This window comes from Bubalus bubalis, chromosome X (assembly GCF_019923935.1).
Source record: "Bubalus bubalis isolate 160015118507 breed Murrah chromosome X, NDDB_SH_1, whole genome shotgun sequence".
Lineage (NCBI taxonomy): Eukaryota > Metazoa > Chordata > Mammalia > Artiodactyla > Bovidae > Bubalus > Bubalus bubalis.
Genome location: NC_059181.1, coordinates 142157126 through 142301304, shown reverse-complemented (window position 1 = coordinate 142301304; position 144179 = coordinate 142157126). Strand labels below are relative to the sequence as shown.

Here is a 144179-nt window from a genome sequence, read left to right as displayed (position 1 = left end):
GGGTTATCGTTACCGTCTTTCTAAATTCCATATATATGCTTTAGTATACTGTATTGGTGTTTTCTTTCTGGCTTACTTCACTCTGTATAATAGGCTCCAGTTTCATCCACCTCATTAGAACTGATTCAAATGTATTCTTTTTAATGGGTGAGTAATATTCCATTGTGTATATGTACCACTGCTTTCTTATCCATTTGTCTGCTAATGGACGTCTAGGTTGCTTCCATATCCTGGCTATTGTAAACAGTGCTGTGATGAACACTGGGGTACATGTGTCTCTTTCAATTCTGGTTTCGCCCAGCAGTGGGATTGCTGGGTCCTATGGCGGTTCTATTTCTATTTTAAGGAATCGCCACACTGTTCTCCATAATGGCTGTACTAGTTTGCATTCCCACCAACAGTGTAAGAGGGTTGTAAGGGTCTCCACAGCCTCTCCAGGATTTATTGCTTGTAGACTTTTTTTTTTTTTTTGCTTGTAGACTTTTGGATAGTAGCCATTCTGACTGTCATGAAATGGTACCTCATTGTGGTTTTGATTTGCATTTCTCTGATAATGAGTGATGTTGAGTATCTTTTCATGTGTTTGTTAGCCATCTGTATGTCTTCTTGGAGAAATGTCTGTTTAGTTCTTTGGCCCACTTTTTGATTGGGTCTTTTATTTTTTGGAATTGAGCTGCAGGAGGTGCTTGTATATTTTTGAGATTAAGTCTTTGTCCGTTGCTTCGTTTGCTATTCTTTTCTCCCATTCTGAAGGCTGTCTTTTCACCTTGCTTATAGTTTCCTTTGCTGTGCAGAAGCTTTTAATTTTAATTAGGTCCCATTTGTTTATTTTTTCTTTTATTTACAATATTCTGGGAGGTGGGTCATAGAGGATCCTGCTGTGGTTTATGTCAGAGAATGTTTTGCCTATGTTTTCCTCTAGAAGTTTTATAGTTCCTGGTCTTAACATTTAGATCTTTAATCCATTTTGAGTTTATTTCTGTGTATGGTGTTAGAAAGTGTTCTAGTTTCATTCTTTTACACGTGGTTGACCAGTTTTCCCAGCACCGCTTGTTAAAGAGATTGTCTTTTCTCCATTGTATTTTCTTGCCTCCTTTTTCAAAGATAAGGTGTCCACAGGTGCGTGGATTTATCTCTGGGCTTTCTATTTTGTTCCATTGATCTATATTTCTGTCTTTGTGCCAGTACCATACTGTCTTGATGACTGTGTCTTTGTAGTAGAGCCTGAAGTCAGGCAGGTTGATTCCTCCAGTTCCAATCTTCTTTCTCAAGATTGCTTTGGCTATTGAGGTTTTTTGTATTTCCATACAAATTGTGAAATTATTTGTTCTAGTTCTCTGAAAAATACCGCTGGTAGCTTGATAGGGATTGCATTGAATCTGTAGATTTCTTTGGGTAGCATACTCATTTTCATAATATTAATTCTTCCGGTCCATGAACATGGTATATTTCTCCATCTATTTGTGTCCTCTTTGATTTCTTTCACCAGTGTTTTATAGTTTTTTATATATAGGTCTTTTGTTTCTTTAGGTAGATATATTCCTAAGTATTTTATTCTTTTGGTTGCAATGGTGAATGCAATTGTTTCCTTAATTTCTCTTTCTGTTTTCTATTGTTAGTGTATAGGAATGCAAGGGATTTCTGTGTGTTAATTTTATATCCTGCAACTGTACTATATTCATATAATAGCTCTAGTAAATTTCTGGTGGAGTTTAGGGTTTTCTATGTAGAGGATCATGTCATCTGCAAATAGTGAGAGTTTTACTTCTTCTTTTCCAATCTGGATTCCTTTTATTTCTTTTTCTTCTCTGATTTCTGTGGTCAAAACTTCCAAAACTATGTTGAATAGTAGTGGTGATTGGGCACCCTTGTCTTGTTCCTGACTTTAGGGGAAATGCTTTCAATTTTTCACCATTGAGGATAATGTTTGCTGAGGGTTTGTCATATATAGCTTTTATTATGTTGAGGTATGTTCCTTTTATGCCTGCTTTCTGGAGGGTTTTTATCATAAATGGATGTTGAATTTTGTCAAAGGCTTTCTCTGCATCTATTGAGATAATCATATGGTTTTTATTTTTCAATTTGTTAATGTGGTGTATTACATTGATTTGCGGATATTGAAGAATACTTGCATCCCTGGGATAAAGCCCACTTGGTTGATGTATGATCTTTTTAATATGTTCTTGGATTCTGTTTGCTAGAATTTTGTTAAGGATTTTTGCATTTATGTTCATCAGTGATATTGGCCTGTAGTTTTCTTTTTTTGTGGCATCTTTGTCAGGTTTTGGTATTAGGGTGGCCTCATAGAATGAGCTTGGAAGTTTGCCTTCTTCTGCAATTTTCTGGAAGAGTTTGAGTAGGATAGGTGTTAGTTCTTCTCTAAATTTTTAGTAGAATTCAGCTGTGACAGACTGCTCTAAAGCAAGGATTACGAGAAACATTGGGTCTGGATGGTAAAGTACCTCTGGCCTTAATCAGGCATCTGTGCCGCATGGGCCATGGTTGTAGGCTCTGGGACAGCAGTTGTGAGTCGCCTTTTGTCAGAATTTCATGCCATTGTGCAGAGCAAGGGGAGATTGTCAACCGTGAGATGTCTTCGCTGTGTTTGGGTATATTTTTAGAACTTTCCAAGTTTCCTTTCGGCACTCTTCTGCTGAGCACACTCAGCACTTTAGTTGGAAAAATGAGGTCAGGTGGGTATTGTCAATGAGCCGTCCTTAGTATAGGCCTTTCTTATACATGCGCCGATGAGCCTAGATGTCCATGAGACTACCGAGTGAGGTGTAAGGACTGGAGGATGAAAATCTTGTTTTCCTCTTTCTGGAGAGGGCTACGACTCCAGGCTGTATCTGTTTCTCCCTTTGTGTGTCTGCTAGATAGCCTTTTGTGCTAGGCGGCCGCTTCACTTCCATATGGGTCTTCCTGTTGGTGGGGTCGTCATTGCCTCAAGGGGATCTTCTCTGCACTCTCAAGGAAGAAGGTGTTGTTAGTACCACAGTGGAGGGGCAGGTATGCCTTGTTTGTGGTATTGCGCTACAGGAGTGGGTGAGACGAAAGGGGAGCTCGTTTTGGGTAGGTAAAGGGTCCGGTGGCTTCCCCGTTTAAGGTTTTGCTTCCTCTTGATAAGGGTAATTTGGGCCCAGCAGGGGTATGAGGAAGAGGCTCTGAGATTATAAGGAAAAACAGACATTGGAGGGGACAAGGATCTTTGGTGTGAAACATATGGGAGACATTGTGGTTCAGGGCTCTTTCTCCTGTTTCCTGGCCCTGTTCCCTCACACTACGATCGGGTGGCCATATCTCTGATATATATATAGAAGATAGTAAAGTACATGGATAGGTGTGAAGTGAGTTAATTTGGACCTCTATTGAAGGTTAGCCATTAATACTGGGATTAGGTCTTCACTTTTCATTTTCCTAGTGAATTGTGGGCCTCTCTGCCAGGAGATGATTTTCCTACCACTGTTCTTTTCTGTGCACTGTTTAATGTTGTTTACAATGTTTTCTCCTCTTGCATAATAACATAACCTAAGGGAGTTCTGAGAAGGAACACCTCTTGCTTCTGTGGATGCTGTAATCCTCCTGAGATGCTAGCTTCCCTCACCTTTTCATGAACTTCTCCTGCAGCTTTACTGACTCTTGTGAACTGCTTTGATGGTCATTTCTTTCTCTGAGTGTCCAGAAGCTCTAGCAGTTTCTGATTTCACCTGCTTAAGTTGTTCTCTCCTTACCTAGCACCCTGCTTTGCAAGGATTTTCCTGCCAGGTCCTTAAAGGACCATTCCTGGGTTGTGAAATTGGCAAGAGGCTTATTGAGCTTTTTAAATGATTTTCACGCATATAAAGTGGCAGAGGAAGAACTGACATGTTTTCCAAAGTTAACCCTCTAAAGCAAAGGGAGGGGTGAAGGCCTGCTGTCAGTTTGTAATGGGGAAAATTAAACTTTTGTTTCTTGTGTAATTTTGTATTTGCCCTGCAGTACCCTAACATGAGAAACCAGGTCCCCACAGTGTGTGTCTGATTGCCGCACCCTGGGCCAAACTCAGGCCACAGGGAACATCCTTCAGTGGAACTTGTGCCAATGGTACCTCAAGCGAGAGGAATATGTAAGAACCATTGTTCACCCTCCAGTTTGCTGGTGTTTTACCAAAACCCGTGTCCTTGAGACGAGTTTTTTGCGGTCCTTTGCAGTAGGGTATATAAGCACAGGCCGTGTTTACAGATGGTTCTATTTGCTATGCTGATCTCACCGGTCTTGGCAAATGGAACATGTACTGTACCAGTCATGTCAGAGAGGAACAGATGACTATAAAATATTTTCAATTTGTAAAATGTTGTTTTTCAATAAAATATATATGATGGAAAAGCTCCCCTTGTAGCTCCCTCATCATCCTTTTTTGTGATGAATCCAGGCACCATCAATGAAGAGGTGGCTTCATGTGTGCATCACACCAGGTACCAAGTGGGACTCTGGGCTCAGTAATCTGGGCATTGATGAGAGGTGGTGGGTGGCACAGGGAGGGGCTCGGGGACAAAACTGAAGTTCTGCCCTTTTTAAGGTAAGAAGAAGGGTAGGTAATCTTACATCGTCCTAGGAGAAGTGATCCTTCTCACCTGTTCATGAGGATGACAGAAGCATACCTGGATATTGTGTTTGTGGGGGAGGTTTATCGCCTGTTCCTGCTAAGGGTGAGGATAAAAGGAGTGGCCCAGCATGGTTCTGGAGACCATCAGAAGTCATGGAAACAAAAACCTGGAAGCACACAATAAACTGCTGGTCCAATTTGAATTAGAATCCAGTCCTTTGAATATTAGGAATTATTCACTACATGTCACTCATTACCAGAATATGAATGAACAGAATTGAAAAGGTAGCTGGCGGGCTGAAGTCTTTGCCTCTGACTAGTCATTAAAGACAGAGAAGGCAATGACAACCCACTTCACTGTTCTTGCCTGGAGAATCCCAGGGATGGGGGAGCCTGGTGGGCTGCCATCTATGGGGTTGCACAGAGTCGGACACGACTGAAGTGACTTAGTAGCAGCAGCAGCAGCAGTCATTAAAGAAAAATCAGACTCTACACTCATTACCTAAAACTTCTAATAGTAAATTTATAAACCCTTTGTAGAGCTGAGAATGCCAACAACTTTTTCTGAAACAGTCATTCAAGTGGCAACATGGTGCAGGAATAATAATTCTAGGGAATTTTAAGATAACTCTCTAATCTGCCTACCAAATGTAGGCAGAGCATGGAGTATTCTTCAGGAGTTGGGCAGGCAGGCACATTAGGTGGGTCACAGGCGCACACCTGGCCCCAGATGGGAATGCCAGGTGGTGGGATTATTCCAGGCAGGTGAAAGGAAGTACCAGAAAGAGAGCTTAGACAGGCAGATCCCCCAGGACATCTGCAGTCCAGCCCCAAGTCAGGTCGTGAGGGCTCAGGCTAGAGCCTGACTCAGGGAGGAGTGTTGAGGCCTGGCTCCAGGACCTTGGATGGCTCTACTATGGACTGCCAATTGCTTCAGGCCCCCCTGAGCAGGTAATGGAACTCAAGGTGTGTCTACTAGTTTGATTCAAACACTCTGGGAGGCGGCAAGGTGTTCATTTCTCTCCTCTGGGTGGTCCAGACAGGTGTTGACCTTGTCCAACACGGAGTGGGTGGCTGCCATACTGCTCCTCGGGCGAGGCCATGGTCCTTGCCTTCTGCGTGCACATCCACAGGCACGCCTTCTTCCCCACGGCAGCCAGACATGACGGGCTCATGCTCTCATAAGGCTCATGTGGCTTTGGAGTGAGGGGGTGCAACTTGGGTGCATGGACGGCCTAAGGCAGGGAGGGAAGGCCAGGGAAGTCATTAAAACCTTGTGCTCACTGAAATCGTCCTCCTGAGAAAAATAAAGCCAGACTTTCACAGTCTGTCCTGATTGAAGATGTGCCCACTGGGTGGTGGGCTCAGGTCTCTCCCCAATTATTCAGAAAGTTCTTCAAGACTGCGGGTGTCAACAACTCACATCTTACCATCACGGTCTAGGGTCCCCAAAGCTGCAACGTGTGATCTCCTGCCCAAGGGGTTCCTCAGTATGTGGAGGTCAAACAAGGTTGTCTATACAGTCATTACAGCCGAAATTACTTTCTTTATCTCAGTATTATGACCTACTGGTGTTAAAGAATGACTTATGCATTAAGATGTGAGCTACCGGACTTAGCTATGCAAGTCCAAGTCAGCAGGCAGGAGAGAAACATGCTGAGATTTGGATGATGGAGCGGGTGGGACTACTTCTCATCTGTACTCCAAATACAGGATCTGAGGGTATCAATTACATAATTAATCAATGGACGTGTTTCCTGTTTTATAGGAGACTAAGGCATTTTGAACCTGGAGAAGACTTGAGAGGAGTGTGCATAATTTTTCCCATTTATTGAGGGCTTTCTATGGGCCAGGCATATGTGTCTCCATCACAAATATTGATATGCAGAAAAATGCGATGATGCAAAGGCATCTATGTGAAACACAGGATATTCTGGCACACAGAAGGAGGGTCTTAGTGCCCAGGCACATTCATGAAGCAATACATATAACTCCTGGACGTGGTGTGCACTTATAGAACTCTGTTATTTTGTTGGAGGTCAAGGATCTCGTAAATTGCTAAGGCTCACCTGCCTGTTACACACACACACACACACACACATTCAGAAAGCGGGGCATCCCTGCCTCCTTCTACTCTTCCTTTTCCTTGAATGTGGCATCACTTTGGAGATAAATGAACGGGTGACAGGAAGCTTACAGGCAAAAAGGATCAGTAGGGACCTTCCCATTTTGGGTTCCTTTTCTGCTTTTTGTTCTGATTCATTTCCCCACCCCAGGAATGCCAAGACGTGAAAGGCTTGAAGCACCTTTCTGCCAAGATTTTGGGACTGACTGGTGGACATCTGATGATATTTGGGATGGATCTCCAGGCACGGAGGTATTCTGGTGAGGCTTGGAGGAAGGGTGTAGTCAGACTGGAAAGGCTGTGAGTATCTTGGAAGCCCCTAGGGCACAATTCTCCTCCAGAGGCAAATGCAGGCTAGTCTGTACCTGGCTTCCAGCGCTGGTGTCCTCTCAGCCTTCCTCCCACCTCCCCATTGTTGTTTCTGTCTCTATATCCCTCTAGTGATCTTTGCATCTCACTGTATCCCAGGGACACAGGCTAGGAACACAAGCTACAGTTTCATCCTGGTGTCCAGCCACAGTGGCACAGACATGAAGGTCCAGTTCCTGCTATGTGTGGTCTGAGTTCTCTGCTGATTGTGACAAGTGATGTGGGTCTACTGGGGCAGCCATTACTCTTCCAGATGTGGATCTATTCTCGGTGACTGAACCAAGTCCCAGATGATGACGCACGAAAATTTGTATACCCTGGTAAAGCTCTATGTTGTGGCAGCATGGAGCACATCTCATGAGGGGAAGGACAAGGGTGGCAACTCTGACATTAAGGATTCCCAGTTCCACTGAACTTCACTGGTTAATGTCACTGTCCTAAGCCAGAATGCCATCACTACAAAAATGAGACACAAGTTTGGATTTACCAGGGACACCCTCACACTGACCAGTGATCAATGGGCCAAGTTCTTGATCAGGCAGTCCACAGAGAATAGTTCCAGAAGTCCAGTGAATATCTGGTATAATTTTCATTCAAATGATTTTTGTCTGCCCCCAAGTATTATTCAAACACATGCAAACCAAAGAACTTAAGACTCGCCTTTTCCCTATAAGATGTACAATGTTGGTTGGAAAATCTAATATTAAGAAAGGGGGGCAGGATAGAGATCTGGCTCACGGGCTCTTGGAGGGATCCACTAAGGGCTGCCAATCCTTGGGGTCTCCATGCATGGCTGCTGAAACGCAAAATGCATCTGACACTTGCATTCAAGCACTACTGCAGGTGGCCATGGAGGTGGTCATTCCTCTCCTCAAGGTGGTCCCGACAGGCTTGACCTGGTTTAACATGTGGTTAATGGTTGCCTTTATGGCTTCTCTGGTGATACCATGGTCCTTGCCTTCGATGTCTGCATCCACAGCCACGCCCTGTTCCACGGGGCAGCAGACATGTTGTGCTTGTGCATGTGAAAGGCTCAAGTGATGTTGGAGTAAGGTGACCATGGGTGCTCTGTCTCCCTCTTCTTCTGACCCTGCACTGACACCCAAATGGTAGATTTGAAAAGAAATCGGATCTCAATGGAGTTTACCACATCCAACTCATGTTTCTTTGCCTTGGGCCACTTATCTTTTTTCCCTTCATCATTTGCAAGTTATATCATTAACTCTCTTCTTCTCCCATGAGGCCAGAATATGTGTTCTTCCCTGAGAAGGCCATGTTCTTTCACATTCATGCTCCTCTGCACTCAGTTCAGTTCAGTCACTCAGTCGTGTCCGACTCTTTGCGACCCCATGAATCGCAGCACGCCAGGCCTCCCTGTCCATCACCAACTCCCGGAGTTTACCCAAACTCACGTCCATCGAGTCAGTGATGCCATCCAGCCATCTCATCCTCTGTTGTCCCCTGCTCCTCCTGCCCCCAATCCCTCCCAGCATCAGGGTCTTTTCCAATGAGTCAACTCTTCGCATGAGGTGGCCAAAGTATTGGAGTTTCAGCTTCAGCATCAGTCCTTCCAGTGAACACCCAGGACTGATCTCCTTTAGGATTGACTGGTTGGATCTCCTTGCAGTCCAAGGGACTCTCAAGAGTCTTCTCCAACACCACAGTTCAAAAGCATCAATTCTGATGAGGAAACCAGAATTGAAAGAGACACGTGTACCCCAATGTTCATCGCAGCACTGTTTATAATAGCCAGGACATGGAAGCAACCTAGATGTCCATCAGCAGATGAATGGATAAGAAAGCTGTGGTACATATACACAATGGAGTATTACTCAGCCATTAAAAAGAATACATTTGAATCAGTTCTAATGAGGTGGATGAAACTGGAGCCTATTATACAGAGTGAAGTAAGCCAGAAAGAAAAACACCAATACAGTATACTAACGCATATATATGGAATTTAGAAAGATGGTAACAATAACCCTGTATACGAGACCGCAAAAGAGACACTGATGTATAGAACAGTCTTTTGGACTCTGTGGGAGAGGGAGAGGGTGGGATGATTTGGGAGAATGGCATTGAAACATGTATAATATCATATATGAAACGAGTCGCCAGTCCAGGTTTGATGCACGATAATGGATGCTTGGGGCTGGTGCATTGGGACGACCCAGAGGGATGGTATGGGGAGGGAGGAGGGTTCAGGATGGGAAACACATGTATACCTGTGGCAGATTCATTTTGATATATGGCAAAACCAATACAATATTGTAAAGTTAAATAAAATAAAAAAAAACATTATTATTCCAATTCTAAAAAAAAACCAACAAAACAAACAAACAAACAAAAAAACAAAAGCATCAATTCTTTGGCACTCAGCTTTCTTCACAGTTCAACTCTCACATCCATCCATGACCACTGGAAAAACCATAGCCTTGACTAGACGGACCTTTGTTGGCAAAGTAATATCTCTGCTTTTGAATATGCTATCTAGGTTGCTCATGACTTTCCTTCCAAGGAGTAAGCGTCTTTTAATTTCATGGCTGCAGTCACCATCTGCAGATTTTGGAGCCCAAAAAAATAAAGTCTGACACTGTTTCCACTGTTTCCCCATCTATTTCCCATGAAGTGATGGGACCAGATGCCATGATCTTCGTTTTCTGAATGTTGAGCTTTAAGCCAACTTTTTCACTCTCCTCTTTCACTTTCAACAAGAGGCTTTTTAGTTCTTCAGTTTCTGCCATAAGGGTGGTGTCATCTGCATATCTGAGGTTATTGATATTTCTCCCGGCAATCTTGATTCCAGCTTGTGCTTCTTCCAGTCCTGCGTTTCTCATGATGTACTCTGCATAGAAGTTAAATAAGCAGGGTGACAATATACAGCCTTGACGGACTCCTTTTCCTATTTGGAACCAGTCTGTTGTTCCATGTCCAGTTCTAACTGTTGCTTCCTGACCTGCATATAGGTTTCTCAAGAGGCAGGTCAGGCGGTCTGGTATGCCCATCTCTTTCAGAATTTCCCACAGTTTATTGTGATCCACACAGTGATCCTCACCCATAGTTTGGAACTAATTTTCATATATTTGTTTTTGCTGTTTCTTCCAAGTTCTATTTGAGGACTATGAAGCCAATTCCAATAATAGCACCTGTCTGCCATATTCCAGGTTAATCATTCAGAGTTTTCAAAGAAACAGAACCAATAAGAAATATTTTATTTCTATATTTCTGTGTGTGTGTGTGTGTGTATATATATATATATATATATATATATATATATAGAGAGAGAGAGAGAGAGAGAGAGAGAGAGAGAAAGGGAGAAAGAGAAGTATTTCTACAATATATGTGTATATATACATATATGAAGAAGATTTACCTTGAGGAATTTAGTTCCCTCTTTATGGAGGCTTAGAAATTCCACAATCTCCTGTCTAAAGGTGTAACGCCAGGAAAGCCAGTGATATAATTCTGTCCCAGTGTGTAGGCATGTGAACCAGGGGGTCTGGGGCTGTGAATCTTAGTTGTAGAGAAGGAGTAAATGGGGAGAAATGTTCTATCTCAAGGAATGAGTTAGGAAAAAGGGGAAGAATTCTTCCTCTCTCTTCCTTTTGTTCCCTTTGGGCCCTCAACAGGATTGGACGATGCTCACCCACATTGGGAAAGGTCTTCTGTTTACTAAGTCACCAATTCAAATGCTCATCTCATCCAGAAACACCCTCACAGATCAAACCAGAAATAATGTTTAATATGGACGTTCCATGCCCAGTCAAGTTGGCACATAAAATTAGCCATCCCATTGGGTAAGGCAACATCATGGACTGCTGCATAACACTGTTCACACCATGAAGTCTCAAACACCCTCCATAATGATCTTTCCCATGGGAAGGACAGTGCTACCATCAGATCATCTTTCCTAGAAGCACTGTGCAGCTTACGACCATGCAATCCAGCTAAGGGACCCAGGGGTTATGTGGTCCACACACCCTGTAGTGTGTAGATAACGTAAACACTCAAGGAGGTCTAGCCAAGGGGAGTTGCGCCTTGTTTGTACAACTCACAAATGGAGGACAGGTGCCGAAATCTCTCAGCAGGAGGCATCCGGGGAACCAAGTGGGCTTCTAGTCTCACTCTGAATATCTGTGAAGTTCCACAACCTTTGCAGCAGAGATATGAAGTCCTCATATGTTTCTTCCTATAGCAACAGGAGAAATAACGCTTCTTGTGGTTGGGGTGGGAACATGAATTCAGGAACAGAGGTAGGGAAGGGATTTATGCCTGGGCCTTGTAGGGAGGGTAAGATAGAAAAGCAGGGAAGGATATGAAAATTGTGAGAAGTGTGGTACCAACCCTAGTAGGCATCTATGAGTTAGCTTGTTGTCAGTGTTCCCTGGTCTTCCCAAAATGTGTGCAACCTGAACTGACTTGCCAAATTTCCAAATGCAAACCTTGGTTCCTTCACACTGTGCCCAGCCCAGTACTGTCTGATCCCAGAGCTCATAAACAGTTCCCTGCAATTCTGTTCTGGTATATCTCCATGTCCATATCTAACATGAAGAACTCACGTTAGGCCTGGAAGGAGTAAAGCTTGGATGGCTTCCTGGATGGGGAGGTAATTGAACCATGCCTGGGTTAACTGAATGTGCATGCTTTCCAAAATCTAAGATGACAAGAAACAAAGCAAAAGATCTGTGCAAAGACCCAAGACGTAGAGCTAGGCATTGAGGGATGGACACAGATATAGACAGTGATAGGAATATGACCACAGATTTCATTATTTCAGCTGGGCCTTGGGAAAGGGACTATTTCCCACCAGTAGACCTACCTGAGACGACTGGCCAATCTCCCCGTCAATCATCGCAGGCCCACCAGTGACGACGTTCGGAGGCGGGGCCGTGGAAACGTTGTGGAAGATGCCATAGAGTGGGAGTAAGCACGATGATTAAGCTCCGGACTGTCTGGATAGTCCTGTGGGTCTTCCCTCCACCATTCTCCTCGGTTGGGATTTGACGTGGCGGCTTCCTTTCCCGAGATCCCAAAAGTGTACGTTTTACTTGCTTTATTCATATTTTGCTGTCTGGGGTGTGATTTGGAGAGTCGGGTAGATGGTGTGTCCTAATGGACATTTTGTCAGACGTGTCCGTCAGCTCCAGGTTGATGGCAGAGAACGTCTCTCGGGCACTTCAGGGTTTGGTGTTTGGCATTGTTGTAACAGCCTGCTGAAACTTGGAGACGAATTTGTTTGTTTAATTGTGGGTCTCGGAGACCCTCTTCCTATTCATGGTCTTAATGTTTTGTAGTGTTTGTGGCTTACTGTGAGGAAAGGATGAATGCGGTTGGCTGGGTGGTGTGGGGATACCAGTCAGGTGACCTTTGGTCGCCATGGAGCTGATTCTGCCTTGTATTTTGCCTTGCACGTTTGGGGTGGATATATCGTTGCCGGGTTGGTTCAAATGTTGATCTTGGCTATTTTTGCGACCTTTCTTAACTATTGAGGGTGTTTTTGTTATTTTCCATGTGAAACAAGAAAGTAAGCCTCTGAGGGAGAGTGTGCCGTGTTATGTCAGCTGACAGCCCTTGGCTGCCTTGGTGTTTTGTGTTTTACTTAACAACATGGCTCTAAGGTTAAGATCTCATTTATTGCATTATTCATTATATATTGACTCTTTAAATTTCTTCTAGGTCCTTTTTAAACATCTTGCATTTTCTCGATTCTTGTCTCCAGGCTATTTATCTGTAACTCCCTTTTGTTTTCAAGATTTTGGATCATTTTCACTATCATTATTTGGAATTCTTTTATCTGGTAGATTCCCTATCTCTTCCTCTTTTGTTTGGTTTGGTGGAAATTTATCCTGTTCCATTGCCTGCTGGGCATTTCTCTACCTTTTTGTCTTGTTTATATTGCTGTGTTTGGGGTGGCCTTTCTGTATTTTGGCAGTGGTGGTTCCTCTTTATTGTGGAGGTTCCTCACTGTGGGTGGGGTTGGACAGGTGGCTTGTCAAGGTTTTCTGGTTAGGGAAGCTTGTGTCGATGTTCTGGTGAGTGGAGCTGGATTTCTTCTTTCTGGAGTTCAATGAAGTGTCCAGTAATAAGTTTTGAGATGTCAGTGGGTTTGGTGTGACTTTGGTCAGCCTGTATATTGAGGCTCGGGGTTATGTTCCTGTGTTGCTGGAGAATTTGCGTGGTATGTCTTGCTCTGGAGTGAAGATTTTAATAAATCAGGAAAATTAAAAGCCTGTCTTAGTATCATGTTTGAAGTATTTTCAGAAAGCAGCTAAAGCCAATTTAAAAGTTCATGTCATTTCCCATACTGAATCTTCTACTTTGAGATAAGAGGAACAAGAGTTTATGTACATCTTGGTTAGAGGCAAGGCAAATTTTTGGCAATTTTTTTGTTCAAACATACTAATCAGCATTATTTCTTAATTCAGCTATACAGTTTTAAATGTTTTGAATGAAATTGAACCAAATATATTTGAAAATGTTTGATTTTTAGGATTAGCATGCATATTATTGTTTTAAACCCTGGTGTGTTTTAGACAAACCATATATTTGAGGCACAGTTCCTGCCCCCCAAATATATGAATTAAAAAAATTATATATAATCTTTATATATATCTTTTACTAACTGAAAAGCAAAAACTATACCCCAATTCATAAATTAATGCCTAGTATTATTTACTGAATATTTGTGAAACTGAGTTCCTTTCTTCACTAATTTGTTCATAACCATACAAATTAAGCTAGTGGCTTTAATTCTCAGTTCAGTTAAATTCTTCAAACACATATTGTCTCTCTACTATACACAAAGCTGCATATTTTATTAGGAACATTTCATCAGAAATACTTCAGCAACAGTATTTCAGAGTTATTTCCTCAGGGAAATACATAGCTTGCCAAGATTACAATTGCCACTTTACATACAATGATGTTTAGGTTGCTGGAGTTATTTACCTATCAGTCAAATGAAACTCTCCATTCTCCAACCTCTCCGTGATTCCCCATCCCACTTTCCAATTTCTAGTCAAAAGAATCTATTTTAAAATCGGAAGGAACATCATTTTTTTTCTAGATATTTGATATAACTATTTTGGGTCCACATTCTCAACTTCCTTTAAATCTATTTGTTTCACGTCCTTAATTAAAACCCTGATCAATTTTATCTACCACTGAGTTTTGCTCTTCTCTGACGTTTTAAAAATTGAAGTGTAGTTGATTTATGTGTTTCCACTATGGCTCAGTGGTAAAGAATCTGCCTGCAATGCAGGAGATGCAGGAGACATAGTTCAATCCCTTGGTCGAGAAGATCCCCTGGAGGAGGAAATGGGAACCCACTCCAGTATTCTTGCCTGAGAAATTCCATGGACAGAGGAGCCTGGCAAGCTATGGTCCATGGGGTCACAAAGAGTCAGACACAACTGAAGCGACTGAGCACGAACATAGTTGATTTACAATTTTGTGTTAATTCCTTGTGTGCAGCAAAGTGATTGAGCTAGATATAGGACTTCCCTGATAGCTCATTCGGTAAAGAATCTGCCTGCAATGCAGGAGACCCAGGTTCAATTCCTGGATTGGGAAGATCCCATGGAGAAGGGAATGGTAACCCACTCCGGTATTCTTGCCTGGAAAATCCCATGGACAGAGAAGCCTGGCGGGCTACAGTCCTTAGAGTTGCAAAGAGTCAGACATGACTGAAGGACTAACACTTTCACTATATATACATTCTTTGTTGGGCTTCCCTGGTGGCTCAGCATCTGCCTGCAATGCATTTGATCCATCAGTCAAGAAGATCCCCTGGAGGAGGGCAGGGCAACCCACTCCAGTATTCTTGCCTGGAGAATCACATGGACAGAGGAGCCTGGTGGGCTACAGTCTATAGGGTTGCAGAGTCAGACATGCCAAAAGCGACTGAGCACGCACATACATTCTTCGTTATAGTCTTTTTCATTATGGTTTATCACAGGATATTTAATATAAGTTTCTTCTTCTCTGACTTTTAATATCAGTCTTCTGTCATACATATGTTGATTTGTGATCATAAACATCCTCTTAGACTTACTTTTCCAGCTAGATGGTAATTTTGCAAGAAATGGGGACCAGGCCTGTTAATTCAATGCTTTTTTTTCTTTTACTGTTTGGGATGTAACACAAAAAGTAAATGGGTATTGACTGCTTGATAACCCTACAGTATAATCTGCAAATAAACTACTTCAAGCAAGTGATATACCTGTTAACTCTTTAAAAATCTGGAAAAGCTATAAAAAGTCATTTAAACCTGCAGTCAAGTCTCAGAAATCCTAGCAGAGGCTGAGAGTTGCCCTAAAACATTCAAAAGTTGAGCTTAAATAATATATGAAAAAAGTCAAAGTGTTGGTTGCTAGGTTGTGTCTGACTCTGTGACCCCATGAACTGTAGCTGGCCAGGCTCCTCTGTTCATGGAATTCTCCAGGCAAGAATACTGGAGTATGTTGCCATTCCCTTCTCCAGGGGATCCTCCTGACCCAGGCCAGGGATTGAACCCACGTCCTGCATTGGCAGACGGATTCTTTACCACTGAGCCATATAATTATGTACATATATATAAATTAAATTATATTTTAAAAGATAGATCCTTTCCTTATTTCTATGTTCACCAGCAGCACAAACGGAGATGAGAAAGCAATTACCTGCACCAAGTAGAGACAGGAATGCTATGCCAACAAGATGCTACTCCCTTAGAACTAGATGTTTTCAATTTAAGACTAGGTACTCCGTAGTTGTGTTCACCTATGTCCCTTCCCTACTGTCCCCATCACAAATTCAGAATGTCTAAGAATTTGTAACATTTGAGTGTAGAAGAAACTCATGCCCAGTCAAAAATGTCTCCAGGGAGCTTAACTTCAGTGTCTTTCCCCTCAAGGAAAAGGACCAAGTCCTGCCTAATATCAGCCCCAGGGAAAGACTTCAGAGCCAGGAAGAATTTACAAAATTCTTAAAATTGCCCTCTGTTTATACTTTAATTTTGAAGACTCAACAACACCTTTAAATTCTGCTCAATGCCTTACCTGGAGTGTTTCCATATTGAAAGCATTAAGCGGCATAGCCTCTGGCTGGAAAAATACAAAGTTTCCATTATCTCCATCACCAGAGAATAAGACCCCACCCTGCCTGGCAAACAAGCGATTAGCTTCTTCTTGGATTTCTGCAGCTAGTTAATGAACTTGCTCATATTCATGGCCTGTTGACAAAGGAGCTGATCCTGGGGACCCACAGATGCCCCAGGAGCAGTGGAAGCTGCCCTCAGATTGTTTCAGCACCCTGGATCCCACTATTTTCAAAAATCACTTCATGGTCTGTGAGAGAAGAACATTCAATACTAACAAGCATCTCAAAAGCCAGAAGCTGTCCAGTGCATCCAAACAATAGGGCCCTTAACAGGGCCTGAAACAAAATGTTAAGTCTCCCTTGGGGCAGGACCCCCTTACACTTCAGGACTTTACATTCCTTAGGATCCAATCAGCTTCCCCTTACAAGACTCTCGGCTTTATCCTTTTGTTACATGAATCCCCTCTTCATTCACACCTATTACTGGAAAATGGGTTCGTGTGCAGCATTGGACCAGGTGACTGGATAATGCTCTGTGTCAGGCCAAAGACTGGAAAATGATTCCTTTTGACTGTTTTCAAATTGTATACTTCCTTACTGCTATGGTCAAATAAGCTCTAATTTAGATGGCGCTTCTGGATAATGTTGCCTGTTGGTTTGTTGTTGAATATTCACGTATCTCTTTTCAACTCTAATTCTTTGTTTATTTGAACTAGTCTTAGCTACGGTTGGTGGTGAAAAGCAAAGGGCAGATGTCTGAGGGCATCGAGGCTGAGAGCTCTGCAGGGAGTCTCTAGACAGACCCCTGTGGAGGATGAGGGGGAAGGAGCTGGGGGGCAGGGTCATAGGTAAATGGGCATCAGCTTGCAAAGGAGTGAAAGCAGAATCAAGCCAGGGTCTGGTCCTGGATTGAGAAAGGTGTCACCCAGAGAGTTAGAATGTTGGAATAGAACACAGACGGAGGAGGTGATGAAGGGGGTGAGAGCAAAAAGACACTGCAACAACAACTAAGTGTACAGACTGGCTGAGAACAGGGCCAGATCAAGCTGGACTGTTAGTGGGTTGGTACGGTCTATGACAATGAGGTACGGGATATAGGATGTGTGCACTGTTTCCCTGGGAGTGATCACTACGCAGATACTGTCAACCTACCATTTTGGAAATGCACCTCCTTGAACCAAAAACAAGTCAATTAGAGAATGGGCAGGTTGCATGTGCCTCCGTCTATCCACACGTCTATCTATTTCCCTATTGCTGGACAAATAGAACATACTGCATATGAGTCAGCAGCACCTTGCACATGAAGGGCCCTTCAGTTCAGTTCAGTTCAGTCCAGTTCAGTCACTCAGTTGTGTCCGACTCTTTGTGACCCCATGGACTGCAGCACGCCAGGCCTCCCTGTCCATCACCAGCTCCCAGAGTTTACTCAAACTCATGCCCATTGAGTTGCCGATGCCATCCAACCATCTCATCCTCTGTTGTCCCCTTCTCCACCCGCCTTCAATCTTTCCCAGCATCGGGGTCTTTTCAAATGAGTCAGCTCTTCACATCAGGTGGCCAAAGTATTGGACTTTCAGCTTCTGCATCAGTCCTTCCAATGAACATTCAGGACTGATCACCTTTAGGATGGACTGGTTAGATCTCCTTGCAGTCCAAGGGACTCTCAAGAGTCTTCTCCAACACCACAGTTCAAAAGCATCAATTCTTTGGTGCTCAGCTTTCTTTATAGTCCAACTCTCACATCCATACATGACCACTGGAAAAACCATAGTCTTGACTAGACGGACCTTTGTTGGCAAAGTAATGTCTCTGCTTTTGAATATGCTATCTAGGTTGGTCATAACTTTTCTTCCAAGGAGTAAGTGTCTTTTAATTTCATGGCTTGCAGTCACCATCTGCAGTGATTTTGGAGCCCACAAAAATAAAGTCTATGACTGTTTCCACTGTTTACCCATCTATTTGCCATGAAGTGATGAAGGGCCCTTAGAGCATTCATTTCCAGACTCATCTCCTCTGCATCAGCTCAGAAAGGACCCTTGCCCCTTTGTTCGCTTCAAAATAGATTGATCTGCATCTGAGAGATGCATCTATCAGATGGGGCCAGATGATTCACCAGCTAATTCGTGAGCTAATAAGGCAGCTGCCGCCACTGCCGCTAAGTCACTTCAGTCGTGTCCGACTCTGTGTGACCCCATAGATGGCAGCCCACCAGGCTCCCCAGTCCCTGGGATTCTCCAGGCAAGAATACTGGAGTGGGTTGCCATTTCCTTCTCCAATATGAGAAAGGGAAAAGTGAAAGTGAAGTCGCTCAGTCGTGTCCGACTCTTAGCGACCCCATGGACTGCAGCCTACCAAGCTCCTCTGTCCATGGGATTTTCCAGGCAAGAGTACTGGAGTGGGGTGCCATTGAATTCTCCGATTAAGGCAGCTAGGACCACAGAAATACAAAGAGTATACAAATGAAGGTAACCTTTCTGCCGCAAAGGGTCCCTGCCAATTAAAACTTGTGAAAGTTGTCTTTGTCCCCCTGTGGAATAGCCTTATTGTTAAATAGGTGCCATTCCATTGTTTGAACTTTAAATTGAATATTGAAAATATTTACGTAATACCTCTTCAAACGAAATTGAAATTTTCAAAAATACATATATTTAAATTACATTCTCATTGTGTGAAATTAGAGGACATGAACAAAATGTTATTTTTGTTAGCAAGTGAACTCTTCACGTAGTAATTTCAAAGGGTCACTTAATCAGCAGAGAGATCTCTGGGTTTATCATATGTGCTTTTTACGCTGAAGAATTGATGCTTTTGAACTGTGGTGTTGGAGAAGACTCTTGAGAGTCCCTTGGACTGCAAGGAGATCCAACCAGTCCATTCTGAAGGAGATCAGCCCTGGGATTTCTTTGGAAGGATTGATGCTGAAGCTGAAACTCCACTACTTTGGCCACCTCATGCGAAGAGTTGACTCACTGGAAAAGACTCTGATGCTGGGAGGGATTGGGGGCAGGAGGAGAAGGGGACGACAGAGGATGAGATGGCTGGATGGCATCACCGACTCGATGGACATGAGTCTGAGTGAACTCCGGGAGTTGGTGATGGACAGGGAGGCCTGGCGTGCTGCCATTCATGGGGTCACAAAGAGTCAGACACGACTGAGCGACTGAACTGAACTGAACCCCAACATTGTATTGGCAACTGTGTGGAGAGTTTACATTGTGCTTTTTGAAAACAGGGACTAATAGGAATTGCTTTCCCTATAAATAATACATCAGAAAGAAAACATGGCCCTTTTCACTATCATTGTCAAGTACCTTATTCCAATCATTTTGAAACAATTGAACATTCATCATCTTTGTCTCTTTTTATGATTATAAAAGCACTGCATGTCTTTGTAGAAAATTGAGAAGTTTGAAGAACATGTTTAGCAAAACAATCTCATCAGGCAGAAGCAATCATGAGCCTATCTTGGTACATTTCCTTTCATTTATATTTCCTTTACATTATTGAAACCGCATTGGGCATAACAATTTTACATTCTGCTTTTAGAAATTAATATTACATTTCTTCTTCAAGCAATTGAATAACATTCCAAAACCTGATTTTAATAGCTGCATAATAACATATTATATGAAGGTATCATAGTTTATTTAAAAATACACCTATTATTAGTCTCTCCCATGGCTCAGAGGTTAAAGCGCCTCCGTGCAATGTGGGAGACCTGGGTTTGATCCCTGGATCGGGAAGATCCCCTGGAGAAGGAAATGGCAACTCGCTCCAGTATTCTTGCCTGGAGAATCCCATGGACGGAGGAGCCTGGTTGGCTACAGTCCACAGGGTCGCAGAGTCGGACATGACTGAGCGACTTCACTTCACTTCACTTCACATCTATTATTAGACACTTATGTTGTTTCTGCTTTTCCTTATTATAATGTGATGATTGCCATTTGCGTGAGATGATTGCTTTAGAATAATGTCAAAGAAATGATTTGCATGAAACTACTTCCTTAAAATAGAATCAAAGAAATGAAATTAATTGTAAGGTCAAGAAAAGACTTATGGCTCTTGGCACACATTGTCAAATTTACAATGAACTATACAATGAACTGAACTGAAAATGACTAAAAACTATTTTTCATGATTAAATTCTTCACTTAGATTTTTCTCTGGCCAGTTCTTCAGTAGAATAGAACTTGAATAACTTTAAAAGAAAGCATATTTGCTTACAGTTGAGCTTTGTTTTTCTTGTTTAGTCCTGAACTTCCTGCTATCAAAAAGTCAATAGCCTAATACATATGAGAGTATTGCTAGACTTCTGGATAGTCAGACCTTGGAGGCAACTCGGTGAGCATCTCATTTCAATCCCTTTTAAAATAGGGGATTTGATGAGCAAAGAGAGCATGGGACATGCCCCAAGTGACACAGGGAATCTTGACACAGCTGAGGCTAAACTGCAAGTCTCCCTAATCCCAATCCAGTGTCCTTTTCATTGTACTGTACTGTAAACCAGGGTTTTATTTTAATATTAAAAATCTCTACAATTTTAAACGTTGACCAACCAGTCCATTAGCATCTCTCTATTTCAATAACAAAAGCCAGAGATTTTTTTTTTAATCACAATTAATCAAAGATTTAACAGAGCAGGGGCTCTGAAATGGGATATATGTAACATGAGTGATCACTTTCTGTAACTCTTTGTTGATCCATACTGTGAACTTTTCTCTAAGTATGTTATACTGAACACATTTAAAAATCATATGTTATATAGAGGCACGAAATCTCCAACTCAGTAAGTCAGGTATGGGACCAAAAGTATTCTCTCATATGCAAGCAAGAAAACTGTCAGTACATTCACTGGAAGATAAAATATTACAAGGTTTATATTTTAATTAAGAAATAATTGCAGTCACCTGAAAATTGAAGGAAGAAGAAGAATTCCTTCTCCTTATACCAAGGAGAGAAAAGAAAGCCTTTCTCAGTGATCAATGCAAAGAAATAGAGGAAAACAACAGAATGGGAAAGACTAGAGATCTCTTCAAGAAAATTAGAGATACCAAGGGAGCATTAAATGCAAAGACGGGCTCAATAAAGGACAGAAATGGTATGCACCTAAGAGAAGTAGAAGATATTAAGAAGAGATGGCAAGAATACACAGAAGAACTGTACAAAAAAGATCTTCATGACCCAGATAATCACAATGATATGATCACTCACCTAGAGCCAGACATCCTGGAATGTGAAGTCAAGTGGGCCTTAGGAAACATCACTATGAACAAAGCTAGTGGAGGTGATGGAATTCCAGTTGAGCTATTTCAAATTCTGCAAGATGATGTTAAAGTGCCACACTCAATATACCAGCAAATTTGGAAAACTCAGCAGTGGCCACAGGACTGGAAAAGGTCAGTTTTCATTCCAATCCCAAAGAAAGGCAATGCCAAAGAACACTCATACTACCGCACAATTGCACTCACCTCACACGCTAGTAAAGTAATGCTCAAAATTCTCCAAGCCAGGCTTCAGCAATATGTGAACCATGAACTTCCAGATGTTCAAGCTGGGTTTAGAAAAGGCAGAGGAACCAGAGATCAAATTGCCAACATCCATTGGATCATCAAAAAAGCAAGAGAGTTCCAGAAAAACATCTACTTCTGCTTTGTTGATTATGCCAAAGCCTTTGACTGTGTGGATCGCAACAAACTGTGGAAAATTCTGAAAGAGATGGGAATCCCAGACCAACTGACCTGTCTTTTGAGAAATCTGTATGCAGGTCAGGAAGCAACAGTTAGAACTGGACATGGAACAACAGACTGGTTGCAAATAGGGAAATGAGTATGTCAAGACTGTATATTGTCACCCTGCTTATTTAACTTATATGCAAAGTACATCATGCAACATGCCAGGCTGACTAAAGCACAAGCTGGAATCAAGATTGCCGGGAGAAATATCAATAATCTCAGATATGTAGATGACACCACCCTTATGGCGGAAAGTGAAGAAGAACTAAAGAGCCTCCTGATGAAAGTGAAAGAAGAGAGTGAAAAAGTTGGCTTAAAGCTCAACATTCAGAAAGCTAAGATCATGGCATCTGGTACCATCACTTCATGGTCAGTAGATGGGGAAACAGTGGAAACTGTGGCTGACTTTACTTTTGGGGGCTCCAAAATCACTGCAGATGGTGACTGCAACCATGAAATTAATAGATGCTTACTCCTCTGAAGAAAAGTTATGACCAACCCAGACAGCATATTAAAAAGCAGAGACATTACTTTGCCAACTAAGGTCCATCTAGTCAAAGCTATGGTTTTTCCAGTAGTCACATATAGATGTGAGAGTTGGACTATAAGAAAGCTGAGCACCGAAGAATTGATGCTTTTGAACTGTGGTATTGGAGGAGACTCTTGAGAGTCCCTTGGACTGTAAGGAGATCCAACCAGTCCATCCTAAAGGAGATCAGTCCTGAATATTCATTGAAAGGACTGATGCTGAAGCTGAAACTCCAATGCCTTGGCCACCTGATGCGAAGAACTGACTCATTTGAAAGACCCTGATGCTGGGAAAGAGTGAAGGTGGGAGGAGAAGGGGACGACAGAAGATGAGATGGTTGGATGGCATCACGGACTTAATGGGCATGAGTCTGAGTAAACTCTGGGAGTTGGTGATGGACAGGGAGGCCTGGCATGCTGCAGTCCATGGGGTCACAAAGAGTCGGACACAAGTAAGCAACTGAACTGAACTGAAGAACTCACAATTAGAGGTAGTAAATTAAAAATTATAGATTGCACAAGAATGGAAACCAATACAGTTAATATTAAAGCTATGAAATTTATCCAAAGAAGTTTTCCGAGGTAAATAGATGCTTTATAATATTTTTAAAAATTTTATTGAAGTGTAGTTGATTTACAAAATTGTGTTTAATTTCTCCTGTATAGCAAAGTGACTCTGTTATCATTTAAAAAGTGAAAAGAAAATAAAAATTGTCTTTAAATTAAAAAAAAAATAGAGGCTTTCTCTGGTGGCATAGTTGCTAGGATTTGGGGCTTTCATTGCTATGACCTGGGTTCAGTCCCTGGATAGGGAACTGACATCCCTTAAGCTTCGTGGTGCAGTCAAAGAGAAAAAAGAAATAAAATTAAAAAAAATAAAATTAAGTGACTTCCTTGAGTGATTAAGACTCTGTGCTTCCAGTGCAGTGGGCGTCGGTTTGGTCCCTGGTCAGAGCACTAAGATACTGAGGGCCACAGCCAAAAAACTGAAAAACTAACTAACTAACTAAGAAAGAAAGTGAGGCAGTATGCTATATGTTGTAAACCTGGGCCCTAGAATCAGGTTCAGTTCAGTCGACTCTTTGTGACCCCATGAATCGCAGCACGCCAGGCCTCCCTGTCCATCACCAACTCCCAGAGTTCACTCAGACTTATATCCATCGAGTCGGTGATGCCATCCAGCCATCTCATCCTCTGTCGTCCCCTTCTCCTCCTGCCCCCAATCCCTCCCAGCATCAGAGTCTTTTCCAATGAGTCAACTCTTCGCATGAGGTGGCCAAAATACTGGAGTTTCAGCTTTAGCATCATTCCTACCAAAGAACACCCAGGGCTGATTTCCTTTAGAATGGACTGGTTGGACCGCAGTTCAAAAGCATCAATTTTTCAGTGCTCAGCTTTCTTCACAGTCCAACTCTCACATCCATACATGACCACAGGAAAAACCATAGCCTTGACTAGACAGACATTTGTTGGCAAAGTAATGTCTCTGCTTTTTAATATGCTATCTAGGTTGGTCATAACTTTCCTTCCAAGGAGTAAGCGTCTTTTAATTTCATGGCTGCAGTCACCATCTGCAGTGATTTTGGAGCCCCAAAAAATAAAGTCTGACACTGTTTCCACTGTTTCCCCATCTATTTCCCACGAAGTGATGGGACCAGGTGACATGATCTTCGTTTTCTGAATGTTGAGCTTTAAGCCAACCTTTTCACTCTCCTCTTTCACTTTCATCAAGAGGCTTTTGAGTTCCTCTTCACTTTCTGCCGTAAGGGTGGTGTCATCTGCATATCTGAGGTTATTGATATTTCTCCCGGCAATCTTGATTCCAGCTTGTGCTTCTTCCAGCCCAGCGTTTTCCATGATGTACTCTGCATAGAAGTTAAATAAGCAGGGTGACAGTATACAGCCTTGACGTACTCCTTTTCCTATTTGGAACCAGTCTGTGTTCCATGCCCAGTTCTAACTGTTGCTTCCTGCCCTGCATACAGGTTTCTCAAGAGGCAGGGCAGGTGGCCGCATCCAAATCCAGTGCTATCACATTCACAGTACTAGGAGTTGAGCAGGCTGTTTCACGTCTCAGAAATTTAATATTCTGCTCTGAAAAAAAATCAGGTTAGTGAATATTTTCTGTAAAGGACAAGACAGAAAATATTTTAGGCTTTGTGGCCTACATACAGTCTCAGTCTCAAACACTCCAATCTGCCACTGTTGCACAAAAAGTAGGATATGTATTAATGAGTGTAGCCGTGTTGCCCATGTTTCATTAAAACCTTATTTACAAAAACAGGCAACTAGAGGCCAGATTTTGTCCCATGTGGGCCATGATTTCATGACCTCTAAATCACAGTGTTTTGATGATAATTTAATTAAATATATAATAAAATATGTGAAGTACTCTACTGAGAAAATTAGAGTAGTGTAGAAAATACACAGGTATACGTGCTTATAGGGCTTCCCTGATAGCTCAGCTGGTAAATAATCTGCCTGCAATGCAGGAGACCCCGGTTTAACTCCTAGGTTGGGAAGATCCACTGGACAAGGGATAGGCTACCCACACCAGTATTCTTGGGCTTCCCTTGTGGCTCAGCTGGTAAACAATCCGCCTGCAATATGGGAGACCTGGATTTACTCCCTGGGTTGGGAAGATCCCCTGGAGAAGGAAAAGGCTACCCACTCCAATATTCTGGCCTGGAGAATTCCATGGACTGTATAGTCCATGGGGTCGCAAAGAGTCGGACACAACGGAGCAACTCTCACTTCACTTCACATATATATTTCACAGATATATATGTTCATATATATATATATTTTTTATGTGTGGGTGTATGTGTGTATATATATGTGTGTGTGCATGTGTGCTCAGTCACTAAGTTGTGTCCAACTCTTTGTGACCCCATGGACTGTAGCCAGTCTCCTCTGTCCACGGGATATTCTAGGCAAGAATACTGAAATGTGTTGCCATTTTCTCCTCCAGGGGATCGGGAGATTCATGGATCAAACTCACATCTCCTGCATCCCCTGTATCTCCTGCACTGGCAGGCAGATCCTTTACCACTGAGCCACCTGGGAAGCCCAAGTGTATATGTATATATGGTGGTGGTGATTTAGTTGCTAAGTCATGACTGACTCTTGTGACCCCCATGAACTGTAGCCTGCCAGGCTCCTTTGTCCATGGGAATTTCCAGACAAGAATACTGGAGTGGGTTGCCATTTCCTTCTCCCAGGGGATCTTCCTGACCCAAGGATCGAACCTATGTCTCCTGCATTGCAGGCAGGTTCTTTACTGCTGAGCCATATGTGTATATATCCTATATATATACAGATATAAACATATCAGTGTATTCCCACTCTAAATCCCATTTGGTCATGGAATATAATCTTCTATGTATGGTACTGGATTCAGCTTGCTATCATTTAGTTGATATTTATAGCATTAATATTCATAAAGAATATTGGTCTGTAGTTTTCTTATTATGCATTCGTCTGGTTTTGATATCAGGGTAATGCTGGCCTCATAAAATGTGTTGGAAAGTGTTCCCTCATCTTCTATTTTCTGGAAGTTTAAGAAGGATTGGTGTTAATTCTTCTTTAAATGTTTGGTACAGTTAAGCCCCATGAAGCCATATGAGCCTGGTTTATTCGCTGTGGTCAATTATTTGAGTTATGAAATTCAATCTATTAACTTTTTAAAGTCCAGTTAGATCTCTTATTTCTTTTTGAATCAGTTTTGATATTTTGTGTCTTTCTAGGAATCTTTCCGTCTCATCTTGGTTATCTAATTTGTTGGCATACAACAAGTCCTAGTACTCCTTTATAATTTTCTTTTTGACTGTCTGCATGCCATGTGAGATCTTAGTTCTCTGACCAGGGATCGAACCCAGGCCCCTGCATTGGGAGTGCAGAGTCTTAAGCACTGGGCCACCAGGGAAGTCATCCACTTTACTGTTGTTGCTGCTCAGTCACTAAATACTGTCTGATTCTTTGTGACATCATGGACTGCAGCACGCCAGGCTTCTCTGTCCTTCACCATCTCCCAGAGCTTGCTCAAACTCATGTCCATTGAGTCAGTGATGCCATCCAACCATCTCGTCCACTGTCATCCCCTTCTCCTCCTGCCTTCAGTCTTTCCCAGCATCAGGGTCTTTTCCAGTGAATAGGCTGTTCACATCAGGTGGCCAGAATATTGGAGCTTCAGCTCCAGCATCAGTCTTTTCAACAAATATTCAGGACTGATTTCCTTTAGGATTGACATTTTTTAATATCCTTGCAGTGCAAGAGACTCTCGAGTCTTCTCCAACACCACAGTTCAAAAGCATCAATTCTTCAGCACTCAGCCTTCTTTATGGTCTACATCTGACATCCATCATGACTACTGGAAAAACCATAGTTTTGACCATACAGACCTTAGTCGGCAAAGTAGTGCCTCTGCTTTGTAATACACTGTCTAGGTTTGTCATAGCTTTTCTTCCAAGGAACAAGCATCTTTTAATTTCATGGCTGCAGTCACCATCTGCAGTGATTTTGGAGCCCAAGGAAATAAAATCTGCCACAGTTTCCACTTTTCCCCCTTCCATTTGCCATGAAGTGATGGGACTGGGTGCCATGATCTTTGTTTTTTTGAATGTTGAGTTTCAAGCCAGCTTTTTTGCTCTCCTCTTTCACTTTCATCAAGAGCTCTTTAGCTCCTCTTCGCTTTCTGACAGAAGGCTGGTGTCATCTGCATATCTGAGGTGACTGATATTTCTCCCAGCAATCATGATTCCAGCTTGTGCTTTACCCAGCCTGTCATTTCACATGATATACTCTGCATATAAGTTAAATAAGCAGGGTGACAATATACAGCCTTGATGTTCTCCTTTCCCAGTTTTGAACCAGTCCATTGTTCCATGTCCAGTTCTAACTGTTGCTTCTTGACCCACATACAGGTTTCTCAGGAGACAGGTAATGTGGTCTGGTATTCCCATCTCTAAGAATTTTCCACAGTTTGTTGTGATCCACACAGTCAAAGACATAGTCAATGAAGCAGAAGTAGATATTTTTCTGGAATTCCCTTGCTTTCTCTGTGATTCAACGAATGTTGGCAATTTGATCTCTGGTTCCTCTGCCTTTTCTAAACACCCACTGTATAATGCTTTTTATTCCTATCATATCAGTAGTGATGTTCCATCTTTCATTCCTGATTATAGTAATATGAGTCTTCTCAGATTTTCCTTGGTCTACTTATCTAAAGGTTTGTCGATTTTATTGATCTTTTCAAAGAACTAGTGTCTTTGGTTTTTCCGCTCCCTTCACTTCTCTGAGCTCTAAATCTCTAAACATGAAGCTAGGTACGAAATGGTGACAGCCTGCTTCCCCTGGGGAGAAATCTTAGCCCGTGGTCCTGAACTGCAGCCCAGAGGATTTGAGCTTCCAACATGCCAAAGTGGGAGTTGGATAAGGGAGCTGGTCTTACTGAGATTTAGTAGATTTTTTTTTAAATAAGGGTTTCCCTATTTGCTGCATACTCTCTGAACTTTCAGAGACTTGAAATGGTTGTGTCCTTCAGAAACATTCACCTTTATGGTTGTTTCATTGCGAAGAAGGAACAGAGCTCTTCATGTTGCCATTTTATACATTTCTGCTCCAGCCTGGCATTCTTTTTGATACCCAAATGAATCTCTTCCATTTTAAATGAGCCCCCTTTCTTGTGCTGGGTCATCCCTGAACTTGTCCAGCTCTCTGTATTCTCTTTACCTCAGTGTGTTGTGGAGTCATGAGCCAGCAGAGTCCCTGGTTTGTTCCTGTCAGCGTGAATTTGGTGACAGTTTGGCTCTCTTTACTTGGGTCTTTACTAAGCTCTTTCCCTTCCATTCTTCTTGCTGCTGCCCAAGTAGCTTCTAAAGTGGAATCTTCCATGCTTCAGGAGGCAGGCCCCTGGGCATGATAAGCCAGTTGAGGAGGGAGTGATGTAAGGTCCAACTTCTTGCCAACTAAGGACACATAAAAGCAGTTCAGTTAACATCTATGTAGTCACCACTGTCTCAGAAAGCATAGGTATTTCTTCTCAGAAAAGTAGGAAAATTCAAAATATTACATTAAAACATTTTGAAAACATTTTACTAATGAAACACTTCACATTGTCCTGTGGTTCATGGATGGTCACACAGCAAGCACTGGACCATGTGAGGTCATTCTGGAAGTACTTAGCTAAAGAACACATCTAGCTGAACCCCCAACCCCCACCCTCCCCCCATCTTGCCGCAATAACTGCACCACAACTCTCCTAATGCCCCCTCCCCTGTGCTCTCTGACACATTCTTAGAATTAGACATTTATTGATGATGAGTTGGACTGCCTTTTAAGACAGTGACCATGTTAAAAGCAAGGATCCCATCTTCCTCATCTCTGTGTGCCCAGCCAGGAGCAGGTGCTGGGACTGGCAGAAAGTAGAGTCTCCACAAATGTTTGCTGAATGAGTGAATGGATAAGTGAAGGATAAGTCAATGAATTGTTGCCCATTGTCAGAATCATAAAATCAACTTCTTAGCTGGTATCGGGGCCATCCTGATCTGGCCGCTGCACCATGTCCTACTGATCTTATCACTGTAAACTCTCCTTCCCAACGTGGACTCCATTCCAGTCCAACCAGTCTGTTCTCTCATCTTCAGAAATGTCCTACATCATTTCATCTTGCCCACAGCTCCGCTTCTTGGATGGTCTTCCTCCTTTACTTACGACCACTCTTGAGCCTGCCAAGACCTTTTCACAGAAATGGATGTCTCCTCAGAACAGACCAGGCCTATTTCTATGGGTTTGGTATGTTTTGGGTCGCGTTCCTGTTTTGCCAGAGAATTAACCTGGTGTGTCTTGCACTGGAACTTGTTGGCTCTTGAGTGGGGCTTGGTTGCACTGTAGGTGTGGAGACTTTTGGGTGAGCTCTTGTTTATTAATGTTCCCTGGAGTCAGGAGTTCTCTGATGTTCTAAAGTTCTGGAGTTGGGCCTCCTGCCTCTGGGTTTTGGTCTTCCTCTTATAGTAGCCTCCAGACTTCTCTATCCATACAGCACAGAAGATAAAACCCCTAGGTTAATGGTGAAACAACTCTCCACAGCCAGGAATACCCAGAGATTCACAGAGTTATATAGAGAAGAGAAGAGGGAGGAGGGAGATAGAAGTGATCATGAGGAGAAAAGGGAGAGTCAGAAGTGGAGAGAGCAATCAAGCCAGTAATCATATCCCTAAGTGAAAATGGATACTGAAGATTAGATTCTTAAGGGTACAAAATGATAACAAATATCAAAAAGCAAAGGTTAAAAACCTAGAAGTTAGACTCTCAAAAACACAATATAAAAAATACAAAACACGATCAATCACAAAAAATGAAAAATACATATGGAATTGATTAAAAAAAATAGGTTTTTTTTTAAAAGAAAGGTAATAGAAGGCTATAAAAATGAAAGTTAAAAGTAATAACCAAATTTTTTTAAAAATCAAAAAATGATCATAGTAAAAATATATCTAGGCACTTCTCTGGACCTTTTGTAGGCAGTGTGGGGTCAGTTCAGTGTCAGTTCAGTTCAGTTCAGTCGCTCAGTCGTGTCTCTTTGCGACCCCATGAATCGCAGCATGCCAGGCCTCCCTCTCCATCACCAACTCCCGGAGTTCACTCAGACTCATGTCCATCGAGTCAGTGATGCCATCCAGCCATCTCATCCTCTGTTGTCCCCTTCTCCTGCCCCCAATCCCTCGCAGAATCAGAGTCTTTTCCAATGAGTCAACTCTTCACATGAGGTGGCCAAAGTACTGGAGTTTCAGCTTTAGCATCAGTCCTTCCAAAGAAATCCCAGGGCTGATCTCCTTCAGAATGGACTGGTTGGATCTCCTTGCAGTCCAAGGGACTCTCAAGAGTCTTCTCCAACACCACAGTTCAAAAGCATCAATTCTTTGGTGCTCAGCGTTCTTCACAGTCCAACTCTCACATCCATACATGACCACAGGAAAAACCATAGCCTTGACTAGACGAACCTTTGTTGGCAAAGTAATGTCTCTGCTTTTGAATACGCTATCTAGGTTGGTCATAACTTTCCTTCCAAGGAGTAAGCGTCTTTTAATTTCATGGCTGCAGTCACCATCTGCAGTGATTTTGGAGCCCCCCAAAACTAAAATCTGACCCTGTTTCCACTGTTTCCCCATCTATTTCCCATGAAGTGATGGTACCAGATGCCATGATCTTCGTTTTCTGAATGTTGAGCTTTAAGCCTACTTTTTCACTCTCCACTTTCACTTTCATCAAGAGGCTTTTTAGTTCCTCTTCACTTTCTGCCATAAGAGTGGTGTCATCTGCATATCTGAGGTTATTGATATTTCTCCCGGCAATCTTGATTCCAGCTTGTGCTTCTTCCAGTCAGCATTTTTCATGATGTACTCTGCATATAAGTTAAATAAGCAGGGTGACAATATACAGCCTTGACGTACTCCTTTTCCTATTTGGAACCAGTCAGATAACCCCTTATTCTGGCTTGTATATCTGGCATATGTATCTTATATATATTCTGGCTTATCTCTGGCTTGAGACCTTGTTTTCAAGGTCTATAGGTGCCTCTCAAGTGCACGGTCTCAACATTAACTGCAGGGTTTTAATCTGTTGCACTTGTCACTTCCATAGTAGTTCCCCCTTCTTTGTTTATTTTGACTTCCTCTGTTTTCAGTTCTCTTCCATGTCTAATTTCTGCCCTGATACAAGGGGGCGAAGGTGGCCACTTATTTAGGCTCACTTGTTTAGTTGTGTTGTGGGGAGGGAGGGACACCGCAAACAAACACCACTGGCCTGTGTGGGGAGTGCTTGCAGTGGATGGACCACACTGGGTTTGCCTCAGCCCAAGGCGGCGTGTACTTCCTGGGTCCACCCTGCTCAGGCTCCAGGGTGCTCTGCAAGGGCATTGTCCCAAGTGGGCCCTGCATTTTGTGCACTTCCCAGGTCTAGGCTGCTCAGGTTCTGGGGTGCTCTGCAGGGGCACAGACCCAGATGGGCTGTGAGTTTTGTGCCTTTCCCAGCTCTGAGTGACTCTGGTAACTGGGTGCTTGGTGAGCGCACTGTCCCAGGTGGGCCATGCATCTTATGCACCCCCCGGTCCTGGCCACTTGGTTTCCTAGGTGCACTGTGACAGCCTCAGGTGTCCTATGTATCTCCTCTGGGGAGCTGATCTCAGGCCGTGACACTCCTGGCAGATGTGAACTGTCCAGGATCCCAGGAAGACATGATTAGCAACTGGGAGCCTGCTCAGTTTGATAGAAGATGCAGTCTCTGGGGCCAAGACTGCAGCAGCCCCTTGCCTTCCGGCTCTGGCTGTCACACAGCTGGCTCTCTGGCACTGGGGAGGGAGGGCCCTAAATGGCAGCTGGCTTGCTCTCATTTGGTAGTCGCTCAATCCTTTGTTCTGTGAGCACACCAGGGGTCATCGTGTGGCATTAGAGCCTTTCACAGGAAAGGTTTCTTTCTTTTTTTTTCATCTCTCTAGCAATCCCACGGTTTAGGTTGCTATCTCACATTGGCTTCCTCAGATTGTCCTCAGGGCATTCAGGCCCGGGCCTTACCGTAAGGACCAATGATGCAGCCTGTGCCTCCCAGTCCAGCCCCCACCTGCTGCTGGTGGAAGAGTGTGTCTGTGCCACTTCTCCATCTCTGCTTGTAGTTGTGGTTAGGCGCATATTCTGTAGGGTATGCCCCCGTCCTGTTATGTTGCCCGCTGAGATCCCAAAACTCCCCACAGACACACCTATGAAAGGCTTTTCTACAATGTGGAAACTTCTCCTTCACGACTCCCTTTCCAGGACGGGTCTCTGTCCCTAAATCTTTTGTCTGTTTTCATCTTTTATATTTTGTCCTACCTCCTTTTGAATAGATTGGGCTGCTTTTCTGCGTGCCTGGTGTCCTCTGCAAGTGTTCAGAAATTGTTTTGTGGAAGTTGTTCAACATTCAGATGATCTTTTGATGAATTTGGGGGTGAGAAAGTGGTCTCCCTATCCTTTTCCTCCACCATCTTGGGACCACCCCCCTTCTCTTTCTCATCTTGCCCATATCAAAACTGTCTGTGCTGGATGGCTGCTCCTGTACCTGAAGGTCATGGACACACAACACCCACAAGGCTTTGTGATGTCCTTCAAGAATTCCACATGCAGATGGCGCTGCCCCACTAAGTTTTCCAGTTATATAAGTATCTACAGTCTCACATTGAGATTTACTCCCCCTACTTTCTTCCTGTACCCCAAGACCTCTCTTCTCTTTCTTATCTTGCTCTTCTGAAGACTGGGTGTGCAGGAGGAACTGTCCCTGTGCCTGAAGGCCTTGGCAACACAATACCCGCAGGCTTTTCTGATTTAGTTCAACAAATCCACTAGCAGATGGGGCTGCTCCACTACATTTCCTGAATTCTGCCTGGCTCTACAGCCTCACATTGACATTTACTCTCCCACTCCCTTCCTGTGCCCCGAGACCTGTCTTTTCTTTCTTCTCTTGCCCTTATCAAACGTGACTGTGCAGGCGTGACTCTCCCTGTCGCTGAAAGCCTTGTTGACACAACACCTCCATGGCTCTCAGATGTAGTTCAAGGCATACACCATCAGAAGGCACTGATTCACTAGCTCTTCGAGTTCTACTTGGCTCCACAGTCTCACAATGATATCTACTCCCACTCCCTTCCTGTGCCTCAAGACCTCTCTTCTCTTTCTTCTTTTGTCCATATCAAAATTGTGCGAGGGTGACTGTCTCTGTGTCTGAAGACCTTAGCAACACAATACTCCAAGGGACTTCTGATGTAATTCAAGGAATCCACCAGCAGATGGCTCTTCTCCACTAGCATAGAAATCGGAAGCACATAATCAGTTAATAGGTTCCTTTTTTTAATTTATGTATTTATTTGACTGTGATGGGTCATCCTTGCTTCAGTGGGCTTTTATCTAGCTGCAGCGATCCAGGGCTTCTCTTGGGTCAATTTTATGAGCTTCTCATTGCTGTGACTTGTTTCCTAGCACAGGCCCTGGTGATGGCTTCAATAGTTGTGGCGCCCTGGCTTAGTTCCCCCTTGGCATGCGGGGTCTTCCTGTACCAGAAATTGAACCTCTGTCCCCTGCACTGGCAGGTGGAATCTTAACCACTGGGACCCCAAGGGAAGACCTGGAAGGTGAAGTCTTGACTGGACCACTGTGGAAGTTCCCCCAGGTCATAGATTTAGATGCAGACATATGACGGGAGCTTGGTCCAAGAAACAAAGCATGAACAGGGTGCACCTGACCAAAAGCGTGAAGAAATGCCTGAGCTGAAAATCAAGCAATCTGGCTGCTAACCTTGAATCTCCCACCCCTAGTTCTGTGGCTTTTGTACATCATTGTGAGTCTTTTTAAACTCACTTAAAATACAGTTCACTTATGTTAACCTCTCGGTCCTCAAGCTACCAGGGAGTAGTGCTTCTCAAACTTTAATGTGCATGGAATCACCAGGCATATTATGAAAGTGCAAGTCCTGGTTCAATAGGCCTGTGATGGAGGCCTGAGTCAGAAATTCCCAGGTGATGCTAATGCTGCTGGTCCCTAGACCACACTTTGAGTAGCAAGCGAGCATATACTACAGAAGTGGCCTAAGGGCTCTCACTGCTGGTGTGGATGGAAGGTCAGAGGCAGAACTTTAGTCATCACGCCCTCGCAAGCTTCAGCCAGTGCCTTGCCTTTTGAGGTCCTGAGACTGTGGAGCTCGTCTGATCAGCTCTGAATCAAGCTGATCACTAACAAAGATTTATCCTGGAGGATAGACTGCTTCCACGTGGTCAATGTTCCTCTTGGTCAGTGTTCATTGATTGATGTAAAATGAGTGGCCAACACATCCCCAGGGCTTTCTGATGTAGTTCATGAGATCCACCAGCAGATGGTAGGTTATTGAGTTATACTAGGCTCTACGGCCTCACATTGACATCCGCTCCTCCCACTCCTATGCTGTGCCCCAAGACCTCACTTCTCTTTCTCCTCTTGCCCTTATCAAAACTGGCTCTTCTCAGGTGACTGTTCCTGTTGTTGAGGCCTTAGGAACACATCTCCCCTGGACCTTTCTGATGCAGTTCAAGGAATCCACCAGTAGAAGACGCTGCTCAAATATATTTTCGAGTTATACAAGATTCTATAAGCTCACGTTGACATCCACCACCACCCCCACTCCCTTCCTGCGCCCCAAAAGCTATCTTCTCTTTCTTCTCTTGACCTTATCAAAAAACGCTGTGCAGCAGTGACTGTGTCTGTGGTGAAGCCTTTGGCAACACAACACCCCAAGGGCTTTCTGATATAGTTCAAGGAATCAACCAGCAGATGGTGATGCTCCACTAACATAGATATCAGAACCACATAATCAGTTCACAGGTTCTTTATAATTTTTTATTTATATATTTACTTTGGCTGTGCTGGGTCTTTGGAGAAGGCAATGGCACCCCACTCCAGTACTCTTGCCTGGAGAAGCCCATGGATGGAGGAGCCTGGTGGGCTGCAGTCCATGGGGTCGCTAAGAGTTGGACATGACTGAGCGACTTCACTTTCACTTTTCACTTTCATGCATTGGAAAAGGAAATGGCAACCCACTCCAGTGTTCTTGCCTGGCGAATCCCAGGGATGGGGGAGCCTGCTGGGATGGACACGACTGAAGCGACTTAGCAGCAGCAGCAGCAGCAGCAGCTGGGTCTTTGTTGCTGTGGTGGGCCTTTCTCTAGTTGCGGTGAGCCAGGGGTAGTTTTTTTTGCAGCGTTCAGACTTCTCATTGCCCTGACTTCTCTTGTTTCAGAGCACAGGACCTAGGGCACCAGGGCTTCCACAGTTGTGGAGCCCAGCTTCGTTGCTCCATGCAAAGTGGAATCTTCCCGGACCAGGGATCGAAGCCACGTGTCATGCACTGGCAGGCTGATTCTCAACCAATGAACCACCTGGGGAGCCCCCGAGGCTGAAATCTTAACTACTGGACCTCCAGGGACGTCCCACAAGTCATGGATTTAGATGCAAGGACATGTGACAGGGGCTTTGTCCCAGAAACAAGGCATGAACTTGTCCTCTGGGATCAGAGGGAATCTGCCACAGGGTGCAACTGACCAGAATAGTGCAGAAAAGCCTAAGCCGAAAGTCAGGAAACCTGGCTGCTACCTTGGATCTCCCACCCACTAGTTGTGTAGCTTTGGGCACATCATTATGAATCTCCCTTAGTTTGTTTGTAAAACACAGTTCACTGACGTCAACCTCTTGGCCCTCAAGCTTCCAGGGAGTAGTGCTTCTCAGTACTGCAGTACTTTGCAGGTGGCATGTATTTTGGTTTTGTCTCATGATATCTAGTTAATTTTTGTATGTTATGTGAGTTTGTTTTTAAAGATGTGCTTTTCCAATGTTTCCAGTATTTTGCTGAAAATGTTATTTTTCTCTGTTGTACTGCATTTACATCTCAGTCAGAAGGCAACAGTCTTTCTGACTTACTTCACTCTGAAAGTTTCATCCACCTCGTCATTAGCCTCCAATTAAAATAAATTAAAAAAAAAGGCAATCGTCCATATAGTTTTGAGTATATTGTGAACTCTGTTCTGATCCATTGATCTGTAAATCTATCTTTATACCAAGATCACACTGAATTAGTTGATCTATATCATTTTGAAATGAAGTAGTATAAATCCTGCATCTTTGTTCTTTTTCAAAAATTTTGGCTCTCCTTAGCCTTTTGTATTTCTATGGAAAGGTGGAATCACTTTGTCAATTTATTTTAAAAGTCCTCCTGTTGCTTCATTGGGAATGCATTGAATCTATAGGTCAGTTTTCTAGAGCTCCCATCCAGCAATATTGAGTGTTCAAATCTGTGAGCATGATATATCAATTTGTTTGTAGTATGTAATTCCTTCTGTAATTTTCAGTGTACAGGTCTTCCAGAAGTTGTCAAATTTATCCCAAAGTACTGATATTTCTGCAAAGAAAACATATAAATGGCTACCAAACAAATGAACAGATGCTCCACATCATTCAAAGTTGAAAGTGTCGTCAGCTGCTCAGTCATGTCCAACTCTTGCAATTCCAGGGACTGTAGCCCACCAGGCTCCTCTGTCCATGAAATTCTCCAGGCAAGAATACTGGAGTGGGTAGCCATTGCTTTCTCCAGGGGATCTTCCCAACCTAGGGATCAAACCCTGGTCTCCTGCACTGCAGGCAGATTCTTTACTGTCTGAGCCACCAGGAAGTCCAATTTCACATCATTAGCCTTAGGGAAATGCAAATGAAAACTGCTTCACACATACTAGGATAACCGCAAATTAGAAGAGAAAAATAACAACTGTTGGAGAGTGTGGAATCATCATACACTACTAAGTGGGACTGTAAATGGTGCAGCCTCTATGTAAATCAGTTTGGTGAGTTCTTCTGTTAGTTAAACATAGAATTAACATGTTATCCAGCAATTCTCCTCCTAGTTGTGGACCCCCAAAATTGAAATCAGGTGTTCAAACAAAACTTGTACTTGAATGTCCATAGTAACCCTATTCACAATGGCAAAAAGGTAGAAGCAACACAAATGTCCACAAACATATGACTGGATAAATAAAATGTCATATATCCATAAAATGGAATATTATTCTCCCATTAAAAGGAACATACAATAATGTGAATGAATTACAGATAATGTGAATGAACTACAAAATATTACACTAAGAAGCTAGGTATAAAAGGTTACATGTCATATGATTCCATTTGTATGAAATACCCATAAAAAGTATATACCTAGAGACAGAAAGCATATTTGGATTTGCCAAGGAGCCAGGGTAGGGAGGTAATGAAGACTGACAATGCACATGGTGTTCTCATCTGTGGTGATGGAAATATTCTAGAATTAGATAATGGTGATGGTTACATATTGGGGATGTACTTCATGCTACTGAATTTGATACTTTAAAATGGTTAAAATGGCAACATTTGTTGTGTATTTTGCCGTAATAGAAGACCCATCTCATCATAAATTTAAGCATTTGTTCATACTTTCTCAATCTGTTCCACTGATCTACATGACTATCTTTGTACAAGATTCATACTGTTTTGATTACTGTGGCTTTATGACTTCTGGGAATAGGTATGATAAATCCTTCAACTCTTTTCCTTTTTCAAAATGTTTTGGCTATTTAAGGTGATATAAATGTATATTCCACATACATTGTAAGATCAGCTTGTCAATTTCTACAGGAAATTCAGCTGATTTTGATAGATATTGGGCTCAATCTACAGATAAACTTGGGGAAGGTTGCCATATCGAGTCTCCCAATCCCTGAACTATCTTTACTAAGTTTAAATTTTCTCAGCTATGTCTTATAATTTTTTAAGTGATTTTTAGTTTGCAGGTCTTCTTCATATTTTATGGGATCTATCCCTAATGTTTTATTCTTTTGAAGGCTATTGTGTATCCAGTTGCTTTCTTAATTTCATTTTTGGAATTCTTGGTGCTAGTATGTACACGTATAAGCGATATTTTGATGTTGATATTGTGTCCTGTTGGCCTTGCTAAATTTGTTTATGGGTCTAGTGGCTTTTTTGTGTCTGTGCTTTACTTGTTATTTTCTCCATACAGGATGATCTGTGAATAAATAAAGCTTTATTTCTTCCTTTCCAATTAGGATGGATTTGTCAGGGTAGGGGGCTTATTCCATTTGCTCAAGCTTCCACTACAATGATGAATAGAAATGGCAATAGTAGACACCATGCATTGTTCCCAATATTAGGAACATTCTTTCACCATTAAATATTATGCACACTGAGGTTTTTTATAGACTATTTGCCAGAAGAATGAGTTCCTAACAATTTCAATGTTCTTAAAAGATTTTAAAATCATGAATGGGTATTGAATTTCACCAAATCCATTTTTTAAATCTTTTGGAATGATTATGTATTACCCCGTTGTTCTGTTAATATGAAGTATAACATTCACTGGTTTCCTGCCATGACCCCACCCAATTATAGCCCTCAGGATGCTCCCCTCCCCCAGCTTCTGGCCACCAGAGTGGGGTGAGCTCACCAACAGACCCTCTCCTCCAAGGGGGCACCACCCCAGAAACAAGAGGCCTCTGTGTTTTTTTTTTTTTTTTTTATTGAACTCAAATAATTTTTTTTATTAACTTAGATAGACACAAGATTTGACAACACTGAAAACAAGAACATTTCTCTGACCAGGCTGTGCTGACTGGTGAAGAGTTCATCACACACAGAAAAGGGAAAGCTGTCTTATTCAAGTCGGTGATGGCGTAGAACCTCCACTGCCTGAAAAAGAGATTGTAAATAAATAAAGTGCATAGAGAGGAGAGCAGCAGAGGCCTAGTGAGATGAGGAAGAGGCGGGAGAGCAGCAGCAGCAAACTACTCAAGATCAAAACGGTAAGAAAAATAGTGGCAGGAGCACGTGCTGAGGACGTGTGCCCGCCCCTCCCACAGCCAATACCTTCGGGGGCAGACAGCCCCAGCCAGAGCCCCAAGGGGAGGGGGGGATTCTCTGCAGGTGATGATGGGTCTCTGAGCCCGGGTCCCCTGAATCTCCAACATACTTTCTCCACTTTGGGAAGCGGCCTCCCAGGGCCCAGGCAGCTCCAACAGAGCTGGGAGCCTGGGGAGGACAGGATGCCCGTCCCCCAGAGCACACCCACTAAACAGCTCAGCACCTTCTGCAACGCACAGCCACTCATGTGTGCATAAACACTCACACACACGCATTCACACATGCACACTGACATGTATATTCACACCCACACACACACTCTCACACCCGTACCTTCACACACACACATCAGTACACTCATGCATCTGCACTCATACCCATACACTCATCCACCCACACACACATGCCCACGCTCACACACTCGGGCCCTCATGCATCAAATGCAAATTCGCACACACATCCCCACACTCACACATGCACTGAACATGCGCACTCACACACACATTCACGCACATATTAAGTAAAGACCCTCCCTAGTGCCCTCCCCAGGTCCTCTCAGGCTGGCCCAGAACAGGCTGTGGCTGGGGATCCAGACACACAGAGCGTGAGACCCGAACTTGAAAAGGGCACATTTACGCATCAGCCCCAAGGAGGCCCCTGGTCCTCCGCTCCTCTCCTCCCCTGCAGCCCATGTCACAGTCTCTCAGAACTCCAGGGATGCAGTCCAAAGGCTGGCAGTCTCCCGGAAGTGGTCCTGGAGGGACACAGTTGGGGTGGAGGAGGGGCCACCAGGACCAGGGGTTTCCAGGCAACTAGGCACAAGGGAGGAAGCCACCAGCGCCCTTCCGTCTGTGGGAATCTGCGGGGGGCATGTGGTAGCCCGGGTGCAGCCTCAGGCCTCGGGGTGAGGCAGGCAGAGCTCTTCAGCCAGGACCTGGGTGGCTGAGAAGGGCACATGGTGTGAGGCTCAGCCCCTCTGCCCCAGGGGCAACCAGGCTGCTGTGGTTCTTAGTCCCAGGAACTGAGGACCAGGACCGCAAGCAATCAGTGAGGGGGCAGATGTGGATCTGGGATGGGGGTGAGGCTCCCCCGCTCAGTGCCGCTCCTGGTGCACCAGTCAGCAGCTCAGCCAGGACCGCTGCAGGCCCATCCAGAGCAGATGCTCCTGTGTGATCCTAGCAGGAGGGGCAGCCTGGAGACAGAGACATGGGGTCATGTGTGGGTCTCAGCTCCACCCCACCCACTTGTATCCCTTCCCTCCTATTACACTCGGCCCCAGGAGCCGGCCAACACCCCCACCCAAGCTGAGAGGCCGGTGCCACTCAACACCAAGGAACCCCTGGTTAAGCCTTGGGTGGGGCTTGGGTTGGGGTGGGGAGGTCTGACTGTGTGTGAGGACCTTGCTCCCCAGGGGGTTCTGGGATTCATCTCTCCTGTGACCATCTCAGCTCAGACTGTCCCCCAGTTCTTCCCTGTGACTTGCTCTCATCTTCCCGGCCACGGGCCTCTCTCTCTCTCTCTAGATGTCTTGGGAGCCTGTGCTCCCCTCCCCCATCCCACTGTGCCAGGTCTCCCAGAGACTGGGGGGCAGGTAGGCAGTGCAGACCCAGAGGCAGGTTCAGCTCCCCCACTTCTGATCTATGTGACAAGGGCAAATGTCTCCCTTCCCAGAGCCCAGCAGGTGGGGAGAACCTGCTCCACCAGAGTGTCTCTAGCTCCATCCTTCCTTCCCCATGCTAGTACTGGATCACCAGGCCACCCCTCCCCTAGGGCTCTCCACCTGGAAGCCCTGCCTCTCCTCGAGGGGTCAGGCCCTTCTCTCGGGTGCTCCCCAGGCAACTCTAGGGTCAGGGGTGCCCCAGGCAGGGATTTGATTCTCTTGACCACAGAAGGGGCAGTTCACCACCTCTAACACCAGTTTCTGCAAGAAAAACACGGGATTTGAGAGTTGCCTCTTCACCCAGAGATGTCCCCGTCTCCCCAGTTGTTGCCTAACCTACAAGGCTCTTCTCCATCTGCTCTCCCACCCCGGCCTGACAGCTGCCCTCCACTCAAGCAGACTCCCACTTTCCTAAATCCTTTGGGGGCACAGGGGCTGTTGGAGGCTGTCCAGGACTGGAGCAGCGCATTCTGTGGCCCCAGGAGGGCACTGGTAGGAGGTGGAGGGAGCGTGCTTGAGATGAGGCAGGGCTGGGAGGAACACGTCTTTCCCACTCTTCCCTGTCCCCTGATGCAAAGTTTTGGAGGGTGGAGAGGAGCAAGAGAGACAGCAGGAGCAGGCAGAGAGCAGTCCCAGAGACCCGCCAGGAGGAAGTCTTGTGAAGGGCTGAGAAAGCGACAGACCTGGGCTTGGGCCAAGAACACAACCATCCGTCCAGGCTGCCTCTCGAGGCGTGGAGGACAAGGGGGCCAGCATCCGCTCTCTTCTAGGGCTTTCCGGGCCTCTCCAGGGCCATTTCCCTCCATTCCCCCGTGTTCAGGTGACATTACCGGGGCCATGGGCCGAGGTGATGGGCTGACCCTCAGAGATGCCCAGGAAGCCGCCTCTCATCCCCAAGTTGTAAATATGACAAGGTTGTCCAGAGGGCCTGCGTGCACCCTGCCTTGCCTGCTCTTGGCTCGGCAGCTTTCCAGGCTGGCTTCCACGGGTCCCTTCCTCCCCCAAGCCGCCCAGGGGCTGGATATGTAGATGCCATGGCAACAGCCTCCCTCCAGCCCGCACGTCCAACCTCTGGCCTCCTACCTTAAGGTCAGGGTCAATCATTCATGTTTCTAATGAAGCATTTCTTCCTTCTGCTCCCTCCTTTGGCTAAAGTGAAACAACAGGTTGGCTGCACTCAGATAATTTTCTTGAGTTTGATGGAAAGGGCCCGTTTTGAGAGTTTTAGTGCAGTTCGTCACCAGCCACGAAGTGGCTGGCCAGAGCTGGGGCTTCGGGACTGCGAGGTCGTTTCCGTACCCTGAATGTATCACCATGATTTACATCGCCCACTGTTGTCTCAGCGTCTTTCATGGTGGCCTTTCTTAATACTTCGCATCCTGATGGTTGTATCTCTAATGTAGGAAGAGATACAGGTGGGTCATTTCCAGTGTCATTTTTGAGGTTTAACCCTGTTGGAATAAACAGAAGAATCAGCCATCTGTTTCCCAGAACAAGAAAACTGTAGGCATGGAAGAAAAATCAATGCTGACAGCTTTTTAAAAATACAGGAACAAGGGATTTTTGGTCCAATCTGGACAAAATGGCACAGACCCATTTTTCCCTGGTCTTCCTTTCTGGGCACAACTACAAATCCATTCAAGAATGCAAGATACAATGAACAGAGAATTCTGTAAAGTGGTAAGAGGAAGGCAAAATGGTTTGGGACTCTAGGACTAGAAGAGTAACACAGTAGGTATCTTACATCCCCACATCCAAAAATGTAGGCAACCCAGATCTCGTGTTTTCCAAATCTCAACTGAGCAACAGAAGGCTACCTGAATAGGCTCACTCCATCCGCAATTGGAAACGGGAAACCGTCTGACAACATCAGAACTCCAATCGGAGACATCAGATTTGTCATGCAGAACTAGCAAGATGGACCTAGCTAACCAGCCACTAGCAGCCGGCCCCAGGAAGCCTCTCCATCCCTACGGGTCAGAGATTCCCACTGAGAGACACTCTAGCCTAAGTAAAGATCTTCCTCATTCCTCACTCTCTGGCAGCATGAGCAGGAGCACATGGGAATCCCAGCAGTACCACATAAATCGAGGAGACCAAAATAATACCATAAAGGCTCTGAAAATTAAGCTGTCACTAGACACATATTCCACAAAGTAGAAAAGAACTTACATGCTAAACTAAAACAGAGTGACTGCCCATTAAAATATTTAAATAGGACTCAGACTCTCCTAACATAATAGACAAAATGATCAGGATACAAAAAAATAAATCACACAGCACACCTAGAACCGAAAAAAAAAAACCAAACAAAAAAACCACAACTTGAGTGAGAAAAGGCAATCTGGCAAAAATGGAATCAGATTGATAATCAAAACCAGAAAGACAACAGAAAAATTTTAAATATATGGGAACAAATGGAAATATACTTCTAAATAATCCATGATTCAAAGAGAAAGTCTCAAGGGAAATTTAAAAATACATACTTAAATGAAAATGAAATTATATAATATAATCAAAATATATGGAATGCAGCTATAGGAATGCTCAGAGGAAAATGTATAGCCCTAAAAGGCACACAACAGAAAAGAGGAAAGCTCTCAAATAAATAATCTAAGTTTCTACCTCAAGAAACTAGAAATAAGGGAAAATAAAAATTGAAGGAATAATAAAGATCACAGCAGAAATTAAACAAAAAACTTGCTCCTCAAAAAATTAATAGAACTGATAAACCTGTATTAACTTAGACAAAAATGAAAGAAGATGCAAACCATCCATATCAGGAAGGAACTGGGTCTATCACTACACATTCTGCAGCAATTAAAGAGATAATAAGGGAATACTATCACCAACTTATGTTCACAAATGTTAAAAGTTAGGGGAAAATGGGTAAATTTCTCAAAATCTACAAACTACCAGAATTCAACCAGTGTGAAATAGATAATCTGAACAGCACTCTGAAAATTAAAACGAATTCATAATTAAAAAGCTGCCAAAACAGACATCTCCAGATTCATATAGTGTTACTGGAGCGTTCTACAAAATATCTGTACAATTAACACCACTTTCATATCATCTCTTCCAGAAAAGAAGAACTATTACCCAAATCATTTCATAAGGCCAGTAATTACCCTGGTGAGAAAATCACACAAAGACAGTACTCAGAAGGAAAACTACAGACTAACATCTCCCATGAACTTCAACACGAAAATCCTCAACAAAATATTGGCAAGCTGAATGTAACAGTATGTAAGCATTATATACCGTGATCAAGTAGGATTTCCATATTTGAAATCAATCAACATAACCCACCATATATCAACCAGCTTTGAAAGATCATAATCCCATTAACTGACACAGAAAAGTATTTGACAAACCCTACATACATAAACGATAAAAAAAAAAAAAAAAAAAAAAAAACTCAAGAGGGACTTCCCTGGTGGACCAGTGGCTAAGACTCCACATTCCCAATACAAGGGGCCCAGGTTCAATTCCTGGTCAGGGAACTAGATACCGAAAGGACGTAACTAGGAATTTGTACGCCAGAACTAAGAGTTCACACACTTCAACTAAAAAGATCCCGAGGGCTGCAATGAAGACCCAGCACAGCCAAAAATAAATAAATAAAACCCTAGGAAAGTTAGGAATTATTATCAACCTGATAAAGTATCAATAAAAACCCTGCACTAACATCACAGGTAAAAGTGAAAGACGTAACGTTTCCATGATAAAATTCAGAAGAAGGCAAGGATGTTTGCTCTCACCATTCTTATTCAACATTGTACCAGAAGTTGGACCTACTGCAACAAGGCAACAAATAAAGAAAGAAATAAAAAGCACTGTAGATCATGTGACTATGTATAAGAACCCCAAGAAATTTACCAAAAAAAACCTTCATAGAACTCATAAGCAAGTTCAGTAGGGTCAAAGGATAAAAGAAGAAAACATAAAATTAGAGGCAGACCTATATAAAAACACTGAACATTTGTTTTAACAAAAATTTAAAATAATACCATTTACAGTTGTGCCAATGAAAATTAAATGCTCCTGCATATACTTGGCAAACATGTAGAGGATCTGCACACTGAAAATTATAAAAAGTAGATGAACAACTATACGCCAACAAAAACATAGATAAAATAAATTGTTTTCTCTATCAAAAAGTTGGTGATGGGACTTCCCTGGTGGTCCAGTGGTTAAGAATCCACCTTCCAACGCAGGGGACTCAGGTCTGATCCCTGGTTGGGGAACGAAAATCCCACATGCCCCAGGGCAATGAAGCTAGCACCCTGCAACTAGCGAGAGCCCTCGAGCTGTAACTAGGGAAGCCTGCACACCACAGTAAAGACCCAGTGTAGCCAAAATAGATAAGTAGATAGCATTTTTTAAATGATGAAGGAAATCAAAGAAAACTTGAAAAACATACTGTGTTCATTGTTTGGAAAAATCAACACAGTAAAGATATCATTCCTCCTCAAATTCACATATAGTTTAATGATATTTCTAGCAAAATTCCAAGAAAGTTTCTTATAGATAAGCGTATTCTAAACTTTACATGGAAAGGCACAGGCCCTAGCATAGCTTAAAATAAAATTTATCTTGACAAAAGAATAAAGTGGGAAGAAAGCCTCTATTTGATTCGGGCTTTCTATACTGTATAGCTACAGTAATCAAGACAGCGCAATATTGGCAGAGGGAGAGACACATAACTCGATGGAACAAAACAGATACACGAGTATGCCCAACTGATTTTGACCAAAGTGCAAAAGCAATTCAATGGAGGAAGGCCAGCCTTTTCAATAAACAAGGCTGAAGCAACTGGACCTACACAGGCAGAAAAACAAATGCGCTTCAATCTGAATTTCGTATCTTATATAGAATCTACTCAATATGAATCACAGACTTAAATGCAAACTTAAAAAACTTGTAGGAAAAACATAGAAAATTTTAGGGATCTATGGCTTGCCCTGATAGCAAAAATACAATCGGTAAAAAGAAAAGTGAAAAATTGGGCATCAAAATAAAAAACTTACTCTGTGGAAACCCATGGGAAGGGGATAAAAAGAAAAATATACAGACTTGGGGAAACTACTTGCAAACCATATACACAACAAAGCACTACAATCTATAAAAGAACTCTCAAAATTCAACAGTTAAAAAACAACCTAATGAAAACCATGGCAAAGGCCGTTTCACTGAAGATAATATAAAGATGGCAAATAAGCACATGAAAAACTACATCATCAGCTATTAGCGAAATGCAAGTCCAAGCCACAATGAGATAACATTACATACTTAACAGAAAGCCAAAAAAATTTTTTTAAATGGTAATACTATTAAACAATGGCAAGAATGTGGAGAAACGATCACATCCATTGCTGGCTAGGAAGGTCGAATGATGCAGCCCCTCTCAAAACCAGTTTAGCATTAAGCATCTAATTACCATATGAAACGGCAATTTCACTCTCTCTCTCTAAAACTTACCATCTCTACACAAAATTCTGTACAGGAATGTTCATGGCAGTTTTATTCACAATAGCCCAAGACTGAGGACAGCAAAAATACCTTTCAATGGTTTATCAATATTACGGAACACTTCTCAGCAGTAAAAATGAATGAACTACTGATACACACAGTAACTCAGATGAATTTCCAGGGAATTATTGTGAAGGAGAAAAGTTAATCTCCCAAAGCTGTATTTTTGAAATGACAAAATTTTTAAAAACTGTAAGCAGATCAGTGGTTGGCCCAGGTTGGTGACGAGGTAGGGTGTGGGAGGGAAGGGTGTGTTGTTATATTGATAAAAGGGCAACAGGAAGGATCCTTGTGGTAATGGATCTTGATTGGGGTGGTGAATATACAAACCTCCACATGTGATCAAACCTTATATAACTAAATACATACACACCCACAAATGAATACAAGGAAAAATGGAACTATGAAAAAGGTCAGTGGACTGTACCCATTTTATTATCCTGGTTGTGACATCATATACGTTTGCAAAAGTTATCACTGAGGGAAAATGGGTAAAGTGTATATGGGTTCTTTGTATTACATTTTAAATATGCATGTGAATCTACAAATAAGTCAATAAAGAGGTTAATTTTTAAAAATATATAGGAACAAAATCTTAAAATTGTTAAGCCTTTATAAAGGCTCCTATTAAGGAATTTTCTCCTCTTCCTATATGTACATTTACCTCTAAGAGACTCTCCAAGAATGTCCTCAAACTCTTAGGGACATTGGGTCTATGGTTCTTGCCCTTGTGCTAAACACATGACTTTAAGTTTAGGGTGCAATGATAATGCTCTGAGAATAAAACTTGGAGGTCATGGACTGCCATCTAAATTCCAGACTATTTTCAGAAAAAGTGAATAACTCTCTATACTTTTATTTACTCCAAACATTTAAATGGGCGGAATCTTAAACTCAGTATCTTCTTTATATTCTACTGTGGCTGTGGCTGGATGTGCCATGAGGAAGCTAGGAACTAACCCTAAGGACACATGGAAACGTCGTGGGACAGGAGTCCTGTGGTATTCCAGCAGACCTGGTTAGAGATGAGGCGGCGGAGACCAGGATGGTAAGAGCAGAAGAGGTTGAGACATGGTTGTATTCAGGACCTATTTTGAAGACAGAGTTAAGAGTACTTGCTCCCTGATTGGCTGGGGGGTAGGGTATAACAAAAGGACTGGAAAAAAGGATAACTGGAGGTTCGGGGCCTGAACAACTGGGTAAACTGTGCTTTCTACTGACATGGAAAAGATCTGGCAAGAGTGGGCTTGCAGGGTAGGGCAAGAGGATGATAGATCACGCAGTCTACTTAGGAGAAAGATGTGTATCTGTAAAAAGCTCTCCAGGTGATCTGGATCTGCCTTCCCTCTCCCTCACACCATCAAGCTGAGAACCAACCCACTGCTGGGACACTGGGACACTCTCACAGGTGTGCATTTTCCATGAACTGAGGATGTAACAGATTGCTCAATTGCTGTACAAAGGAAAGGAAGACTCTTTACCTAGAAAGGCGACATCCTCATAGATACCCTGCATTACATCAAGGTAGAGGGTCTTCTGATCAGGGGTCATTATTTTCCATTCTTCCTCCGAAAAATACAAGGCCACATCTTCAAATGTCAATGGACTCTAGAGAAGAGAGGAAGTTGTAGTTCAGTATACTCGCTACAACAGAAGCCGTCCTATCACTCATTTCTGAATTACATGGGAGGCCAGTTACCAAAAAAGTTAAGAGAAGATTCAAGGGAAAAGAAGTGAGATGACAGAAAAGGTGCCCAAGAGATCAGGACACAGCTTGGGAGGTGCCCAATCCCACAGCACCAATTCTAGTTGCCTAGGGAACACCCGGGGCTAATGTGCCTCAGAGCATCTGCTGTGTAAGGCAGGATCATGGGCTGCAGAGAAAAGCAGACAAGGCCACATTCAGGCTGCCTGAAAACGCTTGTAAAGTACAGCTCACCTGGGACTTAGGCAAGGTGTGCTCAGATGCCAACTTCCACCTTGGGGAAAAGGTTGGACTCTCTTTAGCAGGCACAGCTGTGGGGAAAGAGCCAGAAAAAAAGTATATTTTCTGTTTATGAATACCCCAAACCAACTTCTACAGTTTAAGACTCCTTCAGTAAAGACAGCTCAGCTTCACGTGTGTGTGTGCACACGCGAGCTCACACATGTGCACCCGAAGTGGCCTTCTCCTTATAAACTAGAACCAAAAAGCCACCACTCCATAGAACTGGTTCCCAGTTTTCATTAAATGAAAGGAAATCCACTGCTTTTCCTCTCATTAAAGAAAACGTTCACTGAGCTAGGCAAGCATTAGAGGTGTTTGAAAACTAAAACCTTGGTGGGAAACATGGGCGATTTATCCCTTTTTTCCTGGTGTACAATTCTCTTCCCACTCTGCCACTGACAGCCCATTTCTGATCCCAATTTCTCCTCTAACTTCTAACGGTGAGATGACCCCCCACCTTGTCCCTGCTCTACCTTCTTCTCCCCTCTCAAATTTCCATAGAGAAAGGTCCACATTGTGAATACCAGGGTTCTGTGGTTTGGATGCTTCTGTACCCCAGAATGGCCTTCACCTTCACTCACCACTGACCTACTACTGTACTCCCACTAGAAAGACATCCTAACTGAAAGCATGACTGGGCACCTGGAAAATTCCCACGGAATGCTCCCTGAACCAATTACTATCACAGCTCCCAGGAGAAGATAATTATGATGAAACTCCTCACCTCCTTCATCCACAGGCTGGCTTTCTTTCTGAGTATTCCAGCCCGGCTCCTGCAGTACCTGGTATATATTCGAACATTCTTCGTGGAACACACCCATTGGTTGGGGCTCTGCTGGCTTCCACTTAAAGCCTGGGGCCACTTCTGTTCCTCCCAAGAGCGCTGTGTCATTTCCCAGTTCATGGGCTGTGACCTACAAATAACCCCCATCCTCATTAGAAAAGAGCTTTTGGTTTTGGGGTGGTGATGGAAGAACAAACAAGAGTCGAGTCCAGGTTTGGGGAGTGTGTAAGGAAATTTTTAAAAATGAAGAGATATATTGCGCCATGATTCTCTCACAAGGAACTGTACACATGATCTGGGAAAATCAGATTAAAATGAGAGAAGCTATGACTGTTGCTTGCCTCCACAGCTCCTTGGACAGCCACAGCTCAGGCCACGAGCAGGGTAGGGGCAGGCTGCCTGTTCTCTCACTGCCTCCAATCTCTTGCTTTCTAGACTTGGATCCTTGATTTAGTGGACTTTTATTTTCTAGTTTCCTCTAAAGAATAAGAAAATGAATAAAAGAGGGTTTTCTGTCAGTTGGATTTTCCAATCCTCCCACGTCCAGGGAACAATTTCATGGAGAAAGGGGATGCAGCAGAGGAAAAAATGGGGGAAGAGCTGGATTCAACTTTCCGCCATACACTTCAGGTGTATAAGACACTTGTGCTCAAGGCGGGCTCTCAAGGAGAAGTACGCTGCCATCTCCCCAGGGCAGGCCTGGTTACCCACTCACCAGCAAGGCCAAGCCAAAGCATGAAGGCAGGCCACGGAGACGCTTTTCTCCTGGCCCTGAGATGTGTGTTCCCAGCCCAGAGAGCACCACCCCTCAGCATTCAGATTTTCTCCATTTTACTGTTAGCCTTTTTCTTCTTTCTGATCCTTGTTTGCCTTTTCTCTTTCCATTTCTTCTCTTTCTTTGCAGTCTCCCCAGAAAGGTTTGATTTACACTTTGGCTGCTACCCTCTCCTGCCTTTGACCTTTAAAACCCTGCATTCGGAGGTTTTTTTCCTCCCTTCCTAGCATTTTCTTGCCTTTTATTTCTTGGCTGCTAAGTCCTGTCTCCCTGGCCATGCTAGGCCAGGCCCACCACCTTCACTTCACCCTGGCCCTAAAGAGGGCAAAACGCATTTCTTTTTCTAAGGCCAGGAAAAGACTCTCAGGAACTCCCAAACCTGGAAGCTGTCACTGCAAGCCTGTGATTTCAGATTGCACTTAGTTATTCTAAAGGAACAACAGAAGAGGGACTTAATCCATCTCATTCTCCAATTATTGACCCCACTCTCACCCTCTTTCACAGTGTACATGTAAGGAATCTTTCTGCTCACCTCATTGCTTATTCCACCAGATTCTCTCTGAAAGCGGTCTACCAGGGCCACAGCCTCTTTGACGTTCTGTGGATGATACTTCTGCACCCAGTTCTGGATATGACTGGGCAGAACGTCCAGGAACTGCTCCAGCACCAGCAATTCCAAGATTTGCTCTTTTGAGTGGATCTCTGGCCTCAGCCACTGAGAGCATAATTCCTGCAGTTGGCTGACGGCCTCATACGGTCCAGGTGCGTCATGATAACAGAAGCTCCGGAAGTGCTGGCGAGCACTCTCAGGATTAAGACTGCCCATCTGTGGGCTGGATTTCTTACTCTTATTGGAACTCTCTTTCACAGACCTCTTAGTCCCCTGTAAAACCTCCACATGTGGGTACAAGCATGCAGGTGCCTTCACAGGGCTCATCATTATTTGCTCTGGGAACAGCTTTTCTCCTGCTTGTGACATCCTCCTGGGCCACCTGATAACTGAGGCCTTGTCAGGTTTGGTACAAAACCAATGAGTGGATCTTCTCCCCAAGGGCACTGAGAGAGGGGAGGAAAAAAAAGTACACATCAAGAAGAAAGCCACATAACGCACATTTACTACTTATAGTTATCAGTGAAGAACAGAAAGTTATCAGAAAAGGAGGAACAGACAGTAACCGTTCTGCCTCCTCTTTAATATTAACTGCCACTCGAGAAGGCCCAAGACTCAGGACATGTTTTGAACCTTTCCTCTGTTACCCAACTTTGAAACAAATATACAACTCTGGAAAGACAAATGTTAGTTCATCACTTTTTCTTTAAGGTTGAGGGATGAAAAAACTTCCATGCATTTGCTAAAAGGAGCTTTGAAGTTATCCAATACTTCATCTGTGCACTTCCTGTCCCACCTTTATAAACGGGGGTATTTAACTTTCTCTACATTTTAATAGATCATTCCAGTTTCTTATGCTCAGTGAGATGAGGGACAACTGCTCTGTCCTTCAACTTCTTATGCAGACTGATTCCTTTGCTTCATGGAACATATACATTCTCTTCTCCATCATATTAATACTTGAAGGGAAACTGAGACACCCAGATCAGAAAAAAATTAGAGAAAAAGTAACCTTCTTCCTATCACCAAGTTTCCCCTACTAATATATCAGATGGAATTAACACTGCTTCTTTGGCACCTCCTGGGAACACATATGAATGTTACGGTGCCCCTTTTTCAGAGAAGGCAATGGCACCCCACTCCAGTACTCTTGCCTGGAGAAGCCCATGGACGGAGGAGCCTGGCGGGCTGCCGTCCGTGGGGTCCCACCGAGTCGGACACGACTGAGGCGACTTAGCAGCAGCAGCCCCTTTCTACCTATGTATGAAAATTTCTGCTCACTTTACTAGAAAAACTGACAGCTGGCTTTGTTTCCAAGAGAGCCAAACGTCACACTCTTAAAACAAACAAACAAACAAACGGAGAAACAGGGACGATTGAGGTTCTTCGGAAACAAGAAAGGTCCTAGAAAAGGTAACCCTTGTCTTGACTTGACATTTCCTCAGGGTCAGAGAGATTTTTAAGCAAGGCTGACGATGGCCTTGAGTCTGATTTTCTCAGAGGTGACCCAAGAGAAACAACAACAAAGCTCTTGCAAGGAAGCCACAGGTGTTCAAAGAAATGGCTCGAGAGGTACACGGACACTTCCTGCATTTCTCTGTCAGCAGAAACTAGTCTTGGAGGCTGAAACGACCGCTTTCTCGGAGCTTCCCCGCTAGCTCAGTTTTAGTAAAGAATCCGCCTGCAACGCAACGCAACGCAACGCAGGAGGCCCCAGTTCGATTCCCAGGCCGCGAAGATCTGCTGGAGAAGGCATAGGCTCCCCACACGCCAGTATTCTCGGGACTTCCCCCTTGTGGCTCAGGTGGTAAAGAATCCGCCCACAATGTGGCAGACCTAGGTTCGACCCCGGGGTTGGGAAGATCCCCTGCAGGCGGGAAACGCTACCCACTCCAGGGTTCTGGCCTGGAGAATTTCCATGGACTGTATCCGCAAAGAGTTGGACACCACTGCGCGACTTTCAAATTCACCAGCAATATGCTCGTAAGCCAGCAGAAACGGGCAAGTTTCGCTGGGTGCACTGGTAGGCCTTTCGGCCCTATGGCCCACCTACACCTTCTGGGTCCAGAGTACCAAAAGCTCTCAACACACCAGCAGCCTCCGAGTCTACTTCCGCAGCAACCCTGGGTTTGGTTTCCACACGGTGTACCAAAGGTTGCTTCCGCAGGTTAGATATGACTGTAGGTGCCTGCCTGAGGACCGGCCTCCTCGAGAACAGGTATCGCCGGGTCTCAGACCCACCCGCCGCCGGGCCAAGCAGCCACAGCGGAAACGAAAAGGCCGCCCGCCCCGGCTAACTTCCGGCCTTCCCGCCACCCGCGCTGGCTCCTGAGGTATCTCTAAGGGTATGGCTCGTTATTTCTCGAGGCTCTCCTGACCACACCCCGAAGGAAAATCAGCTTCTCGATTACCTCCACCCAGCTCTGGCTTCCCTGGACGCCAATTCCCTCTTCCTGGGCTCGGCTATGAAGTCACCACACCTCGCGCCGTCGCGGGGAGGAAGGCAGGTCCGGGTTCCCGCGCACAAGGGGGCGGTGCCGGGAAGGCGCGAGGCCCCGGGCGCGCGCGGACCTTGGAAGTTCCGTCCCCGGCGCGACCCCTCTAGCGCCTCGAGACCGTACCCCGGCTCGCCATCTTGGGGTCTCGCGCTGTGGGCCCGGGCGCCCACCGGAAAAGAAAGGATGGCTTCCGGGGGCTGCGTTATAGCCACGCCCATCACCGCCCCCCCCCCCCCCAACCCGCGTAGTCGCGCCCGCGGGAGTCAGTAAGTGTCCCGCAGGTCTGCCCCATCCTGGGGTCGGCCCCGGATGCAGACAAAAAGCACAGTTCAGGTCACCGAGTCTCGGGCTCACAAGAGTCCTAGCGGCGCCGCGAAGGAGGCTGTCTCCTGCGAGCGTCCTCGATCTCGGACCCCGCCCCCCCCCACCCCCGACTTGCCGCGTGTCTTGCGTCCAGATTACTGCTGAATCGCCTTCCAACAGACGGTGGCCTTTTCTACCGGGAGGTTCGCCTGGCGAGGACCCCTATCTCCGAAAGTCATCACTAGGATTGTCCCGGGGACTCGAGTTAAGAGGCTTTTGGTCCTCCTCCCGGCCAGACCCCCTCGCTGGATCGGGAGCAGCGGTCCCTGCTATTTTTAACATCCTTTTCTGCTTTGCAGGCACGTGCTGCCCAACTATTATTGTTTATTCTTGCTGCTGCTGCTGCTGCCGCCGCCAAGTCGCTTCAGTCGTGTCCGACTCTGTGCGACCCCATGGACGGCAGCCCACCAGGCTCCCCCGGTCCCTGGGAGTCTCCAGGCAAGAACACCGGAGTGGGTTGCCATTTTCTTCTCCAACGCATGAAAGTGAAAAGGGAAAGTGAAGTCGCTCAGTCGTGTCCGACCCTCAGCGACCCCACGGACTGCAGCCTTCCAGGCTCCTCCGTCCATGGGATTTTCCAGGCAAGAGTACTGGAGTGGGGTGCCATTGCCTTCTCCGTTATTCTTGTGAGGTAGGTTTTAACCTCGTGGTGTCCCTTCCGTTTACATTTCTCTTTGACATCTAAAGAAATTCAGATACAGGACGCGGCGTCCACAGAGTCACGTGGATTACAGGCGGCAGATTTTAGACCAATTGTAGGTCTCCTGTTGTCATACCCCATGCTTTTGCTCCTGTATTCTGCGTCCCTGAAGGACAGGACTCTTGTTTCATCTTACACGTCCTGTAGTGCTTAGCATAGCTCTTTGGAGAAGGCATCTTTCTAAGAACCCGGATATCTCAGGGTGTCAGTGTCTCCCAATTCTCATCGTTTACCTAAGTATTGAGCCATTTGGCGGAGAAGGCAATGGCGCCCCACTCCAGCACTCTTGCCTGGAGAAGCCCATGGACGGAGGAGCCTGGCGGGCTGCCGTCCGTGGGGTCCCACCGAGTCGGACACGACTGAGGCGACTTAGCAGCAGCAGCCCCTTTCTACCTGTGTATGAAAATTTCTGCTCACTTTACTAGAAAAACTGACAGCTGGCTTTGTTTCCAAGAGAGCCAAACGTCACACTCTTAAAACAAACAAACAAACAAACGGAGAAACAGGGACGATTGAGGTTCTTCGGAAACAAGAAAGGTCCTAGAAAAGGTAACCCTTGTCTTGACTTGACATTTCCTCAGGGTCAGAGAGATTTTTAAGCAAGGCTGACGATGGCCTTGAGAGTCTGATTTTCTCAGAGGTGACCCAAGAGAAACAACAACAAAGCTCTTGCAAGGAAGCCACAGGTGTTCAAAGAAATGGCTCGAGAGGTACACGGACACTTCCTGCATTTCTCTGTCAGCAGAAACTAGTCTTGGAGGCTGAAACGACCGCTTTCTCGGAGCTTCCCCGCTAGCTCAGTTTTAGTAAAGAATCCGCCTGCAACGCAACGCAACGCAACGCAGGAGGCCCCAGTTCGATTCCCAGGCCGCGAAGATCTGCTGGAGAAGGCATAGGCTCCCCACACGCCAGTATTCTCGGGACTTCCCCCTTGTGGCTCAGGTGGTAAAGAATCCGCCCACAATGTGGCAGACCTAGGTTCGACCCCGGGGTTGGGAAGATCCCCTGCAGGCGGGAAACGCTACCCACTCCAGGGTTCTGGCCTGGAGAATTTCCATGGACTGTATCCGCAAAGAGTTGGACACCACTGCGCGACTTTCAAATTCACCAGCAATATGCTCGTAAGCCAGCAGAAACGGGCAAGTTTCGCTGGGTGCACTGGTAGGCCTTTCGGCCCTATGGCCCACCTACACCTTCTGGGTCCAGAGTACCAAAAGCTCTCAACACACCAGCAGCCTCCGAGTCTACTTCCGCAGCAACCCTGGGTTTGGTTTCCACACGGTGTACCAAAGGTTGCTTCCGCAGGTTAGATATGACTGTAGGTGCCTGCCTGAGGACCGGCCTCCTCGAGAACAGGTATCGCCGGGTCTCAGACCCACCCGCCGCCGGGCCAAGCAGCCACAGCGGAAACGAAAAGGCCGCCCGCCCCGGCTAACTTCCGGCCTTCCCGCCACCCGCGCTGGCTCCTGAGGTATCTCTAAGGGTATGGCTCGTTATTTCTCGAGGCTCTCCTGACCACACCCCGAAGGAAAATCAGCTTCTCGATTACCTCCACCCAGCTCTGGCTTCCCTGGACGCCAATTCCCTCTTCCTGGGCTCGGCTATGAAGTCACCACACCTCGCGCCGTCGCGGGGAGGAAGGCAGGTCCGGGTTCCCGCGCACAAGGGGGCGGTGCCGGGAAGGCGCGAGGCCCCGGGCGCGCGCGGACCTTGGAAGTTCCGTCCCCGGCGCGACCCCTCTAGCGCCTCGAGACCGTACCCCGGCTCGCCATCTTGGGGTCTCGCGCTGTGGGCCCGGGCGCCCACCGGAAAAGAAAGGATGGCTTCCGGGGGCTGCGTTATAGCCACGCCCATCACCGCCCCCCCCCCCCCAACCCGCGTAGTCGCGCCCGCGGGAGTCAGTAAGTGTCCCGCAGGTCTGCCCCATCCTGGGGTCGGCCCCGGATGCAGACAAAAAGCACAGTTCAGGTCACCGAGTCTCGGGCTCACAAGAGTCCTAGCGGCGCCGCGAAGGAGGCTGTCTCCTGCGAGCGTCCTCGATCTCGGACCCCGCCCCCCCCCCACCCCCGACTTGCCGCGTGTCTTGCGTCCAGATTACTGCTGAATCGCCTTCCAACAGACGGTGGCTTTTTCTACCGGGAGGTTCGCCTGGCGAGGACCCCTATCTCCGAAAGTCATCACTAGGATTGTCCCGGGGACTCGAGTTAAGAGGCTTTTGGTCCTCCTCCCGGCCAGACCCCCTCGCTGGATCGGGAGCAGCGGTCCCTGCTATTTTTAACATCCTTTTCTGCTTTGCAGGCACGTGCTGCCCAACTATTATTGTTTATTCTTGCTGCTGCTGCTGCTGCTGCCGCCAAGTCGCTTCAGTCGTGTCCGACTCTGTGCGACCCCATGGACGGCAGCCCACCAGGCTCCCCCGGTCCCTGGGAGTCTCCAGGCAAGAACACCGGAGTGGGTTGCCATTTTCTTCTCCAACGCATGAAAGTGAAAAGGGAAAGTGAAGTCGCTCAGTCGTGTCCGACCCTCAGCGACCCCACGGACTGCAGCCTTCCAGGCTCCTCCGTCCATGGGATTTTCCAGGCAAGAGTACTGGAGTGGGGTGCCATTGCCTTCTCCATTATTCTTGTGAGGTAGGTTTTAACCTCGTGGTGTCCCTTCCGTTTACATTGCTCTTTGACATCTAAAGAAATTCAGATACAGGACGCGGCGTCCACAGAGTCACGTGGATTACAGGCGGCAGATTTTAGACCAATTGTAGGTCTCCTGTTGTCATACCCCATGCTTTTGCTCCTGTATTCTGCGTCCCTGAAGGACAGGACTCTTGTTTCATCTTACACGTCCTGTAGTGCTTAGCATAGCTCTTTGGAGAAGGCATCTTTCTAAGAACCCGGATATCTCAGGGTGTCAGTGTCTCCCAATTCTCATCGTTTACCTAAGTATTGAGCCATTTGGCGGAGAAGGCAATGGCGCCCCACTCCAGCACTCTTGCCTGGAGAAGCCCATGGACGGAGGAGCCTGGCGGGCTGCCGTCCGTGGGGTCCCACCGAGTCGGACACGACTGAGGCGACTTAGCAGCAGCAGCCCCTTTCTACCTGTGTATGAAAATTTCTGCTCACTTTACTAGAAAAACTGACAGCTGGCTTTGTTTCCAAGAGAGCCAAACGTCACACTCTTAAAACAAACAAACAAACAAACGGAGAAACAGGGACGATTGAGGTTCTTCGGAAACAAGAAAGGTCCTAGAAAAGGTAACCCTTGTCTTGACTTGACATTTCCTCAGGGTCAGAGAGATTTTTAAGCAAGGCTGACGATGGCCTTGAGAGTCTGATTTTCTCAGAGGTGACCCAAGAGAAACAACAACAAAGCTCTTGCAAGGAAGCCACAGGTGTTCAAAGAAATGGCTCGAGAGGTACACGGACACTTCCTGCATTTCTCTGTCAGCAGAAACTAGTCTTGGAGGCTGAAACGACCGCTTTCTCGGAGCTTCCCCGCTAGCTCAGTTTTAGTAAAGAATCCGCCTGCAACGCAACGCAACGCAACGCAGGAGGCCCCAGTTCGATTCCCAGGCCGCGAAGATCTGCTGGAGAAAGGATGGGCTCCCCACACGCCAGTATTCTCGGGACTTCCCCCTTGTGGCTCAGGTGGTAAAGAATCCGCCCACAATGTGGCAGACCTAGGTTCGACCCCGGGGTTGGGAAGATCCCCTGCAGGCGGGAAACGCTACCCACTCCAGGGTTCTGGCCTGGAGAATTTCCATGGACTGTATCCGCAAAGAGTTGGACACCACTGCGCGACTTTCAAATTCACCAGCAATATGCTCGTAAGCCAGCAGAAACGGGCAAGTTTCGCTGGGTGCACTGGTAGGCCTTTCGGCCCTATGGCCCACCTACACCTTCTGGGTCCAGAGTACCAAAAGCTCTCAACACACCAGCAGCCTCCGAGTCTACTTCCGCAGCAACCCTGGGTTTGGTTTCCACACGGTGTACCAAAGGTTGCTTCCGCAGGTTAGATATGACTGTAGGTGCCTGCCTGAGGACCGGCCTCCTCGAGAACAGGTATCGCCGGGTCTCAGACCCACCCGCCGCCGGGCCAAGCAGCCACAGCGGAAACGAAAAGGCCGCCCGCCCCGGCTAACTTCCGGCCTTCCCGCCACCCGCGCTGGCTCCTGAGGTATCTCTAAGGGTATGGCTCGTTATTTCTCGAGGCTCTCCTGACCACACCCCGAAGGAAAATCAGCTTCTCGATTACCTCCACCCAGCTCTGGCTTCCCTGGACGCCAATTCCCTCTTCCTGGGCTCGGCTATGAAGTCACCACACCTCGCGCCAGCGCGGGGAGGAAGGCAGGTCCGGGTTCCCGCGCCCAGGTGGCGGTGCCGGGAAGGCGCGAGGCCCCGGGCGCGCGCGGACCTTGGAAGTTCCGTCCCCGGCGCGACCCCTCTAGCGCCTCGAGACCGTACCCCGGCTCGCCATTTTGGGGTCTCGCGCTGTGGGCCGGGCGCCCACCGGAAAAGAAAGGATGGCTTCCGGGGGCTGCGTTATAGCCACGCCCATCACCGCCCCCACCCTCCCCCCCCCACTCCGCGTATTCGCGCCCGCGGGAGTCAGTAAGTGTCCCGCAGGTCTGCCCCATCCTGGGGTCGGCCCCGGATGCAGACAAAAAGCACAGTTCAGGTCACCGAGTCTCGGGCTCACGAGAGTCCTAGCGGCGCCGCGAAGGAGGCTGTCTCCTGCGAGCGTCCTCGATCTCGGACCCCGCCCCCCCCCCCGACTTGCCGCGTGTCTTGCGTCCAGATTACTGCTGAATCGCCTTCCAACAGACGGTGGCCTTTTCTACCAGGAAGTTCGCCTGGCGAGGACCCCTATCTCCGAAAGTCATCACTAGGATTGTCCCGGGGACTCGAGTTAAGAGACCTTTGGTCTTCCTGGCCAGACCCCTCGCTGGATCAGGTGCAGTAGTCCCTGGTATTTTTAACATCCTTTTCTGGTTTGCAGGCACATACCTCGCAACTGTTGTTGTTTATTCTTGTTAGGTAGGTTTTAACCTCATGGTGTCCCTTCCATTTATATTTCTCTTTGACATATAAAGAAATTCAGATACAGGACGTGTCGTCCGCAGTCACGTGGATTACAGGCGGCAGATTTTAGACCAATGTAGGTCTCCTGTTGTCATACCCCATGCTTTTGCTAGTATATTATGCGTCCCTGAAGGACAGGACTCTTGTTTCATCTTACACGTCCTGTAGTGCTTAGCATAGTTCTTTGGAGAAGGCATCTTTCTAAGAACCCGGATATCTCAGATTGTCAGTGTCTCCAAATTTTCATTGTTTACCTAGTATTTAGCCCTTTGGGGGAGAAGGCAATCGCGCCCCACTCCAGTACTCTTGCCTGGAAAATCCCATGGATGGAGGAGCCTGGTAGGCTGCAGTCCATGGGGTCGCTAAGAGTCAGACAAGACTGAGCGACTTCACTTTCACTTTTCACTTTCATGCATTGGAGAATTAAATGGCAACCCAGTCCAGTATTCTTGCCTGGAGAATCCCAGGGACGTGAGAGACTGTTGGGCTGCCGTCTATGGGGTCGCACAGCCTCAGACATGACAGAAGCGATTTAGCAGCAGCAGAGCCATTTGGACAAAAGTTATCTATAAGAATCGAAGAGAAAAAACTATGTGTAGCTCAGTGGTACAGTGGAGATGAAACTGAGGTTAGTGTGAAAAATCATTGTGAGAAACTACTCTGGCAAGGATACCAGAGATCTGCACGCCAAGGAGGAAAATAAACAAGGAGCGCCTGTCCGCCTTTTAACATGCAAACTAAGATTACACTCAGAAGATAGGGTTAATCCTTATTTGCAGAGCAAAGCTGCCCAAAAGTGTGAGAGGACACAGAGCATTATCTGTGATTGTAAAACTAGTAAACATGTTTGCTTCACCAGGGAGTCGTTTTCAGAATGATTCTTTCAAAGCTGTGATCCTGAGGTCAGGCATTTTCAACCGAATGTTTTATGACAATGGAAGAAAAGTCAGAGCATTGTTGCTTCTGGATAATTCCAGGCTTACCTTTCAGCTGGGTCACTAACCTGTGAGGATGGTCAGATAAAGGCATTTTCTTTTTCCTCTTTTTTAAATAGTGAGATTTGTAAACCATGTGAATTTAATATTAATCTGCTCAAAGTTATTCCTTATAATTGTCTTCAATAGAAATTAGATTATACAGTTAGCCATTTAGAATGAATATGGAAATAAGTATAATGATCTCTTCAGTTTTCCATATAACCTACTATGGCTTATATGCTTCAAAGAAAAGAAAAAAAAATTTTTTAATGACTAGAGTCTCCAGGAATACAGGTTGTAATTCACTTAAATTTCATTACATATTATTAATATGATTAGTGGTTTAAGCATACATTGACCCATGTTTTCCGTTATAAAACTCTGCATAATGAAAGGTTTATAGTTTACTTATAATTTAAATCCATAACGCCCAGATCCCTTCCATACTTATGTTTTGGGTAATATGTTTGAAACACTAAGTAAAAAAGAGAAGGTATGCAAAATCTGTGTAAAAAGGATTTTCTTTCCTCTAAACACTTCAACTTTGAGTCACCCAAGGAATCAAGATGCGATCCTGAGCAGCAAACAACTTTATAGGTGGACGGAAGAATACTGGAGTGGGTTACCATGTCCTCTTCCAGGGGATCGTCTTGACCCAGGGATGGAACCCGTGTCTCTTACATCTCCTGCATTGGCAGACGGGTTCTTTACCACTAGTGAAAGCTTACCAGAAGGGGGGCTGAATTGGGGACTAGGTGAAGACCCCTGTTGGAATGCCTTTTTAGTGCCTAAGAGCAATTACATGGGCCTCCTCTTAGCTCCGGCGTCAAGGGAAACATTCCAAGTAGGAGCAACGTCAGTCTGGTGACATCATAAGATCTGTATGGGGGCTCTTACAGTGGCTGCAGTGGGGAGAGGGTACATCCTTATGAGACTTACCATTCACGTCAATTACCATCTTACCCAGGCAGAACTGCACGCTCACTGGTTCCGGTTTTGTTCCCTGTGACTTCTGCACTGATGTTCTGCAGAACCGTGCTGGTCACCCTAACTTTGCCTCACTCTACCAGGAACTGCCCAACACGCCCACGATATCTGAACATGTATTGTGGCTCTCATGTAGTAGGCAAAAGGATCACTTCACATAGGAAGGTGTCAGATTACCTACCACCTTTCTTACCTTAACCAGGGGAGAACTTCAGTTCCGGCCTGAAGACCCCTCCCCCTGCCACCCACCACCTCTCATCAAAGCCCAGATTACGGAGCCCAGAGTCCCACTCGGTACCTGGTGTGATGCACACCCAGAGCCATATCTTCATTGATCACGCTTGTAGTCATCACAAATAATAACATCTACAAGTGGGAGCTTTTTCAACATACATATCTTACTGAAAAACATAAGCATTTTACAAATGCTTCTGCCAGCTGGGTTAGTCTCCTCCAAAACACTTGGGAAAGGTATCTTTTCAAGCTACCATTTTTCTTTTTCTTTTGTGATACGTACCCAGGAGTGGAATTGCTGGATCATATGGTAGCTCTATTTTTTTGTTTGTTTGTTTCTGAGGAACATCCATACTGTTTTCCATAGTGGCTGCACCAATTACATTTCCACCAGTGGTGTCGGAAGATTCATATTTCTTCACATTTTTGTCAATACTTGTTATAGCTCATCTTTTTCATAATGGCCATTCTAACAAGTGTGACATGATATCACATTATCATTTTGCTTTGCATTTCCCTCATGGTTAAGAGCATAGTGCATCTTTTCTTTCTATTTATTTTTTAATTAAAAGATAATTGCTTTACAGAATTTTGTTGTTTTCTGTCAAACCTCAAAATGAATCAGCCATAGGTATATATATGTCCCCTACTTCTTGAACCTCCCTCCTATCTCCCTCCCCATCCCATCCCTCTACTCTAGGTTGTGGGTCTCAAACAGAGACCCTGTTTGATTTCCCTGAAACATACAGCAAATTCCCATTGCCTAGCTATTTTACATATGGTAATTTAAGTTTCCATGTTACTCTCTCCATACATTTCACCCTCTTCTCCCCTCTCCCTGTGTCCATTAGTCTGTTCTCTATGTCTGTTTCTCCACTGCTGTCCTGCAAATAAGTTCTTTGTTACCATCGTTCTAGATTTCAGGTATATGCATTCAGTTCAATCGCTCAGTCGTGTCCTATTGTTTCCCATCCCATGGACTGCAGCATGCCAGGCTTCCCTGTCCATCACCAGCTCCCGGAGTTTACTCAAATTCATGTCCATTGAGTCGGTGATGCCATCCAACCATCTCATCCTCTGTCGTCCCCTTCTCCTCCCACCTTCAATCTTTCCCAGCATCAGGGTGTTTTCCAATGAGTCAGTTCTTTGCATTGGGTGGCCAAAGTATTGGAGTTTCAGCATCAGCATCAGTCAATGAATATTCATGACTGACTTCCTTTAGGATTGACTGGTTAGATCTCCTTCCAGTCCAAGAGACTCTGAGGAGTCTCCTCCAACACCACAGTTCAAAAGCATCAATTCTTCAGTGCTCAGCTTTCTTTATAGTCCAACTCTCACATCCATACATGACTACTGGAAAAAACATAACTTTGACTAGATGGACCTTTGTTGGCAAAGAAATGTCTCTGCTTTTTAACATGCTGTCTAGGTTGGTCATAGCTTTTCTTCCATGGAGCAAGCGTCTTTTAATTTCATGGCTGCAATCACCATCTGCAGTGATTCTGGAGCCCAAGAAAATCAAGTCTGTCACTGTGTCCATTGTTTCCCCATCTATTTGCCATGAAGTGAGGGGACCAGATGCCATGGGCTTAGTTTCCTGAATGTTGAGTTTTAAGCCAGCTTTTTCTTCCTCCTCTTTCACTTTTACCAAGAGGCTCTTTAGTTCTTCCTCGCTCTCTGCCATAAAGGTGGTGTCATCTGTATATCTGAGGTTATTGAGATTTCTCCCGGCAATCTTGATTCCATCTTGTGCTTCATCCAGCCTGGCATTTCTCATCATGTACTCTGCATAGTAGTTAAATAAGCAGGGTGACAATATACAGCCTTGACATGCTCCTTTCCTGCTTTGGAACCAGTCTATTGTTCCATGTACAGTTCTAACTGTTGCTTCTTGACCTTGACCTTCTTGATATATGCATTAGTGTACGACATTTATCTTTCTCTTTCTACTTACTTCACTCTGATAGGCTCTAGTTTCATCCACCTCATTAGAACGGACTCAAATGCATTCCTTTTATGGCTGAGTAATATTCCATTGTGTATATGTACCACAACTTCTTTATCCATTCATCTGTCAATGGACATCTAGGTTGCTTCCATGTTCTAGCTATTGTAAATAGTGGTGCAGTGAACAGTGGAGTACATGTGTCTTTTTCAATTTTGGTTTCCTCAGGGTATATGCCTCTGAGTGGGATTGCTTGGTCATACGGTGGTTTTATTCCTGATTTTTTAAGTAATCTCCATACCATCTTCCATAGTGGCTGTATCAATTTTCATTCCCACCAACAGCACAGGAGGGTTCCTTTTCCTCCACATTTATTGTTTGTAGACTTTTTGATGAGGGCCATTCTGACTGGTGTGAGGTGATATCTCATTGTAGTTTTGACCTGCATTTCTGCAATACTAAGCGATGTTGAGCATCTTCTCATGTACTTGTTAGCCATCTGTATGTCTTTGGAGAAATGTCTGTTTAGGTCTTTTCCCCACTTTTTGATTGGGTTGTTTGTTTTTCTGGTATTGAGTTGTATGAGCTGCTTATATATTTTGCAAATTAATCCTCTGTCAGTTGTTTCACTTGCTATTATTTTCTCCCATTCTGAGGGTTGTCTTTTCACCTTGTTTATAGTTTCCTTTGCTGTGCAAAAGCTTTTAAGTTTAATCAGGTCCCACTTGTTTACTCTTGTTTTTATTTCTATTACTCTAGGAGGTGGATCATAGAGGATCTTGCTTTGATTTATGTCATCAAGTGTTCTGCCTATGTTTTCCTCTAAGAGTTTTATAGTTTCTGGTCTTACACGTAGGTCTTTAATCCTTTTTGAGTGTGTGGTGTTAGGAAGTGTTCTAATTTAATTCTGTACATGTAGCTGTCCAGTTTTCCCAGCACCACTTATTGAAGAGGCTATCTTTGCCCCATTGTATATTCTTACCTGCTTTGTCAAAAATAAGTTATGGATAGATGAATGAATTTATTTCTGGATCTTTTTCCATTGGTCTATATTTCTGGTTTTGTGCCAGTACCATGCTGTCTTGATGACTGTAGCTTTGTAGTATTATCTGAAGTCAGGGAGGGTGATTCCTCCAGCTCCATTCTTCTTTCTCAAGACTGCTTTGGCTATTCGGGGTCTTTTGTGTTTCCAAATTAATTGTGAAATTTTTTTCTAGTTCTGTGAAAAATGCCATTGGTAATTCGATAGGGATCACATTGAATCTGTATATTGCATCTGGTAGTATAGTTATTTTCACAATATTGATTCTTCCTACCCAGGAACATGGAATATCTCTCCACCTGTTTTTTTAATCTTTGATTTCTTTCATCAGTGTCTTATAATTTTCTGTATACAGGATACAGTTCTTTTGTCTCCTCGGGTAGGTTTATTCCTATATATTTTATTCTTTTTGTTGCAATGGTGAATAGGATTGATTCCTTAATTTCTTTTCCTGATTTTTCATTGTTCATGTATAAGGATGCAAGTGATTTCTGTGTATTGATTTTGTATCCTGCAACATTGCTAAATTCACTGATTAGCTCTAGAAATTTTCTGATAGTATCTTTAGGGTTTTCTATGTATAGTATCATGTCATCTGCAAACAGTGAGAGCTTTACTTCTTTCCAGTCTTGATTCCTTTTATTTGTTTTTCTTCTCTGATTGCTGTAGCTAGGACTTCCAAAACTATGTTGAATAATAGTGGTGAGAGCATCTTTTAATGTACCTGTTAGCCATCTGGGCTCCCCTGGTGGCTCAGAAGTAAAGAATCTGCCTCCGATGTGAGAGACCTGGATTTGATCCTTGGGTTGGGAAGATCTGCTGGAGAAGGGAATGGCAACCCACTCCAGTATTCTTGCCTGGAGAAGTCCATGGACAGAGAAGCCTGGCCAGCTACAGTCCAGCCAGCTACAGTCCATGGAGTCTGCAAAGAGTCAGACACAAGTGATCGAGTAACACTGGTCATCTGTATGTTTTTGGGGAAATTTCTATTCGGATCCTCTGCCCAGTTTTAATGGCACTATTCACTTTTCTGCTCTTGAGTTGTATGAGGTTTTTATATATTCTATTTCTTCCTTCAGATGATCTTCCCTACCCAGGGGCCAAACCTGGGTCTCCTGAGTTTCAGGCAGATTCTTTACCATCTGAGCCACCAGGGAAGTTCCCATATTTTTTTTGGATATTAGCCCCTTCTCAGATATATGACATGCAAGTATTTTCACCCATTTAATAGTTGCCTTTTCATTTCATTGATGGTTTCCTTTGCTGGGCAGAGGCCTTTTAGTTTAATATAGCCCTGCTTGCTTATTTTTTGCTTTTGTTCCTTTGATTTTGGTGTCAGAACCTCCTGACTTCTTCTGTGACCATGCATAGGAGCGTACCAATCACTCTAATTCTGCCTTACTTAGCAGGGTCAGGAGATTTCCTTAAACATTCTTATTGTCCTCAAATATGTATGTGTGGCTTTTGTGTTGTGGCCCAAAGGATAATTTCTCATAGGGATCTATTTATTTACCTACTCTCTTTCTTTCCTTAATGAATTGTTAAGCCTCAGAAATCACCAGTTATGCAGGGCAGCTTGAGAGACCTGGTATCTCACAGTGGGGCATTTAGTCATCTAGTATCAGGGAGGCAATGAAAAGATGAAGAGAGCATGCAGTTCCTCTAGTATATGCCAGGAAGACTCTCATCTATTGGGTTGACATAGGCTTCTTACAGCCACCTGATATGCCATACAGCACCATCACGCACCACACCACATGGCCTAGTACACTCACTTGCATCGGCTGGAGTCACCTGCAGAGGTTTCTTTTCCTATAAGGCTGTGTATTGTTCATGGACCTAGAAACTCAAAACATTATTCCTGCATCGGGGATGTCTGAATTATGTCACAAGCCAATAAAATGGAGGAATACAGATCCAAAAATTGCTTATTTAGTGTTATTCATAAGGCCTTCCAGTTCACCTTTGAAAGCAATTTCCTGTACGTACTCATATAGGGTTGATTTTGAATTAATTGCATGGTGGTAGGAAAGAGACAGAGAAGGCAATGGCACCCCACTCCAGTACTCTTGCCTGGAAAATCCCATGGACGGAGGAGCCTGGAAGGCTGCAGTCCATGGGGTCGCTGAGGGTCGGGCACAACTGAGCGACTTCACTTTCACTTTTCACTTTCCCGCTTTGGAGAAGGAAATGGCAACCCACTCCAGTGTTCTTGCCTGGAGAACCCAGGGACGGGGGAGCCTGGTGGGCTGCCGTCTGTGGGGTCGCACAGAGTTGGACACAACTGAAGTGACTTAGCAGCAGCAGCAAGAAAGAGAAGGGGGCAGAGATCGATTCTGATTGCGTATGGGTTGATACTTATTGCTCATAGATGATGAGAACATGCAGTATCTCTGTATTATTTTTCAACTTCCATGTGTTTTGATCATTGTCATGATGTTTGTGAAATGCAATCTGTTTGGCGAGAAGCTACAAGGTCAGGCCCTTGTGCACATGAAGTGCTCTTTTAGCTCATTAGTCTCTGGAGAGCAAGAAAACAAACCTCATAGTGCACAATGTGCATCAGCGAGACGGGGTCAGAGGTGCTCTGGAGATGCAGTTTCATCCTAAACTTTGGGATTTGTTGAAAGATATTGAGAGAAGAATGGAATGGCTATATTTATGAACCACATTATCTAGGAGAAGGAGGGTGAACTTGGCATTGGTTGGGGTGGGGCTGAAAACCTGGGAGTGGGTAGACAGTGACAGGAAACTTGTAGAGAGTCAACAGCAACATAAGTTGTATCTAAACCAAAGCAAGGCTGATGGGGGATGGATTGAAGAAACAACAGGAAGTGGAGTCTTACTAACTGGATGCATGAGGGAGAAGGACACAGCCAGTAAAGAGACGACTCCTGATTTTGGAGTGGATGGTGGTGACGCCACACAAGATAGGGAACCAAAAAAGAAAAGAAGGTATTTTGGGTTTTTAGAAAAGACAAATTCAACTTGGAACAGTTTGACTATGAACACTTGAGTGTGCCAAAAGCAGCTAGATCTCTGATGAGAATCTGCTTGGTTACCACTAAGGGTTGGTTCTTGATATTGCAGGGTAATGAACTCATTTTTGCAAGAGTCAAAAATTAAGATATACTCACCAGAGACTGATATCCTGATATACTCACCATTCTACAAGCTAGAATGCCAATCAGAACTACAGTGGGAACTATAATGGTCAGGGTAAAATACCAACACAAATTAGAAAGCAGAAAGTATTCTTGAGGGATAGTGATGCCAGAACAGATGTATTTTAACTGGGGACCTCAGAAGACCCAGGTGAAAAATAATAGACTGCAGTTTCATAAATCTCCCAGAGGAAAACAATGTGGTTGACTTTGCAGGTTTAAGTCCTCTGTGGCATAAAAGGCTGAGCAAATCCGTATGCTCCATGGAGCACACAGGTGATGGAAAAGCATAGATAGGGATTGGTGGAGGCAGAGGGCAGAACCGAGGGAGGGCAGGAATCTAGTGCAGCTCTCAGCCTTCAGTTGCCCTCCCAGCGGCCCCCCTCGCCGCACCCGGGAGGAGAGGCAGTAGCACCAACTGGCTTGCTCCTGTGGCTGCCACCCACCGAACCTGTCCCAGGACAAGCCAGGCCCTTACCCATGCTCGCGGCCGCACTGGACCCACGACAGTCGCCAGGTGGGTGCTACCCACGCCAATTTGACCAGTCACGAAGCTGCGGCTCAGAAAGGCCGAGTGGCCTGCCCTGGTTAAGTGGTAGAGCTGCTGTGTCTAAATAGAGAATTTATGCCCTTGACCCTGACACGGTGCTGCGTTTTGACGTCCTGAGACTAAGCAGCTCTTCTGACCAGCTCAGAATCAAGCTGATCACTAACGAAGACGGGTCCTCATGGATAGACCGCTTCTGCGTGTCAGCCACTGTGTTCAGTGTCCACTGATTGATGTGATGTGGATGGCCAACACAACACCCCCTGGTTTTCTGATATAATTCAAAGAATCCACCAGTAGATGGCGCAGCTCCACTGGGTTTTCGAGTTATACGAGGCTCTGCACACTCACGTTGACATATATTCCTCCCACGCCCTTCGTGTGTCCCAAGGCCTCTCTTCACTTTCTTATCTTGCCCTTATCAAAACTGGCTGTGCACGGATGACTGTCCCTGTCGCTGAAGGCCTTGGCAACACAACACCTTTAGGGCTTTCTGATGTAGTTCAAGGAATCAACCAGCAGGTGGCGCTGCTCCACTCAGAAATCGGAAGAATGTAATCGGTTCCTAGGTTATTTATTTTGGCTGTGCTGGGTCTTTTCTCTGGCTACAGCCAGCCAGGGCTACTCTTGGTTTCAGTACGTGGGCTTTTCATTGCCGTGGCTTCTCTTGTTTCGAAGCACAGGCTCTAGGGCCAGAAGGCTTCAACAGTTGTGGCTACCTGGCTTCGTTGCTCTGTGCCAAGTGGGATCTTCCTGGACCAGAGATGGAAGCCTTGTGCAGTGAACTGGCAGGATATTTCTCAACCACTGAACCATCAAGGGAGCACTGGAAGGTGAAATCTTAATTGCTGGATAACCAAGGAAGTCTCACAAGTCATGGATTTAGATGCAAGGACATATGACAGGGGCTTGGTTGCAGAAACAAGATATGAACTTGTCCCCTGGGACCAGAGGGGAATCTGCCACAGGGTGCAACTGATCAGAATCGTGCAGAAAAGCCTGAGCTGAAAGTCAGGAAACCTGGATGCTAATCTTGGCTCTCCCACCCATTAGTTTTGTAGTTTTTGGGTACATCACTGTAAGTCCTTTTTTAGTTCATTTAAAATACAGTTTACTTATGTCAACCTCTCGACTCTCAAGATATCGGGGAGTAGTGCTTTTCAAACTCTAATGTGCACTGGAATCACCAGTTATTATGAAAGTGTAAGTCCTAATTCAATAGGCCTGTGGTGGAGGCCTGAGAGTGACAAGTTCCCAGGTGATACTCATGCTGCTGGTCCCTGGACCACACTTTGAGTAGCAGGCAAGCGTCCACTACAGAAGTGGCTCAAGGGCTCTCACTGCTGGTGTGGAGGCCAGAGGCAGGACTCTAGTCACCAGTCCCTCCCCAGCTTCAGCAAGAGCAGCTTGTCTTTTGATGTCCTGAGACTGAGCAGCTCTTCTGACCAGCTCTGAATCAAGCTGATCACTAACAAAGACGGGGTCTTGTGTACAGACCACTTCCACGAGTCAGTCACCGTGCTCAGTGTTCAGTGATTGATGTGTATTGGTTCACATGTTCCTCAGAGAACCACGGAATTACTCACCATCTCGCAGATGAAGTGAACGACAGAGAATCTGAATGTGCTCAGTCGCTCAGTCCTGTCTTACCCTTTATGACCCCCCATGGACCATAGCCCGCCAGGCTCCTCTGTCCTTGAAATTCTCCAGGCAAGAATGCTGGAGTGGGTAGCCATTCCCTTCTCCAGGGGATTTTCCTGACCCAGGGATCGAACCCGCCTCTCAAGCGGGTTTCAAGCAGATTCTTTACCACTCAGCCACCAGGGAAGCCCAGAGAGTCTGAAGGACCTAGCCAAAGTGACTCCGCTCAAGAGTCTGGGTTCGAACCCAGCTAGTTTCCCCTCCCAAGTCTGCTCCAAGCACCATGTACCTGGTGTATAAAAGGTAATGACAATTTCCAGTACTTCTGGTGTTCTAAAAAGTCCCTGGTGACTTAAGAGGGTACCCTGCATCGCAGATGTATTTGCAAATCTTGTGGTGTGCATAGAAATCTGAAGCACATAGTCAGTTCATAGATTCTTATTTGCTCAAGATCTTGCACCTCCTATAACTTGAAAACCTGTATATCTCGTCCTCATGGTTTGTTCATTACAGAAAGCAAATTCTGCCAAAACTTGGTGAAGGCTCCATGCTCCAGTCCAAGGCTGGCCAGTGCTGGTGGCTCCCTTGAACTATATCACAAACCCTGTGGGTATTGTGTGACCAAGAACTTCACTGACAGAAGCAGTCATGCATATACAGTCAGTTTTGTTTTTTAAATTGAAGTACAGCTGATATACAATATTGCGTTAGTTTTAGGAGCAGAGCAAAGTGATTCGGTTTTATATATGTATATTCTTTTTAAAATTTTTCTGAGTTATTAGAAAATAGTGAATATCGTTCCCTATGCTTTACAGTAAATCCTTGTTTATTTTATATATAGTAGTGTGTATACGGGAGAAGGCAATGGCACCCCACTCCAGTACTCTTGCCTGGAAAATCCCATGGACGGAGGAGCCTAGTAGGCTGCAGTCCATGGGGTCACGAAGAGTCGGACACGACTGAGGGACTTCACTTTCACTTTTAACTTTCATGCATTGGAGAAGGCAATGGCACCCCACTCCAGTATTCTTGCCTGGAAAATCCCATGGACAGAGGAGCCTGGAAGGCTGCAGTCCATGGAGTCGCTGAGGGTCGGACACGACTGAGCGACTTCACTTTCACTTTTCACTTTTCACTTTCATGCATTGGAGAAGGAAATGGCACCCCACTCCAGTGTTCTTGCCTGGAGAATCCCAGGGATGGGGGAGCCTGGTGGGCTGCCGTCTATGGGGTTGCACAGAGTCGGACACAACTGAAGCGACTTAGCAGCAGCAGCAGTGTGTATACCTTAGTACCATACTCCTAATTTATCAAGGGTTTAATTTCCAAAATATACAAACAAATCAGGAAGCTTAATATAAAAAATGAAAAAAATGGGCAGAAAAGCTAAACAGACATTTCTAAAAAAAAGACATAGATGCTAAGGGGATGAGAAGAGAGGTCTTGGGGCACAGAAAGGGAGTGGGAGGAAAGGGTGTCAAGATGAGGTTGTAGAGCCTCTGCTTTAGCCATAAGACTGGGATTCCCAGGGTGACAGAGACTGCCTTTCTGTTAAATTTGACCTTGGGGAAAGGGCGCCCGGCAGGGCAAGGTCAAACTGCAGTATTTCGCAGGCGGCATGTACATGGAGAGTTGCCATCATCATGAAGTCATAGAAAATGAGAAAACAGAAACCTAGAGAAAATAGTCTACTGGTCTCAAAACATCAAAGAGAACTGAGATGTTGCTTCCCTGGGGCCTGCACTACTGTGCCTGTAGGCCAGGAAACGGGTGCAGCGAGGCACGGTGCCATGCCCACATGCCCAGCGCTGGTGATCCGTGGAGCTGGAACCCACCTGGCCGTTCATTCCTGGGCTGGGGCTCTGCCCTCTGTACTCCTGGGTGCAAAACCCTGTGGTAGAGAGAGGTAGGAAAAGCAGGATGGAGAACACTCCACGGGGTCTGGGTTAAGGATGTGCACAACATCTGAATAAAAAATGCTTTAAAAAGTGCTCAGATCTGCCGTGGTATTCACCTGGAAACAATTTTTGATAAGACTTTCCAGAAGAATTGCCTCGAGAACATCGATGGAATTACCTTCCAGTTGTGTCTGGGGCATTCATTGGAATTCCTGCCACATGTGTCCTGACATTTCTTTTTAATCTACACCATGTAAAAATGCAATCTTTGGCTGCCAGTCTCTGGGAACTGGGCAAGTCACCTATGGCTCTGCTGGTCCGGGTGGCCAGGCTGCTCTGAGTTAACCTCGGACCTGGAGCTGGCCGTAGCAACGACACCCCAGATTACTTCCTGGGTACACGAGGGGTCGCATTCCTCCTGACTGAACCCTCCCATGAGCCCTGCACCTATTATGCTCTCACATGGTCTGTGTGGGCTCCTCTGACTGGTCCATGGGTTCGGTGCTCAGGGCCTACTTTGGGGTCGGGCGTGGAGAGGAGCCCAGGAAATATGTCTTGCCAAATGAGCGGCTGAGGGTCTCTGAAGAATCGCCTTCCCTGAGGCCCTCTAGGTGCCAGTGTGACCCCATTATCAGGGTGAATGTTAATGAGCTACACGGGATGTGTGGCATAAATTGGGGTGTGGGAGGCAGGGGAAGGAGGGATTCCTGAGGAGACCTTGGATTTCTGGGTAAGGGGCAGGAGGGATTCCTGAGGAGACCTTGGATTTCTGGGTAAGGGGTGTTGTGGGTGGATGAGCAGTGGCGGTTGCTGCAGATGGACCCTGTGGTGGCCACAGAGAGGGAGGGCTGTCATGGCAGCCACTGAGGGAAGCCTCGAGAAAGGCTTGGTGACCAGGCAAGGGAGAAGCTGGCATGAGGTAGCCTTGGGGACTGCTGTGCAGAAGAGGTAGAGGCTCCCAGGTTCAGTGCTGAGGTGGAACACAGCCTCAAGATAATCAGGAGCTTCTGCCACTGTCAGCGGGGCAGTGGGGAGTGAGATTGTCTCTGAGTGCGCAGGGTTGGGGGGGATACCCAGTGCCTTGGTGGGGAGCTGTGGCCCATGGAGGCCTATTGTTTGTGGAGGTTGGGAAAGTCGGTCATAGGCCCCAGGAGGCGCTCTGGCCAGAGGGGAAGCCCCACCGTGCTGGCTTTCATGGGTAGGCACTGTCTGAGCATCTTCCTCCTGCCTGGTTGGGTGTGGGGGGCAGCAGAAGGGCTGGAATGGGCCTTCCTGGAGGGGCTGGGCAAGTGGGTGCAGGGAGCTGAGAGCTGGACGGGGTGCAGGGTGCAGGCTCAGAAGCAGCCTCAGGCCCAGGACAATCATGGGTGCCAAGAAGGAGACCCAGAGGCAGCGAGAACACTGGGCCAGAAGCCACAGGCTGTGCCTGGGCCCAGATGCTGAGTGAGCCCTTAGCTCAGGGTGGTGGAAGTGAAGGAGCAGAGCAGGAGATGGCAGGAAAGACACAGCAGGAGAGGTCTGGCTGAGACCAGAGGCTGAGGCTAAGGAGGGAGAGCAGACAATCATCTCTTGGGGGGGCTGAGGGTGCCCAGATAAGGGCTGGGGAGGCTGAGTGCTCTTCCTCCCTGCCTGGGTAGGTGAGTGCAGGTGTGGAGGTGGGGTCTGAGCTGGATCCTGGTCTAAGGGTGGGCAGAGTCAGGAGGCAGACAGGGAGGATGGGGAGCAGAGAATGAGTCCCTCCAGTGGGGTGACAGGACCCTCAGGGAATGTCAGGGCCAGGCCTTAAGATCTGCCAGTAGCTCAGAGCCTTGGTCCTGTCGTGGGACTCTGCTTCAGCACAGGTCTCAGCCACCCCACGACCTGATGTTTCTGTTTCTGTGTGCAGAAGAGGGCCCTACCTTCCTTCCTCTGAGGTGGGTGATGTGCTCCTCTGCAGGCCTCCCTCCCCCAGCCTCCGACCACCACCCCACCTCCCTCTGCAGCAGTCTCAGAGTCCCCACCCCGGGCCCTGTGATGGGACAGCTTGAGTCTAAGGTGGAGGGAAGGGAAGCTGGTCTCTGGTCCCCAACATTGATTTTCTTCAAAACGGGAACCAACCTGGCTGCCAGGGAAGCGATAGGTCCCTGCCACCTGCTGCTGTAGAGGGGCCTCCGGGTGACACAAAATGATCTGCAGACGGTCCATTTCACCTCACCTACCCCAGCCCATCCTTGGGGTTCAACTGAATTAAGTGCTTTCTAACACCAGGCTTTAAAATAAAGAAAACGCTTAGCTGTCTGGTTATTCAAATAGTTTGTGAATGGGACAAACTGGGACAATCGCTACCTCTTAGGCCAGGCCCGTGCTGCTGACTTCTCATCACGGGAGCAGCACTCAAGTCAGGGCCTGTCTCAGAGCATCTTCTGAACAGGCCACCATCCCTGCCATGACCCCACCCACTTATAGCCCTCAGGATGCTCCCCTGCCCCAGCTTCTGGCCACCAGAGTAGGGTGCGCTCACCCCCAGCCCCTCTCCTCCAAGGGGGCACCACACCAGAAACAAGAGGCCTCCAGTTTTTATTTTATTCAATTCAAAGAATATTTTTTATTAACTTAGACAGACACAAGATTTGACAACACTGGAAACAAGAACATTTCTCTGACCAGACTGTGCTGACGGGTGCAGAGTTCATCACACACAGAAAAGGAACAGTGGTCTTATTCAAGTCAGTGATTGTGTGTAAGCTCCACTGCCTGAAAAACAGACTGCAAATAAAGTGCAAAGAGAGCAGCAGGGGCCCACTCGGGAGATGAGGAAGAGGCGGGAGAGCAGAAGCAGCAAAGGACTCAAGATCAAAACGGTAAGAAGAGCAGTGGCAGGAGCACGTGCTGAGGACGTGTCCCCGCCCCTCCCACGGCCAACATCTTCGGGGCGGACAGCCCCAGCCAGAGCCCCACAAGGAGCGGGGATTCTCTGCAGGTGATGAGGGGTCTCTGAGCCCAGGGCCCTGACTCCAACATACTTTCTCCACTTTGGGAAGCAGCCTCCCAGGGCCCAGGCAGCTCCAACAGAGCCACAAGCCCGGGAAGGACCGGGAGCCCGTCCTGCACTGCACACCAGCTAAACAGCTCTGCACCCTCTGCAGCACATAGTCACTTGTGTGTACACAAGCAATCACACACTTGTGCACAGACACACACCCATTCACAAAAGCATGCTGACACGTGTATTCACACACGCACTCACACCCGCACATTCACACACAAACATCTGTGCATTCATGCATCTGCACTCATACCCACACACTCATCCACACACCCCCTCACACACTCACACACTCAAGCCCTCATGCATGTGCATACATACTCGCACATACATGCCCACACACATCCCACACTCACACATGCACTCAACATGCGCGCTCACACACACATTCACACACAGGCACGCACATATTAAGTAAAGACCCTCCCTAGTGCCCTCCTCAGGTCCTCTCAGGCTGGCCCAGGAAGAGGCTGCAGCTGGGGATCCAGCCACCCAGAGGGTGAGACCCGAACTTGAAAAGGGCACATTTACGTATCAGCCCCAAGGAGGCCCCTGGTCCTCCGCTCCTCTCCTCCCCTGCAGCCCATGTCACAGTCTCTCGGAACTCCAGGGATGAAGTCCAAAGGCTGGCAGTCTCCCGGAAGTGGTCCTGGAGGGACACAGTTGGGGTGGAGGAGGGGCCACCAGGACCAGGGGTTTCCAGGCAACTTGGCACAAGGGAGGAAGCCACAAGCGCCCTTCCGTCTGTGGGAATCTGCGGGGGGCATGTGGTAGCCCGGGTGCAGCCTCAGGCCTCGGGGTGAGGCAGGGAGAGCTCTTCAGCTGGGACCTGGGTGGCTGAGAAGGGCACATGGTGTGAGGCTCAGCCCCTCTGTCCCAGGGGCAACCAGGCTGCTGTGGTTCTTAGTCCCAGGAACTGAGGACCAGGACCGCGAGCAATCAGTGAGGGGGCAGATGTGGATCTGGGATGGGGGTGAGGCTCCCCCGCTCAGTGCCGCTCCTGGTGCACCAGTCAGCAGCTCAGCCAGGACCGCTGCAGGCCCATCCAGAGCAGATGCTCCTGTGTGATCCTAGCAGGAGGTCAGCCTGGAGACAGAGACATGGGGTCATGCGTGGGTCTCAGCTCCATCCCACCCACTTGTATCCCTTCCCTCCTATTACACTCGGCCCCAGGAGCCAGCCAACACCCCCACCCAAGCTGAGAGGCCTGTGCCACTCAACACCAAGGAACCCCTGGTTAAGCCTTGGGTGGGGCTTGGGTTGGGGTGGGGAGGTCTGTGTGTAAGGACCTTGCTCCCCAAGGGGTTCTTGGACTCATCTCTCCTGTGACCATCTCAGCTTAGACTGTCCCCTGGTTCTTCCCAGTGACTTGCCATACATTCCACCTTCCCTGCCACGGGCCTTTCTCTCTAGGCCCCTTGGGAGCCTGTGCTCCCCTCCCCCATCCCACTGTGCCAGGTCTCCCAGAGACTGGGGGGCAGGTGGGGAATGCAGGCCCGGAGGCAGGTTCAGCTCCCCCACTTCTGATCTATGTGACAAGGGCAAATGTCTCCCTTCCCAGAGCCTGGCAGGTGGGGAGAACAGAGCTCCGCCAGAGTGTCTCTAGCTCTGTACTTCCTTCCCCATGCCAGAACCTGACTACTAGGTCACTCCCCCCCTCAGGCTCTCTGCCTGGAAAGCCCTTCCTCTCCTGGAGGTGGGGGGGGTGGTCAGGCCCTTCTCTTGGTTGCTCCCCAGGCAGCTCTAGGGTCAGGGGTGCCCCAGGCAGGGATTTGACTCTCTGGACAAGACCACAGAAGGGGTGGTTCACCTATAACACCAGTTCCTGCAAGAAAAACATGGGGACTTGAGAGTTGCCTCCTCACCCAGAGACGTCCCCGTCTCCCCAGTTGTTGCCTACCCTACAAGCCTCTTCTCCATCTGCTCTCCTACCCCGGCCTGACAGCTGCCCTCCACTCAAGGAGACCCCCATTTTCCCAAATCCTTTGGGACACAGGGGCTGCTGGAGGCTGTCCAGGACTGGAGCAGCACATTCTGTGGCACCAGGAGGGCACTGGTAGAGGGTGGAGGGATCGTGGCTGAGACGGGTCAGGGCTGGGAGGAACACGTCTTTCCCACTCTTCCCTGTCCCCTGATGCAAGGCTTTGGAGGGGGGAGGGGAGCAAGAGAGACAGCAGGAGCAGGCAGTGAGCAGTCCCAGAGACCCGCCAAGAGGCAGTTTTGTAAAGGGCTGAGAAAGAGACAGACCTGGGCTTGGGCCAAGAACACAACCATCCCTCCAGGCTGCCTCTCGAGGCGTGGAGGACAAGGGGGCCAGCATCCACTCTCTTCCAGGGCTTTCTCAGGGCCTCTCCAGGGCCATTTCCCTCCATTCCCCCGTGTTCAGGTGACACTACCGGGGCCGTGGGCAGAGGTGATGCCCAGGAAGCCGCCTCTCATCCCCAAGTTGGAAATTTGACAAGGTTGTCCAGAGGGCCTGTGTGCACCCTGCCTTGCCCGCTCTCGGCTCGGCAGCTTTCCAGGCTGGCTTCCACGAGTCCCTTCCTCCCCCAAGCCGCCCAGGGGCTGGATATCTAGATGCCATGGCAACAGCCTCCCTCCAGCCCGCAAGTCCAACCTCTGGCCTCCTACCTTTTCGGTCAGGGTCAGTCATTCATGTTTCTAATGAAGAATTTCTTCCTTCTGCTCCCCGCTTCAGCCAAAGTGAGGCAACAGGTCGGCTGCACTCAGATAATTTTCTTGAGTTAGACGGAAAGGGCCCTTTTTGCTAGTTTTCTGTGCAGTTTGTCACCAGCCGCGACGTGGCTGGCCGGAGCCGGGGCTCGGTGGCTACGTCTTCCGCGGAGGTCTAGGGCTTAGAGGCCCGGGCTGCCCCTTCCCCGGCACGTCCCGGCGGCCCCCGGCCCCATGATCCTTCATGCTGATGCTCCTGCCATCGCTCCCGGATGGAGGTGGTAGTGGGCGTTCACTCGATCCTCACCTGCAGGCGCACGTTGAGCATCACCGAGGCCACGATGTAGAAATAGGGGAAGTTCATGCGCAGACGCCAGGCCAGGTCGAAGAAGGTGATCAACGTGCGCGTGAGCCCCTTGCAGAAGGCGCCATAGGAGCCGCGTATCGCGGCTGAGCGCGCCAGCCGCACTGCCACGCCCGACAGGGCCGCTGCTGCCGCCGCCGCAGACAGAGCCCCCGACCCCGCCATGGGCCTGGGCCGGCGCGGGCCCCGCAGACCGACCACAGCACGAGCTGGCGGGCAGGTGGACTCGATGCCTGGAGCTCCTGGCATACAGCATTCAAGTCTCACCCCGCCCCTCCCCGCCGCGCCCTACCGTCGGTCTCCCCTCGAGGGGTGGTCTCCCACTGCCGCCTCTGCCACATCCAAGCCAGGCCTGAGCTGTCCAGGGACAGCTCCGCCCCCTTGCCTGCACGCACATTGTCGACAGCCAGCACAGTTCCACCCCTAACATGGCCCCGCCCCTTGCCGGGTACCACAGAGCTGCTGCCAGCTACTCTGCCCCACCCCCTCGGGATCCGCCCCTCCGACAAGCCCCGCCTCCTCCTGGACTCCCAAAAAGAGAGCCGGAGGGCCTGAATGGTTTGGAAGGCGCTGCCCCCCAAGGATCCTTTTGCAGAATGCGCTATTCTGCAAGCAAAGCCCACCCGGAGCGCTCTGCCCCTTTACACCATCCCCTTCCCTGTCTCCGCAGAAAACAGGGGCAGTCAACCCACTGTGTATTTATGTGCATGTGTGTGTTGGTCGCTCATTCATGTCCGAATCTTTGCGACCCCTTGGAGTATATAGACCGCCATGGTCCTCTGTCCAAGGAATTCTCCAGGCAAGAATACTGGAGTGGGTAGCCATTTCCTTCTCCAGGGCATCTTCCCGACCCTGGGATGGAACCCAGATCTCCTGCTTTGCAGGTGGACTCTTTACATTTTGAGCTACCAGGGAAGCCCCAACTTTTCTTTAATTCATAATTTTCGCCCCTGGTAACTCTGCACTATAGAGTTTCACCAAATCCACACACACATTTTTTTCCCTTTCTGGTATATTTGCTTGATGCTGTGTATTTCTCTATTCTTGAATTGCCCCATTGTCCTTACCTTTTACCTGTTGGGGAGCAAAGACTTTCCCTCTACTGTCTTAGCTATATACACTTCATAGGTCAATGACAAAAAACCGACAACATGCAGATTAACAGAAAATGTATATACACTTCTTAATTTTTAATATTATTTCAGCATGGGCATCATAAGAAAAAAAATACCCAGAAAGACAGTGAGATTTGAGATCTTATAATGCCACTTTGCCAGGGATAGCAGAGGGAGGATGTAGGCAGTCTAGGAGACAGTAAATGATTTATAGAAAAATGAATGACTCCTTAGAAGCATAGATGGGAGATTTGATAGTTTGAGACAGAGTTGTTTGGGTTTGGTGTTGACTTCTAGTTCTCCTTGACTTCCCTGGTGGCTCAGACAATAAAGGGTCTGCTTACAATGCAGGAGACCCGGGTTCAATCCCTGGGTCAGGAAGATCTCCTGGAGAAGGAAATGGCAACCCACTCCGGTATTCTTGCCTGGAGAATCCCATGGACGGAGAAGCCTGTAGGCTACAGTCCATGGAGTCACAAAGAGTCGGACACGACTGAGGGACTTCTAGTTCTCCTGTGGTAAGACTCAATATTTCCTGGTTGTTGAAACTTCCAAGGAGGGGGTTTATGACAATTGAGTTCCTTTTAGAAGATCTGTCATTAGGCAAATAAGGGGATTTAAGAAAAAGTTGTTTTTTCAGATGCTGCTGTTGCTGCTAAGTTGCTTCAGTTGTGTCCGACTCTGTGCGACCCCATAGATGGCAGCCCACCAGGCTCCCCCGTCCCTGGGATTCTCCAGGCAAGAACACTGGAGTGGGTTGCCATTTCCTCCTCCAATGCATGAAAGTGAAAAGTGAAAGTGAAGTCGCTCAGTCGTGTCCAACTCTAGCGACCCCTGGACTGCAGCCTTCCAGGCTCCTCCGTCCATGGGATTTTCCAGGCAAGAGTACTGGAGTGGGGTGCCATCACCTTCTCCTTTTTCAGATGACTTCAGCTAAAAATAATCAGTGTAACTGAAGTGGCATATTTTGAGGTGGCACATACTAAACTTCTTCATACCTCATAGTGATTTCTAAACACTTGTCTTAATCCTTTGTTTGCCCTGGATACTGCACAGAAATCACTCAGGTTTTCATTTGCCCTCATACATGGCATTTCTTACTGGTGTGTTTAAAAGCCCCTTTGTAGCTTCATTTCATCTTTATTCTAAACCAAGTCCAACCCAAACTTGACCATGTTTTCAAGACTATTTAGAGAAGTAGAAAAATCCTCACGTCTCCTTTTAGTCATAACTTTTTAAAACCTGTCTGCAAGAGGTAGAGTCACCACGACTCCATCCCAGTTTCACAAGGAGGGCTGATCTGAGTATTAAGGCTTTCTCAAAATGCCTGTTCAGCACACTTGAACATCTCTATGGCATCCATGTGACTTCTTAAGAAACCCAACAGATTTATATACACTTATTAGACAATTGTCCTACCTACATGGTCAAGGGAAAAAAGGCAAACTTGAAGCATCAAGGACACTAAAAGAAGTGGTATGGACCCCGATTAATCTATGGTTCAGTTTACCACCCATAAACGTATACCCAAATTCTATATTTGTGAATACATCCTTCAGAAGTGAAGGAGAGAGACTTCCCTGGCGGTCCAGTGGTTAAGAATCTGCCTTTAAATGCAGGGAACATAGGTTCGATCCTTGGTCAGGGAACTAAGATCCCACATGCCTCAGAACAATGAGCCCATGTGCCATAACTAGAGAGTCTGTGTCCTGCAAAGAATCCCACATGATGCAACAAAGATCCTGCATGCCGCAACTAAGACCCAACACAGCCAGATAAATAAATAAAGTTAAAAGCAATGCTACTGTAAGTTTAGAGAGTTGTTTCTGTAAACATTAGTAAAATATTTACTGGCAAAAGACCTTTTGTAGCTTTAAAACATCATTTTACTACAGACTGCATTTCACTTACACTGAGGAGTTAATGTCACCAATATCACAGAAACTCCAAGTTATCGGGTGATTTTACTTGCAAGTTATTGCCATAGCCTGAGCCCTAAGGGCAGATCACAAAATTAGGATGAGGAAGGGTTAAGGACTGAACCACGTTATCTTCTGAGAAATACCCCTCTGTTTACAGCCAGCTGTATAACATTAACACTATCAGGAGTAGGGACAAATTCTGTTGAGTAAGGGACAAGTGGGAAAGTAAAATATTCTGATTTGATCGGACTCACCTTGGTTATGAAACGTATCCTCCCTATAGGTCATCTGGAATTGCCCAGAACATTACCTTTCTTTCATTCAATTATTCTTTAATGCCAGGAATTGTTCTAGGTGCTAGAAACATAGCAGAGAACAATGCCAAAGGAATCCTTGCCCTCAAGAAATTGACATTCTTTTTTATTCTGGCAAGTGTAGTCATGGAGATGTTGATTTCTCTGTAGCAGTTTCTCAGTGACCAACCATTAGCTTCCTGGGAGCTGAGAGAGAGGCAGGTATGGTGGTGGTGGCAAGCAACAGCTTCCAGATCCTGAGATGAAAGTTCCAATGAACAAATCCAGCGAATTCCCCTCCCCACCTTCCTGACTGGCAGAGCAGGCAGCTTCTAAGATGGGCAGGTTTGGAGATGTGACTCTGAGAGTTGCTCCTAAAGGACCAGTCAAGAGTCACATCTCCAGGCCTCCTAGCAATTTTCCCTGGAAGCCTATGCAATCACAACAGAATACGATGTAAATATGCAGCACACAACCCAAGGAGCTTCACGTAACAGCCCTGAGACTAACCCTATTTTCTGGAAGCTCCGCATTTTATGGAATCCTGAACATTAAAAAGTGTAAGAATAAAATTTAAAAAGAAGCTGATATTTGAGTTGAGGGAGACTGGCAGTACATTTGTAAATAAATCAGTAAATAAGATTTTGCAGCTAGTGACCAGGAATATCAAGAGAATAGAGCAGTATTTGAATATATGATAGGATATTTCATGGTAGAAGGAGGAGAGAACAATTTTATAGAATCCTGTAGGGAAAAGAACTCTAAGATTACATTTGAGCTGAAATCCAAGGGATTGTGGGAAAGAAATAGCCATGGAAAAGCCAGAGGAAGAGCATTCCAGGCTGAGGAAACAGCGATTGTGAAGGCATTGAGGTTGATTCTCCCTAGGGACTGTTGATGAGGTCTTTGCTTAAGCTCTTTTTGGTGGTAACATATTTTTTTCTGCAAAGAATGATGCAAGTCAGTAAGACAGGGGTATACATATGATTAAATAGTATGCTGTAGTTGGAAGTATGGCACCCCACTCCAGTACTCTTGCCTGGAAAATCCCATGGACAGAGGAGCCTGGTAGGCTGCAGTCCATGGGGTCGCTAAGAGTCAGACACGACTTAGCGACTTCATTTTCACTTTTCACTTTCATGCCTTGGAGGAGGAAATGGCAATCCACTCCAGTGTTCTTGCCTGGAGAATCCCAGGGACGGGGGAGCCTGGTGGGCTCCCATCTATGGGGTCGCACAGAGTCAGACATGACTGAAGTGACTTAGCAGCAGCAGCAGCAGTTGGAAGTAAGAGACTAGATGTACACACAGCAACATAGGAAGATCTTGACCAGTGCAAATGAAAAAAAGTAAGAAACAGGATGAGACCTATAATAAAGCACCATTCTGGTAAAAATAAAAATACCTACATGGGATGTTGAAAGTCAGGTTCTTCACTGTCGGAAAAAGAAGTTGCAAGTAAGCAAGAAGGAAGGCAAGAATAAACCCTGAGGTCCTGGCCCACACTTTGAGTAGAAGGCTAAGTAACATGCCATTTTATAAATCGTTCATAGTTTATGTATCTATGAAGCTCCTCTTCCTAGAGTTAATGGGTGCTACTACGTGCCAGGCACTGTTTTAGGGGCTTATTGATGGACATACAGGTTATTTCTAGTGTTTGCTAGTACAAACGGTACTGATGTGAACATGCTTCTACTTGTCTGCTGATGCATATGTGAGTTTCTCTATGGTACACACCGAGAAGTGATATCCAGAGTCAAAATGTATGTGCATCTCAACACTTAACAGCTAATTCCAATTTGTTTTCTAAAGTGTCTACAGTATTGATATGCCTTTCATCAGTGGATGAGAGTTGTACTAGCACATTCTTTCCTATTCTTGATATAACCAAATTAAAATCTGTGCCAATCTGACACATGTGAATTGGCTTGTCATTGTCAGTTTAATCTACATTTCTCCAGTTACTGATGAAGCTGAGTGTGTTGTCAACGTCTATTGGCAATTTGGTTTCCTCCTCTAACAACTGTTTCTTTCATATGTTCTATCCAGTTTTCTATTGGATTGTTTGGTAGAAATAAAATTGATTTTTACATCTAGCACCCTTGCTAAATTTTCTTATTAATTCCAGAAATTAATATCTGATTCTTTGTGCTTTCTAAGTAGAAAATGCTATCATCTGTAAAGTATATATATATAAAAAAAGAATGATTGTTTTGTATCTTCCTTTCCAACCCTAAAACTGATTTTTGTTGCATTATAAACCTTGTTAAAACCTTTAGTCTCAGGAATTTCCCTTGTGTTTATCTTGATCTTAAAGATTATGCTTTTAAAGTTTTACCCTGGATAGTTCTTACTCCAAATATCTACCTTCCTAACTCCCTAACTTCCTTCAAGCCCTTTCTCAATTATTATTTCCTAATGAAGCTTACCCTGACTACCCTATTCTAAAATACGACTCACCAATCCTCCCCAGCACTCCAGAACTTCATTGCTTGATATATTTTTTTCCATGGCACTTGTTACTTTTCAACATACCACATGTTTTACTTTTTTTTTCGCTTTTATCATCTACCCTTCCCCCACCACAAGAAGGTTAGTTCTAAGGACCAAGGTTTATTTCTCTTTGTTCACTGATTTATTCTAAGTGCTCAGAAGAGTTGTCTGGCTCATAGCATTCAACAAATATTAATTAAATGACTATGTAAATGGAAAGTATTGGGCAGAGTGACTGGATGGCATAGTGATATAAGCACTTAATAAATAGCAGTAGTGATTAAGAAATAAGTCCATGATAAATTACCATTGGGGTCCATAAAGGGAGTCAGAATATAAAAGGCAGGTATCAGCCATTCCTAAAATGTTGCATGCCCATCCATAGGACCACACACACTTTACTCAAGCAAGTCATTACTTCTGGGTTTTGTTTGCATTTGGTCCCATTCTCATGCCCATAACCACTTGCAGGCAAGGTTCTAATCACAGTCTCTCTGAGAGACATTGCTGCCAGATGTGGAGGCCAGAAGGAAGGCATTCTTTCTCTAATATTGGTGGTGGCAGACTAGTTGCAGGCTTCAGGGTTGGAGGTTCCTGCAGCTTTCCTGAATTGCACCCTTACCTGTCAGTCTCCAGCACTGGGGTATCAGGAAAGCTCTATGGGTTTGGCACAGTTTCTTGCACTGTGCTAATTTCTTTGTGGTATCCACAGTCCCTGACCTTTGCTCCTCCAGACCTTAAACAGATTAGTCAACATCTAATTCCAGCATTAGGTTTTTTTTCCTTCTTGAAATGCCTGTAATGTTTTCTTTTAAACTGACTGGTCTCTACTGATTCAGGGAGCAAGGCAGACAGGGTCCTACCTTCATTGAACTTCTAATAAGAGGGATATGGCCAAGGGAATAGGCAGTTACCACATAGCATGATGGGTCCACTGGTCAGTTTATCAGTCAGTCTGTAAAAATTGATGAGGGTTTAAGCCAGAAAAATGGACAAATGTAAGCACTTAATAAATAGTAGTAGTGATTAAGAAATAAGTCCATGATAAATTACCACTGGGGTCCATAAAGGGAGTCCAATGGACAAAGAAAAATAGACAAATGATACTCAGTGTCTGGAGGAAAGGGAAACAGCAAACAAACAATGAAGAATGAATAAACAATTCAAGGCAGTGTATGTTCACAGGAGATTTTCAGAATGCTGGTGTCTCTGAGCACCTGTGGTATGTCTGGGCACCCTGACAGCTGACCCAGTGTAAGGGATCCAAGATGAAGTTACCAAGACAAGGGCGCACTGGGGTGTTGGGCCTTATTGTGAGAGCAACTAAAGAGTATTAAGTGAGAATCAATTTAGAAATTGCAGAGTAAGGACAAAGATATCATATCAATAATCTAACCTTCTACCATAAGACACTAGAAAAAGAAGAGTGATCTAAACTCAAAGCAAGCAGAAGGAAAGAAATCAAAGATCAGAGCAGAAATAAATGAAGTTGACAATAGAGAAGAAAGGGAGAATATAAATGAAATCAAAAGTTTGTTCTTTGAAATGATCAGGAAATTAATATACCTTTAGTTAGATCCACCAATGAAAGAGGAGACTCAAATTGCTAAAATCAGGAAAGAGAGGACATCCCTGTATATAAAAAGGACTATAAGAGAATGATATGAACAACTGTATGCTACAAAATTAGATGACCTAGAAAGACAAAAATGATCAAAACTAACCAAAGAAGAAATAGACATTTAATTGTATAAATAGGTCAGTACTACAGTATATGAGGGCTTCCCTTGTGGCTCAGCTGGTAAAGAATCTGCCCACAATGCAGGAGACCTGGGTTCAATCCCTGGGTTGGAAAGATCCCCTGGAGAAGGGAAAGGCTACCCACTCCAGTGCTCTGGCCTGGAGAATTCCATGGACTGTATAGTTCATGGGGTCGCAAAGAGTTGCACACAACTGAGGGACTTTCAATAGTATGTGAATTATATCTCAATAAGGGGCTTCCCTAGTGGCTCAGACAGTAAAGAATCTGCCTGCAGTGCAGAAGACCCGGTTCGATCCCTGGGTGGGGAAGATCCCCTGGAGAAGGGAATGGCAACCCATTCCAGTATTCGTGCCTGGGAAATCTCATAGACAAAGAGCCTGGCTGGCTATGGGCCATGGGGTCACAAAGAGTCAGACACAACTGAGTGACTAACAACAACAGTATATCTCAATAATGCTGTTATAAAAATTAAGCATACCCCCCAAAACCCTTATAAGAAAGAAACAGAAAATATGAATAAATCTATAACAAGTAAAGAGATTGAATTAGTAAGTAAAGCACTTCACACAGACACACACACACACATCCAGGTCTAGATTGATTCACTGTTGAAGTCTACCAATCATTTTATGAAGAATGAATAGCAATCCCTCTCAAATTCTTCCAAAAAAACAGAATAGGAGAGAATACTTCCAAACTCATTCTAACTGATACAAAAACTAGATGGAAACAACACAAGAAAAAATACATAACTACAGACCAATGTCCTTTATGAATTCAAAGGCAAAAATCCTCAAATCAATCCAGTAACATATAAAAGAACTGTCTACAATGACTGTATTAGTTTTCTAGGACTGCCATAACAAAGTATCACAGACTGGGTGGCTTAAACAAAATAAATTCATTTTCTCACAATTCTAGAGGCTGAGAAGTCCAAGAACAAGATGTCAGCAAGGTTGATTTTTTCCTAAGGCCTCTTTCCTTGGCTTATAGATGGTTATTTTATTTCCTCGCCTTCCCTCTATCTGAATCTGTGTCAAATTTTCCTCTTATGAGGGTTGATAAGAGGAATTTGATATTGAACTGATATTGAATCAGTGTCATCCTAATGACCTCCTTTTAACCAATTACACCTTTACAAACCCTATCTGCAAATTCAGTCACATTCTGAGGTCTGAGGACTTTAGCATATATATTTTAGGGGACAGAATTCAGTCCATACCAATGACTAAGTGGGATTTATCCCAGGAACACAAGGTTGGTTAAACTTGAAAAGCAATGTTGTACACCATGCTAATAGGATAAAGGCCAAAATCACATGATCATCTCAATTAAAAAAGCATTTGACATAATCCCACAATCTTTCATGATAAAGTCACTTGAAAAACTGAGAATAGAGTGGAAATACCTCAACTTGATAAATGGGAAGGGAACTGCTGGACAGCCACTAGATGCCATGGATATTAAGCTGCCCACTGTCCAGGGAAGGTTGCACATGGAGATATTGTGCACTGTTCCAGACTCCAGAGTCTGGGGCTATTTCTGAGGCTTGTCAGGTGCAGCCTGTAAGAGTTTTAAAGATATTGAGAAAAGTAACAGATTTTACAGGTTCTTGGCCTTCCCAAATCAATAGAAATTAACTAGAGGCCAGACAAGAAATTTAGGCAAGACTTTATTGGGGCCCCCTGCTGCAGTAGCGGGGAGCAAGAACAAACAAGTTCACTTGCTTGCTCACTCCTCGACGTGGGGCAAGCTTGTTCCTTATATAGGGTGAGGGTAGAGTACTCTTGCCTGAAAAATGCCATGGACAGAGGAGCCTGGTGGGCTGCAGTCCATGGGGTCGCTAAGAGTCGGACACGACTGAGCGACTTCACTTTCACTTTTCACTTTCATGCATTGGAGGAGGAAATGGTAACCCACTCCAGTGTTCTTGCCTGGAGAATCCCAGGGATGGCAGGGCCTGGTGGGCTGCCGTCTATGGGGTCACACAAGAGTTGGACACGACTGAAGGGACTTAGCAGCAGCAGCAGCAGAGGTGTGTGCAGGAGTCTGGCTGGAGGGGTGCCTTAGTTTTGCCCTCTCCTTGATGTTATTGTATTCAGGGAGCATGCTCAGTACTCTGCTTTTGCTCCAGATTCTTCTAAAGTGGCAGTTGGGTTAATTTTTGTTTTGTTTTGTTTTGTTTCTTTGTATCTTCTGTTCAGAATTTGCCCTAAATGCTGCTGCTGCTGCTGTTGCTAAGTCGCTTCAGTCGTGTCTGACTGTGCGACCCCATAGACGGCAACCCACCAGGCTCCCCGTCCCTGGGATTCTCCAGGCAAGAACACCGGAGTGGGTTGCAATTTCCTTCTCCAATGCATGAAAGTGAAAAGTGAGAGTGAAGTCGCTAAGTCGTATCTGACTCTTAGCGACCCCATGGACTGTAGCCCACCAGGCCCCTCCGTCCATGGGATTTTCCAGGCAAGAGTACTGGAGTGGGGTGCCATTGCCTTCTCTGAGGTGGGCTACAAACCATAGGGTTGCAAAGAGTCAGGCACGACTGAGTGACTGAGCAACACTACACGATGTTTTACAGATTTTTTTTTTTTTTTTTGGTGAGTGGTTTACTGCTGCTGCTGCTGCTAAGTTGCTTCAGTCATGTCCGACTCTTCGTGAGCCCATGGACTGCAGCCTACCAGGCTCCTCCGCCCATGGGATTTTCCAGGCAAGACTACTAGAGTGGATTGCCATTGCCTTCTCCGGTGGTTTACTGAAGACAACCCAAATCCTCATTTAATATTCTTAATGTGACCATGTCTGCATGGTCCTTTCCCCGCCACCCCGACCCTTGCTCAGCCAAATACTAGTAGGGATGCAATCCAAACTCCCTGCATGGTGCTACATCATTTGATTCTCCTCACTTAGCCACCCTCATCTCCAGCTCACACTTCAAAAGTGTCTCTCAGGACCATGAGTGCTTCGCTATAAAGCAGCAGTTGGCTCCAGCTTCCAAGCAGCTTTGTAGCTTTGCTCAGTCGTGTCCTACTCTTTGAGACCCTATCAACTCTAGCCTGCCAGGCTCCTCTGTCCATGGGATTTCCCAGGCAAAGAACACTGGAGTGGGTTGCCATGCCCTCCTCTGTGTTTTGAGGCCCAAGCTGATGCAAAAGTTTGACTTTTCCACAATATCGATGGTATTGGTTTAACGTTGAACAGAAAACTGTTGCTTAGAGTGGATCACGGAACTCTCTGTGGAGCGTGTGTAGGGGTGAAGAGGTGGTGCTGTTGGGATGTGGGTGGGTAGGGGAGTTCTAGAGGCAAAGGAAAAGAACTCAGGCCCTGAGGGATGGGGCTCCACACCTGGAAGCCCGCCTCCATCCTCAGGGCAAGTTGCGGTGCCATCTTCCAAAACAGGCACCAGGCCCTCCCTGCAGAAGCCCTTGGGCGAATTCGTCTACCCTAAGAGATGCAAAAAAGGATTAGACTGGAAGCGACTTCCGGCATGGCCTCCAGGTTTCCACCTTCATCTGTGATGGGAGGAGCCACGAAGTCCCGCCCACCAGCTCGCTACATCTCAGGGCCCTCCTCCCAGGGGTCTACGCCCAGATTGGCTGGAGGATGGGAACCGTAAAGTTCTTGGTAGAGCAGCCTCAGCCAAGTCCTGTGTGAGGGCCTTACTAGAAGTTGGGCGGTGCAGAGAGGTAGGCACGGCCTCTGGGCAGCTGCTGTGATCAGAGTGCGGCTTGGAGGCAGAGGATTAGACAGAAGCAAGCCTCGTGCCCAGTGTCACGCGGAGCCCAGGCCGCCCTGACTACAGGACTATGCTCCGGTTTATTTCCAGGGCTCTTGCCTTTTGGAGGAAGGTGGACTCGTCGGAAGCAGAGAGGGCGCAGCATCAGAGGCTCCTGGAAGGTACTCACCTCATCCCTTCCTTCCCCTTGAGTATTTAGCGGTGCGTCCCACTCCTAGTTCTAGGCCGCATGAGCCCAGAGGGGCGCTGTGTGTGTCCCAGGCAGCGCCTCCATGTGGGGAGGGGCGTCCGAGTCCCTGAACACAACCCGGAGCCCCTAGTCTATAGTTAATATGTTGATTGAGAAGCTCCCTGGGGAGCCGTGCCCCACCCTTGCATTTCCCCAAATGCCTTTGGAATTTGTGCCTGTGTTATGTGAGTGTGTTGCGACTGCCTTTCCATTCGGGGCATCACCCTGAATTGAGGGTGAATCTGCTATGGTTTCACAAAAGCGTGTATTTGGAGGCAAGTGGACGAATCATACATCTGTCCCCGGTCGGAGGGCAGGGGCCGCGTTTAACTTGCTCACCTTTGTGCCTTAAAAACTTGCCCCAGAGTCTGGCACTGAGGGGTGACCCGGGGAGCATTGAGAAGGCGTCGTTTTGTTGGTGGGAATCCGGTAAAATGAAAAATTTGCTGAGAGAGTGGCGTCCCTGCTCTGGTTGCTCTAATTCTCTTGTGTACTGAGTGCTTGTCTATGGCCAAGCACTGGGCTCGGGCTGAGGGGCATCCACGTGCTTTAATCTTCAAAAATCTCCCCTAGAGAAGTCGCAGGGTTGTCGATCCTTTGGACAGCGGGGTCAGAGAGACACAGGCAGGGAGGAGCGGACACCAGCCAGTGTCACCCAGACTTCAGGCCCTGCAAACGCTTCCCGACCTCTGCGCTCCCGCCGCAGGCGCTTCATGCCATGGGAGTGAATCCACTGTGCGCTCGCGTATGGTGGCAGTTTGCCAGAGACGGCTCTTGAGCAGCATTATTCCTTCAGCAGGGCCCCGGCTTCCAGGTGCCCGAATCTCCCTGCAGCTTCTGCAGGAGTTTGAGCCCCATTGAGGTGGCTGAGTCGTAGCGAAGTTTGCGATGGGAGGCTGCTGCTTAGCTTTTAGCTGACACTGCATCATCCATTAATTCCCCTCCCTTTTACCCAAGGAACAACACAGGAGTCTTTGACAAGTTATCATGTGCCTGAGTGGAAGCTGTCTCTCTTGTATTCCTCTTTTTTCAGTGCTATGATTTAAAATAATAAATGTGGCTCCTCCCCTTTCTTTTTTCTTTTCTTTTTTCAAATTTTCAGGATTTTCTTGGGTTGTGATTCTATAATCTATTATAATCAAAGTATTCCCTAGCCTTCCCCAGTCAGTTCACCCGAGTCTTTGATCAAGCACCTAAGGCATTGTGGTTCATAGCATGGGTTCTGCAGGCTGACCTCTAGGTTCAGATCCCAAATTATGGCTTACTAGCTGTGTTTGTTCACAAAAATAAAATAAAATAAAATAAACCCGAGTGATTCAGATGCACATTTGGGCTAGATTTAAATCCCCAGATCTCTTTATGTGCTTTGTCTGGTGAGTTGCTCAAGAATTTCCAGATCTGCTCTTCATGCTGTTGTTGATTACAGTAAAATTATATAATAATAATTGATACATTAGACTGTCTAGATGTAGATACCACGATAGCAATTAACATATAAGCTCTAACCGGTGGGAGGCACTCACAGTTCTAAGCAGTTGATATGTATGTGTGAATTAATATTTATAACAACCTTTTCCCACCAGCTTTATTGAGATATAATTGGCATATAAAATTGTAAGTTTAAGGTGTAAAATGTGATGATTTGATGTATGTATATATTGTGAAATGTTTACACAATAAGGCTAGTTAATGCCTCTATCACCTGATAGAATTATCTCGTTTTTTGTGGTGATGAGACAGGCTGAAACCTGAGACCCAAGTTGCTGCAGTGCTGCAATGTTTGCACCTGTACACACTTCTCCTTGAGCAACAAAATGCAAAGAAACTGGGACTAAAAATAACTGCATGCATGTGCTGTTGGGGCAAATTCCAGACCCAAAAGATACAAAGAGACCAATAACACCCAACTGTCATTTTTAAAGAGCCTGGAGCACAAGCAGGGGGTTGGGAGCAAAAGCAGGATACTGTGCTTGCCCTCTGCACTCATCACCAGAAGGGTGGGCAAACTACCTAAGCCACCTCTTAGGCCTGACCGCTGGACACACCCCCTGCCCTCACCCCACATAAGGAGCCTGCTTGCCACTAGGCTCTGGGAGGGAGGAAGTAAAGACACCTGTTTGTTTCCTTAGCTACCCACCCACCCCCACCCCCACCCCCGCTGCATCAAGGACCCCAATAAAGCCTTGCCTGAATTTTTTGTCTGGCGTCTAGTCAATTTCTATTGATTGGGGAGGCCAAGATCCCTGGCCAGTAAGGTGAGACCATTTAAGATTCACCTTTGTGAATTCACATTGTCATTGCCCTGGTTTTACAGATGAAAACAAATTCAGAGAGGGTAAGAAATGAACCCCAGATTACACAGATTTAGGTAAGCGGGAAGAGCTGTGTGATTTGAAATCAGGTCAGGCTCCAGACTCAGCTTTCTTCACCTCAGAGCCCCACTGCCTTGGGCATGGAGCCAGTGTGCCAAACAGAAATAAATGGTGGAACCAGCATTTCAATTTAAGTAATCTGCCTCCCAAATCCTGCACATTTTAGCACTATGTTCTACTCTCATTGTCATCTGTATCTTAAATCTAACCCAATTTATTTTTAGATTTAATTCATTTTCTGCTATATCTTCTTTTGGTATCATCTATGCATGCATGCTCAGTCATGTCTGACTTTTTGCGACCCCGTGGACTGTAGCCTGCCAGGCTCCTCTGTCCATGGGATTTTTCAACCTACTGGAGTAGGTTGCATTTTCCTTCTCCAGATGATCTCGACCCAGGAATTGAACAGGCACGTCCTGCGTCTCTTGCATTGGCAGGCAGTTTCTTTACTACTGAGCCACCTGGGAAGCCCATCTTCCTCTGGTAGGGCTTCATTATAATGTGTCTTTGCTTTGGAGAATAATGAAACCTTTACTCATTTCTTAGGTCACACCAAGTCAAAAACTGTACAAGGAGTCGTGACAAAGTTCTGTAGTAACTATGGCTTGATCGATGAGTTGATCTACTTCAGCGGTGATGTTGTGACTGGCAATGTGCTTCTGAAAGTTGGGCAAAAGGTTACTGCAGTTGTGGAGGAAAATAAAACATCTCATGGATTGAAAGCAATCAAAGTAAGATAAGTTTGGGAACTGTCTCTTTTCCCGGGGGGATTCCAACCTTGTTTCTATTTAGTCAACCTGTCTGAGCAGTGGTTAGGACTTGGCGCTTCCACGGCAAGGGGTCCAATTTCAATCCCTGGTTGGGGAACTAAGATCCCAAAAGCCACTCAGCGTGGACAAATAAATAAACTCTAAAAAATAAGCTTTTTGCTTTTAGGATAATTTAAACCATTGTCAACGTATTTATATATTTATATATAATGTGTTCCAACCAGTTTTGTCTCCTACTGTAACTGAGTCCAAGCTCGTTCTGCTCATCCCATGACAGGCCAGTAAGTCTAGAAAAAAGGTGTTGGGGCAAGGAAAATTGACTTCATTTGAAAGGCAAGCAAACCGAGAAGATGGCAGACTAATGCCTTAAGGAACGATTGTAATTCAGAGTAGAATTCAAGTTTCTTTCATGCTAGGGAAGAGGGAGCAGTGTGCCTAATCAGCTCGTGGACATCCTTCTGATTGTTTGGTGATGAGGAACTGGGTGGTATTTCAGAAGTCAACATTGTTAACCTTATGGTTCCAACTGGTCTGAGGTCTATGTGCTGGTGGTCAGCATGCAATTAACTTCTGCCAGCTGCTGGGGGTTTCAGTATCTGCTGAAAAGCTCAAAGGATATGGTTCAGAATATTATCTATAGTCCTTGTGGAGGAACTGAAGGGCCTTGTTTTATGGCTAAACAATTATTTTGTCTTACTTGACGGTTTTCCTTTCTGTGTTTTCTTACTTCTCTGATTAAATTTGCTCTTTGGAAGTTGGAGAAGGCTTAGGAAGCTAAAGCTTTTCTACAAACAAGAGGCAGGGTGCAGGGAGAGGGGAAGAGAGGGTCTGTTCCCAGGAAAGGCCCACAGGGTCCCACTTGGTTTCACTATAAAGTATGGATTTTTGTTATATAACTTGGTTGATGGAAAACATTGAAATTTCCTTTGTGCCTTTCTTTCTTAAATGGTTAAGATATATGTTGTTAGTAGTAGTAGTAGTATCTCTATTATTTAGATAGCAGCTCTCAACTGAATGCTTAATATAAACTTTCTCTAAATTTGGAAAGTTTTATATACACATAAAATAATACAGAAATAATTCTAACTCTAGGATGAAAAAGCAAAAATCCCCTTTCATGCCCTCCTGGGCAACTTTTATTCCTTAGTCATGGTGCTTTTATGAATTGTTGACATACTTGTGATTATTTGAGAGTGCATTAGTAATATATATATTATGAAATTTTCCTTCAAATGGTGCATAGATATTTATGCATAGTAAAAACATCTGGAACAGGGTAAGTACCAGAATATAATATGGTCAATGCTTATCTTTAGAAAGGTATTGGGTTTACAGATTATGTATAATTGGTTTTTGCTTTTTTCTTTTCTCTGCCTTGTATTTTTTGTACAATGAACATGTATTATTAGTGTAATTAGCAAAGAAAAATATAAAGACCTTTTCGTTTTCAATAATAAAACTTTTGAATGCCTCTCTGTTGTAGATAAATTAAGTCCTAATTTGACTCGTCTTTTAGAGCTATGCCCCCCGCCACCTTTATTTTCCCAACTTTTTGTCATGTTTTATAACACTCTCCCACCAAGTGCCATGATCTGAAATCTTGATTTTCCTCCTTGTTCACTACTTTGCCATGTGTTTTCTCTCCTCCTTTGCTATCTCCCTTGTCCTCAGCCCTATTCTCATTTGCTAGTAAAATCTTTCTCTTCTTTCACAGCCTAGATCAAGTCCCACTTTCTCCAAGAAATTGTCCTGTATTCTCTGAATCATAAATTCTTTCCTTACTGGGAATTCCCAAAAGCCAGTTTTTGCACATATTTTTACTATTTGTCATAACTTGCTTTGAATTCATTATTTTTGCATTTTACTCCTCTTTGGTTATGAATTCGTACAGGCAGGAATAGTATCTTTTATTTTTGTATCTAATATGGTCAGTGCATTTAATTTGTTGGTGCACAAATAATGTTTTCAGACACATTTTTAGAAATATACAACAGTATAACAAAGTGTGAACCCTCATTTAAACTACGGACTTTAATTAAATATAACTAATATTGGTTCATCAATCGAACAAATGTACTGATTGAACAAATGCAAGATACTAGTAACAGGGGAAACTGCGAGTGCAGAAAAGGAATATATGGGAAGCTCACGACTGAGTGACTGAACTGAATTGAACTGATGCTTAATTTTCCTAAACTGCTCTAAAGCATAAAATTAAAAATATATGAAGCTCAGGCATTATTTTATCATCTCATGTCTATGATGTTTGCCACGTAAAATATATTCACCACTGTTTGTTATAGTTATTTAAACTATTTCTTAAACAACAATGATTTAAGCATATGTTTCTGATTTTTAAACTTTTGTTATGTGTGAAGTAAATGTTTCTTCTTCTCGTAGGTTGATGCTTTCTGTGATAATAGCCGTGGTGATGAACTGCCAGACTCCTGTACTAGAATCTCACTTGGCTGTATGAACTCTCTGATGGAAGGTGTTGAGTTCATTCATCACACAGCTTACTTCTCTCTAGATGTTGTTTGTAAAGGTACAATTTATATATATATTTTTTACTAGATTGCTGAAATGTTCCTTTAATAAGCAATGCAAAAGAGATTTTTGGAAATGCCAGATGTATACACAAGATACTTTTCACAAAGACATTTCAACCATTGTAAATCATCTCTTCTTAAATGCTCCAACTTTGTCTTTTTTATTAATTAAACTTTTTATTTTATATTGGGGTATAGCTGATTAACAATGTTGTGATAGTTTCAAGTGGACAGCAAAGGGACTCAGCCAAAAAAGTTAAAAATTTAAAATTTAGGTTTTACCTATTTTTTAATTTTATAGATTGCATTTGAAGATGGTTATAGGCATCATTTCCAGGGTCAAATTTGTGACATGGTTAACACTAATTGGTGAGAGGATTTAATTACTTCTCCATTGTCCTTCACTCCAAGTGGAAGCTCTTTAATACTTGAGGTGTACTTTTGGAGTTGAAAATTATGTACAGCAAGGGACAGATGCGTTATATTTTTAAAAGTTCATCCTGTCATTTGTTGCATTCTCATTTATTAGATGTAATCACTAGTATTTGTGTAATTTTTCCATTCCTATAGGCATTGAATTTCTAATCTAACTGAAAAATATTATTAATACAAGTATACAGGGATAATGTTTTTTTTATTCTTCAAAAGCTTTAAAATAAGGTTTGGAAGTAGCCTTGTACTTTTCTGTTGGCTCACAAACTGGCCCTGTACATGGAAAACAAGGAGAGACCTAGAAAGAGGCAGGCCACTCTAGATGGGTAGGGAGCAAGTTTAATAAGCAAGGGAGTTTAATGTATGAGCCTTATTTTGAGTGCACAAGTAGATCTATACCCTCCCCTGCCAGAATGTCAACACTTTATACAGAGGGCTTGAGAGAGTTCAGTCACAAATACCACCCAAATGGTCTCAGTGATACCTTACTCTGTCAAGGCTGTGTCCTTGAAACATGGGAACGGTAGGTGGAACGTACATTCCAAGGACCATGGAAGAGATGAGGAGCCTCCAAGTGCCCAGGTCCAGTTTGTGGGTCAACCGTGGTTATGTCTTCTCAGTAATCTCCTCCAACACATTCCAAGCGTGTGTGTATGTGTGTGTCCATTAATTATCAGGTATAACATTTTGTTATTTTATGCCAAAAGCAATTGTTGGTTTGTTGATGCTATTTCAATTTATTCATTCAGCTCAAGATAGAGTGCTAGATATTGGTAAGACCAAGATAACTAAGACTTTACTAAACCCCGCCTGCAAAGAGCTGATAGTTCAATTGGGAGAGACTGACATTAAAAGAATGTTTTTTTACAAAAAAAAAAAAAACACACATTACTGCATAGAGGAGAGAGAATGATTGACTGCTATGGAGAGAACTGGGAAAGGCTGCCCGGGTGAGGTGCTTTCCCAGCTGGTCTCTGTACCCCTGCAACCCCTTGCCAGGCTGGATTTTGAAAGATGAATATAAGTAAAAATATTGCACCTAAGTCCAAAGAGAAGTCCCCAAAAATGATTGTCTGGTGGCAGCTAGGATCTTAAGAGCCATTTAGTCAGAAATACCTAATGCTAAGATAAGATGCCCCTTGGATTGCTAAGTTCCAAAGGCAATCTCTTGGTCCCTATAAACCATGTCAATAGGAAGTCACCACCAATGGTAGCCCTTGCTAGGAGAATTCTTCTCAAGATGGGAAACACTTGAACATGTTGGTAATGCCAAAGGGATTAATTGAAAGTGAAGAAGAGAGCAGGAAGGACTGATAAAACACAGTCCCTGGTTGTAAAGAGAGAGTGGGACTCAAAGCACAGGTGGAGGGATTTACTGCTGCAAAATAAATCGAGTGAACTGAAGTAATAGACTTCCTAGGGTGAAAGAGAGTAGATGAAAAAGAAGACTTGAGCACCTAACCAGTCCTATTTAGAAATGTCAGAATAGCTGTTTTTAATCTAATTATAAAACCCAATGAAAATGGTAAAAACTTGTTACAATTTAAAACATAATAGGAATCTGCTGCTGCTGCTGCTAAGTCGCTTCAGTCGTGTCCGACTCTGTGCGACCCCACAGACGGCAGCCCACCAGGCTCCCCCGTCCCTGGGATTCTCCAGGCGAGAACACCGGAGTGGGTTGCCATTTCCTCCTCCAATGCATGAAAGTGAAAAGTGAAAATGAAGTCGCTCAGTCGTGTCTGACTCTTAGCGACCCCATGGACTATAGCCCACCAGGCTCCTCCGTCCATGGGATTCTCCAGGCAAGAGTACTGGAGTGGGGCGCCATTGCCTTCTCCAATAGGAATCTAAAAGAAGGAAAAATTGTGTTGATTTTTTTTGTTTTGTTCCACATCATGCTGAGTCCATGTATGTTATTTCCATGTTTATGTTCATTCAACAGATACTTGAGTACCTCACTCTGTTCCAGGTACAGTATTCATAATACTTATATTCTAATGAGGTAGAAAGAGGTAGAACTCAGACAATACGCAAGTAAACCTCCCCCAGCCCCCTCCCAAAAGAGATACAGATTGTTTTCTGCTCTCCAGGACTTGAGGAAGGCATTGTGATAGTAAAACTGGGAGTAGAGTGAGGTGAGCTTTACTATAGACAGCAGGTTACTGAAGGCCTCTCTGAGGAGGTGACACATGAGCCGAGACCTGAGGGAGACAAAGGAACCACCTGGGAAAAATATTTCACAGGGAAGAAATGTGAGAAAATTCCTGACGTGGAAAAATGCTGGCATTTCCTCGGAAAAGAAGGATGGGCAAGATGGCTGGAGCATCGTGAGTAGGCGTCATATCTGTGTCAGCAGCTTAAGTTCATCGTTTGTTTTTAGTTTTTTTTTTTTTCAGAGTGTCTTTGGGTTTTTACAAATCCAAGTGCTTAAACATTACCCTCATGCCTGTCCTCAGTCAACCCCCCACCCCCATCTCCAAGGCAAAATACAGTTTTGAGTTTTTTTCCCCACCATATATTTAATTTGCCAGTCTAGAATTTTACAGATATAATGAAATCAGACATATATACTTCTTTGTTTAATACTTTTTTACTCAGAAGGGTATTTTTATTTATTTTTTAAGAAGGGTATTTTTAGATTCATCTATGTTGTTGGCATGTGTCTGTAGCGCATTCTGTATATCACAGTTTCTCCATTTTCCTATTGAAGGTCATGTTGGATTCTGTCAGCTTTTGGCTATTATGAATAAAGCTGCTAAAAAATGTTCTTATACAAGTCTTTTTTGTGAACCTATGATTTTCTTTGTCAGGGCTAGATTCTTAGGACTAGGCTTGAAACTGCTGAATCATAGTTTCAGGATAATGATAAATCTAGGGAGCTATGGGTTGAAAAATTAGGGATGGTTTTACTGAAAAAGTAAAGTTTCAATAAAGACCTTAAAGAGAAGAGTAAGGAGGTAAGCTACACAGGGATTTATACATCATATTAAGGATTTGGCCTTTTTTGGGGGGATGAACTTTGAACAATGATGTGATATGAAGTGAGTTATGTTTTAAGGTGTTCACTCTGGCTGTCCTGCTGAGAACAGGTTACATGGGACAGGGATGGAATTGGGAACGCAAGTTAGGAATCTGTTGCAATAGTCCTGGTGAGAGATGATGGAAACTTGGCTAAGATTGGTAGAAAGGAAGGCTGTAAGGATTGTTTTGATTTTGGAAATACTTTGAAGTTAGAAATGAAAGTATTGGCTGATGGACTGGACATTTGGTGTGAAGGAAAGTGGGGTCAGGAGTTACTCCTAAGTGTTTCGCTGGAACAATGGTAAGGGTAGAGTTTCCATTTTTCAGATATGGAAAGACCAAGGAGCAAAACTGGGTGCATGAGAAGACTAGCAAGAGCTCAGCTTTAGACATAATAATTTGAGTAAACATTTGGATATATGAATCCGAAATTGGTTAGAGCTCCAGTTACTGGAATTATCAGCCTATGGATATTATAGAAAGCCACACAAAGGAAATGTGGAGAGAAAGAAGACAAGAGGTCCCTCGTGTGGTCTTTGGTCCTTCTAAAATTTAGTTGTGATGGAACCAAGGAGAAGAAAGGGCTATGATGGAACTAGAAAATGCTGGATCATAGGGTACAGAAATGTTTAACTTTAATAGATATTGCCAGCTTTCTGAAGTGATTGTATCAAGTTTCACTTTCAGTAGCAGCATTCGATAATTCTATTGGCTTTAGATGCTCCATGGTACATTTGGGCACTGTGACTCGCTTTTAACTTGTGTAAAATCTGTAAAGATTTGTTGACAGTTGAAAAATGTAAATTATATAGAGTTCATCGTTGGTCCAAAACACTTGAGAAAATTGTTTCTTCCTGTAGCAATATGTTCTTCTGCTATCAGTTCAGTTCAGTCACTCAGTTGTGTCTGACTCTTTGTGACCCCGTGGACTGCAGCACGCCAGGCTTCCCTGTCCATCACCAACTCACAACTTGAAGTCAGGAGAGAGAATCAATGCCTAAAAGATTATAAACTTCCTTTCTGACAGGAAGACAGGTTACCTGTTTTTAAATGTTTAAAATGGAACTTCATTGTCATAGAATCTACTTTAGGGTATTCCAGCATCAAAGTAACTTGTGAAATTTCACATGACAACATTGTGAGATAATTCCAACTTGATTTCTCTCCCTGGTGGTTTTAGATTTTGAGCCTTATCAGGGTGACCGAGTAGAAGTTGTATTTTCCATCCAGCCAGACACACAAAGCAGAAAGGCCCTCTCAGTGAAGCCTCTGAGACACAAGCACGTGCACAAGGTAATTTATCTGATGTTGTCCTTGTTTGTTTTGACTTAGCCTGTTTGTGGTGATAATTTGCTGCTTGGGATTCTATTGGTTGGCTTGGGAAACCTAAAAGAAAATACATTCTTTGCCAAAGAGTTTATTTTTTTATTGAAAAGGTGGTGCTTCTGAAAGGAAATAATTAAAGAATAATATAGAAGACATATATAATTAAGATCTAAATTATACAGTTTATATGAGAGGTATTAAAATGTTGAGAGCAACAGACCAGAAAACAAATCATGTTCAGGGAATTGCTGGGGAAGAATGAATGGCATGGGTGAAGGGACTAGATCTTACAGTAAACACTGGGTGTGGTTTGGGTCATGGAGACTAATAGAAATTCAGTTTGCAGGGTTTCCCTGGTGGCTCAGCTGGTAAAGAATCCACCTGCAATGCGGGAGACCTGGGTTCGATCCCTGGGTTGGAAAGATCCCCTGGAGAAGGGAAAGGCTACCCACTCCAGTACTCTGGCCTGGAGAATTCCATGGACTGTATAGTCCATGGGGTCGCAAAGAGTCGAACATGACTAAGCGGCATTCACTTTCACTTTTCACAGATGAAGCTTGAAATGTGACAGAGGAAGTGGGGGAAATGATGTTCTATTTACCACCACATTCCTTTCTTACTCAATCCTTTTCACTCTCACTGCTGTAACTGTGGAGGTTAATGGACAGAGTATGTTATATTTAGAGCAGGGTTTCTAATACTAGACTTAAATCCACAGAGATTCTGACTGAATTGATGTGAGATGGGGTCTCAGCATGCGTAGTTTTACAAAGCACTCCACTCTGGTGTCTCAAATGTGCCAGCCATGTTGGGAATCACTGATTTGGAGTGACCTACAGATAAAATCCAGGAGAAGGCAATGGCACCCCACTCAGTACTCTTGCCTGGAAAATCCATGGACGGAGGAGCCTGGTAGGCTGCAGTCCATGGGGTCGCTAAGAGTCGAATACGACTGAGTGACTTCACTTTCACTTTTCACTTTCCTGCATTGGAGAAGGAAATGGCAACCCACTCCAGTATTCTTCCCTGGAGAATCCCAGGGACGGGGGAGCCTGGTGGGCTGCCGTCTATGGGGTTGCACAGAGTCGGACACGACTGAAGCGACTTAGCAGCAGTAGCAGCAACAGATTAAATCCAAGCTTCCCAGGTGACTCAGTGGTAAAGAATCCACCTGCTAATGTAGGAGACACTGGTTCGATCCCTGGGTCAGGAAGATTCCCCTGGAGAAGGAAATGGCAACCCACTCCAGTATTCTTGCCTGGAGAATCCTATGGACAGAGGAGCCTGGAGTGCTGCAGTCCATGGAGTTGCAAAGAGACAGACAGGACTTAGCAACTAAACAACAGATTAAATCCTGAGTGAGGAGGTGCAGACCTTGTGAAAGTACACGAGCCTTTTACATAAACATTTGCATTATTTGTAATTACAGGTCTGCATTACTAGCCTGCAGGGAAGAAATGGGGTGCTAGATGATACTATCTTTTTCACCCTGGAATCTCTGAAAGTTCCTGATGGCTACGTACCTCAAGTATCTGACATGGTCGATGCAGTTGTGGTGGAGAGTGTTCAGTCCTGCTATGTTTGGAGAGCAATTTCTATGACTCTAGTGAAAAAGGGGTAATAAGAAAGCAACGTTTTTATTCCCTGTGCATCTTTTCTTCTCTTGGCAATAAACAGCTTGGTTTAAATGTGTTCTGGAAAAAAAAATAGCTTAGTAAACCTCAACAGTTAATTCAAAGACAACCTTTAAAATCCTCTGTGGTCTAGCTAAATGGAATGCATCTTCTGAAGGGTGTTTAGCATTTTTCATTATTGATTAAAGACATTTTCATCTTTATCCTTTGTAATAATTTATGTTCATGATTTTCTGTTTTTAGTAGATGTGTTTATTTTTAAAAATTAATCTACATTCTGTGATTTTTTTTCACCTTTCAGAGTTTCTAATCCAAGAAATGTTTCTTTAGAACTCATGTGCTTGTGTTATAGGTTCAGTGGGACTACCATCTAGTGGTTAATTCCCCACTTTATGGTTGGGTAGTTGGAGTCAATATTTTCTAGATTTTAGATAGTCACCCATTGGTCCACTTCAGAAATAGTGATTGACTCCTAGGTGCTAGGGTTATAACCTTGAACACAATGGCCAAAATTCTGTGCCCTGATGGAACTTGTGTTCTGTGAATGCCCACCTGGCTTCCTGACCTATGGAGTCTGCAGATAGAAAGGGGCCAGTGGGTGCTGCTGCGGCTCCAGGTCCCTAGGAAAGTGGTTATTCCAAAGCAGCACCATACACTGTGGGAATTCCAGAAAAGTCCACCACTGGACTTGAAAGATGCATGGGCCGTGGATTCTGCCAGCTCCCCACTGAATTCTCCTGTTTGGTTGGCATAGAAGATTGTTCTTGGAGAGTGACAGTGGATTGTTGTAAATCTGGTTGTTGGTCATTCGATCCTAGTTGCCAGTTCACAAATTTCCTCAATGGAGTGAGCGAATCGCGTGTCAGCACCTGGCGTGCAGTGGCGGGAGTAGGGGAGAGAGCAGAATACTTTTCCTTCATCCTTTTGGCAAACTCCAGAATCTGTCTGCTTTCACAGGGCTGGCCCAGCAGAGCTTTACTTTGGACATTTTGCTTCAGGGCTGTATCAACTCTGAGGTCTTTGCCACCTCAAGGATACAGGGTCCTTGATCATCTGATCCTCGTCAGCGCAGCACCTGGTCTCCCTAACTGAACAACATCATGGTGCTGGGACTGGGGAGCAGAAAGTATGAGTCTGGCTTGTATTAGAAACGGAGTTTTAATAAGTTCCATGCAAACACAGGGACCTGTCACCACACACTTCCGGGACTCCAGTGTTGTGTGGTAGATCTTCCCAACCTGAAGTGCTGATATGCGGATTCCCTTCAGCTCATTCAGGGGATACACGCAACAGGAAAAACAATACGACAATCATCTTGAGCTGCCAACTACAGTCCTTGGGCCAAATCTGAACTGTGCCTTTTTTATTTTAATCAGTTTTATTGAGATGGAGGGCTTCCTTGGTAGCTCAGCTGGTAAAGAATCTGCCTGCAATGCAGGAGACCCCGGTTCAATTCCTGGGTCGGGAAGATGCCCTTGAGAAGGGAAAGGCTACCCATTCCAGTATTCTGGCCTGGAAAATTGCATAGACTGTATAGTTCATGGGGTCACAAAGAGTTGGACACGACTGAGCGACTTTCACTTTCACTGAGATGAAATTCACATAATATACAATTCACCCAATTGAAGTGTACAATTCAGTGGTTTGTAGTATATGTGCAGTGGTATTCAACCATTGCCACAATCTTAATTTTAGGACATTTTCACCCCCACTTAAAAACACCCCATATCAGAAATAAAAATCAGATTGTATATTTCACCTTTTTGATACAGTCATAGACACATTCACTCCATTCACTACATCTTAAAGTTAGCTCTGGACTTCCCTGGTAGTCCAGTGGTTAAGAATCCACCTGCCAATGCAGGGGACATAGGTTTGATCCCTGGTCCAGAAATATCCCATGTGCCACGAGACAACTAAGCCCATGTACCCCAACTATCGAGCCTGTGCTCTAGAACCCATGTGCCACAACTGCTGAGGCCTGCATGCCCTTGAGCCTGTGCTCCACAACAAGAGAAACCATTGAAATGAGAAGGCCATGTGCCACAACTACAGGGTAGCCCTCACTTGGCACAACCAGAGACAGCCTGCATGCAACAATGAAAACAATGAGCCCAGCACAGCCAAAAATAAGTAAATAAATAAATATTAAAAAAAAATAAAGGTAGCTCTTCAAGTGGTTCTGAAGCCCTATAAGCATTGAGACCCAAGTGCAAATGTTCAAGTGGTCACACTTATAGATGGTATCAGATGCCACTTAAAATCTGAACTTCAAATGTCTAGTCTCACCCGGGTGTGCTGCCTACATTCCTTAAATGTGTAACCAGTTACCTGCTGCAGTCTATCTGGAGCTCAAACTCAACTGTCATAAACAACTTTTCACCTGCCATCTCTGGAGCAACACCTTGGACTCACTATATTCTATGCCTAGTGACTAGGACCAGCAAATTCTTCATTCACAGGTGACATGCACTACTCTTAAAACATGCTTCATGGTTTCCTTTTGCATTATTCTTGCTGATGCTATTCACCCTTAGAATTTCATCTCTATAATCTTTACAATTCCTTTTTTTGCCTGTAAAAATTACATCTATTTCAGACTCAAGGGAAACATATGTGAAATAGACATGTAAACAGAATATCAGTTAGGACACTGTTCATTAGTTTCAAGTTCCACACATCATATTACTTATAGTATCTAAGAGCACTATTTCTACTACATTAACCAGAATGTATGACAAATGCTCTAAAATGGTGGCCATTTGGTATGAGAATGGGACTGGGGCTCTGCTGTCAGGGAGTGGGGTGAAGAGAGCAAAATGGTCATGAATTTTGACAGATAACATCCTCACAGCATCGGGCTAGGAGCTTAAATCCACAATCTCATTTAATCCTCAAAAGCACAGTCAGAGATAGGGAGTACAGGGTTAGTAAACACAGGCACAGAAAAGTCAAGCGATTTTGAAAAGGACAGAGGCCTTTTAACAAATATATAGAACTGGGAATCAATCATGCTTGTCTGTCACCAACCTTGCAAACTCAGTACATTTGAAAAGTGGAAATTCTCCCTGCAGGGGTCTAATGGTTTTCACTTAATTCATTCAACCAGCCTTTTAAAAATAACAGGCTGGATAAAATACACCCAATGCAAAGATGAGAAAAAAAAAGAGGTTGTGGCTTAGCCTTTTTTTGGTCAATGACACTGTTGATCTAATGTGAAAGGTAAATATGATCACTTAAGTAACCATGAAAGTAAAAATTATGATGGACTGGGAAGGAAGAAATAGGCTGCTCTGAAAGTGATATAATAGTGGTGATGGGGACCATGTTAGGTTAGGTGTCAGGGAAGACCATATTGAGTAGAGGGGATGATATATGCAAAGATTTTGAAGCAGAAAAAAGCTTGGTGCATTTAAAAACATATTTGGCTACACCATGTCTTAGCTGTGGCACGTGGGATCTAGTTTCCTGACCAGGGATCGAACATGGGCCCCCTGCATCAGAAGCGCAGAGTTTTAGCCACTGGACCACCAGGGAAGTCCTTTGGTGCATTTTAAAGACTTGGAAAGCCTTGGGATTGGCCAAATGACTTGATACAGTCAATGGGATGTGAAAGTACGTGATGTGAGTAAGTGCCTCTGATGTTCTGGTGATCCACCATGCAAAACGCATGCCCAGTTCATCCTAGGCCCAGAATGACAGCACACAGCTGATCTGCATCCAGCCTGCAGCTGGAGCCAAACCCAGACAACTCATATCTGCAACATGGCTCCCTAGGCAAGAACTGACAAACCCCAGCTCTCAAGCAATGTGCAGAATTGTAAATGTACAAATAAATGCTTGTTATCATAGACCACTGAGTTTGGGACGTTATTGTTGCAATAGCTAATACAGACTTTTAACAGAAATAAGTGACCCTCACTAATACACCCAGACACATGCACACACTATCTGCTCTGCACTGGTTCATCATCAGGCTTGACTAAAACAAGAACAGGAAAATGATGACTAGGAATCTATGCAGGGTGTAAAGCATGATTATTAACTATAACACTAGATGATGGGCAGTTGGATAGTAATTTTGTCTTTGAATTTAAACCAGGCTGCTACTATTGGTTGCACTGCTCCAGGCTTTTTAATAAAGCCATTATACAACATATTTCAGTTATCCTGCAAAATTATTTTACTTTTTTAAAAAGGTAGGATAATAGCACAATACAGTAGCAAATAGAACTGCATTGACAAGCTACCGCCTTCACGATCTCAATTTCTGGCTTAGAGAAACCTCAGGTCTTATCTAGAATATGTTTTTTCTTCACAGTCAATAAGATAATGGCACTTAAACATATTATAGTTCCCTCTCCTATTTAGCCAAGGGATTTTTATTGCTGTAATGCTTCCCACTTCTTAAGAGCTTTTGGGAAACAAAACTTTTAAAGGTGAGATTTTACCATACAGACTTTTGGGTGACATTGATAAGCATCTACAAAAGAGAAAATTGCATTGATATACCGCCATTTGTTAGTGATTGAACTGGTCTAGTATCTGCGATTTCATTAAAATATATCTGATGGCACTTAAGCATTATTGAAAGATAAGAACATAAATGCATTCTAAATGAGTTGTTCATGAAATCTAGAGTCCTTTCCACTGTGCGGGGAGTCTTTCTTATAGGACAATTACATTTCTTGTTCTTATATGGGTTGGTAGAGGAAAAAAACTTTACTCTCTTATGTTCTGTAACTGGGACATAGAAATTAAACTGATAAAAGCAAAATTAACAGGAGAAAATGCATGCAAACTTATTTTAATTATATGTGCACAAAGGTTTGACAGAAAGTGAAAAATCCAGGAAACTGTTAGACTTGACAGTTTATATACCATGGAAACAAAAGGAGATAAATTATGAAGAAGTGACTGGACAAAGGAAAGTTGGGGAGGGGTGTTGGGCTTCTAGGGGCAGTAAATTGGAGGAAGGTAAATATATGGGAAATTATAAAGATAACGGTATTTCAGTAAGGAGTTCTTTTCTGTGTGTGCAGACTCATCTCAATGCCATGTTTCATGTCCAGTGATAAGGGTTGTTTTCCTCCTCCTAGTACTAGAGGAGAAGGGACACCTTCGAAAGGAAAAATTATGTCCTGCTTTAGGCACTTAGGAGAAAGGCAAAGAGCTCTTCCTGTATTTGCTTTTTCTCAATTGCCTGAAACTCAAAATAATTCTTGGGGTTCCCAAGTGGCTCAGTGGTAAAGAATCCACCTGTCAATGCAGGAGATGCAGGTTTTGGGAAGATCCCCTGGAGGAGGAAATGGCAACCCACTTTACTATTCTTGCCTGGGAAATCCCATGGACAGAGGAGCCTGGTGGGCTGCAGTTCATGGAGTTGCAAAGAATTGGGCACACCTGAACACGCGCACACACACACACACACACACACACAATAATTCTTATGCCAAAGTGGCATATTTGGAGTGGCATGTTCTCATCCCCTTCAGGTTTGTAGAATTTTAAACCTGGTAAAGGCTTTGTAAACTCTCTAATGTAGTATATCTTAAACTTTTGTGAATCATTAATGACTTTGAGAATGCAGTGAAACCTATAAACCACCTCCCTAGAAACAATTTCAAATAAAATTTAGTGTCTAATTACATAGAGTTCAGATTCTCCTGAAACATATCTATGGCCACCTTATGAGCCTCAAAATGATTCTCAGAAAATGAGAATCAGTTTTCCCTGTCCTTGTCTAGTTAATGCTCCAGTGTCCTATGGGCTTAGTGGCAGCCAAAAATAAAACGAGAGCCTGGGTGATTGCATGATTACTGTTTAATTCATTAACTTGCTTTCAATTAATTTTTAATTTTTTACTATAAAAATTCAAACATTCATAATTTTTAAAAGTTAAGTTTAACAAGTTTCCTAGATCTGTTCCCCAGATTCAATAATTGTCAACATTTGACCACCTTGTTTCATTTATCCCTCCCTTGGTTTTTTTCCCTTTCTTTTTTGAAAATCAATTAAAAAATTTTAACTGAATAAATTTGACATGTATCATCATTCAAGTTTAAGATTATATACATTTATAACTTATAATATATGTGACTATATTTTATCACATTATATAACTATAGTACAATATTGTTGTCTGTGTTCATTATACTGTGCATTAGATCTATATGGCTTATTTACTACCTGTTATAAGTTTGTACCCTTAAACACCATCACTCTTAACCCCCTTCCATTCCCTCATATCCACAGTTTTACTGTTTTCCACAAGTTTCACTTTTTTAGATTCTACATATAAGTGATACCATACCATAGCTGTCTTTCTCTCTCTGGCTTAATCTCACTTAGCATAATGTGCTCAAAGCCATCCATGCTGTCACAAATGGAAAGATAACTTCCTCTACCATGGTTAAATAATATTCCATTGTATATACATACCACATGTTTTTTATCTATTCATCTGCTGATGAACATTTGGCTTCTTTTGACAAAGTATTTCAAAACAAATCCAGGATATTATGTTATTTTACTCATGACCACTGCATTATGCATCACTTAATCGTAAGGATATGCCATATCCCAATCAATAGTGATTCCCTGGCCAATTAATAGAAATCACCTAATATCATTTAAGTCCCAAGTTTATATTCAAATTTCTCTTATTTGTTTTGTTCAAATGAAGATCCAAATAACACCCACATAGTTACTTTGCTTTTTGCCTCTCTTTCCTGCATTCAGTCATTTGCTCCTGACACCCCTTTTTATTGATTTGGTTTCAGAATGAGTTTTTTTTCCTTCCAATTAAAAATGAATAAAAATTTTAAAAAAGGAATGAGATTTCTCAGAATCTCCCACATTCTGAGTTTGACCAGTTACTTCTTTATGCCATGATGTTATTTGTTCCTCTATTCCACGTTATCATAAAAGCTGGGAATTAAATATAATATATATGTAAAATAGTGCAAAACATAAAAGAGGAGCAAGAGTCTGTGAGAATTCTGTCACCTCATTGAGAGTGAGAAACATATCTTCTTATCCAAAAAAAAGAAAAAGCTATGACCAACCTAGACAGTGTATTAAAAGCAGAGACATTACTTTGCTGACAAAGGTCCATCTAGTCAAAGCTGTGGTTTTTCCAATAGTCATATATGAATGTGAGAGTTGGACCATAAAGAAAACTGAGCACCAAAGAATTTATGCTCAAGTATTCTTGCCTGGAGAAATCCCATGGACAGAGGATCCTGGTGGGTTACCGTCCGTAGGGTCACAAAAGAGTTGGGATATGACTGAAGGGACTGAGCATAGCACAGCACATTCTGTATTTGGGACAGAATAAGAATATCCCTTCCTATTCATTGGCACAAACAATTTCAACTTCTAGAGAATTTTGTGATTGTCTGGTACCCCAAAATTGATCATAAAAAAAACCAACCAACAAACAACAAAGCTACTCAAAAGGCTGAAGGCCCAGCACACAATTTAGGAGGGTGAAGTCAATTCTTAGTTCACATATAATGCTCTGTAATTATTGTAAGTTTGTAAACTTATCAAAACCTTAGTAACTATACAGTCAACCCTCTATCTGAGGAGGATTGATTCCAGGAGCCCTGTGGAGACCAAAATCCACCTTTATATAAAATGGTCTAGTGCAGTTAGCCCTCTGTAATTGTGAATGCAGAACCTACAGATAAGGAGGGATATAGAGGGACTGTTGCTTATTGTCCCTCTCCTTGAGTGTTACCTATTCATGTGCCCAACTTTTAGCCTCTTCTCTTCCTATTGCTCACACTCATTGATTCAGTCCACTGTTTTAATTTCCACTCTAGAATCATACTGATGGTATTCATGTGCTTACAACTCAGAGCACTATGCTTGGACCTTGGCAAGAGTTCAATACAGGCTTGTGGAATAAACTTCCAAATCTACTTTGTTAGCCCTGATTCTCTCCCAAGCTCCAAATCTACATTTTAGGGAGCTGATATAGGGCAGTGGCCATTGCAGTGAGCCATAAAATAAGACTGCTGTGTGTGCTAAGTCGTTTCAGTTGTGTCCAACTCTTTGCAACCCTATAGACAGTAGCCCACCAGGCTCCTTTGTCCATGGGATTGTCCCAGCAAGAATACTGGAGTGGGTTGCCATGCCCTCTTCCAGGGGATCTTCCCAACCAAAGGATCAAACCCGCATCTCTTACATCTCCTGCATTGGCAGCCAGGTTCTTAAGATTGCTTAGGTATATATAAACTGACTCAGTACTAGAAAGTTGTGTGGCTCAGAGGAAGTTACTTAACTTTTCTAAGGCTCTTTTAAAAAAAATCTATAATAGAGCACTGTGCTTAGTCACTCAGTCGTGTCCGACTCCTTGTGATCCCATGGACCATAGCCCACCAGGCTCCTCTGTTCGTGGAGATTCTCTAGGCAAGAATAGTGGAATAGGTTGCCATGCCCTCCTCCAGGGGATCTTCCCAACCCAGGGATCAAGCCTAGGTCTCCTGCATTGCAGGCAGATTCTTTACTGTCTGAGCCAGCAGGGAAGCCAAAGAATACTTGAGTGGGTAGCCTATCCCTTCTCCAAGGGATCTTCCTGACCTCAGAATCAAACCAGGGTTTCCTGAATTGCAGGCAGTTTCTTGACCCGCTGAACTACCAGGGAAGATGATGACAAAAGAAGCCTTGTAAAGCTATTGTAAGTTTTAAGCAATATAATGCATGTCAAGGGCTTAGCAAAGTGCCCAACACATAGTAAGCCCTCTGAATAATACCTTTGTTTAACTGCTTGGTAGGTATTGCCTCACTGATGTCTCCCAAACACCTTAAATCCGTCCAAAGCTTACTCTATTACCTTAAACTCAAAAACTGTTTCTCCTTCTCTGTGCCCTACTTCAGCTAAATAAATACCCACCATGTCAGCCACCGAGGCTAGTAATTGATTTCTGAGTCATTTTCCACTTCTAAATCCTCGAATCTAATGAATTGCTAACCTTTGTCCAAAAAATTGTTTTCATTAAATCTTAAAACTGAACTGTGTCCTGCTTCTTTTCACAGTCATCAACCTAGTTGGGGTTCTCATCATCCTTCACCTGGACCACACTGATAGACCTCTAACTGGGATATTGTATTTGGATTGCCTTGTAGCTTGCTAGCCCGTAATAGTTTCCCTTTACCTCTAATACATTCATCAAATTGTTGCCAATAATGTTCCTACTTAATATGAACAGTTTTAAATGACTCAGAAACTTTCAGTGGTTCCTTCCTGCCTAAAGAATCAAGTGCAGGTTTCTAAACACTCAGATTTTGACTCAGCCCACACTTTCATTTTCCTCTCTCACTGGGCGGGCTTCTCAGGTGCAGGCAGACAACTGATTCCCTGTACCTGGCACATTTTCTCACAGTTCCAGTCATCATATTCTTTAGTTCATATTCTTCTGTTTTGATTTCTGAATTTTGTACCAATTCTTCAACCTCCTTCACTTTCCTGGTTTTCTTAATAAACTTCTTTTGAATTAAGAGCTCCCTCTCCAGTGCTGTGTGTTTGTTAATGTGATTTCCAACCCACTTGTTTTGATCTAAGAGAGAAGCTGTTTACATTAAGGAAGTGTGTCATCACTGATATCTGTGGTTGACTATAAGCACTGAATAGTTCAGCTTTAGCACTGCTGGGCAGAGAAGGCAATGGCACCCCACTCCAGTGTTCTTGCCTGGAAAATCCCATGGACGGGGGAGCCTGGTGGGCTGCTCTCTATGGGGTCGCACAGAGTCAGACACGACTGAAGTGACTTAGCAGCAGCAGCAGCAGCAGCACTGCTGGGAGTTTATTGTTAACACGTGGAGGAGGGACTATGGCTGGGGACATTTAAGCTTTAAATACCAAGGCCTTCCCTGATAGCTCAGTTGGTAAAGAATCTGCCTGCAATGCAGGAGACTCCGGTTTGATTCCTGGGTAGGGAAGTTCCCCTGGTGAAGGGATAGGCCACCCACTTGAGTATTCTTGGGCTGCCCTTGTGGCTCAGCTGGTAAAGAATCCGCCTGCAATGTGGAAGACCTGGATTCTGGATTCGATCCCTGGGTTGGGAAGATCCCCTGGAGAAGGGAAAAACTACCCACTCCAGTATTCTGGCCTGGAGAATTCCATGGACTGTGTAGTCCAGGGGGCTGCAAAAGTCATTTCACTTTCACCAAGAGGTGTGAACAGTAACTTGAGGGTGTTCAGTCTGGGCAAGGTGACTCTTTGCTGATCTAAATAGTTCTCTGGAAATCTTGAGGAGATGGAGGAAGGGAAGGACTCTTTGTTTGGAATGGTGAAAACCCTGCAGCAACCCCCTAGACAGAGATCATCTTGCCAGCTCCCATGGCAACTTCCCTCCCAGCTGCAGGGGGCGGGGACAGCTGAATGTCAGTCCTTGGTTGCCTTAGCCTACTTGTAGAAAATCCAACTTGTAGAAGAAAGGTGCAACTCAACTAAATTTGGACTTTATTCCTTTCATCTCCCTGTTGCCTGGAACCGTAGTGTGATTATCTAATATTGGTTGCTGCTAAGTCACTTCAGTCGTGTCCAACTCTGTGCGATCCCATGGACGGCAGCCCACCAGGCTCCCCGTCCCTGGGATTCTGCAGGCAAGAACACTGGAGTGGGTTGCCATTTCCTTCTCCAGTGCAGGAAAGTGAAAAGTGAAAGTGAAGTTGCTCAGTCGTGTCCGACTCCTAGCAACCCCATGGACTGCAGCCCACCAGGCTCCTCCACCCATGGGATTTGCCAGGCAAGAGGACTGGAGTGGGATGCCATTATAATTTCTTCACTGGCTTATTAAGAGACTTTTTTTGGGTCTATATTCTATTGGCTTGTGAAATTATTATAATCCCCACAGTGAACCTGTGTTAAATAAATTATTGGCAAAGATAATTCAGTCCCTGAGTATAATTTACACTCAAATATTCAGGTTTCTGTGATATTCTTTAAAACTATAAAACACCTATTTGTCTACGTTTAATAATTATTTGTGTATATGTCTGTCTCTTCTAATAGATTAATTGAAGACTTTACTTATCTTGATATCAATCATAGGGCTTAACACAGGCTGATGGGTTAAAAGATGAATAAATGTATGAATGTATTGTAGTGTATAAATTAAATTATGAGTAATGGGAGTTTGAAATGCACTGTAAAATATGTGACCGAAAATACATTTTTTAAAATCATGCAAAATGAAACCCAAAAGTTGTTAGTTAGCATTGACCCATTTATAATCTAAATAAATTTATTGGGTCAAAAAAATAAAGACCAGAGTTCAAATGAGCTTGAATTATGTGTGTGGGATAAAAGTGTGCTCATTTTGTGTGGGATAATTCACATATTCCTATTACAGTGGTAGGAATCATGTAAAATGTCCTACTGCCTACAAGAGAATTATTTCAAGTTATGATATCTCTTGTTTTTATTTTTTTGAGCATTTGCTGTCTTCTGACCCCTCCTATTTCAGTCCTGTTCCATTTCTGGCAGTTTCTTCCTTTCTGTATAAGCCCCAAAGTCCACAGCTCAAGTGATGGCCCACTTGACACTTTGACTTGTTTTTTTCCTTTAGATATATCCTCTTGCCTCCACACAGTGCAGCCATAATGACAACCAAATTGTGTCCAACCCAAATTTCCAGAGACCAAACTCTCTCCATGAACTTGGTACCTTGTCTTCCTGAAGACTGATGTATTAGAAAAAGAACTAGAGCACTACAAATTATAATATTTCAATCACCTTTTTAAAAATTGTGGTAAAAAACTCAATATAAGTTTTGTCCTCTTAACCATTTTTAAATGTACAATTCACCAGTGTTAAGTATATTCACACTGCTGTGCAATATATCTCCAGAATTTTTACCTTGCAAAATTGAAACTCTATATTCATTGAACAATGCTCCATTTGTCCCTTCCCCCAGCCCACGGTAACCACCATTCTACTTTCTGTTTCTATGAATATGGCTACTTTAAATACTCCATATAAGTGGAATCGTCATACAGTATTTGCTTTTTTTCAACTGGTTTATTTCATTTAGCATATTGTCCTCAAGTTTTATCCATGTTGCAGCATGCGACAGGATTTCCTTCCTTTTTAAAGGCTGAGTAATATGCCACTATGTGATATATCACGTTTTGTTTTATCCATTCATCCACTGATGGACATTTGGGTGGCTTCCTCTCCTTGGCTATTGTGAATAATGCTGCTGTGAACATGGGTGTGCAAATATCTCGCTGAGACCCTGCCTTCAGTTGTTTGGATTATACCCAGAAGTGGGATTGCTGAGTCATTTGGTAGCTCTGATTTTCATTTTTTGAAGATTCAATCATGTTTTTAGAAAGAAAGATGATGCTTTTCAATAACTTAAAAACCATTTAGTTTTGCTTTCTGACTCCATTGTTACAAGAAAAAAATCAGTTCAGTACAGTCGCTCAGTTGTGTCCAGCTCCTCGCAACCCCATGGACTACAACATGCCAGGCTTCCCTGTCCATCACCAACTCCTGGAACCTACTCACACTCATGTCCATTGCATATAGCCTCAATTTAAAGGGAAGAGTGTACTTAAAAATGACTAGTATTTTGAAAAAATACTTTTTCCCATCTCATCTGCAGATATTCTTCTGTGCGGACTGAACAATCTTAAGAGAACAAAGGAAGAAAACTGTGTTTCTTGTCCCATAAATCAGCAATAGATCAGAATTGCTGTCATAAAAAAAAACCAGATTCTCTCTTAACAATAACAATATACACACCCTGTACCCTCTACTTGCAGAAATTGATATATTTGTGAGTGTTTCAGTTTTATTCTGGGAAGTGAGAGAGTGGATCTTGCAACGTGCTGGAACTAGTTGACACTGGTTTTTGAGAGTATACCACTTCACAATGGCCAGGAACTGATTGTGTATTTACTGACGTGATGCTGGTGGGTTGAAATTGACCAAAGTGAAAGTATTTATACGATGAAAATTGGCAAACATTACAAATCAGGGCCTTCATATATATATATTGAGAGCCAGTTGGCAACTATTTACCAGCATACCAATGAGTAAGTACTAAGGAACTTTCAGTTCACTGTCTCAGAGATTAGTAAAAAGATTTTTTAAAGATTCTTATGCAAAAAAAGAGATTTTTATGCAAAATAGATGTGAGTAAAAAAAGAACCTTGATTAAAATTGCATTAAGTGAAATGAATGACCTGAAAGAGAGTGAAGCTAGTTTCCTTATTATAAATAGAAGTTTCCATTTGGTTGCTTTTTTGAGACAAATAAAATAGAAAATATTTAATTTACAGTACTTAAGAAATATATGACAAAACTTTAAAAGGCCATTTTTTCCATAAAACTTGATCAAATATTTGATCTGATAGTATAAACTTATAAAAATTGACTTACACACCCAAAAATCAACTACTTCAACAAAAGTAAGTTTATAGACACATTTTTAGAAGTAAGTGTTATAGACACATTTTTAGGTTGCTCAGTCTTGTTAAAGTCCCCTTTGGAGCATACAGTCATTCTTCTGGTGTGACTGGCTTATATTATGAAATAATTATAACTTTATGGTTCTGTCACGAATGAGGGGCCTGTTGGGGCCGGTATCTTGGAATTTTTTAAGCTGGAATGCCGCATTTATAAAGATTACAGTTCCAGCATTTTACATTGACAAATGGAATTTGATTTTACAGAAGCCTTCCTTTTTTTTAGGGTGGGATCAATTTGGTGAGTCTTATCAGTCATTCAGACAGTAGGCAAGTATGAATCCAGAAGGTACTGCAGACAAGATTTTGTGTTGTTTAGTAATATAAATTGGTGTATTTAAAAATAGATTATACCTTGGCAGAGTCACACATAGACAAGATGCGTCCTATGCCTGAGATCATTGTTGAGTTTGAAAGATGTCCATAAATATTCTGAACAGTTTTCAGCAAATTGGGGAGCATAAGAGATCTGATCTTACCTTGACTTGTCACTAAAGGAAAACCTGTGGCTAGAAATTAGACTTCATTGATCCCAGATAACCTGGCCTGAACAAGACCATCACAATAGACAGCACTGGACTATAGAATTGGACTGTAGGAGGCCTTTGTGGTGTGATTTAAATTGAGAATAGGCCAAACATTGGCCAAATGCTGTGTATTGTGAATGGTCTTGTTTAGGCCATAGCATCCAGAGTCCATTCCATGGAGATGGGCATGGGGTTCCCTCTAAGGAAAATGAATGTATTAGCTCCATCATCCAGAGGCAGAAAACGAGTTGTTTTCAGGGGGAAAGAATTCCTTCTTTTTCTGTGGCGAAATGTTCTGGGTTCTGGGGTGTGGTGATGTGACATGCCAGTGCTCCCCACCTCAAGGCTGAACTGGGCTGCTTGAACCAGGCTGGTGGTCAGTGAGCAGCCATGTCTGGGAGTGAATATAAGCTGTTTTCTTCATGGGGGTATTCCCTAAGCCACTATCAAGGTCTTTACAACACTCAGCTCCCTGAAATGTGTGCTGTGAGAAACTCAACAGAGCAGCGACTTGTCCCACAACTTGGAATTGGAGGATGAATGACCATGCACAGTGGAGGAACGACAGCTGTTCTCAGAAGATCAGGCACCTCTCTGCCTTATCAACAGCACCAGAGGCCTAGGGACAATAGAAGTCCAGGCAAGCCACGAAGCAGCATGTTCTAGAGCACAGGTGAGCAGGTCCCACTCTCAATGCTCAGAAATACTTAATGGAAACACTCTTAAAATATATACTTCTGTATTTATTTTTTATTTTGGCTGTGCTGGGTCTTCCTTGCCATGCTGTGGCTTCCCTAGCTGCCTGCAAACAGGCTTCTCTTGTTGAGGCTCTAGAGTGTGGGCTCAGTAGTTAGGATCTGTAGCATGTGGGATGTTCCCAGACCAGGGATTGAACCCATGTCCCCTGAATTGGCAGGCAGATTCTTAACTACTAAACCACTTTGGAAGTTCCAATGATAAATCTTTGAGTGGGCTGAACTCCAGCAAATAAGGGTGGGTAAGTAATTATGCCTTGGTGATATGGGTGTGCAAAGAAGAGTAATTTTATTAATATTTTGTAGGCATTGGCTATTGAGGAAAGTGACACAGTTACATTATTGAGTATATAACTTTGTCTCAAGGTCCTCAATTTTACCCTATGACTTATGGGACTTAGATTTACCAAAGTAATATATACAATACTATTTTCTATAGAGAGTTATTGTCAGGGACTAATTTAGCTACCAAAAAAAAAAAAAAAAGTCTGGCTTTCTGCCGTGACCAACAGTTAGACATTTGCTTGTAAAAGTTTCCCTTTTTGTGGACAAAAGCAAGAATCTGCTTTGATGTGTTAAAAGTTCTCTTTGTCACACCTGTATTTGACTATAAGCCATTATGCTTCTGTGGGACCTGACTTACTTGCATTTATGTTGAAGGTCTGCTAAGCAAAACAACTGCATACTGTTAGGGGAAGCACACTGACTGAAACCGCCCACCCTGGCCAGGCACCATACTCACCATTTGCGTGAGTTGTTTTATGACAGGAGATCCTGGTAAGGAACACGGAACTAATAAGCCCCCACCAACAGGGAGAGTTCAGGAAAGGTCAAAAGTGACACCACGTGTCCAAGCACCTCCCAGAATCCTTCTCACTGGCATCCATCTTGGCTGAACAAGGCGTGCACCACCAGGAAGGACTCTGAGTCAGAATGATTGGCTAAAGACAACCCAAAACTAATCCCATCATCATAAAACCTGAGAGTGAGCCACGTGGCAGAGCAGTTCTCCTGGGTTCCCTTACCCTACTGCTCTCTGCCTGGGTGCCCCTTGCCAATAAAATCTCTTGCTTTGTCAGCACATGTGCCTCCTCGGACAATTCATTTCTGAGTGTTAGACAAGAGCCCACTTTCAGGCCCTGGAAGGGATTCCCCTTCCTGCAACAATACCATATTCTTGATATTGAAACAATAGATGTAGAGACAGACAGGAAAGATGCTTTTTCTGCTTCTGATATAGTAATGCAGAAGAAAAAATTGGTTTTCTTTAATGTAGTCCCAAATGCTGTATAACAAAGCATTGTCAAATTAAATACTGACACTAGTTGGATGACTTCTTGCTGAGTTATAAATTGCTTTTTAACGATGGATAATCATAACTTTCATAAAATCTAAAGTATTTATAACCTGTCAATTTTTATTAAAACATTTATTAAATATTTACAATGTTTCTTTGATAAAACTGGCTCATGGGAAATGGCACATCCTTCTTAAAACTGCTTTTTGTTTAATTTGGTTATTTGGCTTTTACTTTATCAATATGTGAGTCACTGACTAAGGTGAACTGACAGCTAAGGGGTGAGAAATAAATTATTACTGTTTTCTACACGTAACCCTCAGCTTGAATTATTAAAATAAAGCTAAAATCATCATAATAACAACATTAAAAAACAAATAATATAACTTTCACTTTTATTTTTGCCCTTGCTGTATTGTCTAGAAAGAAATGGTCTTTAAACACTTGAAAACTATAGTCTAGGCAAATAAAGATGAAAGGTCACTTTCCTGGCCCCCAGGCAAAAGTGCAGGCAGTTTCAGGCATCCTACTTGTCTGCTTCTTCCTCCCAACACCATGGCTAAAATGAACCACAGATGAGCCTTAACAAATCACGAATGTAGTGGAAGAAGAGCTCCCAAAGGCAGGACACTGTATTAGCATATTTTAATGTCTGCTTTCATTCACAAACAGTTTAAGAGAAAGCAAAGCAAGATGCATCAGAGATCCCACAAGCTAAGTGATTGCCATCTCAATAAAGAAAATAATAGATGTCAGTTCAGTTCAGTTCAGTTTGGTTGCTCAGTCATGTCCGACTCTTTGCTACCCCATGAATCGAGGCACGCCAGGCCTCCCTGTCCATCACCAACTCCCAGAGTTCACCCAAACTCATGTCCATCAAGTCGGTGATGCCATCCAGCCATCTCATCCTCTGTCGTCCCCTTCTCCTCCTGCCCCCAATCCCTCCCAGCATCAGAGTCTTTTCCAATGAGTAAACTCTTCGTGTGAGGTGGCCAGAGTATTGGAGTTTCAGCTTCAGCATCAGTCCTTCCAATGAACACCCAAGACTGATCTCCTTCAGAATGGACTGGTTGGATCTCCTTGCAGTCCAAGGGACCCTCAAGAGTCTTCTCCAACACCACAGTTCAAAAGCGTCAATTCTTCGGCGCTCAGCTTTCTTCACAGTCCAACTCTCACATCCATACATGACCACTGGAAAAACCATAGCCTTGACTAGACGGACCTTTGTTGGCAAAGTAATGTCTCTGCTTTTGAATTTGCTATCTAGGTTGGTCATAACTTTCCTTCCAAGGAGTAAGCGTCTTTTATTTTTTTATTTTATTTTTTTTTAATTTTATTTTATTTTTAAACTTTACATAATTGTATTAGTTTTGCCAAATATCAAAATGAATCCGCCACAGGTATACATGTGTTCCCCATCCTGAACCCTCCTCCCTCCTCCCTCCCCATTCCATCCCTCTGGGTCGTCCCAGTGCACCAGCCCCAAGCATCCAGTAAGCGTCTTTTAATTTCATGGCTGCAATCACCATCTGCAGTGATTTTGGAGCCCAAAAAAATAAAGTCTAACACTGTTTCCACTGTTTCCCCATCTATTTCTCATGAAGTAATGGGACCAGATGCCATGATCTTCGTTTTCTGAATGTTGAGCTTTAAGCCAACTTTTTCACTCTCCACTTTCACTTTCATCAAGAAGCTTTTGAGTTCCTCTTCACTTTCTGCCATAAGGGTGGTGACATCTGCATAGCTGAGGTTATTGATATTTCTCCCGGCAATCTTGATTCCAGCTTGTGCTTCTTCCAGCCCAGCGTTTCTCATGATGTACTCTGCATATAAGTTAAATAAGCAGGGTGACAATATACAGCCTTGATGTACTCCTTTTCCTATTTGGAACCAGTCTGTTGTTCCATGTCCAGTTCTAACTGTTGCTTCCTGACCTGCATATAGGTTTCTCAAGAGGCAGGTCAGGTGGTCTGGTATTCCCATCTCTTTCAGAATTTTCCAGTTTATTGTGATCCACACAGTCAAAGGCTTTGGCATAGTCAGTAAAGCACAAATAGATGTCAGCCAGGTGCAAAGGTCTCCGTGACAACAGTGAATTTAAGTCCCCACCAACACCATTTGTACAGCACAAAAGATCCATCCCACTAGCCTGTCTAGCAAATCCCACCTTTCTAATCTTCATTTCTTTGCCCTGAATTTGTATCTTAATCCTCAGTTACCTGTATCTTACTATTTAAACATCCTGGAAAATGGCAAAATAATTTAAAAACTGAATTTAAGGCACTGTTTCCTTGGTATTCACAGGGGAGAGATAGATTCAGGATTGTGTAAAGTTCATATTTAAAGACAATTTAGTTTTATTTCAAAGATGGACAGTTCTTTAACAAACATGAGTTTATTTAAATTGTTCCCTTTTTTGAAATGAGGTTACAATTCAACACAAGTAAAAAACGTGGTAAAACCAAACCAAGAAAAGACTCACAGAGGAGAGAATGTTTGGATGTTGATTTAAAGTTAACTTTTATATACTGATGTCCACCCACACCCACATCTAGCATCTCGAGATACTCTTCTGGGTATTCTTTTTAGCCAAAATTTTCTATTTTACCCAAGTCTTTCACAGTCATAAATTCAGCAAAATATTTTAAACGTATTTTAATGAATTATGTACCAAGTAGATTCTGGGTTCATGTCTTATAGCCAGATGATCTGAGGTAAGATATATAAGGCCAGCTTCTTTTTTGCCTAACACTATTATTTTTAAAATAATTTTATTTATTTATTTTTGGCTGTGCTGAGTCTTCGCTGCTAAACAGGCTTTTCTCTAGTTGGGGTGCATGGGCCTCTTGTTGTGGTGTTGAGGAGCACAGGCTCTAGAATGTGCAGGCTTCAGTAGTTGTGGTGTATGGGCTCAGTGGTTGCGGCTCCTGGGCTCTAGAGCACAGGCTCAGTAGCTGTGGCACACGGGCTTAGCTGTTCCATGGCATGTGGGGTCTCCCTAGACCAGAGATTGAACCTGTGTCCCCTGCATTGGCAGGCAGATTCTTTGGCACTGAGCTACTAGGGAAGCCCGAGGCAAGATATTTTAAACAGAGATAATATACACGCTCCAATGAAATTAGGTTGCTAGATAGCATCATTAGTTGATAGATAGCATCAATAGAATGATGCTGTAAAAATATTTTTTTAATTCTATAGCAGTATACAAATATAAATTGTTAGGATGATATTTGATGTTTTTCAAAGGAAACAATGGAGAAGAAAATGGCAACCCACTCCAGTATTCTTGCCTGGAGAATCCCATGAACAGAGGAACTTGCCAGGCTACAGTCCATGGGATCACAAAGAGTTGGACACAACTGAGTGACTAACTGGAGAAGGCAGTGGCACCCCACTCCAGTACTCTTGCCTGGAAAATCCCATGGACGGAGGAGCCTGGTAGGCTGCAGTCCATGGGGTCGCTAAGAGTTCAATAGGACTGAGCGACTTCACTTTCACTTTTCACTTTCATGCATTGGAGAAGGAAATGGCAACCCACTCCAGTGTTCTTGCCTAGAGAATCCCAGGGACTGGGGGGCTTGGTGGACTGCTGTCTATGGGGTCACACAGAGTCAGACACGACTGAAGCAACTTAGCAGCAGCAGCAGAGTGACTAACAACAACAGAAGGAAACAGTAATAGTGCTGAATTATAGAGACTTGTATTTACTATCATTAGCTCAAATAAGAACTGAACAAAGTGACTTAAAAATTGGATTTTGAGTATAAAATAAAACAAAATGACTTTTTAAAATTGGATTTTGAGTATGAAATGAGCTTAATATAAAAATATTTGAACAGTATATACTTTTATAAAGTAAAGGATAGTTTTGTTTGTTTGTTTTGTTGTTGTTGTTGTTTTCGGATTCCCCTGGTCCGCACCAGTTCTAAGTCGGCTGCTAGGTGCCAGAGGAGGCGAGGCACCGTGCGGAACCGTGGCCCCGGGAGCGCACCCGGCTGGGGGGCACTGACATGCCCGCCAGCGTGGGCTGCAAGGGGCTAAAGGGTAGTTTTTATTCCACAGAATTCCAACCACTGTACCACTGTCCTTTTAATATAATTGTTCATCCAGTCCTAAATCATTTTCCTTTAGGTCGTGGTTGATTTTGTTTGGCAAGCCGGGTTCACGGGTGCCTGTGTTTTCTGTGTCAGTGCATGTTTGAGATTTCCTGTTGCCTGAAAAACAGGAGAATGCCCATTGTATGTAACTCCAGGGGGCATTTGTCACCTAGGATGAGGTGTGCATGGTGCCTCCAGAAACACAGCTCACCTTGCAGTCTCTGAGATTGTGTCCTCTGGAGTCGTACAACTCAAGACCCTGCTTAGAAAGCTTTACAATTTCTGTGTCACGTATTTCCTCTTTCCTAATTTTGAGAAAAGTCACTGATATGCCTTCTGTGATGGGTTTAATTTTGACCCCCACCCCCAGTTCATGTGTTGAAATCCAAACCCCCAGTACCTTAGACTGTGACCTTATTTGGAAATAAGATTGTTTCAGGTGTAATTAATTAAAATCAGGTCATTCTGGACTAAGGTGGCCCCCTAATCTGATATGACTTGGTGTCCTTATAAAAGGGGTAACTTTGGATACATATATGTACACATGGAGAGTACCATGTGGAGATGAAGGCAGAGATCAGAGTGATGCAACAGAAGCTAAGTGCAATGGTTAATATTATGTATCAAACTTTACTGAACTACGGGGTACCCAGATATTTGGTCAAACGTTATTCTGGGTGTGTCTGTGAAGGTGTTTTTTGGATGAGATTAACATTTAAATTTGGTAGACTTAGTAATGCAGGTTGCTTTTCATAATCCAGGTGGCCATAATCTAAGCAGTGGTTGGCTTGAATAGAACAAAACCATTGACCTTTCTATGAGTAAGAGGGAATTTCTCATAAAAGAAAAAAAGAGAGACAGAGAACCCCTTCTGCCTGGATTGAGCTGAGACTTTGATCTTTTCTGACCTTCAGATTTGGACTGAATCATCAGCTGTTCTTGACTCTCCAGCCTGAGCCTATTGACTTTCAGCCTGTAAAATTAAACCATCAGCTCTCCTACTTTCTCAGGCCTTTGGACTCAGGGTCTCCAGCTTGCTGACTGCAGGTCTTGGGACTGCTCAGCCTCCATAATCACATGAACTAATTCTTTATAATAAATCTGTCTGTCTATGTGTCATTATCCATCCACCCATCATATTGGTTCCATTTCTCTGGAGAATCCTATTACACTAAGGAACACCAAAGATTGACAACAAATGATTAGAAGCTAGAAGAAAGGACTGGAATAGATTCTACCTCACAGCCCTCAAAAGGAACCAAAATTGCCAACCCCTTTATCTCCAACTTATAGTCACCAGACTATAAGACAGTAAATTTCTGTTGTTTAATCTACTGAGTTTATGGTAAATTAGTACGCCTTTTGACACTAAAAATTACAGAAAAGAATTTTAAAACCAGCCTGATATTTTCCCCTTGTAAAAAATGACATTTCCAGTTGAGAATTGTGGTAGGAGTTACAACAACCCATAGGTTAGTGCTTTGTTCTCTCCTTTTCTTATCTGTTGCCTTCTTCTAGTAGTTTTTATTTCTTTGTGGGTTTTTTTTTTTTTTTTTCTGTTCTGTATCCTGTATCAGACCTTTTTTCTTCTGTACCATCCATTCTGATTCCTGATGCTTCTAATAATGTTTCACTTCAGCAATGGCTTTATTTTTTCCTATTTTCACAAGAATTTTGTCAGCTCATTGTTGTCAATTTCTCCCCTTTAATTTCATTTTTTCCATGAGTTTAAATTTCTTACTAGTATTAAAGAAGATTATGACTAACTTCTTCTTGTACTATTTGGGAATAATTCTTTTTTCTAGGATTATACTTTCTCTGCTTTTTGAACATCATTGCTGTGTTACATTACTCTCTTACGTCTGTTTCTTTTTTTTTCAATAGTGTCAACCTGTTGTTTCATATTTAAACTTTTCTGCTTACTCGTTGTTTAATCACTAAGTCATGTCTGGGAGTTCCCAAGCAAGAATATTGGAGTGGGTTGCTGTTTCCTTCTTCAGGGTATCGTATTAAAAAGCAGAGACATTACTTTGCTAACAAAATTCCATAGAGTCTAAGTCAAAATATATATATATATATTTTTTTTTCCAGTAGTCATGTATGGATGTGAGAGTTGAACCATAAAGAAGGCTGAGCACCAAAGAACTGATGCCTTCAAAATGTGGTGTTGGAGAAGACTCCTGAGAGTACCTTGGATTGCAAGGAAATCAGTCAATCCTAAAGGAAATCAACCCTGAATATTCATTGGAAGGACTGATGCTGAAGCTGAAGCTCCAATATTCTGGCCACCTGATGCAAAGGGCCAAATCATTGGAAAAGACCCTGATGCTGGAAAGAGTGAAGGCAGGAAGAGAAGGGGAGGACAGAGGACAAGATGGTTGAGTGGCATCACTGACTCAATGGACATGAGTTTGAGCAAACTCTGGGAGATGGTGAAGGACAGGAAAGCCTGGTGTACTGCAGTCCATGGGGTCACAAAGAGTCAGATGTGACCGAGCAACTGAACAACAACAATGAACCAGGAAGAAGACCGTCACCTGACCATGCTGGCATCATGATTTTGGACTTCCAACCTCTAAAAGTGTTAAAAATAAATTCAGTTGTTTATAAGCTTTCCAATGTGTGATATTTTATCATAGCAGCCTGAATGGAGTAAGACAGTCACCAAGCAGACAGAGGAACTCTGTCATTGGCCTCCTGCTCATTAACCATCACACTTATCATTTTAAGCCATTCCCAGTTCCCCAGACACCTCATGGTCTCTTTTCTGTCTTGACCTTAATCACTCTGCATGAGCTGTCCTTTGTCAGTACTAATCATTACCTAGACTCTAGGGTAATGATTCATTTAAACATGTGTACTCTAGCAGCAGTAAATACCAAGATTCAAAAACAACTACTACTAACAAGCTGTACCTTAGGGCAAGATACTATACCTATTTAAACACTTTTTCCTGCCGTAATACAGAGTAGGTAACAGGACCGAACTCGTAGCTTAGCTATAAGAATCTAATGAGGTAATTCATGTAAAGACCTTCAAGAGCTTGGAAATGAAATTAATTTCCTCCAATTTAATACAAGGATCCTGATCCTATCTCTCTGTTTTCAGTAGTGTATAACCTAATGCAGTGGGAGCTGTTTTGTTACAGCAGTGGAGTCTTTAGTCTAGAACAACAAATAAACACATAATTGAATCGCCATTCTTCTTTCTTCCTGCACAACATTGTGAAGAATATTTAGCATTAGTCAAATAACAAGAGAAATCTATTTTGTTCTTTTAAAATAATAGACTAGATATAAGTTGTAAAACATCATTATTCTAAATTTGGCTATTTCAGAGGAGCCTGGTGGGCTACAGTCCATGGGGTTGTGAAGAGTTGGACACGACTGAGCCACTAAGCTAAATATGATAGAGACAAAGATAAAAGTGACAGAGACAAAGAGAGACTAAGATGCACTTTGCTGGGAAGATAAAATCAGTGTCAGAAATAGGCTGGAAGAGAATGAAGTCCATTATATCAACCCATTATCACACTATTAAAAATCATGAAGCTGTTAATATTAAGCAACAGCACAGCAACCTAAATGCCTAACTAAAAAGAAAAGCCAGAATATCTGGATAGTAGATTTAAACTACATTTGTCAAACAATGTTACAAACAAATAAGAAAGCATGTTTATTGAAAATGACATGACTCTCTGATGCTACTTCATTTCTATGGTAACAACAGAGGAAAAACATAGTAAAACAACCATAAAACACATGTGACTCCACAGCCTCTTGTGCTCATCGGAGCAAACATAGAAAAGAAAAAAACTTTCCCCAAAAGCTTGATCATTAAAAATTATGATATAAAGTATTACCATATACTGCTAAGTCACTTCAGTCGTGTCTGACTCTGTGCGACCCCATAGACGGCAGCCCACCAGGCTCCCCCATCCCTGGGATTCTCCAGACAAGAACACTGGAGTGGGTTGCCATTTCCTTCTCCAATGCATGAAAGTGAAAAGTGAAAGGGAAGTCGTTTAGTCGTGTCTGACTCTTAGCGACCCCATGGACTGCAGCCCACCAGGCTCCTCCATCTATGGGATTTTCCAGGCAAGAGTACTGGAGTGGGGTGCCATTGCCTTCTCCGATCACCATATACACTATGGGTGTATATGTCTAGTGGAGATTCACTGCCTGATGGCTAGAAACACTAAAATAATGCAGCTGGTGTAGTGGTCAAAATCATTACATTTTGTTAATAAAATTTTTAATTTTTTTCTTTCAGTACGTTTTCATGTTAGGATGATACAATTCTTCTGAATGGAATTACTTCATATTAAACCCATTACCATATACACTATGGGTTTAACACTTTCACTTCATCATAAGATGTGGTATTTTTTGTGAAGTTTGAGAATTACTGTTGTGTATTGGTTAGATATGATTTCAAACCCACTTGTTTTGATCTAAGAATGAAGCTGTTTTGCTCTGAGAGTGAAGTTGTTCACATTGAGGAAGCTGTGTCAGGATGTTATCATTGATATCTGTAGCTGTCATAGACGTAGTGTTAGTCACTCAGTCGTGTCCGACTCTTTGCAACCCCATGGCTGTAATCCACCAGGCTCTTCAGTCCATGGAATTCTCAAGCATACATTAATTCCACTACTGACTGGCACTGCTGGGTGCTTATCTGTAAGAACACAAGGAGGAGCGACTATGACTGGAGAACATTTAAGCTTTAAATACCAAGAGATGTGAACAGTATCTCCAGAGTGTTCAGTCTGGGCAAGGCAGCTCTTTGCGGATCTAAATAATTCTCTGAAGACTTTGTGTTGAGCGGTGGGTAGGAGTGGGGTAGAGGTGAGGATAAGCTCCCGCCTGGACGAAATGACTCTTTGCCTGCCTGCAGCGGCCTAAGGAGATCGCTTTGGCTGCCAATATAGTGTCTTCCTTTCCTAGCAACGTGCCCTGTCCTCTAGCATGGCTTCTACCTTCCTTAGCAACGTGGTCTAGCAACATTTTGCCCTGGCAGCTGGGCATCTGCTTGTGGTCGACCAAGCCCACTCTCTGGAGGGCCTGCTGTAGAAAGGTGCAGCTCAACTAAATTTGGACTTTATTTGTCTCCCTCTTGTCCGGAACCATAGTGTCATTACTCCAGTATTGATTTGAACTCTTTTATTTCTTTATTGGCTTTTTAAGAGACATTATGCTGTATGCTATTGGATTGTGAAATTACTCTATCTCCCTCAGTGAACCTGTGTTACATAAATCGTCAAAGACAATCTCAGTCTCTGAGCATAATTTGCTGCCTAGAAACAAAACAAAACAATTATGTTTTCCCCAAGCATATATGTTCTCAACAAAAATGACAATGTTTTTCAAAGATGACTTTCATTTCAAAGGTACATATTTCAGAGACTAGTTTTACCATTTTAATGAAAAATTAAATCTGTAACAAAAATAAATATTTTGGTTCTTAATTATATAACCATGTTTTAAAAAACGTATTCAATGGTTTTTCCATACTTTATCTTAATATTTTCATTTGATTAGTTCTATAAACTCTAAGGGTCTCCCCATGGCTCAGTGGTAAAGAATCTGTCTGCATGCAGGAGCTGCAGGAGACACAGATTCCATCCCTGGGTGGGCAAGATCCGCTGGAGGAGGAAGTGGCAACCCACTCCAGTATTCTTGCCTGGAGAATGCAATGGACAGAGGAGCCTGGAGGGAAGGGCTACAGTCCATAGGATTGCAAAAGTCAGACACGACTGAAGTGACAGCAGCAGGCACAGCGGCAGCATAAAATCTAAAGCTAATGTACTAATCACAAATGATCAATATAAAGGTATATGGCTGAAATTTTGTTTAAAAATTATTATTTACTCTATATAATTTGTCAAAAACACCATATACATGTTAAGAGCACATAAGTAGAGGTCTAAAAATATATTTTAATGAATCAATGAATATATGTTGACTCAGTCAATAAAAGATTGTGTGATCAGAAAGTATTTAATCATATGGAAACATGGTCACAATATATTTCTGAATTTTAATTCTGGTTAATTCTTGAGCATGGATGCAATTATAGAACATTCCTTTTTTTACATTTTTCACTGTTTAAAATTTCCATTGAAATAAAATGATTTTAAAATATGAGATATAATTGACAAGCTATTAAAAACTACAAAATATAAAATTCAAACTGTAGAAATATTTGTAAAATGTATTGTGTTAAGATGAAACTAGCCAGAGACACAAAGAGAGTGGCTGCCAAGCATATCTGCTTTGCTGAAATCTCATTGCTTGAATGAGTCCTATTATTATTAGGTAGACTGGCAAACCAAATTTTGGCGAGAGGCTATAAAGGACTAGGGAAATTCTGAGGATGTAGAGTGGCCTGGGAGAGGGTTGGGGGAACCTGTGAGAGAGAAGACACTGATACTAGGGTGATAAATCTAACAGTAGTTAGGTGAAATTTGGGAAACCAGAGGTTTATTTTTAGCAAGTTTAACTGTGTGATATGTGATATAATCTCTTCTTATCTTCACAAAACTTTAGTAAATATCTCTGTGTCTCTTCCAAGTTTAATTGAAAAATTATCTATGTTGTCATACATTGTCATACATGGCCACATGTAAATTTACAAAGTACAGAAAGAATCTATCAAAGGCAATACAAAATGAGTTCTATAATTTAATATTCATGTGAATGATTGACTCTGAGGAATGACAATTTATTAAATAAATGATTTCATTAAACACTTTTATTCATTTATTAAATAAAACTTAAATACTCAGTAGTCATGTGGATATTCTATGACCATATATTCAGCTATAGTTTTAGCTAATGTGAATATAAATAGTAACATAGTATTTAAGGGCACTGATTTTAGGTGAAGCTCTGCTTGGGTTTGAAATCCATTTTTGTAAAATATGGGCTTCTCTCATAGCTCAGTTAGTAAAGAATCTGCCTGCAATGCAGGAGACCCCAGTTCAATTCCTGGGTCAGGAAGATCCCCTGGAGAAGGGATAGGCTGCCCACTGCAGTAGTGTGTTTTATCTTAGGCAAATTGTTGAAGTTATTTGAATTATAGCTTCTTTAGCTGAAAGACTAGCTAAGAGTACCTACTCCACAGCATTATTGAAAGGAATATACAGTACTCATGAAGTGTTTGGCACAGGATCTGAGAAATCAATAAATCTTAATTATAATGTAAGCTCCCAACCCAGGAATTGAACCGGGTCTCCTGCATTGCAGGTGGATTCTTTACCAACTGAGGTATCAGGGAAGTTCTTTCAATGAGGGCAGGAATATTATATCTTTTGATCATTGTTGTGTGGCTGGCACACAGAATTGTCAAGAACTATTTGTTGAATACATTGATAAGTATTGTTATTATCAGTAATTGTTTCAATAATTACTGATATATTTAAGTAATTATTTCAACTTAAATATATCTGGAAACAGTATTATTATCAGTAATTATTTTAATAATTAAGGTACCAACTTAAATATAATATATCTGGAAATATATGTATACAGGGAATATATGATAATGAGGGAGTTTAACACCTTTTGTCCCCCTGTGCCCTCTTTCCCCAGTTCCTGCCCCTCTCCATCCGGGCTGAGAACCTCTCATTGTCATTTAAGGTCTCCATGGGGGAGTCAGGGTAGCAGGGTGAACCAGCCCTAAGCACTCCCTGGTCGGTGGATCGTTAACCGTCCATTTTTGGGTCGTTGGGTTACAAAACTGACAGCTGGCCACTAAGGTTATAATTTAGCTTCCAGGCAGGACTATGGCCAAATCTATCTCACCTTTCAGTGATAAGGTGGCTATGTTGGGCAAAGTGTTCCTTCGTCTGAGCAAACCAACAGTAGATGCTGCCTGTGGAAAAAGTGGAGGATTGTTTATTCTCTTTGTCCACCCAGATAATTCTATTCCCTTCTCTCCACTGCTCTGTGCCCCAGAAGGCTGACATCCATAGACTGCTGTTACCATGGTTTTCTTTCTCTCTGGCTGGCAGATACATTGGCCAAGGAGAGATAGCATGCAGAAATTAAGGAGACAGTATGTCTCTCTGTGGCACTGTGTGAGGCACTCTCCAATTAGCCTAATCCCTGAGCCTCACCTGCATCCTGATGCTCTGTTAAAGCTGCATATAGCCTCCGCAAACATCTCATGGTAAAAACTCCTTTAGGAGGATTCCAGCCATATCTCTCTCTGTGTGTGTCTATCTCTGTCTCTCTCTCTGACTCTGTCTCTTTCTGCCAGCCTTTTTGAATTTCATATTTTCTACCCTTTTCTACCTTTTTTTGAATTTGTGATTCTGACTTCTGGAGAAACAAATCAAGCCCTCCAAGTGGACATCTTGAGAGCTCATGCTCCCAGTACATAAGGGATATTTATTTGCCTCTTTTAAACTCAGCACATTTCTGAACCTCTGTGAGGAGGGCCTCTCTGGGCTTGAAGCCCCCTAGACTCTTATGTGAGTCCATACCCTGCCCCTCCGTGGGTGAGAAGTCAGAGGTCACATGAGTGCATGCGATGTCCTTGTCAGCCATCTGTCCTCCGTGGATGGTCAGACCACCCTTGGGAGATGTGCAGTATGGATACCAATCGTTCTGGGGAGTCTGCCAAGTCCAACAAGGGCAAGAGTCCCAGCCGAACATCTCACTGGTCAGCAGGCTTTCCCACACCCCCACAGCTCCTGCCTCTCAGCTCATCCTGTCCTCCTCTCAGCTTAGCTCCCACTCTGAATGCCCAATTTCCCAACTTCCCATTTCCATTGTACCCCAGTGGGCATCATGGTTTTCTCAGCACATCTCTTGGGGAGCTATCTTCGCTGGCATCACTTCAGTCCAATGGATTCTGTTCACCCAGCTGTGGCCTGAACAGGTGTACTTCACATGGTGCAGATAAGGGACCTGAGGATTCCACTTCTTTGGGGACAATGACAAGTAGTACCATTAGAAAGCTCTGAATGTATGTTCCCATTTTTAAATGCCTTGTGTTGTGATTTTTTTTTATAGTAAATAGAGCCAACAAAGATGATTTGATGCTGCAGAATATTTAAATGATATTCTCATGAGCATCAACATTTTAAAAAGACTGTCTTAAATGCCACCACCCCCCACCTTATGGCCTGTTCTTAAACAGTGTCTTCTCACCAGGATAAGCAAACAGGTTTTAGAGTGTAACACAGTGAGTGTCTTTCCAAAAGGCCTAGGGGATGGGAGTCTTGGGTCCTTGAGTGACTTAGAACTATATAATGTCCCTTGATTTTTTTTTTTTTGAATTAAAGGCGAAAGATATCGGACATGCAGTGTGATCTCACCATCTCTGCTATGTCTGAGAGCCTCTTCATAGACTGTTAGGATAAACAGAATCCCCCCTCCAGTGTAACCCAGGAAAACTGTATTGACATAAACACATATTGAGTCAAAAGGGGTGAAAATTCAGCTTTTATTTTAACAACTGAAACAAAGAAGGAGTTTGTTATTCCACATTTTTTTTTTGCCTTTTTTTCTAAAATTATGGGCATGCATAAGCACTTAGATATTGTGACTTTTTGGCAATAGCCAACTCTACCCTTGTTGTGGCTTATGTCAGCATCCACACCCACTTGGACAAATCCACATCACTTCTGTGCCTCCCCAGTTGCCTATCAAGTAAAAAGACCAGCACATTTTGGGAGACCCTGCGGGATTTGGGGTGTTTTTCTTCCTTCTTGATAGTTACTGTAGGTGTGTTAGGATTGACTTCAGAGCTTCCTTTATCCATGAATGGTTGATGCCACAGACGGTCTTCAGCAAGAGAGCACAACCGAGAAGGCCTGAAAAAGATGATGAAATACACTGAATCCAGTGGATCCAGGGGCTTCTTCCCTTCACAATCTCACACACACACACACACATGTTCCCAGCAGTGCTCATAAGAGATTGCTTTGGGGTCTCATCTAACTTGTCTAGGGTTACACAGAGCTGGGATTGGAACTAACCAAGCCTGTTTCTAGAGCCTGTGCTCCACATCACTTCTCTATAAAGCAAATGACAGTCTCATACCGTAGGGTTGGAGTTTATCAGGTGGACTAGTATGGGGATGGTAAAAAACAATGTTACCTTACTTTGTATATATCTGGATAGCTTACAACCCAGACCACTCAGGTTTCTCTGGAAGGAGAGTCCTGAAGAGACTTCAAGAAGTTAGAAAGAGGATTCTCTGTCTCTCCCTGTCTTATCCCTTGTTGTGAGAGCCTGATTGGTCAGACCCAGGAGTCATGATGACTCACAATGCCTCAAAGAACTTTCTGATTTTGGTGCCATGGATACCACCAGCTAGGTTATCTCTGGTGTGAGGCTGAACACTGAGTGACTGCGAGGTGCTAGTAAAAGGGGAAAATACTACCCATATTTGGCTACCATCTTCATATCTGTTCCCTGGAAGGATACTCAGTTCTCTTGGCCTCAGAGATCTTTCCTGACTCATTCAAAATCTCTCCCATTAAATGTTTCCTGTGTTAGGAGTTAAAATACCCATTGCATATCCATAGGTCTTCTGGGCAGTATTGAGCAGTTTTGGCCTCAAGTGCCAAACAGGAACTTGGCCTCAGATAGAATTTTCTGCTTCTTTCTCAATCTCTAGATACAGCCTTGGCCACAATTCTGAAATGCACAATTCACATCATAAGTGGGGTGTCTAATTGTAGAAATTTTGACTATGAGTAGCCATACTTCTCATGCCATATTACCTTGCAAGTCTTTGATACAGAACAGCTATATAGCTGACATTGATGAGTGATCCAAGTGGGTATTGTTTAGTGTCATGACATGGGTTCTTACAGGCTGTAAGAGGGGTAATTGTGAGGACAAGACTCTGTTGGTGGTGGTGGTAGTGTTTTTTGTTTTTGTTTTGATAGTGCTTTCCTAAGAGTCTAGCATGAGTATTATGAAGAAATTTGATATATTCCTACACTGGTGACCCTACTGTGGTCAATTTCATGTGACAACTGAAGAAACTGAGGCAAGGAGGTCTGTGAGATGGACCCAGGTCACACACACCCTTCTTTGAGAGGCTCTGTCTTCCAGATTTCCTCCCATCTCATATAGAGTCATGGAAAGAGACTAAAATAGTGTGTTCAGTGTCTAAAAGAAATTGAAGAGGGATGAAAGCTATTATTAGTGTACAGTATTTTATTAACAAAAAGGTAGCAAACTGTCTTTTTCTTAAGGTATTGCCTTCTTGGAATAGTCAAGGCAAGTGCCCACTCTGGATGGAGAGAGCCCAGGTTTGGGGAAAGAGACATAATGGGAAGGGGATGTTAAACATCCTCAATAGAAAGTTAAGATCTACAGGACAACAATCAAGAGAAAACTTTGGGAGTCTTGGAGGATGTTTCACATCTGCTTTCCATTTGGGATCAGCAAGAGTAAACAAACAAGCCAATGCACACTCATAAACAAACAGGCAAGTTGGATGTTTGCTCCTGACTGTAAACTGAGGCAATACTAGGGTGCACTTTAAGTATTTTTCACACTTAGGAATATTACTGTGGCTGCCTGATGTCCAATGTTACAAAACTAGTGTTTCATATAATTTGAATTTTTTTACTTGTGGATAATTCTGGAATAGCCTGGTCCACATGAGATTTTACACTTGAACATCATGAGATCACCAAGCACTGTTGCAACTCAAGCAAGTGGAGACAAATTTGCTGTCACCTTGTTGGAATGAGGCAGCACACAAGTCCGCACCTCCTCTATCTCCTCACACAGGAAAAATTAGCATCTTTAGTGGTGCCAAATAGGATGTTGTGCCATCCTATTTCAGATCCGAGTTTGCTTTTGTGTTTGCTTGAGTATTCTTTTATATCCCCCCCTTTCACATTTCAAAATGTTCTTTAAGTGGCTTTTAGGATATTTCAAGTATATTCCTAGGCACTATTTCTTTTGAATTGCTTTTCTGAATTGAGTAATTAACAGTATTATCTATTTTAATTGATTATTTACTGAATTATATGAAAGTGTGTATGGAATATATATTAATTTTGTACTCAGCCATACAAATGAATTCAGATATAACCTGTAATGGTTAGTTTTCCCTCTTTCAATTGGTTAATGTCTTAGCTACTTTTTCCCCTTATTCTCATGTATGGAAATGTATACCATCCTATTTGGAAAGCATCCAACACTTCTTTTGTCTTTTGGTTTATATACTGATAAACTTCTTTTGGTCTTTTAATATACCAGAGTAAGAGATTTTGTATCATTTGACCCTCTTCACATTGACTGGTCATGGTACATTACTCCTTGAATTACTTGAGTTACTTGAGTTACTCCTTGAGTTACTCTGAACTATGCTGACTAATATTTGGTGTGGTGAAAAGCAACCACACCTACAACCAGTGGTGCGATACTTCTCCAGCTAAGAGATGCATGGATAAGTAAGAAAATGTGTTCAAAGAACTGCACCCAAGTGGTGTCCCAGTCCGAAGGTGGGCAAAGGATACGCTAGGGCAAAGGGGCTCGCTAGCTAGCTAGCTAAGTTGCTTCAGTTGTGTCCAACTCTTTGCAACCCTATGGACTGTAGCATGCCAGGCTCCTCAGTCCATAGGATTCTCCAGGCAAGAATATTGGAGTGAGTGGACAAGTTGGGTTGAAAAGGAAACACTGTTCAACTCCAAGAAGAGGAACTGTGTTCATCTCCACGTGCTGTGGGCCCTACAGCACAAAGTCTAGGTTGCTGTTGTTGTTCAGTCACCCAGTCATGTCCAACTCTTTGCAACCCCATGGACTGTAGCCTGCCATGCTCTTCTGTCCATGGAATTCTCCAGGCAAGAATACTGGAGTGGGTTGCCATTTCCTTCTCCAGGGGATCTTCCCAACCCACGAATCAAACCTGTGTCTCCCACATTGCAGGCAGATTTTTTACCACCTGAGCCACCAAGCGTGGTCCACTGGATGAGGGAATAACAAACCACCCCAGTATACTTGCCAGGAGAACCCCATGAACTTTACAAAAAACAAAGTCTAGGGCTCCTCCCCTGATTCCTGTTCCTAGCCAGGTGCCTACCTTGGAAAACTCAGCCCTGCCCCTTCGATTATGGCCCTGTCTCTTCAAGGGCACGTTCAGTTCAGTTCAGTCGCTCAGTCGTGTCTGACTCTTTGCGACCCCATGAACCGCAGCATGCCAGGCCTCCCTGTCCATCACCAACTCCTGGAGTCCACCCAAACCCATGTGCATTGAGTCGGTGATGCCATCCAACCATCTCATCCTCTGTCGTCCCCTTCTCCTCCTGCCTTCAATCTTTCCCAGCATCAGGGTCTTTTCAAATCAGGTCAGCTCTTCACATCAGGTGGACAAAGTATTGGAGTTTCAGCTTCAACATCAGTCCTTCCAATGAACACCCAGGGCTGATCTCCATTAGGATGGACTGGTTGGAGCTCCTTGCAGTCCAAGGGACGCTCAAGAGTCTTCTCCAACACCACAGTTCAAAAGCATCAATTCTTTGGTGCTCAGCTTTCTTCACAGTCCAACTCTCACATCCATACATGACCACTGGAAAAACCATAGCCTTGACTAGACGGAGCTTTGTTAGCAAAGTAATGTCTCTGCTTTTGAATATGCTATCTAGGTTGGTCACAACTTTCCTTCCAAGGAGTAAGCGTCTTTTAATTTCATGGCTGCAATCACCATCTGCAGTGATTTTGGAGCCCAGAAAAATAAAGTCACCCACTGTTTCCACTGTCTCCCCATCATTTGCCATGAATTGATGGGACCGGATGCCATGATTTTAGTTACCTGAATGTTGAGCTTTAAGCCAACTTTTCCCTCTCCTCTTTCACTTTCATCAAGAGGCTTTTTTAGTTCCTCTTCATTTTCTGCCATAAGGGTGGTGACATCTGCATATCTGAGGTTATTGATATTTCTCCCGGCAATCTTGATTCCAGCTTGTGCTTACTCCAGCCCAGCATTTCTCATGATGTACTCTGTATATAGGTTAAATAAGCAGGGTGACAATATACAGCCTTGACATACTCCTTTTCCTATTTGGAACCAGTCTGTTGTTCCATGTCCATTTCTAACTGTTGCTTCCTGACCTGCATAGGGTTTCTCAAAAGGCAGGTCAAGTGGTCTGGTATTCTCATCTCTTTCAGAATTTTCCACAGTTTATTCCACAGACAATCACGATGGTGTGATCACTCACACTCACCTAGAGCCAGACATCCTGGAATGTGAAGTCAAGTGGGCCTTAGGAAGCATCGCTACAAACAAAACTAGTGGAGGTGATGGAATTCCAGTTGAGCTATTTCAAATCCTGAAAGATGATGCTGTGAAAGTGCTGCACTCAATATGTCAGCAAATTTGGAAAACTCAGCAGTGGCCACAGGACTGGAAAATGTCAGTTTTCATTCCAATCCCAAAGAAAGGCAATGCCAAAGAATGCTCAAACTACCACACAATTGCACTCATCTCACAAGCTTGTAAAGTGATGCTCAAAATTCTCCAAGCCAGGCTTCAGCAATATGTGAACCGTGAACTTCCAGATGTTCAAGCTGGTTTTAGAAAAGGCAGAGGAACCAGAGATCAAATTGCCTACATCCACTGGATCACAGAAAAAGCGCGAGTTCCAGAAAAACATCTATTTCTGCTTTATTGACTATGCCAAAGCCTTTGACTGTATGGATCACAATAAACTGTGGAAAGGGCACGTTAGCCAAGCCCATTTCCCCTTCGCGGGGCGGAGCCCTGATCATCTCCAAACCTAGGGCGGCTCGCCCTCACCACCACTGTTGCACCTGCGCACTTCAGATCACCTGTCTCGTGGGCTGAGCCCACGCGGCTTAAGACTCCTGCATTCTTCGTCAGGAACCTCGGCCCCGCCCCTCAGATTTGGACCCCGCCTCCTCGGGTGGGCATTAGCCCAAACTCCTTCCCCTATTCTCGCCCCGCCCAACTCAGCCCGAGCGTCACTCCTGCGCACTAGCAACCACCAGGTCGTGTAGGCGGAGCCCGCCCGCCAGTTACCGCCAATGGCCCCGCCCACCTGGGACAGGGCCCACCTCCGCATACACGCACTTCCCGCCACGCCTCTTCGCCGCCCATTGCCGAGTCCAGTGGAGCTCGGAGAAGCAAGCAGGACGCGATGGACGGCCGAGTGCAGCTGATCAAGGCCCTCCTGGCCCTGCCCATTCGGCCCCAGACGCGTCGGTGGAGGAACCCGATCCCCTTCCCCGAGACATTTGACGGCGACACCGACCGGCTCCCGGAGTTTATCGTGCAGACGGGCGCCTACATGCTAGTGGACGAGAACCTATTCACCAATGATGCCCTGAAGGTGACGTTCCTCATCACCCGCATGACCGGGCCAGCCCTGCAGTGGGTGATCCCCTACATCAGGAAGCAGAGCCCCCTCCTCAACGATTACCGGGGCTTCCTGGCCGAGATGAAGCGGGTGTTTGGATGGGTGGAAGACGAGGACTTCTAGGCCGGGAGCGCCTCGGGTCTGGGGGCGGGTGCTCGGGGGAGGGTCCGCCGCGCCAGTCGCCGCCTCCCAGATCGCCACAGGCGTCCTCCCGCCGTGTCCCCCCTCACCTTCGGGTGGCCGCGATCTCCCCCGTGCTCGTGTCCCCTCCCGCGTAGTGCTTGCCTTTGTTCCAGGAATAGCGCTCCAGGTTCCTGCTGCTGCCGCCGCCCTCGGGCCACTCAGGCCTCTCCCCTGTACACTTGGACTCGGTCCTGCGCTCCAACTGCAAGCTGGGCTCCTGTTACCCACTGGGCAGACCACCCACACCCAGCTGCTGCCAACCGCCCACCTCCTGCCAGACTCCCAGGCCCGCCTCGGGGTGGCCAGAGACCTGCGCTGCGGCGGCCATCACCGTGCACCGCATTCCACCCACAGCCTGCAGCCTTCGGGGATCTGGACTCACCCGGGAGGTGTCTGAGCTGGCCACAGCCTCTGGACAAACAAGGATTCCAACAGCTAGCCACCGTCCTGGAGGGGCCGACCATCCTTTCACCTGCGATGGGACCCAGGTCTTCCCTACCCTAGAGACATCTTCTGTTCCTGCTGGGTGTGACCGCCAGGTCCCAGGGCTGCCTGGCAGCCAAATCAAGTCACTCATTGTCTCCTGTGGACCTGTTGGTTTCACCCAGAATCCAGTTCTCTTCTGAATGTGCAGCTGTCTCTCTGATGTGTGCCTTTTGTTCAACACAGTAACCCCTGCACTCTGCCCAGCTCTTCTACACTACCTGGACAAACGTTTTTTCCTTATTTTCAATAAATGTCAGATGCTGTTCAAAAATAAATCGAGTCTCAATGAATATGGCACTGCGACCTCCCCAGTCCAGTAAGTGGGGTCCATGTTTGCTCAGAAGGTATGTCCTCTGCCATTCTGTGGCTGATGTGGTGTTGTGTATTATCCAGTGAAAAAGATAGCCCTGTGGTGGTCCTGGTGATGGAGACCCCACTGGTGACCATTCAGTCCCGGATGCTGACTCTTCCAAACCTGTCAGTTCCATGCCCCTTCCTTGGGAAATGAATCTGGATTCGATTTTGGCCAAGGACATATCAGGAAGAAATCAGCTAGGAGACTTTGGGGAAATACTTTTTCTTTTCCAAAAAGCTGCTTTTGAAAGCATAATAGCTAATTTTTACAAATCATGAATCCCACACGTTTGTTGGTGAACATCCGTCAAAGTTTTATTTAATCTATTAACTGAGGAAGCTAGCAGAATGAGAGCTGGTTCAGAAAAAGCATTTACATTCATGGAGCTTTTATTGTTAAGTGGAGGAGAAGGGAGTGCCGAACTGCTCTTGTTAAATCTAGGTGGAAACCTGGTTGAGATCATGCAGGAAAATAAAATTATATCTTTCTCCAATGGAAAGAAAAGCAAAAAACGTTACTCTTTACTGTTTCTCTTTATGCTAACCTATTAAATCATGAGTGCTGAAAAAAGCCTCTACTACTTCATCTATGGCTGGGCAACTTAAATTTCCTAATAGTCAATGATTGCAGATGGGCTTATAGGGCAACACTCATGTGATGTTAAAAGGCAATAGAATCATCTCTCCCTGATTTTTATTTTGAGTTATTTTTCCAGAATACATGAAAGAGGTAAGGAAAAGACTGAGCTTAGTTCATGCATGGGTTGGCTTAATATGTGGTAGAAAGCAAAAATGGGCCATGACTTCAGGACAAAAAGACTAAAGAGCACAGGCCAATCCTTTGACTCCTCTTCCTTCTGCATCTAAGTCATCTGACTTTCGACTTTGTCGTAAATTGCTGTTTAATCACCCTTCACCTTTTGTTGTCTTTCTGCAGTTCATCAATAGCCTTGTGTAACAATCATCTATTTTCACAGTCTTTATATTAATAATTACCACTTATTCTGGACCACTCAAACTCTGGAGATATTGCACCTTCCAGGAAATCTATTTCCATTAGTGTCCAATATCAGTTTACCACTAGCGAAATTTTTGACCATTGCACCATGACCACATCACAAGGGTTATCAGTACATCACTTACCACCAGTGATATAGTCCCCATTTCTAACCAGCTCGCAGGTACTTGTGCTCCAAAATTCTATTTCATAATCTGCTTCATAAGACTGCTTCTAGAATCAAATATTGGATAGGCCAAAAAGTTTGAGTTTCCCTAAGATGTTACAGAAAAACCCAAATGAACTTTTGGCCAACTAAATATTATACTTGTAAGTTCCCCCAGAAACATCTCAAAAGCACTTGTAAGAGAATGAAGGTTTGCATAAAGGGAGAATTTGAAGAGCTATATAGTTCCAAGGGCTTCCCCAGTGACACAGTGGTAAAGAATCGCCAGCAATGCAGGAGACACAAATTTGATCCCTGTGTCAGGAAGATCCCCTGGAGGAGGGCATGGCAATCCACTCTAGTATTCTTGCCTGGAAAATCTCATGCACAGAGGAGCCTGGCAGGCTACAGTCCGTGGGTCGCAAAGAGTGGGACACGACTGAGCGTGCACAGTTGCAATAGAGAGCTCAGCTTATCCTACAGGGATATCTAAAGCTAGGATGGCCATTCAGAAAATTTATGAATGGAGAAGATGAGGCCAGGTCTTTGTGCCTCCACACTGACCAGTCATTGGATGTGGTCTTACCTGGAGGAAGTAGTGTACCCCTGGGCAAGGCAGCTCCCTTCAACCCATAGCAATTCCTAGAGGGTGATTCAGCTATGACTCTCAGCAGCCTATATTCCTAGCATCTGGGGGCATGTGAGTGCCTCAATCATAAAAGCGGGATCTGGGCAGTGCATTACATCATCCACTTCACTCAAGAAAGGAATGGGATCAGTATGATGGAACATAATTCAGCACTTAAAAAGAATAAGATACATTTATGCCAGCTGCTTTGGAGAGATTGTTGCAAGGTTTCTAGATAAAATGTGTAGAAAATTGCCTAATGTAGCCCCCTTTTTTTGTTAAATATACATTAGCTCCCCAAAGGCTTACATATGAATACACACATATACACATGTTATGTAGACATGAAGAACTAGGTGGTTAGTATGGATCACAAGAAGTGGGAAAGGGTTGATGCCATAGATGGAGTAGGGACTTTTGTGGAGGACTCCTACACAAAAGGAAAGGAAAAAACCTGCACTAAAATGGGAAATGGATCTGGATCAGATTTTGGCCAAGGCGATGTCAGGAAGGAATCATCTAGGAGGCTTTGGGAGGAGTTAATATGTATCCCTGAAAACTGGAAAATCAATAGAAACTTGTGAGAGTGATATAATCTTAATTGGGGTCCTGACAAGAAATAGATGCTACACACAAATGTAGCAGTGAGGGAAAATTAAAGAAGAGACTGTGTAAAAGGGTTTCAGTGTGGTTAAAAGAAATTGTAGTACATTGGATAAATTGTGTACAGATACTCACTCCTCACTACCCCCCCCAACCTTTGGGATGGAGTATACACACCTGTTCCTCTGAATTTACGCTTGGCCATTGCACTTGCTTTCATCAGTGAGATATGAGCAGACATGAAGTGCCCAGAGGATTTCAATATGCTTGTGTGGTTTTGCTAGTCTTCTTGCACTCCTATGATTGTCTTGAGAAGAGCTTGCCCCAGGTAACTGCTGATCCCAGTGTTTGAGCTACATAGTAATTCACATGGAGCAGATCTGAACACAGTTTGCATCCTAGAGCCAAGCCCATTCTAACTGCATTCTGAAGTAGAATAGCCCCAAATAGCCCATAGCACATGAGCAAGGAGAACAGGTGACTGTCTTAAGTTTTGGGGAGATATCTTATACAGCATTATTGTAGCAATAGCTAACTATTACTGACACCAACAAGGGATTTTTAAATAACCTGAGGCTAGCAATAGTGGGGAGCTGTTACCTCCCCCCAAAGCATGAAGGGGTAGTGTTAGTCACTTAGTCGTGTCCGACTCTTTGTGATCCCATGGACTGTAGCAAGCTCACTAGGCTCCTCTGTCCGTGGAATTCTTCAGGCAAGAATACTGGAGTGGGTTGCCATTTCCTTCTCCAGGGGATCTTTCTGACCCAGGGATGGAACCCGGGTCTCCTGCATTGCAGGCAGATTCTTTACTATCTGAGCCACCAGGGAAGAAGGGGTAGTAAGGGCAGGGAATGGTTACTGGAGCACAGTAACCTGGACAGAATTTGTGGCCTTTGGTAGAAGAACTCAGCCACAACCATCTTTTAGTCTGGTAGAGATGGAGCCTTCCCAGTGGCCAAACTCAACAAGAATCCAGAAGGCAAGGGAAACATTAATGCAGTCCATAACGGTCAGCTTCCTGGGCACAGAGTAGGGTGGAGGAGAGCGGTTATAAAAGGACAAATGGAAGATATTGAGAAGATATATGAACAGTCCATTCCAAGTGAGGAATATGCAAAGAGATGCACAATCATATTAGTAATCAGAGAGATTTTAAACAGAACAACATGGGACCCCATTTCAAAACTATTATGTTGGTAATAGTAAAAATAATGACAATATCAAGTGTTGAAGTGACATGGGGAAATGAGAATTCTCATATACTTCTTTTTTTAAAATTTTATTTGGCTGTGCTGGGTTGCTGAGTGTGGGCTTCTCGTTGTGGTGGCTTCTCTTGTTGCAGAACATGGGCCCTAGAGTGTGCTGGCTTGGTAGCTGTGGCACATGCGCATAGTTGACCTTCAGTATGTGGGATCTTCCCAGGGCAGGGGTAGAACCCATGTCCCCTGCATTGGCAGGCAGATTCTTAACCACTGGACCACCAGGAAAGTCCTCATATACTGCTTTTGACAGTACAACAAAATTGGAGATGAATGTGGCATGCCTTATAAAATTTGACATACATACCCTACAAACAAGCAATTCCGATAAAGATATTGCCTGTAGCATTAAAAAAAAGTGTGTTATGACTAGGAACTCTCTTAAGCTGTATAGCACCATTGTCCACATTAATAAAAGGTGCCCCCTTGTGGTGAAAGCAATCTTATGTGTGCACAGTGCGGCAACCAGATGGTATTTTCCTGCTTAAAAAAAGCAACTCATAGTAAGTTCCATTGTTTGACTTGGTGAAATGGCTTGGGGCTGGAGTGCAGCCTCAGTTACTAGCTTGGTAAGGGGCACTTCAGAAGTGAACAACCTTCTGGACCATAAGCAGCATCCCTGTTTGTAGTCCCTGAAAATTGGAAACATTAAGTATCATAATGGAAAATGCATACATACATGTATATATAGATATTTCTTTTTGTCCTCTTTATATATAGTCACTTTAAATTTCAGAAAAGTTTCAAGAATAATTCAGGAAACTCCTATGTTCTTTATTGCATTAGCTTTTTCTCTTTCCCTATCTACCTGTAGCTATATATATATATATATATAAAATATGTATTTTCCGAATCATATGCATAATATATATAATACATCATATAATCATATGAATCATTTATATATAATCATATATGTACATATACACATATATCACTATATATATGAATTTTGTAATTATTTGACAGTAAGTTCATTAAAAACAATAATGTATATCTAGAAAAAAACTACAACTAAGATAATATTTAAAGGTTAAATACCAAATGCTTTCTTCTGAGGTCACAAACTGGACAGAATTGTCTAGTAGCACCATTTTTGTCCACAATGTCTTGGAGGTCTTAGCACAACTAGTCAATAAAAGGAAATAAAGGATATCGAGATAAGGGAAATAAAACCCACTCTTTGAAGGTCTGACCGTATACAGTAAATTCCAGTAAATCTACAAATAATTAGAAATAATAAATTTAATGATTTTGCTGAATCCATGAATAATGTATACAAATTTAAAGCAGACAATGACAAGTATTGGTGACCATGTGGAGAAATTAGAGTCCTCATATATTGCTAGTAAAATGGTGCAGCTACTGTGAAAAACAGTCTGGCAGTTCCTCAAAAAGTTAAGCATAGAGTTAATAATACCACAGGACACAACCAGCAATTTCACTCCTAGGTATGTACTCAAGAGCACTGAAAATATACATCCCCACAAAAGCTTGTACATGAGTGCTTATAGCAGCACTATTCATAATTACCCGAAAGTGCAGACAACTCAAAAGTCCAGGAAGTGATGAATGAATAGCCAAATATGGTATATCCATGTATTGCAATATTATTCAACCATAAAGAGGAATGAAGGACTGATACATTTGATGAACCTAGAAAACATAGCACTTAAGTGAGAGAAACCAGCACAAAAGACACATATTGTGTAATTCTATTTATATGAAATATCCAGAACAGGCAAATATATAGATACAGGGAGTTGATTAGTGATTGTTGCAGCTTGGGGGAGGGGATGGTGGAGAGGCATAGGGTTTCTTTTTGGGGTAATGGAAATGTTTTAAAATTCAGTTCAGTTCAGTTGCTCAGTCATGTCCGACTCTTTGTGACCCCATGGACTGCAGCACACCAGGCTTCCCTGTCCATCACCAACTCCTGGAGCTTCCTCAAACTCAGGTCTATCAAGTCGGTGATGCCATTCAACCAGCTCATCCTCTGTTGTCCCCTTCTCCTCCTGCCTTCAATCTTTCCCAGCATCAGGGTCTTTTCCAGTGAGTCAGTTCTTCACATCAGGTGGCCAAAGGATTGGAGCTTCAGCTTCAGCATCAGTCCTTTCAAAGAATATTTAGGACTGATTTCCTTTAGGATGGACTAGTTTAATTTCCTTACAGTCCAAGGGACTCTCAAGAGTCTTCTCCAACACCACAGTTCAAAAGCATCAATTCTTTGGTGCTCAGCTTTCTTTATAGTCCAACTCTCACATCCATACATGACTCCTGGAAAAACCATAGCTTTGACTAGATGGACCTTTGTCAGCAAAGTAATGTCTCTGCTTTTTAATATGCTGTCTAGGTTGATCATAGCTTTTCTTTCAAGGAGCAAGCGTCTTTTAATTTCATGGCTGCAGTCACCATCTGCAGTGATTTTGGAGCAAAAAAAAATAAAGTCTGTCACAGTTTCCATCGTTTCCCCATCTATTTGCCATGAAGTGATGGGACCAGATGCCATGATCTTAGTTTTTTGAATGTTGAGTTTTCAGCAGATTTTTCAATCTCCTCTTTCACTTTCATCAAGAGGCTCTTTAGTTCCTCTTCACTTTCTGCCATAAGGGTGGTGTCATCTGTATATCTGAGTTTATTGGTATTTCTCCTGGCAATCTTGATTCCAGCTTGTGCTTCCTCCCTCCAGCCCAGCATTTCTTATGATGTACTCTGCATATAAGTTAAATAAGCAGGGTGATGATATACAGCTTTGATGAACTCCTTCCCCAATTTTGAACCAGTCCGTTGTTCTATGTCCAGTCCTAACTGTTGCTTCTTGACCTGCATACAGATTTCTCAGGAGGCAAGTAAGGTGGTCTGGTATTCCCACCTCTTTAAGAATTTTCCACAGTTTGTTGTGATACACACAGTCAAAGTCTTTGGTGTAGTCAATAAAGCAGAAGTAGATGTTTTTCTGGAACTCTCTTGCTTTTTCTATGATCCAACAGATGT

At 44.0% G+C, this 144179-nt stretch overlaps 3 protein-coding genes across 8 annotated transcripts; 1 reads left to right on the top strand and 2 right to left on the bottom strand.

Moving 5' to 3' along the window:
* Positions 1-37877: 37877 nt before the first annotated feature.
* LOC112582189 (zinc finger protein 75D) lies at positions 37878-58249 on the bottom strand. 3 transcript variants are annotated; one of them, XM_045164429.1, is made up of 7 exons: positions 58026-58249; positions 50139-50662; positions 48772-48961; positions 48000-48076; positions 47542-47668; positions 41609-41976; positions 37878-38694 (listed from the first exon to the last, which is right to left on the bottom strand). In XM_045164429.1, exons 2-6 carry the CDS (start codon positions 50583-50585, stop codon positions 41750-41752), a joined length of 1068 nt encoding a protein of 355 aa, XP_045020364.1. In that variant the 5' UTR covers positions 50586-50662; positions 58026-58249; the 3' UTR covers positions 37878-38694; positions 41609-41749. The 3 variants fall into 3 exon arrangements, with proteins under 3 accessions (XP_045020364.1, XP_025132314.3, XP_045020365.1); XM_025276529.3 differs by lacking the exon at positions 58026-58249 and adding an exon at positions 52628-52768; XM_045164430.1 differs by lacking the exon at positions 37878-38694 and adding an exon at positions 38701-40057.
* Positions 58250-58354: 105 nt separating this feature from the next.
* On the top strand, positions 58355-101199 carry CT55 (cancer/testis antigen 55). Of its 4 annotated transcripts, XM_025276524.3 has the most exons (6): positions 88528-88824; positions 91811-91995; positions 94435-94579; positions 97259-97342; positions 99217-99329; positions 100792-101199. In XM_025276524.3, the coding sequence occupies exons 1-6, from the start codon at positions 88734-88736 to the stop codon at positions 100981-100983; spliced, it is 810 nt and encodes a 269-aa protein (XP_025132309.1). In that variant the 5' UTR covers positions 88528-88733; the 3' UTR covers positions 100984-101199. The 4 variants fall into 4 exon arrangements, with proteins under 4 accessions (XP_045020366.1, XP_045020367.1, XP_025132309.1 ...); XM_045164431.1 differs by lacking the exons at positions 88528-88824; positions 91811-91995 and adding an exon at positions 58355-58724; XM_025276526.3 differs by lacking the exon at positions 97259-97342 and having other exon boundaries at positions 88534-88824.
* On the bottom strand, positions 75111-77735 carry LOC102408679 (small integral membrane protein 10-like protein 2A). The gene is made up of 2 exons (XM_025276527.3): positions 76944-77735; positions 75111-75398 (listed from the first exon to the last, which is right to left on the bottom strand). Exon 1 carries the CDS (start codon positions 77596-77598, stop codon positions 77278-77280), a length of 321 nt encoding a protein of 106 aa, XP_025132312.3. The 5' UTR covers positions 77599-77735; the 3' UTR covers positions 75111-75398; positions 76944-77277.
* Positions 101200-144179: the final 42980 nt, after the last annotated feature.

Excerpts from the sequence above, each read along its gene's own strand:
- LOC112582189 (XM_045164429.1), bottom strand. The coding sequence starts at position 50,585 with ATGTCACAAGCAGGAGAAAAGCTGTTCCCAGAGCAAATAATGATGAGC. Across the intron at positions 48,962-50,138 it reads CTGGTGGAATAAGCAATGAG|GTCACAGCCCATGAACTGGG; the intron begins GTGAGCAGAAAG and ends GGTTATTTGTAG. Across the intron at positions 41,977-47,541 it reads TGAGGATGTCGCCTTTCTAG|GGTTAAACCTCAAAAATGAC; the intron begins GTAAAGAGTCTT and ends TTATTCCAACAG.
- CT55 (XM_045164431.1), top strand. The coding sequence starts at position 58,425 with ATGCAGACAAAAAGCACAGTTCAGGTCACCGAGTCTCGGGCTCACGAG. Across the intron at positions 94,580-97,258 it reads TCTAGATGTTGTTTGTAAAG|GGAAGAAATGTGAGAAAATT; the intron begins GTACAATTTATA and ends AATATTTCACAG. Across the intron at positions 97,343-99,216 it reads GGCAAGATGGCTGGAGCATC|ATTTTGAGCCTTATCAGGGT; the intron begins GTGAGTAGGCGT and ends TGGTGGTTTTAG.
- LOC102408679 (XM_025276527.3), bottom strand. The coding sequence starts at position 77,598 with ATGCCAGGAGCTCCAGGCATCGAGTCCACCTGCCCGCCAGCTCGTGCT.